The sequence below is a fragment of the Micromys minutus genome (genome assembly GCF_963924665.1).
Source record: "Micromys minutus genome assembly, chromosome: 2".
Classification (NCBI taxonomy): Eukaryota; Metazoa; Chordata; class Mammalia; order Rodentia; family Muridae; genus Micromys; species Micromys minutus.
Window position 1 is genome coordinate 70839183 of NC_137971.1, and position 140258 is coordinate 70979440.

A 140258-nucleotide genomic window follows, 5' to 3' on the forward strand; every position below is an offset into this window, starting at 1 on the left:
TAAACCCTCTTAACAAAATCTTGGGAAGTTCTATAAGAAGAGCTCCAGAGCTGGAGAGATGGCTCAGAAGTTAAGAGGAAATGCTGTTTTTGCAGAGGACCAGGATTCAGTTCCCAAAACCTACATATTCCCAGCTGTTGTTCACAACCATCCACATCATACCGTGCACACGGTATACACACATACATACAGGTAAACACATGTACACATAAAATGAATCTATAAACAGAAACTATAATCACTGCCATGCACTGGGGAATAGGAGAGAAAAGTTCCCCGAGGTATCTCATGACATCAAGGTGGTTAGAAAAATTGTTAGAGTAGGTATGTTAGGAATGTGTAGATATGTTAGGTTCAGTACTTGGTAAGGGGCGCTAAAATATTTTAATTTTACACACACACATAGAGGTCGGAGGACAGTCTGGAGATTTCAGTGTGTGTACTTCACACATAGAGGTCTGAGGACAACCTGGGGGCTGGGGTTTTAGGGACGAAGGTTATCAGAACCTATAGCAATGCCTTTAACCTGCTGAGCTTTCTCACCAGTGCAAGGCTGCCTGTTTCTTGAAGTGTAAGCACATGACAGTGAGGATACTCCGTTGTAGCAGGTCTCACCTGTGGGTCTCAACTCCTTTGGGTGGAACAATCCTTTCACAGGGTGGTATATCAGATATTTACATTACGATTCATAACAGTAGCAAATTTACAGTTGTAAAGTAGCAACAAAAATAATTTTATGGGTTGGGGTCACCACAACACAAGGAACTGTATTAAAGGGTCACAGCGGGGCTGGAGAGATGGCTCAGCAGTTAAGAGCACCAGCTGCTCTTCCAGAGGTCCTGAATTCAATTCCCAGCAACCACATGGTGGCTCACAACCATCTGTAATGGGATGTGATGCCCTCTTCTGGTGTGTCTGAAGACAGCTACAGTGTACTCATATAAATATAATAATTTTTTTTTAATTAATACATCTTTAAAGAAAAGGGTCACGATATCAGTTATGGGTTGGGGGTCACCACAACATGAGGAACTGTATTAAAGGGTCACAGTATCAGGAAGGGTGAGAATTGCTGCTCTAGTGTCTTTTTGCCTTTTTTTTTTTTTTTTTTTTTTTTTTTTTTTTTGTAAGACAGGGTTTCTGGGTGTAACCCTGGGTCCTGGAACTCACTGTGTAGACCAGGCTGGACTCAAACTCAGAGACCTACCTGTACCTGCCTCCTCAGGGCTGGGATTAAAGGCATGCACCATCATTCCTGGTTTAAGATTTGGTATTTGTTGTTTTGTTTTAATTGTTTGCTTTTATGAGCTCACTCCTGAGCCACCTCTCCAGACCTCATCTATATTTACGTGTGCCAATCTCATCACGAGCGTCAATGTTTTAAAGACTTTGTTCATCTGCACAGCCACCTTCCAGAGGCTCTGTCATAAGAGTGCTGGAGCCTCAATATGAACTGAAGTGGAGAGGTGTAAACATGAGCGTGAACTTCGAGACTGACGCCATGATCAGGTTTGCATGTAGCAATGATCCCACTGGCGGCCACCACAAATGACCTTTGCCAAAGCATCCCATATAAAACACCATAGATGTGCCATACACGTCCCTAGTATCATGTGTTTGACTCACCTGACACAGAGACAGGAGAGTGCTTTGAAGAGATCTCTCTCTGGCTTTGAAGGTTAGTTGAGAGATAATTAGGAATCGGAGAGACACAGTGAGCCTGGGACATGGAGATGAACATGGAGGTGAACATGGACATGGAGATGAACATGGGACATGGAGATGAACATGGGACATGGAGATGGACATGGAAGTGAACATAGACATGGAGATGAACATGGAGATGAACATGGGCATGGAAGTGAACATGGACATGGAGATGAACATGGAGGTAAACATGGACATGGAGATGAACATGGAGATGAACATGGGCATGGAGGTGAACATGGACATGGAGATGAACATGGACATGGAAATGAACATGGGACATGGAGATGAACATGGAGGTGAACATGGACATGGAAGTGAACATGGGACATGGAGATGAACATGGAGGTGAACATGGATATGGAGGTGAACATGGGACATGGAGATGAACATGGAAGTGAACATGGACATGGAGGTGAACATGGACATGGAGATGAACATGGAAGTGAACATGGGACATGGAGATGAACATGAAGATGAACATGGACATGGAAGTGAACATGGACATGGAGATGAACATGGAGATGAACATGGACATGGAGGTGAACATGGACATGGATATGAACATGGAGGTGAACATGGACATGGAAGTGAACATGGGACATGGAGATGAACATGGAGGTGAACATGGAGATGAGCGTGGATATGGAGATGAACATGGGACATGGAGATGAGCCTGCATCAAAGGATGGAAGCTACAAGACAAGGCCCCAAACAGAGGTGGGGTGAGGGGTGGAGGAGGGGTCCTGGCTCATATCTAGGTCACTCATTCTGCCTGTTGCAGCTGGGGACTTAGCTCAGTAGTGGAGCGCTCGCCTAGCAAGCACAAGGCCCTGGGTTCAGTCCTCAGACCCAGAAAAAAAAAAAGACAAAATAAAATAATTGTGTTTATAAATCGTGGCAGCAAACTATGAAGGAAATATAAAAATACTATTTACAAAAATATGGAGTGCCTAGGAGTTCATCTTTCAGGACTGGGGATAAGGCTTAGTAAATATTTGCCTAACATGTACCAAGATCTAGGCACAAAAGAGTAAGACAGAGTTTCTCTGTGTAGCCCTGACTGTTCTCTATTTGTAGACCAGGCTATCTTCAAACTCACAGAGATCTGCCTGCCTCTTCTTCCCGAGTGCATGGTTTAAAGGAGTACATGGCTATGCCCAGTGAGTTATTGTTTGTTTATTACTATTTCACGTGTATAGGTGCGTTTCTGCATGGTGTCTCTGCAGCAGGTGTATACTTAACGCCTGAAGAGGACAGAAGAGGGCATTGGGTCCCCTGGAACCAATCGATGTCCTCTGCAAGAGCAGCCAGCTCTCCTAATTGCAGAACCGTCTCTCCAGCCCTCCTCTCAACTGGAAAGGATTATTTTAACTATGTGGACCAGAGAGTGACTCAGTTAGGAGCTCTTGCTGCTATTCCACAGAATAAAGTGTGGTGGTGCATGCCTTTACCCCTAGCACTCAGGATGAGATCTCTGTGAGTTTGAGGCTAGCCTGGACTACCTAGTACAGCCTTCTCTTGAGTTTGGGTCAGTGAGGGGGAGAGGAGGTGATCTTGCTATGTAGTCAACTAGCCTTGATCACTGGAATCCTTGGGGCCCAAGAGAGCCTCCTTCTCAGCCTCTCATGTAGCTAGAACTCCAGGCCCCAAGCTCTAACCGTATAGCCCAGACTACCCTTATGACAGTCCTTCTGTCTCATGTTGAGACAACAGACAGAAGCCACCACTTTTGGTTGATAATTCAGTTTATCAGAAGACTTTAAAGAAGTCCTAAGTTGGGGCCGTAGACTCATCTCAGAAGCTAACAGAGTATATTAGACTCTCGCAGAGCATCAGAGCTCAGTTTCCAACACCAACATCAGCAGCTCACAACCACCTGTTGCTGGAGACTCCACAGACACCGGAACTCACAATATACCCACACAAAGACACAGGTTGTCTTATTTGTTATTTATTTATTATATGTAAGTACACTGCGGCTGTCCTCAGACACACCAGAAGAGGACATTGGATCCCATGACAGATGGTTGTGAGCGACCATGTGGTTGCTGGGAATTGAATTCAGGACCTCTAGAGGAGCAGTTAGTGCTCTTAATCTCTGACACAGGTTTTCTTAGTCAGGGTTTCTACTGCTGTGATGAGACACCATGACAAAATGCAAGTTGGGGAGGAAAGGGTTTATTTGCCTTACAGTTCCACATCACTGTTCATCACTGAAGGAAGTCAGGACAGGAACTCAAACAGGACTGGAGGCTGGAGCTGATTCGGATTCTGTGGAGGGTACTGCTTACTGGCTTGCTCCCTGTGGCTTGGTCAGCCTGCTCTCTCTTTCAGAACCAGGATCCCCAGCCCAGGGATGGCACCACCCACAATGTGCCGGGCCCTCCCCCATCGATGAATCACCAGTTAAAATCTTATGGAGGCATTTTCTCGGTTGAGGGGTCTTCCTTTCCGATGACTCTGTTTTGTGTGCCAAGTTGACATAAGACTAGTCAGCACACAGATATACACAAAATTAAAAACGAAATAAAATTTAAAAAAGAAGTCCTAAATAAATGCTATCTATGGCATGTGAATGGGTAAGGAAACTAGATGCTATCTGGTTTCTCCGGAACACATCTAGAAAGGCGGGCTGTAATTTAATCTTTACTGAGTAACTGAGTTTGAATGACTGAATGAACCCCCTTGGAATGGAGATCAGGAGATAGGAGAATATTTGGCTTTCTATACGGATTTAATGTCACCTCTTGCCTTGAGCAAACCACTTCGACTCCTTGTACTTTCATTTTCTTTTCTTTTTATTTTTTTTTATTTGTTTATTATATGTACGAATGTAGCAGTCTTCAGACACACCAGAAGAGGGCATCACCAGATCTCATAATGGATGGCTGTGAGCCACCATGTGGTTGCTGGGATTTGAACTCGGGACTTCTGAAAGAGCAGTCAGTGCTCTTAACCTCTGAGCCATCTCTCCAGCCCCGTACTTTCATTTTCTTATCTGCAAATGGAAATAACAGTAGAGACCTCGGATAGTCACTGAGAAGAGCAAATGAGGTGACAATGCCAACAATACTTAAAACAGAGCTTGGTTCCTGATGAGCACTTTGTAAGAATCATCATTATCATTTTAATTATTTAATTAAATTTAAATTTAATTTAATTATTAAATAATCAGTTCATTTATCAATTTAATTAATTAGCAATAATTTGATTATTTAGTGTTAATTAGTAATTATTCTTTATTAAGCTTTACGTTAGCGTGGAAAGACCATCACCATGGTTAATAATATTGCAGTCACTTTCAGGTCCTCATGGTTCCATGCAGCAGTGAATATGGTGAGAAAAGTGACATCAAACCAAATTCCGAGTCCTTTGTGATCCAGATAAACCTGCAAACAGGCTAAAACTAAGGAGGAACAAGAAGGGCAGACACCAGAGTCTTAGGCTGCTTGAATGGAGATCCTCAAGTCGCATATGACCTCCCTGATCATTTTCTCAATGAGTGCCCTCTCCATGCCCAAACCGGAAGAAATCAGAGCTGTTTTACAAGCTTAGAAACTGGGATCCAGACATGCCAGGCACACGTTCCGAGAGGGCGGTACTGACGTTTGCTCTCTGCTGTGTCTGTAACACACACAGCATGATGAACAGGGAACAGGGCTTCAGAAGACACTAGCAAATGGATGCTCAGCCCTCATAGCTATTCACCGCTCCTCAACAATCTGTGGCAAGTCCTGTGTAGAGGGTGGAAGGGGGATTTAGCCAGAGTTCACTGGTGGATCCGCTGTGCATAAACTCGCCCTCACCTGAAGCTCTGGGCCTTCCCTGAGAATGGAAACTCTGAAGTAACTCAACCCACTACAAAAGCAAATCTCTTGTAGTCTGTGTTTTCAAGACAGGATTTCTCTGTGTGGCCTTGGCTGCCCTGGAACTCTATAGACTAGGTTGGCCAGGAATTCAGAGTGTTGAAATTAAAAGCGAGAGTCACCACACCCGGCCTGAAACATTTCTGTAGTCTTAAATCACTCAAGGTTGGAGGACTTTTTGTTGCTGTTGTTGTTGTTGTTGGATTCTATTTTTGTTTTGTTTTGTGGCATAACAGCTAACCTAATATCCAACAGTTTACAAACTTCATTGCAAATAAGAATCCGCAGAGGTAATTGCTAAGAACTCAGATTCCTTAGTCCCAGGTCACATCTATGGAATTAGAATTTCTAGGAAAGGGGCTACACAATCTACAATGCTAATAGGCTTTCCCTCAAACTCCATAGAGTTAAGAAAATCTGGAGAAGCTAAGCCGTGAAGGCTATGACAGAGACGGGACCTCCAGGAGACAGGAGAATGGCATGGTGGGAGAAAAGGCGTGGGCGGTGACTTTAGCTAGGAATCAGGGTCCTTAAGAAATGGTAGCATGTGTCAACATGAGCAACAGGAAACAGGGTCCTTCCTGAGCAGGAGCTGCCTGGTTATACTGAGGCTCACCGAGAGGCTGCAAAACAAACTGATGCATGCTGCAGGCTCACTCATAGGTTTGTCTGGTAGATGTCAAGTGATCCTGGACGTGATCAGTGGGAGTCATTAAAACATCTAGCTTGTGCTTGCCGAGTCAGCCAAGACTGTGGATTCCATCCCCAGCCCTGAGGGCAAGATAAGACAGCGAGCAGTAGAGAGCAAATGAACAGGCTAGGCGTGGTGGCACACACCTTTAACGATCAATTACTACCAATGAGTATGTGTGTCCCACAGTGCAAGGTTGGAGGCCGGAGGATAACCTGCTAGAGTAAGCTCCCTCCCTCCACCACAGGCCCGAAGGACTGAATTCAGATCTCACTTAGGAGGCTACAGCAGAGGGACAGCACGTTCAAAGTCAGCCTGAGCCAACTGATACTACTCTGTCTCAAAATAAAATTTTTAAAGGAGGGGCTATAGACAAGGCTCGGTAGTGAAGAGCACTTGTCCTTGCAGAGGACCTAGCTCCAGTTTTTAGCATGCTCATGGTGGCTTTCAACCACCCATAACACAATTCCAAGGAATCTGATGCTGCCTGCTGACCTCCACGGGAACCAGGCACATGCAGAGTGAACATACAAACATACGGATGAAACACACATTAAATAAATATCTTTTAAACGTTTTAAACACAGGGGCTAGAGAGACAGTTTAGCAGTTAAGAGAACACACTGCCTTTGCAGAGGATCTGAGTTCAGTTCAGAGCACCCATGTAGGGCAGCTCACGACTGCCTGTAACTTCAACTCTAGAAGATCCAACACCCCTGGCTTCCATAAGTGCCTGCATTCATGTGCATGAACCCATGTGTGCATGTACGTACACTATACATACACCCATACACATATTGAAAATAAATAGTAAATTAATTTACTATTAATTGAAAATAAATAGTAAATCTTTCTAGAGAAAGAACTGAAAGAGCTGAAAGATTCTGCAACCCCATGGGAAGAACAAAATTATCAACCAACCAAACCTACCACAGTTTACCCAGGGACTAAAACACCAACCAATGACTTCACATGGAGAGACCCATGGCTCCAGGTGCATATGCAGCAGAGGACAGCATTGTCTGGCATCAATGGGAGGAGAGGCCTTTGGTCCAGCAAAGGCTTGTTTTCCCAGTGTAGGGGAATGCCAAGGTGCTGAAGTGAGAGAGGGTGGTTGGGAGAGGGAGCACCTTCATGAAGGCAATGAGAGGGGGAGATGGTACTGGGGGAAGAGGGGATAACATCTGAAATGTAAATATTGAGAATAGTCAATAAAAATATTTTTTAAAAGAAAGAAAAAAATTACATCATGAAATTTTTAGGCAAATGGATAGAACTAGAAAATATCATCCTGACTGAGGTAACCCAGTCACAAAAGAACACACATGATATGTACTCACTGATAAGTGGAAAGGGGATAGCATTTGAAATGTAAATAAATAAAATATACAATAAACATAATAGTAAACCTGGGCAAGGTATGGTGGCACATGCTTTTGAACAAGTAGGTCTTTGTGAGATCGAGGCCATCCAAGTCCCAGGCCAGCCAATGCTACATAATGAGTCCGTGTCTCAAATCATCATCATCATCTTTAAAAATAAGGACTGTAGCTATAAATGGCAAAATGCCTGTTTATCATAGCCAAGGTTCAGTCCCCACACCGACAGACAAGCAAAAAAAGTAAATAAAAAAAATCTCTGGACAACGACAGGAACTGCCATTGTCAGCAAAGCCCCTTGTTTCTGTGTCTGTTCACTCTGTCCATGGGCTTCAGACAGACTGTGAACTCACGGTGTTCAAGGATCCACACAGTCCTGGGGAGGCCAGCAGTGAACACCACAGACAAACCACGCCAACCTTGTCTGGATTGTTTTCTTCTTTATCCTTGTGCCCGGGAAAAGGTGTGAGTCAACATGGCTGTTCTTCAGATTTCTGGTGAGCAACTACTTTGTACTTTGTGTCAGTTCCTGGGGAAACATAGTCAGCCATTAGGTCTGTGCTGTTCTGGTGGGAGACCGGACCTTGGCCTCATGGGACGAAGTATGTCAGAGAAGGGAGTCAGTCCTAGCCCACACACAATGGGGGCTCATAGATGCCTGGAGGCTAGAATTCTTGGCATGAAGGGAGATGATGAGAAAAAGAAGGTGATATTGCTGTAACCAAATGACAGAGTAGGCGTTTATTTGTTTTTAAAACTTATTTTTAACTTATAACCTATGAATGTTTTTCCTGCATGTATGTGTATGAACTACATGCATAGCTGGTGCCTGCGAAGGCCAGAGAGGGCATCAAACCCATTGGTACTGCTGGAGTCAGAGATAGTTGTGAATGCCTTGTGGGTGTTGGGACCAGAACGTGGGTCCTCAGCAAGAGTAACAAGTGTTTTTAACCACTGATCCATCTTTCCCACTCATTAATTTTGTATTTATTAGTTTTGTATGTGAGGCCTGTGTGTATGTAAATGTACTACCTGGGTACAGTGCCTGTGGGGGCCAAGAAGAGGGCATCAGACCCCCTAGCACAGGAGTTACAGGCGGTTGTCAGTGCCACGGAGGTGCTGAGATCTGAAGTTTGTTTGTTTCTCTTTCTTTCTTTTAAAGATTTATTTAGTTTTCGTACGTACACTGTAGCTGTCTTCAGACACACCAGAAGAGGGCATCAGATTTTATTACAGATGGTTGTGAGCCACCATGTGGGTGCTGGGATTTGAACTCAGGACCTCTGGAAGAGCAGTCAGTGCTCCTAACCACTGAGCCATCTCTCCAGCCCCTTGTTTTTCAAATCAAAGACCCATATATCTGACTTCCGACTTGACATCTTCCTAGATTACAGGCGGCCACCGTTGTGTCAGGTCTGAGGTTAGCTTTTGGGCGTAATCCTGGAAGCCATGGGATGTAGGAGGCAGTGTCTCAACAGAAACATTAGCATACTCAAACAACTTGGAGTTGATCACTCAGATCCAGGGAGGAAGGAGGACATAAAGGGAAGGACCGTCAAGAGGGAGGACTGGTAAGGAGCTGCCCCCGGTGACCTAGAAAAAGGAAGGTGAGGCGAGCACAGACTGACCGGAAGTAGTTCTGACAGGAAGTTAAGGACGTGGCAAACCCGGGCTGAGCTGTAGTTTAGTGGTAGAGCATTTACTGGCATGTGACAAGCCTAGCTTCCGTCTCTAACCTTAGAGGGAGGAGTCACTGCCAAAGAGAACCCCATTTTGTAACACTGGACATACTACTTACTCCTCTGAAGCCCCAGCTTGCTGCTCTGTACATGTGGGATGGCAGTAGTGGTTAGGAGGCTGATGAGTTACTGTGTAGGGAGGAGGACATGGTGGATAGGCAGAACATAGCTGTAGCGCTGTGGGGAGAGGAGGGAGCGGGGACAGATTTGGCTCCATTGAGTGGCTGGGTAGGTGGAGATGCCATCGTTGATGGAAACAGGAAGAAGCAGCGCCAGAGCAGCAAAGGCTGACACTATGTCCTTGGGGTCTCACACCCGAGTTCTGGCCATACTCAATATAGGTAAGTCCCTGACAGCATGTTTTGTCTCTGTGTTCTTGGCCTCGGGCTTATAACAGAGCCCTCCTCTGAGGTGGCCTGGTTCACATGTATAGGTGGGTTGGTACTACAGGCATGAAGATACAGGAAGGTGTAGCAGGCCACGAGGAGAACGTAGGCTCAGTGGATGACGTGCACTTGAGTTCAGATCTCAGAAGCTGTGTGCAGCAGCGCACTTCTATAACCCTGTAAGCCCGAAAGCCCCCAAGGCACAGAAACAGGTTCCAGGCCAACCAGTATATAGAAAATGGTAAAGTTAGATTCGGTGCGAGATCCTGTCTCTGAAACAAAAACTACAAGTAAGGTGGGGGATGACCTTTGACCTATACGTGTGCACATGTGCAACTGAGCACACCTACATACATATGTGTACATAAAGTTAGAGGGATTAAAAGGGAGATGAGAACTTACACTAGCTCCTGGGTCACTGGACAGAGGGAGGCAGAACCCAGAGGTTAAGGTCGTGGGACAGCGAGCAAGCACAGCGAGCAAGCAAAGCGGGGAGATTAGAAGGGAGTCTTCACAAGAAGGACACTGGGTGTAGGAACTGTTGAAGGTCACAGAAAATATCTTCCTTCCTTCTGCACCCCCACCCCAACCCCGGTGATGGGGATGGAACTCGGCTTTGCAGGCATGCTAGGCAAGCATATACCACTGAGATTCACTCTAGGCCAGGATAAATGTCGTTTTTAACAGAGCCATCTAAAATTCCAGACTAGAAGTCTCCGAAGGTAGTGACCACCCTGTTCTTGGGAGTAGACAAGTTGACACCCATCAGTGCCAGGGCCCTCTCAGGTAGGGTGACTAAGGATGTACAGAACAAGCCCCATGTCCTTCTCAGCAAGCAACAGCCACATACAGCGTCAGGCTTGTTATTTCTAGTACCCAAAGAGTCTTCTGCAGAGACAAGATAAAAGGTGATCCTGCGTAGGCTCACAGACACTCTGCTTTCCTCGGGTTATTCCCTTAGTTCACTGCCTTAGACCTTCTGTGCTGGTCCACCCCAACTGCAGTTTACCCAGCATCTCCATCCCTGCCTCCACATCTCTTCCTGCTTCTTGGGCTCCCCCCTCCCAACTTCTGGGCCTCCCCAGTGCCCCTCCCTTGGGTGCCCCTCCCCGGACTACAACCCCCAGGCGCCCCCAGCCCGGGGCGCTGCGCATGCCCCCTGCTCCCCGCCCCCTCCGCTCCCCCTCCCTCCCTTCCTCCTCACCTCCCTCCGCCCCCCTCCCCCGCGCCTCGGCTCCCGCATCCCTCCATCCAACCCTGTGCCGCAGCCGCATCGCCACCGCAGCCTAGGCAGAGCCCAGTCGGCCCAGGCCCCTGTCTCTGCCTGGCTTCAGCTCCCCGCCCCCCCGCCGCGCACCTTACCCGCACATCTCTCCGGAGGACTAACCCGGTACCCCCAGACCCCGGCCTCCGGCACAGAGGCAAGAGGCAGAGAGCAGCAGCGGAGGCGGGAGGACGAAGAAGGGGAGGAGGAGCCCGTCGCAGGATGAAGGATCGGACTCAGGAGCTGCGGAGTGTGAGCTAAGGGGTGGGAGAGGTGGGGAGGCGGGACCCTGTATTTGGGGAGCGCTTGGGGGATGGAGTGGGGGAGGTTCTGGGACATAGGGGGCAAATGATGAGACTAGAGGTTGGAAGTCAGGAGCCCTAACATCTCCTGGCACCTGATATCTCCGGTGAACCTGCAATTGGAGGACAGTGGATGGAAGGAGTTGGAGGCCATTAAGACACAAGGGGGCAGGAGAGGTGTCAGGGGCCTTGGGCAGCCCAGATGCCCGGGAGGAGGACCCTAGAATTTAACCTGGGGATGGGATAAAGTGAATGTCAAGAGAGGATTGGGGGAACACCATCATTCCTAGAGCAGGTTTGTCAAATTAGGCAGATAGAGGGGGTGGTTCCTGGCCAGGCCGGGTCCAGGAGGACCCAGATTTGGGATGCTATCGATGGAGGACACAGGTTGGGACTAGATGCCAGCACCTGGCAGTGAATGAAGTGTGTGATGGTATTGCTGGTGGTGGTGATGTGTGTGTGTGTGTGTGTGTGTGTGTCCACGCGCACGCGCACTGGTGTATTGCTCAGTGGGGAGAGGGCACTGCTCTGAGGGGGAGTGTGTGTGTGTGTGTGTGTGTGTGTGTGTGTGCGCGTGTGTGTGACTGAGTTCTCCTGGGCCAAAGGTGGGAGAGGAGAGAAAGATCCGTCCACCAGGTCACAGAATTGGGTTGTGTGACACAGGCCACACTGTGCTTGGGGGAACTGGAGCATGGGAGCAGCCAGGGGCATGCTGCTGGCAGCCAGGGGCCAGCCTCCAGGAGGCTGGGCAGCAGAGCCGGCGGCTAAGCTAGGGGGCTGCAGGGGAGGCTGCTCTTTGGAGGGACTGACGGCCTGATGAGACCGGTTTTGGGCCCGGAGGGTGCTGAGACATTTGAAGAATGACATGAGTCCAAGGAGGTTGAGGTTTCTGTGTGCTGTGTGGTGGTGGCCACTGGCCACTGTGCCCTGATGGGTTGGGGTATGCCAGAATTCCAAGGGATTGTTACTCTACCTGACAGATGGGGAAACTGAGGTTCAGGGATGGGAAGGGACTGGCCCAAGGTCATCAAGCAAGTATGTGTGTGGTACAGGTCAAATGGCTCAGGGGCCTCCAGGCTGCCAAGTTGAGCGTGGGGCTACATCTTCTGGCCTTTGAAACACAAGTTTTAGAGTGGAGACAAAGAGCCGTGTTGTTAGAGAGCCTCCAAAGGCTCGGCCTGGAGTTGGGGACCCCGGTCCACAGGCAGTAGAGGGAAGGAACACAGATTCTGCTTGGAGAGGAAGTAGGAAGGATGGAGGTGCTGGCAGTGAGAGAGGAGGTTTGAAGGGATATTTACTGCGTGAGGAAAACTATAGTAGCAAATGGTAACTGTACTGTGTGTTATAGGAATCACCTCTGGTTCCCGGCAATTGTTACAGGCTGGTGTTAGCATGATCTCATCTCACAGGAAAGGGAACAGAAGCTCAGAGACATTAAGGAACTTGGCCAAAGCTACATAGCTAGAAAAAGGCAGGATTCAAACCCAGACCAGCAGCTTCAGTGTACTGACTCCCTCCAGGTGCAGTTCGCAAAGCAGGTTGTCATGGCAATCCCATTCCATCCCAACCAACTTCCTGCTAAGGTAGACAGACAGTCTGCTTAGTCTACTATTTAGAAAAACTTAAGTCCTGAGGGTTTAAAGATTTCCCCAGGCCACACAGCTAAGCAAGGGAGAAAATAGAATTCGAACTCAGATCCCTAGCAGCCAAGAATATTCCATGACTCCCAAACCTAGAGAAATGCAATACGGTGGGGGTGGACCTGTGGTATAATTAGAGGGAGAAGGAAACAAGAGTGGGGAGGACTACTCTGAGTGGGTCAGGGTTCCCTGCCCAGAGGTGAGGTAACCTGTGGCGCGGGGCTGCTTGGGGAGGAAGCCAGGTGGCTACTAGGGCAGTAGGCAAATGAAATGGGAGCTGGGGTGGAGGGGGTTGGATAAATACTAATGGCCTTGCTGCTACTCACAGCTTAGGGAAGGTGGGGGTTTGGGAGGGTGCTGGTGGGGTGGGGTGGATAGGAGCACCAGATGTCTGGAGTGTAGGAGCGTCTGCCAGAGTTGAAAGCCACGCTATGGGAAGGCAGTGAACCGGAGGATGTGGTCAAGGAGCATTGGGAATGCTAGCCGAGGGGCCTGATTGTCTCGCCAAAGAGTTTTCCCGATCCGTTTTTCATACAGCAGTTTGAGGGCTCAGACTTACAAGCCAGATTGTTTGGGCTTATGTCCTAATTTACTTAGTTCACGTGTGACCTTGGGCATGTTATTTAACCTGTCTGGTACTTGGGTGGTTTGGAGGTACTGGGTGGGTTTTCGTTTGTTTTGGGGAGTGTGTGTGTGTGTGTGTGTGTGGTGGGGGTACTGGGGATTGACCTGAGGGTATCGACTACACTAGGCAGGTACGCTGTCATGGAGCTACATCTGAGCCTCAGTTTGCCCATGTGCCATTTGAGCGTAATGGTACCACCTCATTTCACAGGATTATTTTGAGAATTGGAAGTTAATTAATACTTACAAGATGTCTAAGAAAGGGCCTGGTGCACAGCAGCGCGCCATGGTTGCTATTCCTCGGTGACTTTCCAGTTCCTCTGGAGCATCACGTAAGCCCATCTGGATGTCTCCTAATGGATCTTGATTTTGGAATTACCTGAGGGCTACAGGAAAAATCACATACTTGCCAGAGGTGCTGGCATGCCCCTGCCGTTGGAGCTGGAGCTTCTGTCTCAGGTTGTCCAGCTGGTTCGGTTGGGAACCAGGAGGTGCTGTGATTGATGTGGAGACTCAGCTGAGCGGAGGGTCCCGGGTCCAAGGAGGAAGCCAAGCAGGCCACAGAGTGATGAGAGGGTTGTGGGCAGAGGCCTGGAGCATTCATACCCTCTAGGGCACTGACCCTTTTTCCCTCCAGATCTTCTGCCCAGGATGCTGCTCCCATTGCTTTAAAGTCAGTTTCTCCCAAATCACAACACATCTGGAGTCAACTCAGATGTCACCTCCTCAGAAAGACCCTCCCTGGCCACCATGAAAAAAGTGGTTCATGCTTCCATCACACCCTCCTGCCTGTCTCCCTCCTGCTACTTCTCTTATTCATTTTCACCGTTTGCCTCCCCCTCCCCCATGGGACGTTCAGCTCCTTGGAGGCAAGTTCTTCCTTCCCAGGCTTGCTCACCCTCAGTGCTAATCATGCGTAGTTGTGAGATGAATGAGGGACTGAGGAGGCAGGAAGGAGATCAGGAAGGGAACCCGTGGGCTGGGTGGGTTTCTAGAGGAAAAGGAGGAGTGAAGGCTAGATTGGGGGACTGAGGGACTTAGCCCAAGCTCAGGAGGCAGATGGACAGAATCCTGAACAGTGTGAGAAAGCCTCAGATGGCTCTAGATCAAAGATGTAGTGATCCAACCCTGAGGAGCCTGGGTGGACAGTGTATAACAGTGTGTATAAGTATGTGTATATTTGATACCCTCAGTTTAGCCCTCAACACTACACACACACCCCCACTACACACACACACACACATACACACACACACACACACCAGAACACTCTTGTTGCTGATGTGGAAAACTTTTGACTTTAAGGAGGCCAGATGGAAGCCAAGAGATTGGATTGCATGCCCCTCAAGGCAAGGGAGCTTCAAGTGATAAAAGTTTTTATTAATCAAGTCCTTCCAGGTGTTCACCAGTTGGTGGACCGTGACAAGCGATACCCTTCCATCCACCAACACCGTATTGGCTGACCACCCTTGGACAAGTGACGTAATCTTTCTGTGCCTCGGTTTTTTTCATTTTTCAAATAGGAATAATAGCGTCTACCTCGTTGAGTGATTATGAGATTAAATGTGAGGAACTGCATACCTGAATCCCAGCACTTGAGAGGGTGAGGCAGGAGGATTGCTGTAAGTTCAAGGCTACTCTGGGCCACACAGTGAGACCCTAGAAAGAAGTGGGGGAAGGGACAGAGAAATAGAGCAAAAGAGGGCAAGATAGCTCTCTTTGTGGCCAACTAAGAATAGAGGGATGTTGCCTGTCAGCAGGATGGATGGAAAAAAACTGGAGACATGACAGGTCCCCATCTCAAGCTCAACCTCTGTCTTTGTTTGCTGTGAACCCTCAGGCAATAGGGCAGTGTGTTTGAGCTGTCCCCTCACCTGTCACACAGAAGACATAGGGGCTCACAGTCCACCCTCATCAAAGATTCTCCCTCTGGCAGCAGTGGGCCTTTTCCTGCAGGTCTCTGTGCTTCCTTGAGCCCTCTGTGGGGGAGATGGCTGCTTGACAGAGGTCTGAGGTCTGGAGGGCAGAAGCTGTTTAGCTGCTGAACAGGTGCTGGTTTTTTGGCCTCTCTCTACTAAAGTTCTTGTTTATAAAAGGGGGCTGTGGTGATGTTCGTCTCGGGAGGCTGTTGTAAGGATTAAATGAATGGATCTGATGGTGATGTGGTTTATAATCTCCGCACTCAGGAAATAGAGGCAGGAGGATTCCAAGTTAAAGGCTACCCTGAGCTACATTAAGACTTTCAGAAAACCAGCTCAGCGTCAGAGTGCTTAAGCATGCTTTAGGCCCTGGGTTTTACACACACACACACACACACACACACACACACACACACACACACACACACACGGGGGAACGGATGGAGAGACAGAATGAGGTTAAGAGTGAATTAAATGGGGCTGAAGAGATGGCTCAGCAGTTAAGAACACTGGCTGTTCTTCTAGAGGTCCTGAATTCAATTCCCAGCACCCACATGGCAACTCACCACAGTTTGTAACTCCAGCTCTAAGAGATCTGGCACATTCACACAGATATATGTGCAGGCAAAGCACCAAATGCACATAAAATAAATTGTCTTTAAAAAGTGAATGAAATGGCTGAGCATGTGTAGAAAACACAGACAGACCAGCACTTTATAAGTCTCTGTAGTGTTTGTCAGTGTTGTGATTGTGCTGGTCAGTGGTCATCACAGAGTTTGTTTATATGTTTGTTTGCTTTAGACAGACACTTAGTATATAGCCGGTTTGGCACTGGCTGTGTAGACCAGGCTGGCACTGAAGTCACAGAGATCCACCTCCCTCTGCCTGCCAGGTATATGGCTGTTTTGGAGGCAGGATCTTGTTCTGTAGCCCCAGCTGATCTGGATCCTGTGCAGGCTGAGCAGCCCCTGCTGTCACCACTGAGCCATTTCTCCAGACCCCTCTGTCCCCTGTCTGCTGATGACTAAAGGTGTATACCACCACACCAGGCTCTAAAAAAAAGTGTGAGTGAGTGAGTGTGTGAGTGAGTGAGTGAGTGAATAAGTGTGTGAGTGTGTGAGTGAGTGTGTGAGTGAGTGTGTGAATGAGTGAGTGAGTGAATGAGTGTGTGAGTGAGTGAATGAGTGAGAGTGAATGAGTGAATGAGTGTGAGTGAATGTGTGAGTGAGTGAGTGAGTGAGTGAATGAGTGTGTGAGAGAGTGAGTGAGTGAGTATGTGAGTGAGTGTGTGAATGAGTGAGTGAGTGAGTGTGTGAGTGAGTGAGTGAGTGAATGAGTGTGTGAGTGAGTGTGTGAATGAGTGAGTGAGTGAGTGTGTGAATGAGTGAGTGAATGAGTGTGTTGAGTGAGTGAATGAGTGAGTGAGTGAATGAGTGAATGAGTGAGTGAGTGAATGAGTGTGTGAATGAGTGTGTGAGTGAGTGTGTGAGTGAGTGAGTGTGTGAGTGTGTGAGTGAGTGAGTGTGTGAGTGAGTGTGTGAATGAGTGAGTGAGTGAGTGAGTGAGTGAATGAGTGAGTGAATGAGTGAGTGAATGAGTGAGTGAATGAGTGAATGAGTGTGTATATAGAGTGCAGGAGCCTGTAGAGACCAGAAGAGGGCATCAGATCCTCCAGAATGGAGTTACAGGCAGGTGGTTGCAAACCACCAACTTGGATGTTGAGAACTGAACCTAGGTCCTCTCCAAGACCAACACGCACTCTTATCAGCTGAGCATGGCTCCTGCTCCTCTCTACAGAGTTCTGGTGAAGAATGTAAGACGCATGCAGGAGACACTGGTAGGTGATGTGTTGCTTGCCTGGCTTGTCAGGATGCAGAGGCCAGAGCAGGAGCTGGCCATGGAGGAAAGGAAGCCATGGTAAATAGTAACTAGGGAACCTTCAGGAAAGTAGACCTTGGGTGCCTAGACCATGGCATCCTGGTCCCATTCTGCTTGGTGTCCTTGGGCAAATCATTGTCCTTTGCCCACTGTGGCTCCTTCATCTATGAAATGGGAACAGTATTTGTTCAGCTTTTCTCCCTGGGCTGTGGTGGTGAGGATCAAAAGGGATCATGACTGTGAGCATGTCTGTACACAGAGGAGTTTTAGCTCTCTTTGTAGTTATTAGCCAAACCAAATCACACTTAGGCCCTTCTGCCTTGTTTCCTCTATCAAGGGCAAGGAAATTGGTAGCCTGGATACTCTAGGCAGAACCTAAGGAAAGAGGCTTTGAAAACAGGCAAACTAAAACAAGACTCTAGGAAGGACTTCCTCCACAGGCTCCCAGGAAGGTTTCCCCTGTCTTGTGTGAAGCTGGTCAAGGATGAGTGGGAGGGAAGAGGCTGAGAAGGTCAGCAGGAGACTGTGGCCCTGGAGGATGAGAAGCTGGGAAGCATCTGTGAGAAACTGGTGCATCCTAACAATGAGCCTTGCTCCCGACAGGCTTCCAGAGCTAACGTCCTCTGCTGTCCATCCTGAGGCAGGTTGAGTGAGACGGGAGAAGCCAAAAATCCTAGCAGGGTCTTTGAGACCTTCCACTTTGTTTTGAGCAAGACCTGGGCAGAAGAGGTGATTTCTGGCCAGCCACAGGAGGCCTCTGGGTTATGCTGGTCTCAGAGTTGCCCCCACTCTGCAGATCCCAAGTGATCTTAGTGTCTTAGTTGCATCTTGGTTCCATCTGGCTCTCTGTCTAGGTTCAATCCGAACAGACTGAGATACCTCAGAGCCAAGTGCAGTTCCTTCTTAGCCTGTCTGACTTCCATGAGGGCCTGTCTGTGATCTGCTCCAGCCCCATCGGCTCTGCATTCAGGTCCCAATGGCTCCACTTGCAGACAGCTGCTGTTTGGCTTCTCTCTCTTGATTTCATCCAGACTCTCTTGGCTATGTTCTGTCTGAACTCTGGCTCAACCTGTCTGCCATTTGGGCTGAATCCTGGGGCTGATGGATGATTAACTCTCCAGGCTTAATGTCTGTTGATGGGTTGATGGCTGAGCTCAACTTTACCCCAAGAATTCTGTTCCGAGCAGAGAGGAATGGGAGTCCCAGGGGAGCCCTCTTGTGCCTTCTGCCCAATTCTGGTTGAGAACGCAGTTGTGGGGCTCAAAGATGTTGGGGGAACAGGCAGCACCCTCCTCCACTCCCTGTGTGTCCCCATGTCAGCAAGGCAGCTCTGCCTGCTTCTGTGTGCAGGGAATATCAGCATGGTTGTGTGGCTCCATGTGGGTGTTGGGGGGGAGGGGCTATTTTTGTGTGCCTGTGTGTCAGCTCTTCTGTCTGTGTCGCTGGTCCTCCTAGAGATGGCAGTGTGGGTGGGTGAATCCCTTTGTATCTCTGGGCCCTGAGGGTGGAGGGCTGAACAGCTGCAGGTTGCAACTGGGAAATCCGAGTCAGAGAAAGTTGGTGGGTGTATGGTTGGAAGGGACTGGAAGGAAGTGGGTGGCTAGCGTGGGGAGGAGGCTCTCCAAGAGACAGTGCAGTGGGAGGAGGGAGTGTGGGATGAAGTGGGTCAGAGGGTGGCTGATGTGACCTCACTGGGCCTGGCTGTGCTTGCTCAACTTGGCTTCGGCCACCGGCAGCTTGGCAGTGATGTGACCTTTAGGAGGGGAATGGATAGTCAGGATGTGGTGGGGAAAGGGGAGACTTGGGCAGGTACTGCTAGGAGATGGTAGGAGGTTCACAGTCCTGGAAAACAGTTCTAGACTCCCCGCTGGAGCCCAGAGCCTGTCATTGTGACACTGACATTTAGCTGTTGTTGAAGTTTGTCCATGTCCAGAAGTCAACAGCAGTGTCTCTCTTCCAGGGAGACTGAACAGATGAGGCTGTTCAGATCTCAGAGAATGCTTTTAGCTGACTCTAAGGTACACTAGCATCTAGGACATTGCTCTATAAGATAGCCAGTGCTGGCTCTGAGTGTTGGTGTCCTTGCCATCCCTCTTGACTAGGATCCTTCCCAAGTCCCCTTTTCTGAGTCTAGAACCAATACCACCCACATGTATGTGTAGCAGCTAGAGGATCAGAGAGGGAGAGAGTCAGCTACGGGGAACAGGATAGGGACTGCTCATCATCTGCCCTTGCTTTGCTTCCAGGCAAAAGACAGTGATGATGAAGAGGAAGTGGTCCATGTGGACCGAGACCACTTTATGGATGAGTTCTTTGAGCAGGTAGAGCTCCCTGAATAGCCCTGGACCGGATGGAATCTTGCCCCTCCCCTTAGCTTCCTTTGCCTCGTGTATTCCCTTGTCCCGCACACTCCTTGTCCTTCTGGGTTTGGCTGATTTCACTGAACACTAGCCGGATCTCATCTGGCCCTCCAACCTGGATGAGGTAGGTGTCACTGATTTCCTGCCCCAGGTGGAAGAGATCCGAGGCTGCATTGAGAAACTGTCTGAGGATGTGGAGCAAGTGAAGAAACAGCACAGCGCCATTCTTGCCGCCCCCAACCCCGATGAGAGTGAGTACTGTTTCAGGGGGACCCGGGGCCTGGGGCCCCATCCGGGTTCTCACTTCCCTCTCTGCCCTGCCCCCAGAGACTAAACAGGAGCTGGAGGACCTCACGGCAGACATCAAAAAGACGGCAAACAAGGTCCGGTCCAAGTTGAAAGGTGAGGAGCAAAGACCTCTGCCCTGCAATGGATTAGACAAAACAGTGCTCTGGGGGTCAGAGTCTTAAATACTGAGAAGTAGACAAACCCACTTTTTCCATGTTCTTTGGAAATACTTGACAGGGAAATGAGCCAGGTAGGGTTTCTGCCTGAATTGCACCTAAGAGTCATCAATCAGAAAAACACAGATTTCCAGCCAGTCCCGGTGGGGAGGTCCTATAATCCCAGCACTCAGAGGCTGCCACAGGAATAGCGAGAGTTCCGGAGGAGTGTGGGCTACGCAGGGAGACTCTATTTCAAAGAATCCCGGAAGGAGGGGGGGGGGAGGACTGAGAGTACTTTTCCAAGAGGTTTTAATTTTGATCAGTCCTTGTTTGTCCTGAGCAGGCTCCGAGCACGACACTGAGCACCCAGTAGGTGGGCTCAGCTTCTGAATTAGTATCCTCGGCTCAGGACAGATTGGACTGTGTGGCTGACATCAGGGGCTGGCATACTTTCAGGAGGGCCCTGCCAAATGCTCATGTATTCACTCCAATTTAAGAACTTGGGTGCTGCTAATAACCACCTTCCCTCAAAGCATTGTGGGTTGGGAGCCTCCTTGTCGGCTGGTGCCAGGGGAATAGCAGCGTTAAGGAGCAGCCACTTACGTACCCTGGTAACTCAGCAGTGTGAGGCATTTACCAACATGTCTAAAGCACTAAGGCTCATTGCTAGGCTTTGGATGGGCTTTTTTTGGGGGGAGGTGGAGGTTGTACCCAAGGCCACTACCAAGCTTCAGGTCCTTTTGGACTTACAAGGAGGCCATATGAGAACCTTTGATGCTAACCAAGTAAAACAAGCCCTTTGAACTCAGAGAGTGTGCTCTGGGGTAATGCTGGATTATCTACGTGAGGAGTCCAGCATCTTGTGCCATTCACTGTGGATGGGTTCTGTCCTCAGTTCTCTCTTCAGTATAGTAGGGAAGACAGAAGGAATCACACGCTTTCTTCTTTCCTCTAATCTTGACTGCAAAGAATTTTTCTCCAGATGATATCTTACCAAGAATCTCAAATATGGGAGTTGGAGAGATGGCTCGGTGGTTAAGAACACTGGCTTCCAGAGGACCCAGATTCAGTTCTCAGCACCCACATGGAGGTTCTGCTTCCAGGGGATCTGACACCTTCACAATAGACATACATGTAGGCAAAACACAGTGCACATAAAGAATTTTAAAAATCTCAAATAAAAATATAAAAGTTGACAGACTGGTGGTACATACTTTTAGTCTCAGTGATAGGGAGGCAGAGGCAGGGGAAACTTTGTGGGTTCAAGGCCAGCCTGGCCTACAGAGTGAGTTCCAGCCCAGCCAGAGTTAGAAGGTGATAATATTCTCCAAACGAACACCATAACAGTTTGGCTGTGGGCAGGCACAGTGCACCTTCTGCACCTTCAGCTCTTGGAAGGGTGAGATGGGCAGGCAGATCACAGGTCTAGGGCTCCTCTGTTTCCTCAGACACATTGGTCCTGATGTAGAACACTTTCTAGAAGACCATGAGGAAACACTGGTCAGGGATTCAGGAACAGACCCAGAGGACAGAAAAAGTGAAGGTGGTTTAAGAAACTGAACAGGAAAGAGAAAAACAAAAACAAAAACAAAACAAAAAAACCAAACCCCAACACAAACAAACAAAAACTCCATCTTTTCCATCATCTTCCAGTTGGTGGCATCAGGGTGACCCTGAATTCTCATGAATTCTAACTCCAGTGTCTGGTGTAAAATATCAGCCAATATTACTGAGTTCCCACAACAGTTGTAAAAGACCCCTGTGTCCAGAATTGGCTGTAGTGCCAGGCCTGATAATCAGGCCCAGGGCAGGGCTAACAGGTTACTGGATCCCTGGTCGTATGTGCTCCTGTGTTCCTGCCTGGCACAAATAGTGATAGCGCTCAGTCACTGTGCCTGCTTCCACTTGCAGGACAGCCTTGAGGTGCCATCTACCTCCATTCCTCCCCACTGCCAGTGGGACAGCAAGGTGGCACTCTCGGGACAGGCCCACAGGCCTTCACAAGTCTTAGCAGCCCAGAGATTGGTCCCTGCTGCGTTTTCTGATGAAGAAGCTGTCACTGCAAGCTCTTCTCAGAAAATCTGAATGACAGCGCCAGGAAGACATGGTCCAGAAGAAGGTCCTTTAGAAGTGAGAACTCAGCTAGGAGGTAGTGGTATGTGTCTTTAATCTTAGCACTGGTGGAGGTTGCAGGGGGCCGGCAGAGGCCTGAGTTCTAGGACAGCTAGGGCTACACAGAGAAATGTTCTCAAAAACAAAGCAAAAACAAAAAATAAGATAAGAAAGAAGTGGGGGCTCACAGGACAGGCAGGAGAACTAAATTTCCTCTGTTAAAACATCCCTCTTTAAGACGAATGGCCACTGTGATGGCTTATATGCGCTTAGCCCAGGGAGTGGCACTATTAGTAGGTAGGGCCTTGTTGGAGTGGGTGTGACACTGTGGGTGTGGGCTTTAAGACCCTCATCCTAGCTGCCTGGAAGTCAGTCTTCCACTAGCAGCCTTCAGATGAAGATGTAGAACTCTCAGCTCCTCCTGCACCATGCCTGCCTGGATGCTGCCTTGTTCTCACCTTGATGATAATGGACTGACCCTCTGAACCTGTAAGCCAGTCCCAATTAAATGTATTCATTATAAGCATTGCCTTGGTCATGGTGTCTGTTCACAGCAGTAAAACCCTAAGGCAAGCTGAGGCAGGAATGTCTTTGAGTTCACAAGTTCCAGACAATGTAATAACACCCTATCTTTAAAAGAAAAAAAAAATTCTGGTGTGTTTTGCTTCTTGTGTAGAGGTGAAAGGAACTGGACATTACTTGGGGGCAGTCCTCTCTAGTGGACCGGCTTTATTCCCTTGTGGGCTTGGGTTCTTTCCAAGGCAAAATCCTTGCGACAGAACAAACTTTCCGTCTGGTGACCTTTGATTCTCCCTACCTTCCTTAGGAAACCCCCTCAAACCCTGGCTTGTGTACTTGGCAGCCTGTAAATAAACCTCACCAAAGCTTTTGTTGGGCATGGTTCCTCTTCCCATGCCCTAGACCCGGGTGCCCTACCCCATCCTCAGGTCTCCAGCCTGTTACTGCCTTCTCTCTGCAGCCATCGAGCAAAGCATTGAGCAGGAAGAGGGGCTGAATCGTTCCTCCGCGGACCTGCGCATCCGCAAGACCCAGGTAGGCTCACGATCAGTGGACAGTGAAGGATGGGGGGTGGAGCTAGGGTTCTGAATATAGGTGGGAAGGCGGTGCTGCAGCCGTCTGGGTCTTCCCCCGGTTTCCCTAGCACTCCACACTCTCACGGAAGTTCGTGGAGGTAATGACCGAATATAATGCAACTCAGTCCAAGTACCGAGACCGCTGCAAGGACCGCATCCAGAGGCAGTTGGAGATCAGTGAGTGTGCCCCTCCCTTCCCCAAATTCCCAGGACTGCCCAGGCGGAACTCCAGACCTCAGCCTAGTGGGTGGGTCCTGGGGCGATGTTCCCTTCTTTCTTAGACTCACTTCCTGAGCAGGAGGTCCTTTCTCCACACAGCTGGCAGGACTACTACCAACGAAGAACTGGAAGACATGTTGGAAAGTGGAAAGCTGGCCATCTTCACGGACGACGTGAGCCCTCCCCCCCGGGGGGGAGGGGTCTTTTGGGTCAACCTTTGCCTTTCCTCCTTGTTCACCCTGGAATCTCCAACAGCTTAGATAAAGAATCAGACATTCCGCAGGGGCGGGGCAGAAAGGTACCTCCTTTAAACGTGGTTGGTAGTGGTGCACCAAGTATTACACACTTGCAAGGTGCCAACCAGGTATAAAGCAATCTTTATGGTTACTTAACAGTTTGCAGTATTTGAACAGTTCATTTTGTTGAGTTAAGCCAGGCAGATAGGCAGTTAGATACTCCTCTGAATACAGCTCTCCTCAGACCATGTGTCTTTTTGTGTGAAAATGGAGAGAAGCTTGGTGGGTGACTCCCTCTGCCCAGGCGTGGCAGAGGTGGTACACACCTTTAATCCCAGCACTTGGAAAGCAGAGACAGGAGGATCTCTGTAACTTCAAGGCCAGCCTAGTCTACACAGCAAATTTCAGTATAGTTGTGACTATATGGAGAGACCCTGTCTCAGAAAAACAAAACAAAACAAACAAACAAACAAAAAGGGTTGACCTTTGCTCCCTGGCAATTCCTTTGTAGGAGTGGAAACCATCTTTGTGAAACTCACTCAGTGCCAGTGGTTGGGAACCTGAGGAGGGTGAGGAAACCGCAGATGAGCCCTAGGTGTTGGCTGGGACGTTTTAATACTGGAGTCAAGGAATATGTCAATAGATTTCATTGAGATGAACCTTAAAAGACAATAGGACATGAGAAAAGGTTGTTTAGCTGCTAAGGAACCCAAGTTCAGTTTCCAGCACCCATGTCAGGGGCTCACAATTTCCTGTAACTCCAGCCCCAGGGGCATCCATTTCCTCCAACCTCTGTTGGCACTTGAACTCACATTTGAGAACACATATTTAAACATCTAAAATAAAAAAGACAAATGAGCATTTGGGTATTGTTGGAAAAGAGCATTAACAACATGAAAAGAGGGAGGGGACCCTTGCAGAGCAGCTGACAGATGACCTTAGCTCCTGCAGTATGGGCAAGAAATAGGTGCAGAAAGGGAGACAGCCCTGGCTGCCAGCGTGGAGGTGTGTGACCTGTGGTGATAAGGGGTACTAGTTGGTGTTAGAGGAAAACAGTGGCCTACTGCAATCTAAACACAGTGGTGACCAAGAGTCCAGGTCAGGAGCTGAGAGGCATTGTAGCTGTGAGCTGGAATTTCTGCTCCTGAGTTCTTGAGGTCCGTGGTGCATTTTTTTTCTTATTTATCCCGTCTCATCTCATGAAGGCCCTGTCGACTCGTGGGTACACTGCCTTCTCATCCAAGCCTCCCCATCTGTCTTTCCTACCTGCTGTATCTCCCACATCACTTTGTCGGCTTTGGACCATCTCTCTTCCATGGGCGCTGTTGTGGGCTCTATACAAGCTTTTTTTCTTGTAATTTGCAAACTGCTCTTTGATGCCTAAGGTGCTCTAGAAACCAATCGAGGCATTCCGCACACAAAGCATTCAGTTTCACAAGCATCTTTTGGAGTAGATGCTTACCGTGATCCATGTTTTCTAGGTGGTGTTAGCAAAGTCCTGAAGAGGATAAATAATTTGCCCAGTATTGCTACTTTGTGGGTTCTTCTTTCTTACACCTTTTCAACACTAACACTGGATGGGAGAGAAAATAGGACAGAGGGAAAGGAGCAGCATTACTGTTGGACTACTTCCTGCTGATTAGCAGCTTCAAGTTCCTTGGGGCAAGTTTGATCTTCACCTCAGCACCCGTTGGGATTTCTTCTTTCTTCTTTGTCCATGACTACTTAACTGATGATATATATATATATATATATTTCACAATAATCTTTTGAGGAAGATGCTTACTGTAATCCATATTTTCTAGGTGGTATAAGCAATATATTATATATATATATATATATATATATGTATGTATGTATAATCTCAAAACTCCAGAATCCCACGTCATACAATTGCAAACTATCTGCCACTTGCAAATTCATGCCCCTGCCAGAGCACAATGCCAATCACAGTCAGCTGCTGCGGGCACTCTGAAGCAGCCCCATATTCCACACCTGGGATTGAAATGAAAGCATATTATTATAATATTCTTGTGTGTGTGTGTGTGTGTGTGTGTGTGTGTGTGTGTGTTTTAAGAAACAAAAATTTCAAAATTGTCACTACACAAGGATTTGAACCCAAGCCCTCTGTTAAACTGAAGCTGTTACATCGGCAACAGGTGATCACTGCCCTTTCTTCTCCCGTCACCTTAGATCAAGATGGACTCGCAGATGACGAAGCAAGCTCTGAATGAGATTGAGACAAGGCACAATGAGATCATCAAACTGGAGACCAGCATCCGAGAGCTGCACGACATGTTTGTGGACATGGCCATGCTCGTGGAGAGCCAGGTATGGCCCTGCCACACTGGTCCGGAGCCTCCCTGAGCCCCAAGGCTGCCTTTGCCAGCCCAGCTCTCTGTCCCTTGTCACGTTTCCTCTGTGTACAGGGCGAGATGATCGACCGAATTGAGTACAACGTGGAACATTCCGTGGACTACGTGGAACGAGCCGTGTCCGACACCAAAAAAGCTGTGAAATATCAGAGCAAGGCCAGGAGGGTAAGCCGGCGGAGGTTGCCCGATGCAGGGGGAGGCAGGCTAGATCAGTGGGTGGGGTGTGGCAGCTACAAAATGGGTGAGAGGCCTTATCTATGGCTCTGACCGCTTCCTGTTTCTGTTTTCTCTCCCCTTTTTTTCCTTATGTCCCACATCCCAACTCTCCCTGCATTTGTCTGTCTACCTCTCTTCCTGTCCTTCTCTTTCCTTCCTGCTCTCCCTCTCTCTCTTATCTTTCTACCTGCAGAAGAAAATTATGATCATCATTTGCTGTGTGGTGCTGGGGGTGGTCTTGGCGTCATCCATTGGGGGGACACTGGGCTTGTAGGCCCCTACACTTTTCTTCCCAGGACCCTCCCCACACATCGGGAGCAATACCCCCCACACCCTTCCACTCTTTCCCCTGCTCCAAGCTCACTCCCAAAACAGACCCAGGCAGCTCCAGCCACTTACCCTCACGCAGACCCTGGAGTCCCTGGCTCTCTCCTTGCCGTGGATCCCCCTCCACCTTGCCGCACATAGATAGCAGCAGGCGTGATCACACATGCACACCAACATGCATGCCGAGGGCACATGCTCAAGACGTGTGGACACCCCAGCGTGTGTGTACTTGTGTAGATGTACGTAGATGCCCTGAACCTCTTCTTGCTGCCACCTTCATTCTGTGTGGTGTGAACTTCCCTCTATCCAGTTGCTGTGCCGACTGTAGCAGCCCACCATGGCCCAACCTGTTCTGTGTGAATAGACATGAGTTTGTGTGTGTGTGTGTGTGTGTGTGTGTGTGTGTGTGTGTGTAGATCTGTGCCCATACAATGTATGTACATGGAGTTTTGTGAGTGTAAAAACCCAATGCAAAAGTGTTTCCTCTTCTGACCTTCTCTGCTACATTTGGAATGGGAGGTATATGTGAGGATAATTTATATGTGAGGATAATTATTTACATCCTCAGAGGATCCAGGGTGGCCCAGTGACCATGCCACACACCTTAAGTGATGTAGAACACTCACCTGGCTTGGTTACTGCCAGGGGTCACATCATGTCCTGGGAACTCCCTCTCAGCCTCTGTCTGTCTGTCTGTCTGTCTGTCTCTCTCTCTCTGTGTGTGTGTGTGTGTGTGTGTGTGTTGGGTCTTGGAGTTCAGGGGAAGCAACTGGAAGCCTATGTGTGTAAATGATAAAACACCCTGGCTTAGTTTGTATGAATGTGATTTTCCTCAACAAATGATGTAAAGGGCTTCTGTACAAGACATGTGTATGCATGTATGTGTGTGTGTGTGTGAAGTATTCATAGTTTTCTCCTCAGACAGAGCCCTCCACGCTGTGAACCAGACATTAGTCTTGTATGGGTACAGATACCTGTTTCTAAGCTGTCTCAAATATGACTGTATGTGTGTATCCTTAGGGACTTTACATAATGTGTTTCTGCTTCCTTATGTCTCACACACACACACACACACACACACACACACACACACACATACACACACACACATACACACACACACACACACACACACACATACACACACACACACATCTTTAAGGCTATGCTCCCATGTAGGTTTGTTTCTCCAGGCTAAGTTCCTTCTCCACCTCCTCTAAACAGAAGCCAAACACACTGCTCCACCAACAGTATTTGAGTGGAGCTTCCTGCCTCATCAGACCGTCTGATGGGGAAACATACTCAGATTTTTACCTTTCTCTAGCTCTGCCTGACAGCAGAACTGAGCCTTGGACAACTAGCACAATAGTGCTCATGAGTGCTGAGGCTGAGGAAGTTCCAGAAAATGGCCACACACAGGTGCTGGGGCCTTACACACAAACAGCATAGTGCTCACCGAGACCATACCCATTTGTACATGATTGTCTCCCGGAGGGGAGGCTATGGTAGGGCTGATGAAACACGTGGTCAAGGGCAGCCCAGGCAGGTGGAAAGTTGTGTATTTCCCCTTCCCGTCTCTCAAACTCACAAACTATTGGTTCTCACTGCCTCAGCTGATGCTTTGAACTTCCTCAAACAACTTGCATTTGGGCAACTGGATTTCGCATATACCTGAGTGACCACTCAGGGCCATCCTTGAACCTGTCCCTTGGACATGTCTTCTGCTGAAACATCAGCCATGACCACAACCACAGCTGAGTGACAGGGAAGGTGAGACAGGGACTGTTTGCTGGCAGTAAGGGATGGAGGAACTCTTACATGGTGTAGGCAGCTGTGTGGTTTATGAGCTCTTTGGGAGAGGGCAGAGGACTGAGCTAGAAGTCCTGTGACTATGGAGGTGATACACAGAGGTGTGTGAGTCCTGCCCTGGAGCAGGGTAGCCATATAAAGTGTATGCACAAAAGTGCATGCAGAACTCGGGTAGAAGGGAGTGACCCTGCAAATGTGACCTTCCAGATAACAAGACTCTTCTGAGCCAGCTCTGACAGCTTATCTCTTTCTTCCCTGTCTGGCTGTTTGAGCTCTGCCCACCAGTGTGTGTGTGTGTGTGTGTGTGTGTGTGTGTGTGTCCATGTCCACATGTATGTAACCCCCAGATTAGCTGTGCTGAGGAGGGAGCCTATCCATTCCAGAATACTCTTCTGCCGGGCCCAGCGCCTCCTGCCCCCATCTTTGAAGATGTCAGAGGAGGCTCCAGAATCTAGTTCTCTTCTTTCAGCCCAGGGAGAAATCCCATGAACTGAGATGTTTCTAGCAGCCTCCCTGACACCCTAGTCATGGTGTTCACAAGGACAGGACTGTGGCTGGCATGCTGCTCCTGCCTCTTTGAATGGCACTGGGCCTCAAGCGGATGAGCAGTCCCTGAGTCTGCTGAACCCAGCTTTCTCCAAGACCCACACATCACATGACGGACGTGCTTGTTGACTGCCGTCCACATGTGCATTCTGGATGGTTGTCTGGGGGCTGGCGTCTGATGCATGTTCTCAGATGTGTGCTGCGTGCCCTCCACACACCCCAAACCATCAATTATATCCCCTTGGTGGTCCCAGGCCCAAGCCAGGACTCGATGCTTCCATTCTCCCTTTCCTTACTTCTTACAAAGCACATTGCGTGTTCATCTCATGTGCCCGTGGCTCACCATGCTCCCGTCATACCTTGAGCGTGTACACATGTGTGTTCTATGCACTCACCCTGCCCTACCTACCCAACAGAGGACAAGATGGTTGGCCCCTAGCTCCCTTCTCCCCCACCTAGCTTCTCCCCATGCCCCGCTGTGCAGCTGTGTGCGTTGGTGTGTTTCTGTGTCGCTGGCGTGTCATGTGATGTAGCCATGTTTGCTGACATGAGCCCCTGCCCCCTTCTCTTTTTCTCCATTGGTTTCTAGAACTCTCTTCCTCCCCTCCCCTGAGGGGACAGGACTCCTGGGGTCTAGCTGGGGGCCCGAGCCTGGCCACCCTCCTGTTAGCCCTCAGAGTCTTATTTCTCTCTATTGGTGACCAAGTTGCAAATGGATAAAATACAGGAAATTCTGACCCCCTGCCCCAGACCTGCATGTCCTGTCCCCAGTGCCCCCGAACCCCATCCTGGGCCGGGTTGGGCCTGGCGGGACGGGAGAAATAGCAACTAATCCAACAGCGGGCTTGCTGTGTGCTCACTTCCTTCTGTCCTCACGTGGGACAGGCGCCGTGGCAAGGGGAAGGCACTTGGGTGAGTGGGTTGGGTAACAGGTAGACACAGACTTGGCAAAGGATTTTAATCCAGGTGTGGCCAGATACAGGTTGGCATCCTCAGGGAGGAAGCTAACAATGTCATCTGAATTTGTTAGGAGAGGCAAGACGTGGGAAAGCATTGATTTCTTCAGTTTTCTTTCTTTCTTTTTTTTTTTTTATTAAGTTTTATGTATATGAGTACACTGTAGCTGTCTTCAGACACCAAAAGAGGGCATCTGATCTCATTGTAGATGGTTGTGAGCCACCATGTGGATGCTGGGATTTGAACTCAGGACCTCTAGAAGAGTCTCTTAACCACAGAGCCATCTCTCCAACCCATTCAATTTTCTTTAAAGCAAATTAAAAGATAAATGTCTAAAAGAGATACACTTAAACTGATGAAACTATAACCCCTTAAGGAGAGCCAGATGTGGAGGAGCCAGGTCTGAAAATGATACCTGGAGTAAGCAGTGAGAGACCTCTGGAGTCTTTGTCCTTCCCTGCTTGAGAAACTGGAGACAGGAAGGGGCAGTGAGACCGTTAGGAATCATTTTTGCCAACTAGCTGGCAGGCCTGAGTTGGCACCAAAGATAGGCCTGTAGCCAAACTCTGTCTTAGAACTTGGAGACTAGGATACGAACCAGCCTCAAGATCTGTGTAGTTAAGATGTGGCAGGGCCCATATCAGAGTCATGATGTGCATAGCAGAGTCATCAGCTTCAAAAGGTAGCCATTTCTCTCATCCAGGCTTTTGGGGGCTCAGGACCTGAAGTATGAGCCACAGTGGTCTCCAGTTCCTGGCCCTGCCATCACCAGGCTGAATCCTTTATGGCCTGCACCCAGTGGATGGTGCGGGCCCTGCTCTCTTCCCATGAGAAGAGGGGCTTGTAGCCAAAATGGCGTTGTGCCTTGTTGGTACTGACAGTAAAGGTGGTGTTGGCCACAGCCAGAGTGTAGGGATTCAACAGGGGTGTGTACAGCACCAGTGGACGAAGCAGCCACTGCAGCAGGGCATTGAGGGCAGCCAACAGCACCAGCACCCAGTAGGGTAGCAGTGGGTGGGTGCCTATCAGCCGAAGTCCACAGGGACTCAGAAACTCCATGTTGAAGTCCTCGTAGCTTTTATATGGTGACTTATCATAGCAGAAATACACCTGGCCACCCATGAGTGCTGCCCGCTGCTCCAGCTCTCGCGCCACCAATACGTGCATCCAAGCCACATTGCCTACCAGCAGGGAGGGAGGAGGTGAGTCGGCCTTGGGTCCGATTTCCTGTTTTGCCCCATGCAGATTTTGCTCACACCTCTCTACTGTCTGGTCAAGGTTGCCTCTTTCCAAGGCCCCGTAGCCACCAGCCCTCTTGGGCCTGCTGCAGCTACCTGGTTCCTGTGTAGATGCTACCCCCTTTCGCTGGAGAGCTGCTGCTCCCATTGCCTCAGTGCTTGGCATGGATACTTTTTCCTTTGCAACTCATGCAGAAAATACCCACATGCCCACCGTCTGCCTGAGCTCTCACGGAGCCAGGCGTACACTCATGACTCTGCCACCTTCAGAGCCAGTCCTCTTGCCCTGCCTTCCCTTTGCCTTGCCCTGTCCTTACCAACATAGACCCGACCATGCTCCACAGAAGCTGGGATGGCCCGAAATAGACGACCTCCAAAGCGCAGTCCCTGCTGGTAGAAGTCTCTCATGACCTGGTGACCTTCACCATAAATGCCCGTAGGTCGAAGGGCACATGTGACCAGGGGTAGCCCTCCATTGACCTGGTGGCAAAGAAAAATGTTGGGAGATGCACCCACCCTCCCCACCATGGGCTGGAGATGGATGCAAAGAAGCCCAGGAATCAGGGTCTGCCTCTGCACCCCAAGCTCTGCCTTTGCAGTGTACCTTCCTTCCGTTGGCCTCCAGGACCAGATGTTCAGCTAGGGCTTTGCTGCATGGGTAGGGATGCCTGTGGACTGCCTCGTATGGGGTGTCTTCATTGCCCCTAGGGCGGGGAGAGAAAAGCCTCAGCGCTGGAGGAAACGGGCTGTAGGGTTCAGTGGGGCTGAGCTCACCTGTAGAAGGGGTGGCCCTTGACGTTGGGCCCCACCACTTCCATGCTGCTTGTATACACCAGGAACTGAGTTCCAGTCTGCACACAAGCATCAATCACATTCTGTGTGCCTGTGAAGGAAAGGGACAGATGCAAGCTGTATCTTCCTGCCTCTCCATCCCTACTCCACCCAGTGTCCAGAGAGAACCACCTCAGGTCAGGACAGGGTGGGGACAGGCCCTCGAATAAAAATCACTGGCCAGTCAGATCACACACACTAGGGATTAGCAGGGGCAGTGCCTCACCCTGCACGTTGACTTTGTGGATGGTCTTTGGACTAGCCTTCCCAAACACATCCACCAGCCCAGCCGTATGGATGACCACATGAGCTCCAGCCATGGCTGCTGCCACCTCGTGGGCCTGAGTCACATCTCCCTGGATGGCAGTCACCTGCACAGGCCCTGGTGGAGAGACACTAGGCAATGTCAGAACTGGGGCCTTAGCCAGCTGCAGAGTTTGGCCTGCATACACCCTGGGAGCCACGTGAACCAGTGACTCACCCGTCCCCTCTGTGTGGGATGGAAAACAAACGGATCATTTTTTCCACAAGCTGAGGTATCCCCGTTTGGGAAGGGATGGGGCCGTCCTGCGACTGCCCTACTCTAGTCACCTGTTTTTAGCTCCTCCAGCCAAGAACTCAGGTGCAGGTCAAAGACACGCAGCTCCCGGAGCCTGGGCTCCCGCTCCAGCAGCATTCGAACAATATGCTCTCCTAGGAAGCCACAGCCACCTGTGACCAGGTATACCAGTGTTGGCACCTGTGCAGAGTCTGCCATGCCCAGCTGTGGGAAGAGAATTTAGCTCACTTGAGTTGCCTGATTCCATCTGTTCAGTTATGTGCTATTCCTAGAAGGAACCTATTAGGTGAGAGCAGTGGACGGGTAGAGGCTGAGCAGTAGCTATGGGTGACAGTTTTCTGTGCCTTTAGCACCAAGGCTTCCTGCCCTCTGACCCCAACTGCTGAGTCACTAGAATTGGATGCAGAAAGGGATTAGGGAGTGAGGTCAATGGACAGGCAGAGAAAGCAAGGAGTTGGATAGGGAGGTTGGAAGGGCTCAGACTAAGTAAGAGAAGGGCCAGCTGGGCCTCAGTATCACCTCTGCCTACCTGTAGAAAGTCCCAGGGCGCCCAAACTGGCCACTGGGAGAGGTTGTGTCCTGGACTGGTGGACCAGCTAGATGCACACAGGCTTCCTTCCGCTTGCTCCTCCCTTCTGGGCCATTCCAGGAAGGAGACCAGCCTAGCCTCCACCCCTAGGGGCGGGCAAGGGGGTTTGGAGGGAATTCCCTTGCCAGAGTGCCCCCTGGTGGCCAGTCCACTCTTCAGGGGCAGGCAGAGGACAGAACCCGCCCACTTGGTAAAGTGAAGTATTTTAGGGATAGTGGGGTAGAGGAGACTCATACTATGTGACCATGGTTCTTCCCTCTTGCTGGGTTTCTCAGCAGGCTGGAGACCCGGCACTAGCCGTGGTTCTGGGGAGGGAGAGCAAGGTAAACCTGATCTTGATACAACTCTGGCTAACATCCATGGTGAGATACATAGAGGCATGGTGTTGTAGCCTGTTAGGTGGTTGGTCCAAAGCAGTACTATGTTTGCAGGTTGAATTACCCCAAACTCTGGGCCACCCATTCTCTCTCTTTCTCTCTTCACCCACTGTGTCAACTCACATCCCAGCCTGCTCTTCCCAAAGATATTGACCAAGCATTTTTGTACAATAAAGTTTAATCACAATTATAAAAATGTGGTGTTGGGTTTCACTATTAACATTATGTACAGTCCAGCCCAACAAGAAGGGCCTGCCCCCCACCATCCTGGCCTGAGCCAGAGCCCTGAGACACCAGGGTAGGAGGGTGACCCACAGGGTCTGGCAGGAACAGATGAGGCAGGGTTCCAGGCACAGAGTTCCCAGGACTAGGGGCCAAAGGCCCCCCCAGGGGGAGAACATGGCCACTGCCCCAGAGACCCCTAAACTGGGGAGGGGTGCACATAGGGCAGAAGGGGAAGTCCCCATTAACATGAAGCAAGGAGCTAAGCAGCCCCCAAGAATAGCATCTATACAGGCTGGTACCCCAGGTTTCCACAGGAAACAGCTGCTGGCAGCTACAAAACATTTACAGCTTCTTCTTCGCAAAGAAAAAAAAATTAAGAGGGTGATTGGGCATGGGGTATAGGGGCGGCAGAAGTTAACCTCAATGGACTGAGGCTCCCTTGCTGGACTCAGGGCTCCCTATCCCACATGTGAAGGTGGGGGCAGTGGACCCTGCTGAGCCCAATAAGGCTGGGGGTGCTGGGAGCGTAGGGCACCAAGGGGGAATAAATAGGGGTGAGGGCACTGGTCCTGCCCCACCTCAGTTGAGGGAGCCGCGGCAGCTCTCAGTGCCGCACAGACACGGAATCTTGTTGTCTTCTAGTGGGAACTTGTAGTCATAGGTGATCTCCTCATCCACGCCAATGGGCTGCTTCGAGTAGATCACAATCTTCTTCTGAGACTCGATGGTGATCACCTTAGCGTAGCAGTTGGGCTGCAGGAGGGGCAGTGTAAGCCGCAACCCCACCTCACCCCTGCCCAGCCCAGCCCCGGCCCAGCCCTGAGCGCACCGTGCAGCAGTGGTTGATGAACCTGGCGAGGTTGCCACACTTGGTGGCATCAATGATGGTGTCGTGATCCACCCGGAAAAGGTAGCTGCTGCCAATGCCCTCCTGAACATAGCGCTTCTCCCGCATATCAGCTACCATCTGGGGGAATAAGAGTTCAGTCACTGCATGGGCGAGACCCGCTCCCACCCAATCTGACCAAAGTCAGCCAGAGCAGTACTCTGGGGGAAGCCAGCACTAGCTCTTCTGAGAACCTGTGTGGCCATAGTGGAGCCCATAGCATGCTGTGGGGTTGGAGCAGCTTCTGAAATGACAGTGGACATGCCTTGAATTGAATCCTTTCCTAGGACTAGCCTTCCTACACAGGGACCTACTGGGCAGCTGGCAAGAGCAGATGGCAGATGGTCTGCGCCAGGACAAGGCCTTGTTCTCCAAGAGGCAGCTATTCCCAGGAAATAGGTAATGCAATTGCCACACTCTCACTAGGTGACCTCACCCCTCTGCAGACTTCTAACCACCAGCTCTGTAGTGAGGACTCTTCCCAGGCTTCACTCTCCAGTCTCAACGGGGTGTGGGATATCATTTCTGCATCCCTAGGACCCTGAGCCTCATGTCTGCCCTGGAACAAATCTTGATCACACTTTTGTTCTTCTACTCAACCACATTCCTAGAGGCTAATGGGGGTGGCCTGAGAAAACTCACCACCTTTTTCACCCTCCATGGCCAACTACCTGGCTTTCAACTACTTTGAACTCACAGGGTAGACTCCTCTGTCACATCTGCTGCCACTCTCTCATCCACACCTTGGCTTTGATCTGCCACTAAGTTCCACTGAGGCCAGCCCACATGAGCTCCTTTCCACAGCCAGAGGGAGCTTATTGGCTTCACTACTCCTTGCTTGCACAGCTTCCAAGCCACTCTCCATCCACAAGGCCTCTTGTCCAGACTCATACCTGTCACTGGCCCTGACTAGGCTACCTGAAAAGATGCTTGTCCTTGTCCTAAGAGAATGCAACTTCTGAGCCTTTGTACATGTTACCCCTGGAACAAGAGCATATGAGCATCCTACCGGAAATCCATTACCCTTTAGCTTTCAGGATGAATATCACATCTCCATCTCTGGGAGGTTCTGGGTCCCCACAATAACTATCACTAAGCACCATCATTTAACTCCCAGTGTTTGCTGGGGGAGTAGCAGTGGTAGTAATGAGGGAGGGTCTGTACAAAATATCACAAGTATAAAAACGTGACATGACACCAGGGTGGGAGGGTGACCACAGGGTCTGGCAGGAACAGATGAGGTAGGGTGAACTGCCATTGTCCAGTCAGCAACAGGCCTGGTGCGAAGAGTGGAACCTCACCTGGCGGATGTTCTGGCCAACATATTCTATCACCATCTCATCAGCTGCAATGGGTTCCATGGCAAACAGACCCCACTCATGGATGCGGCTCCGGCCAAATCGGAGTTTCTTCTTCCGGAACTAGGGACAGAAGGTAGCTTTAACTGCTGGATGCTCCCACAAACTTGCACCTTCCCTTCCCTTCCCTTCCTCCTCCCTGTTTCAAAGGACCCCACAGGGACAACTCTCCTTGCTGTAGTTTTTTTCACTGGGTCTCCTCCCTCTTCCAGTTTCCCCTCCTGACCTTGAGCTGGTTTAGCTTTAGTAGATCACTATCCATGATGGCTGAAGTGCCAATAGCACTTAGTAACCGCCGCTGCTCTGACCGTCGCTCAGAAAGTACCCGATTAGTCCCCTGTGAGTAAGACAAAAAGGTGGTAAGTGTTTAAAGGACAGGCAGGAGGTAGTAAACTAGGGAGGGCTTAGAGTAGAGCGCTACCTGAGTGTCTCCACCTTCCAGCTGCCGGGCTGAGACAGGGCACACATCCAAGTATTTGTCTTTTTCCTTCTTGCTGATGGGGTAATAACCTTCACTGCGTGCAGAGCCTGTCTGATGCTCCCGGGGCCCATCTTGGGGCCGTCGTTTGCGCTTTGGAGTGCTTAAGTTGGTAAGTGCAGGGCATTAAGGAAAAGAACAGGTTCCTCACTGACCAGTTTCTTGAGACCCACACCTCCTGTCCAACCCAGGCCCTATCTGCAGGGTAGCTTGTCTGATGGTGATAGTTAGGAGACAGACTGGAGAAGGCAAGTCTAGACCTTACCTGTTCTATCAGAAGAAACACAAGACAGAGGGGGAAAGAACCCCAAGGTTAAACAAGGCACAAAGCACAGTAAGTTAGATAGGAGACCAGTGCAACCCGAGAAGTGACCTGAGGATAACAATTCTTGCCACATAACCCAGAGGAGGGCCTCAGTCCTGTGTCTTATTCTAGGGCTCAGATAAGACAGGCTCTGCGGCTTAGGATATTTGTGTGATGGACCCAGTGGGTGTCATTAAGCCAGTCAGCACCACTGGTCTGCTGCAGCAGCCGCTCATACGTGAGACGCAAATAGCTCATGTCTTCTAAGTCCAGGCCTGAGTTCCAAATATCATACAGGATGGTCATCTGTTCAAACTCACTCCTTGGCTCAAAGGAAGGAGGCGGTGGGGGTGGGGGTGGGAGTGGTGGTCTTCTTCTTCGAGTGTGGGAGCGGAGGCTGCGCCTCCTGATGGCCCCTTCCTCATCACTGCTGCTGCTGCTGCTGCTGCTTTCTGAAGACTCAGACTCCTCCTCTTCATCTTCTTCCTCATCCTCCCCTTCCTGCTCTGGATGCTGCTGCTGCTGCTGCTGCAACTGTTGCTTTGGCTCTTCTGCCTCAGCCACCACTACCTCAGGCGCCTCCAAGACTTCATCAGCTGGAGAACTGAAGAGTGCAGCCAGGGCAGGAGCTGGCTCCAGGGGCCGAGGTGCTGGTGTGGTAGGTGGGGGCTTGATGGCTAGGGCATAATTGTGTTCCAAGAGGATGTGGCTGAGTAGAGGGCTTGGGCGCTCAGCCTCATCTGAGGTCTCTGTGGCCTCTGAGTCGTCACCAGTGGGTAGGATAGCCAACCCACGTCGGGCTGGAGTCAGGGCCAGGTCAGCCAGTACTGCCAAGTCTACTTCTGTTCCTGACTCAGTGGCCTCTTCTTCTTCAGTAGAGCGGACACGACTTCCAGCTCGATTCCTACCCCCTCGAGCCACCTCTTCAGGCCAACTCTTGACCAGAGATGCATGGTCCAGGGGTAGGTTACGAATGGTCCGCTCTACAACCCGGGGGACTTTTCTAGAGACTGGACCAGGAGACTTGGCCTGTAGTGGGGCAGCTGTAGAAGGTTCTGAGACTGGTGCCTCCTCTGCAGCAGAGAAGGAAACAGTTTTCCGGCGTTTCTTGGGTGGGGGTAGGAGAGGGATAGGAGAAGAGGGGCGCTCATCAGGGCGAGGGGGAGGGTCTGGAGGTCCAGCTGGTGGCTCTGGGGGAGGCTGTGGTATAGTAGGAGGTGGTTCTTCAGCAGGACCTGGGGATGGAAACACATGTGCTAAGACCAGAGACAAAACTGGCTCTCACAGGGTAGATGTGGGCTCAACTATCCTAGAGCAAGGCAGCCTTACTTCATCAAGTTCTATGCTGTTCTGCTTCCGCTTTCATCTAGTACACTCATGCTTATATATGCACACACATTTGTTACACAGGAGATGCTGCTTGCCTCTCTCCTGCTCATACCATTCTCAGTACTATTAGCTCCCTAAACAGAATGGGGCTCTGTACCTGTTCATTATTCCAGCTGACATGGAATATGTCCAGGTCAGGTATGGAGAAAACTCAAGAGCAGACAGATAAGCCCAGGAAGCTGTTCTTCAAACAGAATAACCAACCAAATCAAATGTCTAGTCAAACTTGGGAAAGTAGGGAGGGAAGGCATCCCATGAAACACTGGAATCCTAGCCTATTTATAAGACCACTGGAAGAGAACATAACCCAGGATTAGACATATGTAGTCTCAGAGCTCTAGCAACTGGCTCTACCATTTTCAGAATTAAATGGCAGCCAGCACCATGTCCGGCCGGGAAGGCAGGGATCAGCTGTGTATATTGTCTCAAGCTGAGTGCTCCTTACTTGGGAGCACCGAAACATCCTTCTGTGCATTGCATCCTAGGCTCTGGATGTCATGTGGGTCTTGAATAGTAGACAACTACACAACTTAGCATCCAACTCAGCTTCTTCACAGATCTCTGTGCTCCCCCCCTTCCCCAGGCCTTCAATTTATGATATAATTATGATACAATTATGACACAATTGCCGGCAGGTAGGCAGTGCAACTATTTTTTCTTCCTGGGAATTGCTCTCTTATGTTCTCAGATTCTTAGAAACAAGGTCCTAGAAGTCAGTCCTTCCAACTTTCTCCCTCACGGCTATCATGGACTGACACTACCAAGACTGCTGCCTAGTCCAAGCCAGCTTCATCAGAGGCTTTCCTAAGAAGGTCTAAGGTAGGAATAGGTTGGTTGGCCTGTTGCTACTCTGGTGGTTTGGTGGATGTGAACACTGCTAGAATGAAGAAACAGAGGAAACCTATTTCCTAGGGAAAGCAAAAATAAACCGAACTAGAAGACAAAAAGAAGGCAAGACCAAGGAGTTTTGCTACTTGTCTCTGAAACTCCCAGTCAGACATACCATATGAACAAACACACAACCACCCAACATTACTACTCCTCTTTGGGAGAGGTTTCATGTAGTTCAGCTTAGCCTGGAACTCACTGAAGGCCATGAGGAACCTAATGCTTCTGTCAATGCTGGGATCACAGGCATGTACCACCACACCCAGCTTTCCTTTCTGGTATTTAACCTGACTAGAACTGCCGCCAGACATTCAACAATCTTTCTTCAACTGGGCTACCATTTATTAAGCTGACTTCCCAGAGGAAGGTGTGGACTATCTTTTTAAGCTCCTACAGTTTCCTGACACTAAGCCTGAAAGCTCAGTACCCTTAGAAAAACCTAGCTATCAACATTATGTCTCCTCATCCCTTTAACGGTTGCCTTCAGTCTAAACCATTCACCTGAAATTTGTAATTCCAATGACCTGTCAGGTACAAGACACTTCTATCTTATTATGACTTCTCTTGTGGCCCTATAACACAGTCTAATTCTGCCTTTTCTTTCTTCTTCCCTCCCTCCCTCTCTCCACCCGCCCATCCATGCAGTTAGTACTGGACAGTGAACCTCATGCATACTGTCACTGAGTTTGATTAGTAGCTCTTTGTAAAATTTTATCTAGATACAGTCTTGCTTAAGTGCCTAGATTAGCCCTGAATAGCCTCAAACTTGGTATCTTTGACTTTCAAGCAGATGGGACTATACCCCTGTGCCACTATACCATGCTACTCCTTCCTTTAAAGAACACTTTCCTGTACATAATTGCTTTCTCTGCCTGTGAATCCCCTAAAATTGAGAATTGCAGATGGTTGTAAGGTTCCGTATAGGTGCTGGGAATGGAACTTGATTCTTCGAGCCACTAATGATCTTAACCATTGAGCCATCTTTCTAGCATCCCTCTCCTGAAGAATTCTCAGCAGCTAAGAATGTTCTCTTGCTTTTACAGAGGACCTAGGTCAAATTCCGAGCACCCAACATGGTGATTTATAACTACATATAATTCTAGTTCCAGGGGATCTGACACCCTCATCTGGCTTCATTTGAGGATGACCCTGAGTTTTTGACCTTCCTCCTCCATTTCCCCAGTACTAGGATTATAGAAATGCACCACAACCACAACACCTGGTTTTTACTACCATCCTCTTAAAGTGGTGCTTAGCTTGATATACAAAACTCACCCTTCCCTCACTCTGCCCCTGCACTCCCTCTCTCATCCTGTGTTCTCCAGATTGAACAGCTGAGTTCACATCGATGCTCTCATTGCTCTTGGGCAGACTGTTCTTCCCAAAGTCTCTGCTCTACAATCCTATTGCTAATGTGTCCAACTGGAGGTTCAGAGATCTCCACTCAATCCATGTCATCAGAACCCATAATCCTAGGCCACTTCACTGAAAATCCTTGACCAAGTTATATATCTGTCTTCACCCCTATTTTTACCAATTTTCTCCATCTCCGAGCCTCAAGTGTAGGACATCTCAACTGTCCATTTTGGTTTTTGAGATAGGGTCTTTCACTGGGACAAGTTCAGCCCCAGGGATCTGTTTCTACTTTTCCAAACCTGGGATTACAAATGCAAGCCACCACACCTTTCTGTAGGTGTTACAGCTGAAACTCAAAAGGCTCTCAAGCCTGTGTGACAAGCATTTCCCCTACTGGCCTTTATTGCCACCCCAGACTTTACTTTACCTGTATCCTCTCTAATGCTACTCTTACACCTCCTCCCTCTTTTCCAGATCTCTCTTCCTGTCAGAATAATCTTCTTGAAACATAGATGTGGCCCCCAAAATGGAGGAAGAACAATGCTTTCTAAGTGGCCTTCTGCTGCCCAGAGATTCAGGAGTGGATATGAGTGTATGAGGTATCAGAAGAAGCCAACTCATCATCCTGTAGATGCTAGAAATTTTAATTATACCAAAAAACAACTAAGTCCCAGCTTCCCATCCTGCATCCTTCCTGGCCTCTCAGGAGTCTCCATGCAACACTTTGGCCCCGTTCTCACTCTTCTTTGTAATGCATCTCTCAAATCACTATTATCTAGTCATAGCTTCCAATGGCTATGCATTTTCCATGGGGTTCTCATCACCCACTTCTATAGTTCTGGACACTTTTCACCCTAAATTTTCAATCTACCAGAGGGTGAGCTTTCTTCCAAGTTTTCTAATTTGTTGTTCTAGACCTTATGTAGAGCCCATACATCTGCTTACTCCTCACAGTTTTGCCCAGACTTCAGTTCAACTCTGCTTCAGCAGGAGAATGTTCCCAAGCCCACAGATGCCCTCAGAAATCTGAGTTCCTTGTACTTTTTCTTCACAGAACTTACTGGGTTGAAATCATAGTTGTTTCTATGCATTTCTTGTTTAATTGGCCTATCTTTTCCTGAAAGCTTTATGAGGATGAGAACAGTACCCAGCAGTGCTCCTGGCAGTGGTAGTAGTACTCAAAAAACTCTACTATATGGATAAATAGCCCTTGCCATAAGACCATCATATGCATGTGCTATAGAATAACAAGGACTACACAAGGGCCCAAGAGCTCAGTCATGAGTTAGCGTTACTATGTGCCCATTTAACTGCAACACATAAACATAGCATCCCAAGGACAGACTGTAGGGAGACCATTCTCTAAGACACTGATAAACATGTATCTTAGTCATGTCACTTGTCCCATGCCACCTACCTGCAGGCTGTGTGGGCACTGTCTCCTTTTCAGGGAGAGGCATGACAGGGGAATCTATAACCCTGTCTGTCTCAGGCTTCTCATCAGGAGCTGCAAGGGGCTCTGGAACTTCTCTGGGCGATGGTGAAGCTGAAGGAATGACTGCTGACTGTTCCTCTTCTTCAGAGGAGGACTCTGATGAAGATGATGAGGAAGAGGAGGATGACGATGACGAAGAGGAAGAGGAGCTGCCACTCTCGGAGTCGGAAGTGCTACCGTTTTCACCGTCGGAATCAGCATACAGAGAGCACTGGGAGGACGAGTCGCTGTCCTCATCCTCACCTGGAAACCCATAGGGCAGTCAGTGGGCAAGAGGAGGGTCACCCACTAAGTACTCTGGGTGTGTTCACAATGACAAACATCAGTATAAGGAACTGGAGAATGAAGGAAAGATAGCTCTCTAGATTCTGCTTGAAGAACAAGTCTGGGAAGTTCCCCTCCTAAGGAAATGCTAAAACCAAAGAGGAGATGTTCTACCTCAAAGAAATGAAGATGAAGGCCTGGTCTACAGAGAGAGTTCTAGGATGAATGCACAGACAGACAGACAGACCGGGACACTGGCAAGCAGTTGGCATAGACCACCAAAGTGTGTCTGTAGAAAATAGACTTAGGGGCTGGAGAGATGACTCAGTGGTTAAGAGCACTGGCTGTTCTTCCAGAGGTCCTGAGTTCAATTCTCAGCACCCATATGGTGGCTCAAAACCATCTGTCATGAGATCTGATGCCCTCTTCTGGTGTGTCTGAAGACAGCTACCGTGTACTCAAATTAAAAGAAAACAGACTGGAATAAATAGTACATGCCTTAAAAGTATCCGCCTTTAATCCTAGCACACAGGAAGCAGAGGTAAGTGAAGGTCAGCCTGGTCTACAAAGTTTGTTCCAGGATATCCAAGGCTACACAGAGAAACCCTGTCTTAAAAAAACCAAAAAAAAAAAAAACAAAAACAAAAACAAAAAAACCCCAAAAAAAGCAAGCAAATCATGGTGGTACATATACATATAGCCCCAGAACTAAGGAGGAAGAGGCAGAGGACTGGTTGAAGGTCATGCTCATATATACAGCAAGCTAGGGCTCAGCATGGACTACGTGAGACTCTTCCTCAAAAACAAAACAAAGCAAAAAAAAGTGCCATCAAGATGGCTCAGTAGGCACCTGTTGCCAAACTGATGACCTGAGTTTGATCACTAAAGCTTACACAGTGGAAGGATACACACATACCATGGCATAGCCTCACGACATTATATACACTACGCTAATTGAAGATCGGTACTGGGTGAGAGCACTAAAATTCTAAAGCTGCATAAGGGAAAAGGGCTGTTAACTCTTGGCACTTGAAAGGCTAAGTAAGTCAATGAGGCCAGGGAGAGAGAAAGAGAGCAAACAGATGTGCTGATGAATTGATAACGGAGTAAACAGAAGGTAGGAGTAGGGGAACTGGAACAAGTGAGACTAAGCTGAAGAGAACAAGTGTGCAGGGCCTAGACTACACAAATGGCCTGCAGGTCACTAGCAGAAAACAGGGAGTCAAGCAAAGACTTGGAGAGAAGAGAGTGCATTTTAGAAAAAGTTTTATTAGTAGTTTTGAAAAGGAAGTAGAACAGAAGAAAGGAAATACTGAGGCGGAAATCGGTTAGTCTAGCATGTAGATGTAGGTTTGATCCCCAGCACTGCATATGTTTGCATGTCTGACATGACAAGGTGTTTGTAATTCTAGCACTGTTTAGGTAGAACAACTAGAAAAGGCTACAAAGGCAAGGCCCTCCTGGGCTAAAGACCCTGTCCCTAAGAACCTAAACAAGAAAAGCAGAACAGAAGCACAAAGGTGACAAAATTCAAAATGCATGTTGGAGGTACAACTAGGCCCATCAGGAGGGAACTGTCTTCAGTGTCAGCAGGTAGCCTGGCCCTTGGCTTCTGCAGTGAGGCCTCAAGCTTATCACTGCTATCTTCCCTGTCCACAGCAGAAACAGTAATTCAGAGACTACAGTGGTTGTTTCCTCAGGTCTAGCATACTATCAGAAGATATAACCCTATCTCATTGTCTTTAAAATGTAATCTATCTGCAATGACACAAAGGACTTGTGTAACCTGTCTCTCACCCTTCTATTCCTCTCCAACAAGTTCTTAAAGCAAGAACCACATCTTGTCTGCTTTATCTGAAGAAACAAACACACACACACACACAAGGGTTTTAATGTACATTTCTTCTAAAAAATTCTTTGTGTGTATGCTTGAGTGTATGTATATGCACCACATGCCTGTGAAATTGAAAAGAATGGGTTGATCTCCTGAAAATGAAGTTACAGGCAGTTGTGAAGCACCAGTTGTGTAGGTTCTGGTAAACAAACATGGGTCCTCTGTAAAAGCAGTTGTGCTATTAAAGACTGTGCTATCTCTTTCCAGTCTCTTCATACATACTTCTGAAGGAATGCAGATCACTAAACCATGTATGATCTGTACAAGCCAACAGACACACAACTGGGCAGAAGAGTGTTGATGGCAGGTGAGATGAAGGGAAAAGAAGGTTACAGACTGATGGCTGGGCCTTACAGGAAAAGCAGTGCTCTAAGACAAGACCATCCAGATTGGTAGCATCAATGGGGCAAGAGAAAACTGCACACCCTTCACCTACAGGACCTGGGGAAAGAAACAGACTTTGTAGGGCTATCCACAAGGAAACCTGTTTCAGAAGAGGGAGTACTCTGAATTAATGGGGTCCACGTTCTGAAGAGTCCCAGGATTCCAATGAACACTGCTCAAACAACTGTCATTGCAAAGGGCAAGATGGCCAGAAGTCCAGGAGGAAAGTCATACAAATTTAGAAAAAGACAAACCAGATAGTATAACCCATCCTTCCCCAAACCTGAACTCTACTCAACTGCCTATACTCACCATCTGATGCCTCAGCTTCCTTCTTGGTGGCATCCACAGCTTCCTCCCGCTCTTCATCTTCCTCATCTTCCTCATCATCATCCTCATCCTTAAGGAAAAAGACAAACTGAGACTAACAGGAAAATGACACCGGGTTCCACCTCAGTAAGAAGTTGGATGTGCCAACAGGAGCTTAGGAAAGGCTTCTGGCAGACACCAGGTGCCTGGCATCTTACCTTCTCTGAGGAAGACTCCTGGGATGCCTCCTCCCCTTCACTGTCTAGAGCAAAGGATTTCCGGTGTTTGCCTTGGGTCTTGCCTCGTTCTTCATCACGCTTCGGAGGCTTGGTCCCTGGACGTCCTGATTCTCCAGCTTCCTTCTCTCGCTCAGTATCTGCAAGAGAAGTCAGAGCAGCTGCAATCTATCAGTAGTTACTGCTCTGCCATCCTGGAGGCAAGAAACACTACTGCCAACTCTACTGACAGGCCACCTTTACTCAGCACAGTAACTGGAACATACTAACATGTCATACAATCTGAACTACATCCCGCACATTTTCTTTGATCATTTTCTAAGCTGGGTAAAGAGAATGCCAACTTGGTTTATCTGGCCCAGGAAACAATATAAGGCAGGGAGTTCTCCAGGGAAGCAGATCTGACTCAATAAAGTAGTTTCAAGTACCATAAGCTACCAATCAAAAGGCAGACTTCAGCAGACTAAAAGGCTGCACAGCAGAAGCATTAGGCAGTAAACCTAGATAGATGATTCTTCAACTTCTAAGTCTAGACAGTGAGATCTCTACTTTGTAGTTGTAAAAACCAAGACACAACAACACTTAAGTTAGCATAGCAGAGCTAAGAACCATAACTAAAATGCAAGGAGAAGACTATCTGATAATCTGATGCCTTTGGAATTCCTCTCATTCACCTTGCCCTCAGAGATACCCTGACCTCTTTACCTCTCCTCTTGCTTCCTATTATACGAAGAAGACTACCCCATTCTCCTTCTGCCTGATTTCCTACTTACCATCTTCATCTTCCTCAACTGGAGTAGAGGGCCTGGGCCTCTTTTCCTCACTTGCCTCTGAAATTTCTGATGGCTCTTTCCGTTTTACCTGGCAGATGCAGAAAGACAGGGCCCACTTAGAGCTCAAACAGAGACAAGAGTGAGGAAAAGGGAGGAAAAATTAAAACAAAAACAAAACAAAACCACCATCATCCACAGCCTCACCCCACTCCCACACATCATCTCCCACCACTGGGGAGGGAGGCCCACCAGCTTTCCCCACCACTAAATTCCTGGATACCTTGAATGAAGGCAATCGCAGGGCCCCTCGAAGCCCTGACCCAAAGGCAAAGGCCTCAATGCCTGTGATACCGCCACTCTTGGCCCAGTCTACAAGGGACAGCATGCCTGGCTCTTTGAGCTTCATCTTTTCTTTGTCCTCTTCCTTGGCTTGCTGTTTGGCTGCATTCTGGAATGGCTGCAAATAGTAGGGAGATCAAGCTGATGGACCCAGAGCACAGGGACTCCCTCTTGCCCAAGAACCAACAGTATGCCTGAGGAACACCACCATGCATTAATTTATTCTGCTAACACTATCAATCTTGGGCTGGAGAGATGGTTCAGCATTTAAGAGCACTAACTGTTCTTCCCAAGGTCCTGTGTTCAATTTCCAGCAACCACATGGTGGCTCACAACCATCTGTAATGGGATTTGATGCCCTCTTCTGGTGTCTGAAGATAGAGCTGTAGTGTATTCATACATAAAATAAATACATCTTTAAAAAACAACAACAACACTATCAAATCTCTGGCAAATTAAAATAGTTTCTCAAGTCTGATCATTTAGGCCATCCACCCTTAAGAAACAGGTACCAATTTTTACCAGGCTACAAATGGTAGAACTAAATACAAGCCCAGAAACATACTGTAAAGCAGCAAAAGAAGCCAGAACAAAGCTTTTCTGACCCAAGCCCATGATTACCTTTTGTTCTGTGTCATAATTCCCCAGCCCATAATTCCCACAGCCTTACTATCAATTTATTTTTCCTTTGTCCCTATCTTGAATAGGGCAATCCAACAAACACTGAATGTGCCAATGTACCCAGCACTAGACCTCCTTACCTTGGCCTTTTCTTCCTTGCTCTCCCACCACTGGTCAAAGGCTCCAAAGGCCACATTCTCGACCATCTTTCGGTTGAGGTCTCGCTGCATAATGCTCTTCATCTCTTGGACAAGGGTGGCTAGCACGCGACCCACTGTGCCTGCTGATGGTAGGGCCTTGCTTTCTGCTATCTCTGTTTCCTCCCTATGAGGCAGCCGGGCCTCCTCTCCCGAGACTGAGGAAGAGGGCAGGGGCTCGGTTGCCATAGGCAAGTGCAGGTGGTAGGCCTCCCGGGAGTATGCCCCACGACCTTCTTGCCCTTGTGTGTACAGAGCATAGGGCAAGCCATAGGCTGCCTCTTGTGGAGGTGGAAAAGGGAGGAAGGCCTCGCCAAAGGCCCCACCAGGAGGACCAGCTGAGGCTGCAGTCAATCCCTTGCCCTGCCGTAACTGGTGAAGCCGTGTTAACATCTGGGTCTGCATCTGGAAGGACATGGGCATCCCTCCCCACTGTGCCCCAAGTCGATCCATAAGTTCCAGGGAGTTCACAAAGTCATAGATGTGGGGTGGTGGTGGTGGAGGTGGTGGAGGGTATTCAGGGGGTGGTGGTCCATCTGGGTGGGGTGGAAGGAGGTAGGCAGGTTGGTGGGGAGGATAGCCCAGGGGAAGGGAAGCAAGGTAGGGAGGAGGAGGGGGAGGTGGTGGAGGTGGTGGCGGCGGTGGCTGCTGAGGGGGTGTTGGGGCTGGAGGTGGTGAGCCACCCCTGTCATCATCAGAGATCTCCATATCTTCTCCGGAAGAACATGGAGAAGCCTGTGGAGTATGGAGGAGAATCACAGACAGCTCCTGCCAGAGCTCCCTGAGCTTGCCCTCACGTTTGTCTTCATGTTTGAGCACCTTCCCTCCCACCTAAGACTATAAGCTTCCATCCCAGGCTCACCTGGTTCTGTCCATTGGCCTTTGGTGACTCCCGGGCAGGCCCTGGTTCTCCACTCCCTGTAGGAGCTACATCTTCAAAATTAGCTGGGGCAGGAGGGGGTGTGCAGGGCCCATGACCTGCCCCAGAAGGCACCTCACCCCCTGCATCTCTAGCCCCAGGGCCTGCACTGCTGTTCTCTTCCTCTTCCTCTGTATCAGAAGCCAAGAAAGAAAATTTGGAACGTTGTTCCTTTAGCAACATTTCAATACGGGAATCCAAACTGCTGTGCTGAGCAAAGGGCACGCTCTCGTTGGTGGTTTCTGGGGCTGGAGAGCCAGAACGTGCAGGTGAAGCTGGGCGTGGGGAAGTCCGGGCTTCTTCTCTCTCAGGGCTGGGTGCCCCACCACCACCACCACCACCACCACTGCTCCCACCACCACTACCACTACCACCACCACCAGGTTCTGGAGGCTCTGGAGGTGGGGCCTCTGAGGCAGGAGGCCGGTAGTCTTGGTCAGTGGATCGGTTAGGCTCAGGGGCCAAATAAGAGGTATAGGAAGGTGGGAAGCGCTCAGCCGTATTTTCAGCAAATGGAGCCCCAGAAGGGTCCTCCCTAGTTGCCCGGCGAGGTGGATAGGAAGTATGGCGCTGGTAACGATTCCAGCTTTCATAATACGCTGGGTAGCTAGAGTCAGAACCACGAAACTGAGAGGCCGAGGAAGAAGATGACGAGGAAGAGGAGGACGATGATGAGGAGGAAGATGAGGAGGAGGAGGCTACAGTAGCTGCAGCAGTTGCTGAGGTGGCAGTAGTGGTGGTTGCAGGGGCTGAAGATGCAGAGAAATGACGGCGAGAAAAAGAATCTTGATAGCTGTTCTCTGACCGCCAGGGTTTGAAGGAGGTTGAAGTGGTGCTAAAGAAGAATCCAGGAGTTAGGTGACCAAACCTTACTGGCTCTGTTTTCATAGGTTACCAGGAACACTGTGTGTTCAGAGACATACATGTAGGCAAAACATTCAAACACATAAAAATCTTTTTTTTTTTTGTTTTTTCAGGAGCTGAGGACCGAACCCAGGGCCTCAAGCTTGCTAGGCAAGCGCTCTACCACTGAGCTAAAGCCCCAACACCCACATAAAAATCTTAAAAGTGGGGCTAGAAAGATGGCTTGGCAATTAAGAGTACAAACTGTTCTTGCAGAGGGTTCAGGTTCAATTCTCAGTGCCACATATAACAACACCTGTAACCTATAAATACAAGACATCTGTCCCCTTCTAGCTTGTTTGGGTGCTGCATGTGTGCGATACACAGACATACAGGCAGGAGCATGCACATGAGTGCACATATGCACACAAAACTCAAAGCAGGTTTCTCAACATCTGCTTCTAAATTGCTGATCAAGTCCCACACTACTGTCCCTGAAAACAGCAACTGTCAGTTGAAACCAGAGACTAAAATAGCTTCCAATTCCTTCTCAAAGGGACTTGGAGCTTGTTCTTTCCAGCTGCAACTCCCAGAATCAAATAGCTAAGGCCTAAGAGAAGTGTTTCCCATACCTGCTGGAGTAGGCAGAGTCCTGAGAGTAGGGGGTGCTACCCCTAGATGTGTAGGGGGTTCCTTGGGAGGACTGAGGGGTGAACTGGCCAAAGGAAGATGGGGTATCTTGTCGACTGCTGGAGAAATTTGTATCTTGGGAGCAGGGAGTGCCATTGCCAGGGGTGCCCCCGACAGTAGTGCCTGCTGGATAGGCAGCTGTGTCAGAGGAAGACCGTCGGCGGGCTTCAGTCTAAAGAAAAAGTGAGGCAAAGAAAAAAGATCAAACATGATTGAAAACTGTCTCCTGCCCTAATCTAAGATTCCAACTTTTTGTTTCTGAAGGCACCTAGGCATCTTCCCTTAGTTCTTCCTATACTTAATAGCAATGTTTAGGGCCATCCCAAATGGCTCTTGCTCTTGGTGACCAGGTAACGAGTACATGTGCCTAAAACAGTGGCAGCTACAAGCATCTCACCGTCTCAGTGGTTGTACCAGAACCCTGGAACTTCTCACTCAAGGCCTTGCCCCCAGTGGGCACAGTCTGAGGAGTGTAAGAGCCATTGACAATCAATTCATAGTACTTCATTCGTTGTTGGCCTAGACGAAGAGAAATAGGAATCAACAGTCAGAACCTCCCTTATTGGTAGTTTTGTTTCTTCCTCAGGTCTTAAGTTTCCTACAATCTCTTGAGCTGAATGTTTCAGAATGTTTAGAAACTGTTCCTACTTACCTCAATCCTTGGAAACCTTTATCTCATTTCTACCTGGTTGGTGTAATTTTGACTAGATCTATGCTTCTTTCTATTTTTATTGACAAGGACTCAAATAGCCAGGCTGGTCTCACACTCACTAAAAAGAAAAGAATGACCTTGAATTCCTGATACTGTTGTCCCTACTCTTTCCATATTCAGGAATTTATCAGGCTTTATTACAGATATTTATCACTGTGTACTGCTTTTTTGCAGATTTATGAAATAAAATCTGGCACCTCTCCACCTATTAAATATATAATCCCATTAATATGGGGAGGCAATGATGCTTGGCTTGGCATGAAAAGGTCCTGGTTCAATATAACCACATTTTATAAACTCATACTTTACACACATACATACTTATCTAGAGTATTTTATAAACTTCAAGAAAAGTAGAGGTCTCTCTGCTGCTAAGCCCCACACTCCTTATGTTATAAACTGAGACTGCAGAGTTGCAACTACAAGAGTCAATTCAGCCCACAGGGGGATTTGATTTGTCTTTAACAATGACTTTTAAATTCTTGGGAGAGGTTGAACAGTGAGAGGGTTTCATGGGTAAACTGCCCGCCACCAAGTTAACAAAAAGTTTGATCTCTGGGACCCACAAGGAGAAAGGAGAGAACCTCCACCCCACCCCTTAGTGCCCTCTGACCTTCACAAGGCCACACACACAGAATGGACATGCATACACATACAACAAATATAAGACATTTGTGAGAAGAACACAGCCCTTAAATTGAAGAGTTGCCAAGTACCATGGGATACGCCCATAATCCTCATACTTGGGAGACTGAAGCATGAGCTATAGAGTGAGGATAAGTCACCAGAGACAGACAGCAAGGCTGACTCAAAAACACAAAACAGGGATTGGAGAGTCGCCCAGTTGGTAGAGTGCCTTCCTAACATGCATAAACCCTGGGCTTCATCCCCAGGACCACAAAAACCAAGCACAGTGGCACAAGTCTATGATCCAGGATGAAGGAGGATTAGAAGCCAAGGTCATCCTTGGCTACAAATGAAGATTAGGACAACCTGGGCTACATAAGACCCTGTCTCAAAAGAACCAAAACAAAGGGTTGTTAAGATGGCTCAGCAGTTAAGACCATTTTGTGCTCTTGCAAAGAACCACCCACATGGTGGTCCATACTATCTGACTCCAATTCCAGGGGATCCAACAAATACCCTCCTTCTAGCCTCTGTGGTATACACACACACACACACACACACACACACACACACACACACACGTACATACATTTATACAAAGACACACATACACAGAAGCAAATATAAATCTTTAAAGATAAAACAAAAACGCCAAAGTAAAGCCTGGGACCTGGTATAAAATTCAAGGGCAGATTAACTTACAGTGAGATCTATAAAGCAAATAAAAACATTAAAAACAAAATAAATAAACAAAACTTTTAATTCCCAGCATTCAAGACAGCAGAGGCAGGTGGATCTCAGTGAGTTCAAGGCCAGCCAAAGCTATATAGTGAGATTCTGTCTCAAAAACACATAAAAACCATAAGATTACATACGAAAGTCTAAAGTTGAATTTGGGACCATTGGCCTTCACTCCCATTTGCAAACACCAATTAACAACCTCTTCCCTGGGGGCTGGGGAGGTGGCTCAATGGTTAGGAGCACTGACTGCCCTTCCAGAAGTCCTGAGTTCAAGTCCCAGCAACCACATGGTGGCTCACAACCATCTGTAATGAGATCTGATGCCTTCTGGTGTATCTGAAGACAGATGCAGTGTACTTATATATAATAAATAAATCTTAAAAACCAAAACACAACCTCTTCCCTTAGATGGCACTGTACTAGTTTGAAATTTCTCCCCTATAATGACTTGAAAGCAGTTCAAACCTGCTCCATTCTTCTTCACTTGTATTTGTGTGTATGATGTACTTGTAGGTTTCCAAGTGCACACACATGAAGCCACAGGAAGACATTGGATATTCCCCATTAATACATTCTAGCTCACTCCTCTGAGAGAGGATCTCACTAGAACTGAAGTTTGCCAATCCATACCCTGGCTAGTCAGTGAGATTCTGGGATCTGGTTGTCTCCAACCCCACAAAAATGAAGCTATAGGCATATACAACCATATCTGGATTTTATCAGTGATGGAGACTCAAATTCAGGTCTTCATATTTGTGTAGTATGTACTATTACCCACTAAGTTATCTCCTTGTTCCTTTTGTGTTTTTGTGTTTCTGAGACCAGCTCTCAGTATGTAGCACTAGTTGGCCTGGAATCATCTCTGTAGACAGGCTAACCTCAAAGTTCTCCTGTCTCCAGCCTCCCAAGCATTAGGACTGTAGGTATGAGCCACCATGAAACTCTGCTTTATTTACCTTTATCTTCACAGATCTGTGGTTTTTGGTAGGCCATGACCTAAAACTCTAGTTCTTCAATTACCTAAAGTTTCAATCTTAGTATGTTACTGTAGAAAGCACAAAATATGTATAATTTTAAAACAACCAACAAACAAGAAAGAAAAACCCTCCCTGAGCTGGAGAGATGACTCAGCAGTTAATTGTCCTGGCTGCTCTTCCAGAGGACTGGAATTCAGTTCCCAGCACCCACATAGTAGCTCACAAGCATTAAAACTCCAGTTCCAGGGGAAATTGATGCTTTCTTTTGACTACCATGAGCATCAGACATACATGCTGAACAAAGATATATATTCAGGCAAAACAGGTACACACATAAAAATAAATATATAAACGAATCTCTAAAATTTTTAAAACATTAAGTTCAGAAACACACATGACTTCGAGAATTTTGGTAATCATGAGCTTGATTACTTGGCTAAGCCCAATTAAGTATTTGCATATATGATCCCTGCTAGAAACCAACCTTAAGCAACATGCAGGGGAGTCCTCACCTTTGATATCAAGCTGGGCATGAATGATATTGCCCATGACAGAAGTGAGGTGAAGGTTTTTGACAGTTTCCTTGGCACCCCGAGTGCTGGTGAAGAGCACACGGGCTAGGCCTAGGTGCTTTCGAGTGCGGGGATGAAGAAGGATCTCCACTTCTTCCACCTCACCATATTTCCGGCACATATCCTTCAGGAAAGTTTCCCTCACGTTGTCATTGAGCCTCGCAAAAGTTACTTCCTTCAGTGGGATCTGTCCGATATAGAATTCATCCAGCTGTGGAAAGACAAGAATTGGTCTCAGGTTTCCATAATGAGCAGTTTCCTTACCATCTGGGAAACTTCAGAGCTATCCATGAGATTAAGTCTGGGAGACTGTTGTGATAGAGAAGTCAAGGGGGATCACGAGACCTGTATTAGCCTTGACCTGTCTTTCAATTCCTCTTATGACAAACAGCAACAATTGGGAAGAAAAGAGACATAAAACACAGAATCAACATACAGAAGAAAGTGATAGAAGAAAATAATCTGGGGCTGGAGAGATGGCTCAGTGGTTAGGAGCACTGACTGTTCTTCCAGAGGTTCTGAGTTCAATTCCCAGTAACCACATGGTGGTTCACAACCATCTGTCATGAGATCTGATGCCCTCTTCTGGTGTGTCTGAAGACAGCAACAAGATACTCACATACAGGGAAAAAGTTCTCATTCAGAAAAGAAACAAGACAGTGCTGAGTGTGCTGTGCCTGCCTACAATACTAGCACATGGGAGGCTGAAGCAAAAGGATTTTCAGTTCAAGGCTAGCCTGGGTTACCTAGGAGTACTTGCCTTAAAAAAGAAAGAAAGAAACAAAAAGATAAGCCAGATATAAATAATCCAAATACGACACAGTGGTAGCAGAGGTGTAGACAAGGTATCTGGGAGCCAAAAAAGGATCCTTCACACAGAAAAATCAGGAAAGAGATTCACAAAGATGTTACCATTCTTTCTGGACTTTGTAGCTGCCTAAAGTTTACCAAGACAACAGACTACCAAGACATGAAATTTATCCATCTTGGTATTTTTGAAACACTGAAAAGTGTCTGGTTGAATATTACAGGGATATACTGTCAAAAAAATGATAAGGCCAGCCCAGATCAGTAACCACACATGTCAATGCCTCAAAACAGACTTAGCATGCAAGCAAGATGGCTTAGTGGGTCCAGACACTTGTCACCAAGCCTGACCCCTAGGACCCATGGTAAAAAACAACTCCCACAAGCTGTCTTTTCACTTCTATTCATGCACAATGGCATGCAAGCTCATCTGTGATCTCACACACATGTGAAAACAATGTTATCAAAAGGAAAAATAGACTTGGAAAACAAAATAAAAATAAAAACGTTAAACCAGAGACAAATAACAGCAACATGGATCCTAAAACTGAGAAGGAACAGAAACCAGACTCTGATGAAAAGCATGGCAATGGAAACCCAAAGATTAAGACAAAAGTAAAGAACTACCGGTGACTTTAGGCTTCCAGCTTGTAGTACCCGAGTATCTGGTAATGCCACTTATCAGTCAAGAGGAGAGCAGGACTCGGGAAAGAGAGATGAGGTGGCTAAGGCTTGTGTCTCAGTAGATGTTGGTGGAAAGGAGGTATGAGAAGTAAACATTCAGGCAAAAGAGTTTTCAGTGAAGCTGCTCAGGGAAAGGGGTGGAGACACTGCACAACTTACTTTAGCAATAATCAGTGAAAGAAAACAAAAGCAAAAAAATAAAACTAGGAGACCAAGAACCACCAATTTTCTAGACTTGGTCCAAAGCTTGACGAATATCCTATTAAAGTAGGAAAGGAAGCTGCTCTTCCAAGAGCACAGAGGAGCACATACAAATGACAGGGAGAACAGAAGACTCCACGTGAACAGTGGTCTTAGCAACCTTAACTGCTGAAAAACTTGGGTATCCCACTGTCATGTGGCTTCAGAATACCCACCTATACCTCATCCATCCAGACATCAATACCCTCGTCACCAGATATATATTAGAGTCACCTCAGCTACATACCTTCTTCCCAAAACATCTCAGTCTCACAGACTCAAATATAATGAGATCTGGATGTCAATGTTCCTTTGAAATAGGCACTTTGGTAGGCTATGTGAAGACCAGGGTGCTAGGATCTTTGACACATTCCAAAGATCAACATGCAGGGAGACCAGCAGGCACTTACCTTAAACTTAGGTACTGGGAGGGAAAAGTCTCTGTTTTTGGACCTGACATGACAGCGGGGGTCTTGAAGGTCTTCCACGGGGGTATACTTTGAGTCCTAACAAAGAAAGCAGAAAAAGATAAAACCAGGCTGAAAATGTACCAGGCTATAAAGCCCATGCAGAAGCCAACGTACAGAAGAACTGGGATAGCTTGCTCATTCTCAAAACACCAAGCTACAGGTATAGGAAGTCTGGGTGTTACACTCAACAGGGGAAAGTAGGAAGGGGAGACTGGAGGTCCAAATAAGTCAAGAAAGATCTAGGGCACTCACACTGACACTGAAGTGGACTCCATCATAGCGGTACACCTTCTGAGAAGGCCTGCGCAAAGCAGGGTCCAAAGCAGGATCCACTATGAGCTTGTAGTTCCGCCACTGGAAGCTCGGGGCTTTCTGCCCATCTCCCCCACCTTCCTGGTCCATCTTTGCTCATTTACACTGTCAGGAAAAGAGGAATACGCAATGGGGGTCCAAGACTCAGGCCTGACTCCTTGCTGTCCCCTCAATGGCTAGCCCAGATTCCAGGTTCTCACATCTGTCCGGTTTCCACACCTCAGCATAACCCATGGCTCTCTCTGATTTTGCCTTGAGGACCCGGGTTCACTACAGCACTCCATTCCTCTCCACTTCCAATTCTACCCTCAGGGCCCAGGCCCATCTCGCGCCCCCTTACCTTCCCGCTCTCCCTAGCGCGCCCCACTTGGCCTCCACGCAAGACCCCTCCCCCGTCCCCTCATAGGCCCCGCCCCCTCCCGCCTCCTCACCGGCCAGCGGCCCGGGCCAAGCCCCGCTCCCGCACAGCCGCTCGCGTCCCCGCGCCCCAATCCTCTGAACCAGAGGTGGCACCTCTTCGGGGCGTTGGAAACACCGCGAGACCAAGCCTGAGACCCAGCTTCGGTCCCTGAATCCAGGCGGGGGGGTGGGGGGAGGTAACGCGCGCCGCTGCCCTCTCCTCCCGCCCGGGCGCGTTCGGTGCCCCCCCCACCCCGTCGGCGCGCACGCGCGCCAGGTCCCTACTCACCCGCTCGTGGCGAGCGGCTCACCCTCCCCCCACCGCGCGCAGCACCTCAGCGGCGTGAGGCGGCGGCGGCGGCGGCGGCAGCGCGAGACCCGGCCCCGCAGCGGTGGCGGCGGCGGCGCCCCCCCACCACCACCTCCCCGGCGCGCGCACCAAACACCACCGCCACCTGCACGAGGCCCAATGGGCACAGCGTCTGCATCCGCACTTTCGCTACAAGTACTGCGGAGAGATCCACGGGGCCGAGGGTAGCGGCCTTGCCTCGGCCGGCGCCCTGGAAGGCTCGGGAGTTGTAGCCCAGGGAGCCTGAAGATTGGCCGCATTCCCCGGAGAGTGGACTGCACCACCCTTATCCAGCTGCTCCGGCCTTGGGGTTCCTGACGAATCGGCGGCGACGAAAGCTGCGACAGGCCCCTGAGGAAAGGGGGGGCGGAGCGAGGGGGAGGACGCCAGCCGGAGCTCGGGAGATTTGAGTGGTGCGTCCAACGACGCAGATTCGCGAGGCGGGCGGGGCAAATGAGTGGACAGGATGCGCGCTCCTTAGCTCCTCTTCCCTGCCCCTTCCTTGCGCAGCCCAAATGCCTATGAGGCTGCAGTGCAGATTCGCCACCGTTCTGGGCTTTGGTCGTCACCTCTTCTCACCTGCGGTAGAGTCAAGAAAATCACGCCTGGCTGGCCAAGCCCTGTTGGCAGAGTCGACCGCTATTCCTGGAATTTTCCAAGTAGAACAACTCAAGGGGCCGCCCACTTCCTACTTAGTGCGAAATGGTTACAAGAAAAAAAAGTCTTCTCGGCGTTTCATGAAAATTTTCAGACAAGAAAAGCTTCCCAAATAATCCTAAGGAGTCGGGTAGCGAATCTGCGGATCCTGCTGTGGGCGGGGCTAATAAGAGAGGCGTGGCCAGGCGTGCGGAGCACGGCGTAACGGGCCACTTCCCGTAGAATCCACTAAAACCTGGGCGGGATGGGAGGTGGAAAAATACATCCAGGAGGGGTGAGTGAGGCACTTTGCCTACCGATGCACATAATGAAATGATCGGTTCATTCCTGCTTTTCTACTCGGGCTCTTGTTTTTCAGACAGCATGACATCGAACTTGCTCTATAACGGAGGATGGCCTCGAACTCCTGATCCTTTTGCTTCTATCTCCTGGGTGCTGGAATTACAGGTGTGCACACCAATAACCGGCTTCTAGCATGCTGGGGAACCTAACTCAGGGCCTTCTGCGTGCTAGGCCAGCACCCTAGTTACACCTCCCTTGGGACAGTTTTTAAATGTTCGTTTTGTCTATTAGGGAGGTGTAGCTAGTGGCTAGAATTTAAAGCTGTCTTAGGGTTCCGTCGATCTTTTTAAAAAGACCTTTAAATGGGTCCTATAGAAAATAAAAGTTTGAAAGTAACCCAGTTATCCTTGGGCAGATCTTAGGCAGGGTTCCCTATGCTCATAGGATCCCTCTTGCTAAGCTTAAGAACAAGCCTAGTTCAGGCTTCATTTAGGAACTTAGAGCTGAGATGGTCCCAAGGTTCAACACCCTTTTCATCCTGCGTATACAGGCTCTCTGGAAGAACTGCACTCTTACCAAATCTTCTAAACTGAAGATGCCTCAAGTGGCCCCCTCATTATAGAACACTGGGCAAGCCTTTGACTTCCCCCTTAGTTTCAGGTTATCCCTCCAGAATGGGTGGCTATGGGTCACAATTTATTGCAACCCTCACAATAGTGGTAGGAAAAATTATTGGAGCCTGATTTTACACGTTTTAATGGGCCATTTTAGGTAATAAAAGGAATCTGTACAAGGTTTATCACTAGACTAGACGGTAGGATCTATACTCTTTAGAATTGTGAGGTTGAAGGAAAATGCACGTGAAGGTACAAAAGGTGAGGTTCCTTTGTCCCAGTTGAAGGGTACCAGTTCCCTCTCCCTCTCTTCCAGAAATCGTTAGGAGATGGTAAAGGTAATTGAGGTCATAGACTAACTGTGGCTGTGGGCCAGATCAGCCTCTTGGCCTCAGCTGCCTCTCTAAAATGGGAAATATAAAACTTGTTTATTGAGATGTCTAAGGGCTGGAGAGATGGTTCAGTGATTAGGAGCAGTGACTGCTCTTCCAGAATTCAAATCCCAGCAACCACATGATGGCTCACAACCATCTGTGATGGGATCTGATGCCCTCTTCTGGAGTGTCTGAAGACAACTACAGTGTACTTATATAGAATAAATAAATACTAGAAAAAAAGATGTCTGATGACTAAATGAGAGAACTTCTGAATAGTCTCTAAGATAAAGGGATCACTCAAGAAGCTTACAGGAAACCAAAAGTTTAGGAACAAGAGTTCAAAGGCCTTAGTCTGGGAAATGATTTACCACCTTCAGAAGTTTATCAGATCTTGTCAGCACCTGATGATGGATGGCCTACCACCCATCAGGTGCATCACCTCCATGAGGCCCTTAGGAACAAGGACCCTTACCCAAGGTTCCCCCTTCATCCCATTCACAGCCACAGGAATGTGAGACACACTTTATTTACAAAACAGGGTGCATCAAAAAGTCAGTGTCTGAGCCAGGTGTTGGTGGTGCATGCCTTCGATCCCAGCACGTGGTAGGCAGAGGCAGGTGGATCTCTGTGAGTTCAAGGCCAGCCTGGTCTACGGAGAGTTTCAGGACAGCCAGGACAAATATAGTGCTACTCTGGCTTGGAAAACAAACAAATCAGTGTCTGAAGAGCTCTGCATTCTAAGGGCTAAGTTTTCTCCCTAACAAAGTCACCCAACCTTGTCAAGCTAAATGCACAATCTCAGTCTTCAAAGATTCCTCCTCCCCCAGCTCTAGCCAAAGATTATAAATGCCTAAGGCAGTGGGATACACCACCACAAGTCACCAGGTGTGAAGTGGCTCATCTGAGGAGCCCATTTAAAATCTCTCCCAGGATGCCAACTGTAAATCAGATTACAGATAAGCAAGCGCTGACTGCCCTAGGGACAGCTGTACAGATGGTCACCTTCCCAGAGAGATCTCACTAGGGCTTCCTTCTCATCTACCCCAGAATATACTTAAGACTGAGAATTTACAAATCCCACTGGAACATGACAGGAATCATCACTGGAAGTATGGGACTCCAGACCCATACTTGAGAAGGAATTTGTCCTTTACCTGAGAGTAGCTTACAGGAGGTGGCTCCAGCTTAGGGCAAGGAATGAGGTCTGTAGATCCCTGGGGTTTGCAATGCTTACAACAGTCTAAAGCTGGGCTTACACAGCCTGCAGCTCCCCCTGCAGGCGACTGAGTTCCTCTAGTTCCTGCTTGTGGCGGTCTGTCTTGTGAGCCACCAAAGATCGGTAGAAATGTAGGGCAAAGGCCATAAACACAAGTCCCACGGGTACCATGATTGCTGTGGAGGCCATAGCTGCCTGCCAGCCTGGTCCATGAGCACTACCACACACTTGCCGGGGTGGACAGGCTTTGGAAGGCTGTTGTGATGTGGCTATAGAAGCAGAGGATGGTGTGAGGTTAGAAGCTAAACTAAGGGAGACAGTCACAGGTGGCACCTGGGACATAGGTACCACAGGCACTGGTTTGTCCATGGGTGCTCCAATGGGCACAAACTTGACCCAGCCCACCAGAACAACTTCAGCCAGGAAGAGAAAGGTGCCCAAGGCAGTAGAGAAGCCCCAGGCCAGCTCCACATATCGGTGGAGTCGTTGGTGTGGTGACTGGTGGACAGAGTTGAGGTTGTGGATGTTGCTCACGGCTTCAATATGGGGCAGAAGACATGTGGAGACCATGAGTGCAAATAGGTGCACAGCTACTAACACAGTGGTGCAGGCACTAAATGCCACTAGCAGGCCTGGTGGGTATTCATGATCATTCTCCAGCTGTACCTCCACCATTGCCACCTGTGGGCACAAGAGGAAACACATTGAGTCCCTGCAGCATCTTCCGCAGGAGTCTTGCTTTGCCTGCTTACAATCATGACTGCACCATCCCTAAAACTTAAGAGCAGTACCTGGAAGACGATACTTGCTCTCCCCACTCCAACCCCCTTTTTGGTCTTGTTCTTACAATTTAGACTAGTCTGGAACTTGCTGGGTAGTGCAGGTTGAGCTGAAAATCATGATCCTCCTGCCTCAGCTTTCCTGAGTGCTAGACCTTGTTTTCACTTCAGTCTCAAAGGGGCTGGCTAACATTTTTCTGAGCTTTTACCTGGTTAACATACTTGCTAAAAAGCAGACACGGGCTGGGAATGTCGTTCAGTGGTGGCACCCTTGACACTCACGTCACTCTAGCTTTAATCCCCATCCCATAATAAATAAAAAGCAGACTCAGGCTGGTGTGGTGTCACATGCTTTCCAGCACGTGGTGAGCTGAAACAGGAGGATCTCCTTAGAAGGTAGCCTATGGTTTCTTCCAATGATTGAAACCTCGTCTCAAAAGAACCCAAAACTGCTGGGTGTGGTGACATGTGCCTTTAACCCCAGGAGTGCCAAGCCAGCTATGTAGAAACCCTACAACAACAGTAAGTCACAATAGACCCACAGCAAGCAAGCAAAAAACCTCTGGCCTGTTTGGGTCGGTTTTTAGTTCTACAATGTATTCCTCACAACAGCCTATTAGTCCAGACTTGCCTCAAATTCACTGCCCTCCTACGTCCCGAGTAGGGGAACAGTCATACAACCTTGAACAACTCTGAATGAATGCCTCCCTCAGTTTCCTACCTGAAAAATGGAAACAATAGTCACATTGAAAAAGTTAATACTAAACATTAGGTTCTGTGACTAGAGCTGGCACAGATATTTAGAGTTGATGCTAATGTCTAAGGCACAAAAAAAAAAAAAAAAAAAAAAAAACCCACAATAGGTAGTAATTGCCAACTTTTACAATTCAAGAAGCTTCATGTTTCCAAGTCAATCTAAAAACTTGTCAAATCCAGTCACACCAGGTCTGTATTCAAATGTGCCAACTATTCAGGGTGAATCATGGCTGTTCATTTTTGACAGGCCAGGGAGTCTCTTAACCCTATGTCTCCACCCAGCTAGCTTGCACTTTGCAAATATTTGAGCTGTTGGACAAATTTGGGTTTTAATGCCAGGCTGCTGAAGTCAAATTCCTGTCACTAGCTTGCTGTGCAGTCTAACATGGTTCAGCATCTCTGACCTTTTCTCATATGAACTGCCATCTAGTGAAAAGCATATACCAGGAACTTAACATTGAATGTTTGCTGAGTTAGGATTTCATGGAGCCTAGGCTAGCCTTGACTGTGTAGTCAAGAAGAACCTTGTTTATTAAATTCTACCTCAAGAGCTAAAATTATAGGTGTGTTCTATATATATAATTTTTTTAAAATAGAAATTGAACCTAGAATTTTGTCAATGGTAGGCAAATGCTCTAGCAACTAGGTTAGATTCACAGCCTGTGAATATGATTTAAATAATGTTACAACTTCAGGCCATCTAGGCTTAGGAGGGATTTCCTTCCATTTCTGTTTCTTGAGGATTCCTAAGATTACCCTGGGGCTAGAAAGAAAGGTGCAAGAGGACAGTGGTACTTAGGAAAATAAAGTCGAGTATTTTGGGGAATTGGGCCATGGCAGATAGTAGGCAGGTGTGCTCACACACACCGATCTGGGCCAGGCTTAGTTCTGTTGTCTCCCAGAGTACAATCCAGTGTTCTCTTGTCAGGACCCAGGACAGTCCTTGTTCCCAGAACCTACACATCCTGCCTACTAAGCCCTCTTACACTGTCACCCCAACGATCTGCAATTTCTGCAGACTGTACTGTTCATTTAGAAGCAGGCTGAGCTATGCGGTTCAGACAAAAGCTGCTGTGCCCTTTTGTGGTACTGATGGGGGGCTGATTCCTTACAGTCAAATGTCACCCTCAAAAAGGGCTGTTTTGGGGGGAATCTGAGCCTCTTACAAGCACCACAGACCAAGAGCAACCTTTAGAATTGTAGGTCCTTTCATTCAGATACTGAGGTTGCAGAAGAGGGAAGTATTACCCTACCTTACTTTTATATGACCTCAACTTGGCTCCCACCAAGGTCAACTTACCCAAGGGTACATTATGAAGGATGCTCTCCCTCCAGGCCTGCTTTCTCCTCCCTCCTTCCAAGTGTGAAGAAAACTAAAACTAGCAGAGGTTCACTCCACACCCATGCCCTGCTGAGCATCCTTGTCAAAACATCAGCTTCCACCCAGTCCAGTTAGCACCCTCTTCTGAACCTCCTTTGCTATGTGGAGCTTATTCAAAGACACCTCGTTCTAGGAGTCTTCATAAGAATCCCAGATCCTCCTGGACAAAAGTTTGGCAGACCACAAAGATAGCACCTTCTATAATCTCACAACTTCCTACAATTGACAACGGTAATGGAGGTTGGTTTGGGGTCACACAGCTGGCCTAAGTAGGGAGGAACCAGGACACATCTGTGGCCCGCACTCTGGAATCTTCTTCAGTCCCACTTTCCGGAGTCACTGCTGGGACCGTTAGCTGATATTCTCCTCCCACACCTGCAGTTTATCACTCTAATCGACTAGCTCCCTGATCAGCTTCCTTCCTGGCTTTAGTTTTCCCGGCAATTCTAGCATCCTCTGTGCCCTCTGACAGGTGGGGGTATCTTTCTGAGGACGGGCCCTTCAGTCATGTGACTTCTCCAAACCCTATCCCCTTTCCCGATCTGGTTGATATAGGCTCCCATTCAACTCTTGAGGACTCGGTAACCAAGCCACTTGGATAAGACTCCCTCCCACCCTCCGCCGATTTGCATCTGCGGATCTCTTCACTCCCTTCTTCCATGTTGTTTCTGGAACCGATCTTCAGTCTGTTTATATTCCCCGATATAAAGGGCTTTTCCAGTCCCTTGAGATTTCGCTCCTTTTACCCTAAAGAAACCCACTTACTCAGTCCTGTACTTACTGGGGACCCATTTTCTTGACTTCTCCCACCACGTGCTTCACCCACCCCGTGTACCCACCTCCCACCCCTCACCATGGCGAAGCCCGACAGCAGAGCAGATGTGCGGCTGGATGCTTTGAGCTTAGCCCGGCTGAGGTAGAGGCGGCGCCAGCTGAGCGCCCGCAGAGAGTGCTGACTGGCCCCCATAAGGTCGAGATAGCCGCGGTGCACGAACTCCCGGTACGTGGCCGAGCCCGCGGGGCTGTCCACCTCTGGGTTCAGCGGGGCCTGTTCGCCCGTGTCCCCCTCGCCGCCCTTCATCCTGAGAGCGGCTACACCATAAACGCCGACGATCAAGGAGGGGCGGGGGCGCCTTGTGTCCCCAAGAAGGGACGGCCCAAGCACGGGCGGGACCCCATTCCGGGCGCAAGGCAGACCCAGCGGGAATAGTTACGGATGCGTCAAGAAGGCCCAGGGGCCGAAACAGGAACTGGGGCAGGGGCGGAGCTGGTGACCACATGATTGGGTGGAGCCCTGAGAATGAACCCCTGCAGACTGCCCAGGGGCAGAGATCTCCAGGGACCCCCTGACCCAGGCCACCAATGTGAATGCCGGAACACAGCTTCTGCTGGGAATTTGTTGGCCTCAGATCACCCAGTGTATACCTGGACGTTCACAGGTGTCCAGACTCTTTCACCTCAGGGGAAGTAAACCCATTTCCCTCCCGAAGTGACCATAGGAACCCCTTTCGCCATCCCTACCCACCACTCAGACTCACACCGCAGACAGACACAGGAAGTCAGCGGCCCGGCTAGATTCTGAGTTTTATAGCAAACCTTATTATACAGACTTGTGGGGTTAGGGGTCCAGCCCGGCTGGGTACCCCACTTGCCTCTTGCCGGGGTGCCTCCCCTCCCACAAGCAGCCACACCGTCAAGCCAATCTCCAACCCCAGACCCACCCCCCCCTTCTGCCTTTGGTCCGCCCAGCCCCCGCCCCCAACCCGCGCACCTTCCTGTTACCTGAGGTATGTGGATAGATTCCCCTCCCCCTCCCCCCATGTGGTACAATCCAGTTCCTCTGGCCTAAGTCGAGTGGGACCTAGACCAGTCTCCTCCCTCAGGCTCTTGAGACCCCCACCCCCACACTGGAAGAAGGAAAGGGGTGGGGAAAGGGGAGGTGTCAAGAGTCTGTTACTAAGTTCCCACAGCAACTGAAGGACTGTTTCCAGTCTTAGCACTGATTTCCGGAGGTGTCCATTGGTTGCTATTTCCATGGCAACCAGGAGTGGCAGTTCCCTGGGCAAATAGGATACAAGTTTCCATGACGACGAAAGAATGGGAAGAGCCAAACTGGAGGAGTCCCGTCTTGCCCATCTTTAAGCTGACACTCCCCCACCCCCAACTCAGGTAGGAAGGGTGGAGCTGTTCAAGACAGTAAAGCAAGAGCGCTGGGGGTGGGACAGTCCAAACTGGGTACCCACAAACCCAGTCTCGGTCAAGCTGGTCCCCTCATATCACACTCCCCCAAGTCCGAGATTCCCCCGGTTCAAGTAACACTTCAGTACAGATGAATGTTCAAGTATTGTGTAGAGAGCCAGGCAGGGGTCTGGGCTACCCCTCAGCACTCCCCTGGGCCACCGAGCTTAACAGCAGGTAGACCCGCGGCCCCTACTCCTTGCAATAGCTGCCATTTTCAGTGACTTTCAAGGAGTCAAGGTCGGGGAAACCTGAAATCTGGGTAGAGGGACGGGGAGAAAGGTAACCCCACACAGAGTACTACTATCCCCAAATCTGCTGTCTCCCAGCCCCCAGTCCTAGCATTTCCTGGCCTGTAGAGTCCCCTATCTTGACAGCCGGATCCCCAGTTGCTCCTCTGGTTTCCCTTTTTGCCCCCCCATCCCACCCAACTGGTCTTTGTTTCCTGAACCCTTGTTGGTCTGATTTCTGCCCTCCCCACACCCATCTATCGCCTCCCCCTGTCCCCCAGTATCTTGTGTGCCTGATACCATATCACCTCACTTTTCCCTACTCAAGACTGGCACCTTAACCGCCCCTCCCACCATCCCTTTGGCTCAGCACCTCCCCAGTGACCCACTCCCCCAGGGGACGGACAATGAAGCAGGTGGAAGGGAGAGAAGGGAAGCAAAGATCCCCAGAGATATCAGTGCAGGTGGGAGAAGAGAAGGCTGGCTCAAGCCCCTGGGCAAGAATCCCAAGTCATTAAACTGAGGAGTGCCAAGTCATGAAGAAAATAACCTGGCCTCCCAACGGGATGAAATGAAGGCAAGAGGTCCAGGTTCTCTTGTCGAGTCCTGGGGGAAGGAGGCATAGGCACCCAACTAGCTGTCCTTGAGAAGCAGTTTCTCTTCTGGGCAGCGAAAGGGGCCAGGGGGCCCGGCAGCCGCCAACCGGGCACAAGCTTCAGGTGAGAGCTGGCGGCAGGAGCGTAGGTCCAGGCGGCGAAGACGTGGGCATCGACGGAACAGTGGAAGGCAGTGATCCGTGAGGCGGTGACACCCTGGGGATAAGGCAGAGGCAGCTGAGATTGGATAGGTAAGTCGGTGGCAGGCAGTACACAGGGACCCCACTACCAGGTAAGCAAGGCCAACAGGGGATGGCACTTACCAGCGAGATTGAGGTGCACCAGTGTTTCTCGGAGAGGGGACGTAGGAGCCGTAAGGAGGTGGACACTGGGGTCCCCAACATGGGCGCAGTGACTCAGGTCCAGGGCGCTGAGTTGGGGAGCGTGGCGCAATAAGAGCCTCAGGGAGGCATCAGTGAGCTCCAGGCCAGCTAGGCGAAGTTCTGCCACCCCCTGCAGTCGACCTCGACTCTCTGTTTGCCCTAGGCAGATAAAGTAGCATTAGTGAGACCCTCCTAGCCTACCCTCACACCTGCTCCCAACACGTGAGTCTCCCCTGCTGCTGCTCCACATGACTGGCTCTTCACAACACCCACAGCACCAAATGGCATCTCATCTGACCTGCTCCTATCCCCTCAGGGACGCCTTTGGGACAGCGCTCAGTCTCAACATTCCTCTCGGTCCTAACCCCCCATCTCTAGGATCTGATACACTGTACACATTTTTTCTTTAGGATCCTTTCTTTCTTCCATAAAAATGTCAGTTCCAAGCAAGCAGGAACTTTTTGCTCAAGGCTGTCCCTAGTAGGATGCTCAGTGTTTTTACCCATAATCCAATAAACAGCACCCTCTACTGTCCCCATGATTAGTGAGGTCACTCACTGTTCTGGCTCAACAACAGTCTTGCTTGAACTCCTTTTGTTCCTTCTTCACCAAAACCAGGTTTGACTGCAGACACCCTCTCCACACCCTGAATTGCCTGTGTACATCTAGTTGACCTCAAATTAGCAACAATTCTCCTGCCTCTAACTCCTGAGTGCTGCAATGCCGGATGGACTTTCTGGTATCAAAGAAACCACTCTCAAACACAAATGGAATAGTATCTCTCCTCTACTTGAAATTTTCTGGTGGTGTGTGCAGGTCCGGGCTCTTTGTTTTGTGGACCTGACAGAAGCTAGTGTCTTCATCTGGGAAGAAAATGTCAATTTAAGAATGGCCTCCACCTGTGAGGGTATGTTCTTCTGTGTTCATTTGATGCTTAATCATGTTCAGTTCATGCTAGGAGATGGCCTAGCTCCCTACGAGCGGTCCACCCTAGGCAGAAGACCTGAGTAGCACGGCACTGATGAAGCCCTGAGTGCAGGCCAGGAAGCGGCACCTCCACAGACTTCTGCCGAGTTCCTGCCGACTTTTCATAACTCTAAACTGTAAGATGAAACTAATCCTTCCCTCCCCGAGGTCCTTTGGGGACCTCACGTTTCATCACAGCAATAGAAAACTAACTAGGCCAGGCTACCTCCCTAATACAACATTGATTTCTTTGAGTCCCACCATTGTTTCAGCTTCAAATCTAACCCCATCCCTAAACACTGGCTACATTCCACAAGTGGTTCTGTCCACAAAACCCTAATGGGATGGATGACCTATGCTCAAGAGACTGCTAGCCACTGCAGAATGAGTCCAGAGGCCTCCTCCCCCACTATCTCCAGGGGAAAGAGTTCAGAGTCCTCCCCCCTCCCACTGCTGGCTTAAGTCCCTGAGGTGGACTGCTGGCCCCACCCCAGAATTGCAGTAGGCCCAAGATCTTAGATTTACTTTTCTTCCAAATTCTCGTGATAACGCTGCTGAGCCTTTAACTACAATGTTAAGAAGCCAAGCCTCGAGGCTGAGTGGTTAACTACTTATACCACTGTTCCCACTGTTCCAGAAGACCTGAGTTCAGTTCCCAGGACCCTTATCAGATGGCTCACACCCACCTGTATCTTGAGCTTTGGGGGGTATCTGACACCCCTGGACTATGCAAGCACCTATGCTCATGTGAACATACCCTACACAAACATATACATAGAATTTAAAATGATAAGAATTTAAAAAAGAAAGCCAAGCCTCTATTTGATCACCTCTGCTTACGGACAGGAACGCTGAGGCTCAGGTCACAAAGTCCTGTCCAAGAGCACATGATTACAAAGTAGCAGAGCCAGGACCCCAGGGGGGGGGGGCTGACTCACTCTTATCCAATCTTATCACAATGCCATTGTCACTTGCCAGGCACTAGCCTGGCTCTGAGAAAAACATCACCAGATGTCACAGCTCAAGATAAATTTCCAAAAATGTGCCGCAGCATGTGGCATCAGCATGGTGCTAAAACTCAGCGTGTGGGGTGGGGAGTGGGGGGGCTGAACATAGGACCTCATGCATGTTAGGTGAACCCTCTACACTAAGCTGTGTTCTCATTTACCTTGAGACAAATGTCTCAAAGTTGCCTAGGCTTGCCCTAAATTCCTGATTCTCCTGCCTCAAATTCCCAAGTCCCTGGGATCACAAAAATGCACTGCTAGGCTTCCATTACAATTATTCTTTAGTTAAAATTTGTTTTTAAGACAGAATTTTAATATTTAGCTCAGGCTAGCCTCAAATGTATCTCATTGCCTCTGTTCACTGAAGCCCCAGCTTAGAATTACACTCAGGGAGAGCCAACAGAACAGAAACGGAAAGCTCTTCAGAAGTAAAAAGTGAGACTAAAAAAATACAAGTGTGGTGTCTTCCCCTCCAAAGAAATACTTTTAAAAAGGACAGCTATTAATTAGCTAGAAGAAGAAGATCAGGAAAAGCCCCAGGGTTGGAGAGAACTCGGCAAGAAGATTAAAATACAGGGATGGCATAAGGCAGTAGGGGCAGGCTAGCCAGCCCTCAGCTACCACAGTAAAAATATTGGTTTATCCAAGGATGGAAGTGCACATCTGTAAACTCAACATCAGGAGGCAGAGCACCACAGCTTCCCAGACAGTCTTAGGCTACTGAACAAAACCTGTCTCAAAACCAAACAAAAAGGAAAACTAAGAAGTAGTCAGATGTGGTGGCTCATACCAATCCCAGCACGTAGGACAAAGAGGCAAGTTCATTTCTTGTGAGTTTGAGGGCAGCCTGGGCTACAGAGTAAGACCCTGTGTAAAACTACAAAAGCCTGTAGGCTCAGTGGATAGCTTGCGTGCCTAACATGCAGAGGGGGCTGAGTTCCCTGGAAACAGAAAATAAAGTGGTCCTTATTTGTAGTGCTAGGAGCGACAGTTAAAGCACCGGCGACACAAACAGCTGTGCCCTTCCAGGTAGTTCTCCTGGCGCTTCCGTGAAGACACAACAGGTTCCAGAGAGAATGCTCTGACTACCGTTACCCCTCACCACGCTTCAGGGCCTACCCCTCCACTTTCCGTAACCCATCTACGGGTCATGGTGGTCAAACCTGGTTTGGTGTCTGGTGGAGGCAGCAGCAGCTCTCGAAGCTGGGAGTCTTTAACATCTTCAATCCAGCGGAGGTCCAAGAGCCGCAGAGCTGGCAGTGGGGCTGAGCCCAGGGCAGAGACGGAGAGCCAGGAGCACCCAGAAAGCACCAACTCCTGCAGGCCTAGAATGAAGGAAGCAGGTGCTAGTCCTTCATCCAGCAGCCACATGTTCTAGTCAGTCCTGACTCATCACAACTCCTACCTTGCAGTCGGTTCAGTAGCCACATGAGCTGCTTTTTGGAGACACCTGTCCAGCTGAGGTCCAGAGCACGGGGTTGGCGGCGAACTACCCCACTAAGCATGGGTGGGGTCAGTGACTTCCTCCGGCTTAGGTCCATCCTAGGCCACAGACGCTTGTCATAGCACCTGCCAGCCACAGGGGGGAGACAGAGTCCTAAGCCCCAAGTCTCTAGGAACCCACAGTCAGGACACCCAAGGAATGCAAGAACCATCTGGCCTCCAGCCCAAAGGACTGGATTTAGGACCCCACCTCATTGCTAACTAGAAGTAAGACCCTGGGCAAGACCATTCCTCTCTCTGAGTCAGAAAGACTTCAGTTATAAACTCAGGGGGCTTGCCCCAAGTCTATGGAACCTAACTTATAAAGCATTTTGCCAGATAGCCACAGTAATGCCATACACACTATTTGATGCCATTAATGCCAAAGAGATCTGAAAGCAGCCCCCAGACTCTACCTCTAGGCTTCCTTGATTTCTCTCCTTTACTAAGTTCTGACAGCTCATAGGCACCTTTCAGCTCTACTCTGCCCTATGTGGAGCCAATGCTGGACTTAAGCCCTGACAGTTTCTGTCTGTTAAGTTGCTGAGCTTCCCCCACTAGGGGGAAGTTTCACTGGGGCAGATTCGGCCGTTTTCACTTTTGGACCCCCAGCATCCAGCACACTAAAAGGCAGGTGCAAAGTACAGGTTGGTTAGCGCACACGTGTTGACTGAATGAGTCAAGCCAGTGTGAACTACTTCTAAGGCTCATTCACATTTTGCATTTATTCACTAAATGTTTATGCCTGATAGGTCCTAGGCACTGTAAACACATAAATCTGAAGAAAGGTAAGGTCTGAGTTCAGCACACCAAAAGACTCAACTAGTTCAATAAGCAGTTAGTGAAAGGGTCCCCAAATATTTTATCAAGTAACCTTTTCTCTTCTCTCCTAAAGGAAGCTGTCAATGTCTTGTGATACACTGAAGTTCTTCAAAACTCCCCGCTTCTCTACTTCAGTCAATGTCAAAGTTGAGTCAGGAAATTCTCACTGAACTAATGGGCAGGGAGAGCAGGAGGACTAGGCTGAGAGGAAGAAGTCTTAGGTTGAAAGAGGAATTACTGAACTCCAGTTGTCTAGCAGCTACTTCTCTGCACAGCATGGGCTTAACTTTTTTGGTTTGTGAAATAGGATATCACATTGTAGCCCGGGTTGGTCTGGAACTCACTATTTAGTCCAGGCTACTTTAGAAGTTGAGGTGGGCCAGGCGGACATGGCCCAGCTCTCAGGAGGCACAGACAGGTGGATTTCTGTTTAGGATCTAAGGCCAGCTTGGTCTGCAGAATGAGTTTCAGGACAGACAGGACTATAAAGACAGACTTTACCTCAAAAACCAAAAACAACACCGACAACAAAGGACCTTGAGGTATTCTTACTTCAACCAGGATTTTGGGCCCGTGCCGTCATATCTGGCTGCGGTTTATCTCAAGCCGTCCTCTATCTGCACTTACACTAATGTGCTGGAAACAGTGGCACACGCCTGCAATTCTAGCACTTGAGAGGTGGTGACAGGGCTCTCAGGAATTCACAGCTGGCCTCAACTACCAGACCCCGTCTTAACCAAAACATAAACAAATGAACAGCAGGCAGCAGTGGTCCACACAAATGGGAGGCTTAAAATAAATGTAAGGACTAGGGGATGCTCCGGCAGTAAAATTCTCACCAAGAAAGTCTGCTGGCCTGCCTGAGTTCCACCCCAGACCTCACATAAAGGTGGGAAGAGAACAGACTCTTCAGTTATCTGTCTATACTGCCAAGTGGGACACTGTCACCAAAGGCTGTTGAGAGGATCAGCAGGTAAAGGTACTGGTGCTGGGCCTAATGAAATCTCACCCCATCCCACTCGAGCACACCAGACGCACACGCACACAACACCCACGCATGGGCGCACAAAATGAATAAAATACAATGAAAACTATTACATTCTAGCCAGGGGTTGCTATGGATGTAGGTTACCCAAAACTATAGTCAGAAGCAAGTGATATGGGTTAGAAAGGTACTAAAGATACAATAGCACCCAATCAAACTTTTTTTGGGGGGGTCTCTGTGTAGCCCTGGCTGTCCTCCAACCAGATCTGCCTGTCTCTGCCTCCCGAGTGCTGGAATCAAAAAGGCACGCGCTACAGTCACTTAGCTAGACTTCCTTTTCAGAGCTAAGAGATTTAGTTTTGATTTAATGTCACTTAATAGGGTTAGGTCACAAAGTGCATGCTGGTAGCCCTAGCTTCTCAGGAGGCTGATGCAGAACCATCACTCAGCCAGGGAGTTTGCGGTCACATTGGACAGTGGAGCCAGAGCCTGACTCAAAATGTAAGCAGAGTGTGGAAACTCTAGCAATCCCAGCACCAGGAAAACCAGGAGAAGCATCAAATGACTGAGGTCTACAAGGGCTGCATACTAAGACCCTGCCCCCCAAGGGAAAACGAGAGAGACCACCAACCCCTTCCAACACCCCCCACGGAAAAACAAACCCTCCACAGCTGGACTACAGTTCAGCGAAGGCTACAAACCAGGTTTCCATCGGAAGAAGTCCTCTGCCACCTTCCCCATGCCTCCTTCCATCTGCCTTTCTTTCTGCCGCTTCAGCCTCCTCATTCCCTCACTCAGTCAACAAACACACATCTCTCCAATTCTAAGCAAAAAACCACAGAAGCAGGCCCATCAGCCAGCCAGCTTCTCCCGTGGCACTCTGACCTCCTATGTCCAAAGCCTTTCTCAGTCCAGCCGAGTCCTAGCTCAAGAGGTCTCTGTGAAGGCCTTCTGATCTGCCCACAGTTGCAAAGAAAATCCTAATGAGGGTACCCACAGGTCCCCAATTTTTGTTTCTGTATCATATTTCACAAAAGCCAGACTAGAAAACCTACCTGCCTATCTAAGCATAATGGTGTCTAGTGCCAACACATTCTGGGACATTCTGTGTTACCGGGAGGGCCACAAATCCCAGATTCACCAAGACTCAACTCTAGACCTTCAGGAAGTCTCCCCAATCGTTTCTCGGCTGGAGCCAACTCACCAACCTGCAGTCAGTCCCAATACACAGGGATTAAATCTCAGTGTGGTAGCCACAACTGCTTTAGTCCTACTGACAGGAGTATCTAGCTTCCTCTGGGCATGTGAAAGCAAAGACTCCTCTGGGGAAAACCAGGATGGTAAAGGCATGATACTTCAACTCAGAGGAGAGGGGAACATCCTACTGAGACAATGCCCAAGACTGTGAAGAAAGCAGCCTTAATCCAGGAAGGGGAAGGTGGACAAGGCCAGGGTCTTGCTCAGAACCATGACAACATGGCAGCTCTGGGAAACGCAGGTGGCAAGAAAGAGGACAATTCACCTTAACACAGTGGTGCTGATGACTACAAGACTAATAGCATGTGTTTATCCAAGGTTTACTACACATCACCTTCTGTTCTCTGCATTGAGCATTCAAGTACACAGCATCCCTGCGAGATGATTAACACTGCCTTTGTACAGTTAAGGAACATAAGGCCCAGGGAGGTTAAAAAAAAAAATCCAAGGACCAGAGAGGGGCCCAGCAGTTGAGAGCGCTTACTGCCCTTGCAGAGGGCTCCAGGTTGGTTCTCAGAACTAACATGGCAGATCACAACTGCCTGAAGCTCCGTTCCAGGGGATCCAACACGCTCATGCATGTCTGTGGTGCACATAAACTCACACAAGCACACACATACACAAAAATAATTAAAAGCAAAAACAAAACCTCATACGAGGACCCATAGGTATTATGTGAATGGAGCCCGAATCTTGAATGGGAAAAGGCAGGAATGAAGCTACCAAGGTCAGGACAGCTGCGGAGAGGGTAAAGAGGACTGCAAAGCCAGGCTACACGCACAGTCACAGACACAGAACCAGAGCTGAAGAGATCTAAACCCCAGCTCTTCCACCTCCACACTTGGGGAGACCGCTCTGGGCCTCCATTTCCCAAGCCATAAAATGGGGTTAAGAGTTGACTTCAAAGGCTTGTAACACCAACAAAGAGAACAGCACATGAAGGGATCTCAGGAGCCCAGCATATGTCCTACGTCCAGTGAGACTAGGAATTGGTTGAGGTGACAGAACCACAGATGTCTTTTCAAGCCGAAAGCAAAGCCGAAAACAAGTGACACTCACAAGACAGAACACACAAGAGTTCTTGACTAGGCAGGCCTGAACATCCTCCTTCTGACTCCAGCCAAATCCACAACCTCCTCCTGTAAACCCTCCATTGCAGTTTCAAACTCCCATCTTGCAGAAGCCCCCTGGGGACAGAGCTGGGCCAGCCCTAACTAAGTGCTGTGGGCAGATTCAGCTTCACCGTGGGCGGAGATCACCGCTAGTTCTCCCTTCTAAGAGCTCTCTGGACTTCCGGACACTACCAGTCCTCCATTCTCCCACCAGCCTTGACCGAGTGCCAGTCCCTTCCTCACTTCCCTCTCTGCCCACGTCCTTGAAAACGGTAGTGTCTACTAGTACATCAACACCTCCTCCACTACCCCCTGCCCGCCCTCTGCCTCCCAGTTCTAAATAATCAAAGCCACCAGACAGGAAAGCCTGCAACTGCCTGCTCTCCCACTTACAACCCTCTCCGGCTACACCCTCGTCTGCCTTTCCCACACCCCATGTCTTCATCGGGGCTCAATACTGCCTCGGTGGCCAGCGACTACCAGGGCCTTCTCAGAAACCAAGGACAGAGCGGGATTCACTGATCGAGTCTTTGCTGATGCCTTTGCTCTGCCTTTGTCTCCCTCTCTCTCTAAGCACAGCAAGATTTTAGATTGTGCTGCTGGATATGGAGCCCATCTACTGGACAGTAGGCAAACACTCCTCCAGCACCCACTGCTGCATTCACTCCTTCCTTCCTCAGCCTTTCTTTTTGCAAGACCCCTTTTTTCATCCCCTAAATTCTTTCGTTACACCTTCTCTAGCTCGTACTCCTAATGTCTCTACTCTGTCATAGCAGTTCCAAACCTATGGGAGGAAGTCCCTTCAGGGGTGTCACCTAAGACCACTAGAAAACACAGGTTTATTTACATTGCAACAGTAGCAATTTTTGGACACAGGGCTCCTCTGTGTGGTCCCCGCTGCTGTCCTGGAACTCCCTCAGTAGAGCAAGGTGGGCAGATCCACCTGCTTCTGCCTCCCAAGTGCTAGGATTAAAAGCGTGCAAAAATAATTTTACTGCTGGGGGTCACCACAGCATGAGGGACTGTACTAAAGAGCTGCAGCATTAGGAAAGTCACAGCTCTGTCAAATCTGCTCCCACCAGGATGAAAACTTACAAATTAGCACCAGACCTTATTTTCTCAGTAGTGGATTCTGACTGGCTCACCAGCTTTTCTCAGACAAAAGAGGTCAAACCTAAGTTCTCTCTTTGCTGAAACTGTATGTTCCTCCTTTGTGATTCCAAAGCTGAGGATATTGCTATCTCCCATCCAGGCTCCTGGGTCACAAATTTAGTTACTTTCACAACCAATCCTCACGGCCAATGAGTCAGCAAGTCTAAGCTGCTCTTCTGCAGTCCAAAGGCTTGAACCCGGGACCAGGGAAAGCAAGTGCCCTGCTGCTAAGTTCCATCTCCAAATTCCTGTCTGTTGCAAGAGCAGTACGCACTGCTAACTGATGAGCCATCTCTCTAACTATCGCCCCCCCCCCCGCCCCCTTTGTTTTTCCTGAAACAGGGTCTTTTACCTGGAACTAGGGCTTGCTGATCAGGTTAGGCGGGCTGGCCAGCAAGCCCCAGGAATTCTGACTCAATGCTGGCTGGCCTCTTACATGGGTTCCAGGGATGACACTTAGTCTTCACGTCAAATACTTTGACTGCACCATTTTCTTTTTTATCTTTTTCACATGCAGTCCTGCTTCTGCCTCCCAAGTGCTAGGATCAAGGTGCACACCACTCCTCAGCTCTCCTAGTCCTTTATCTAGAGAAGTGTGTACTGGATTGCTGAGGCTACCTGGAAGTTGCAATCTTTCTGCCTCAATCTTCCAAGCAGTGCAATTACAGACCCACACCCCCACGCCCAGGTACCGGTTCTCTTTTCCTTAGGGTCTTGAGCCAGGTGCAATACAGAAGCAGGAGGTTCTGAGTTCACAGCAAGGCCTTGTCTCATCTCCTCCCCAAGGTCTGCTCCCCTCCCTGCTCTTCCTGCTTCACTGATCATATCTGGAAGAGCTTCCTGACAGGTCTCCCACTGTGATCCCAACAGGTCTCTGCTCAGCCCTTAGCTGATTCTTCTCACCTGAAGGCATCATTTACTGAGGGCCTAGTACCTTCAGGCACTTTGCTGAGTGCTCTGCAGGAACAGCCTCATTAAATCCCACAAGGTAAATAGGTCTTAGGCTTCTGTATCTGAGGCTCTGCATTTAAGGATTCAACCACACACAGATGGAAACATTCAAAGCAAAAATTGCTTATGTACTGTTTTGTTATTCCCTAAACAATACAATTTGATATGATATTTACATATCATTTACACTGTATTCGATACCATAAATCATCTAGAGAGTCAGTAGATTATATACAAACACTGAGTTTGGATGTTGGTATCCTCAAGTGGAAGGGAATCTTAGAGCCAATCCTTGGGACCTTACGTGATTAATATACGTCCCAGACTTCCAAGTGAGAATAGAGACCTTAAGAGCTATGAGTCGCCACTAATCAAAGCCACAGGCCAGGAGGCAGGACCCAAGTTGGGAACAATTATGCATTCACTGGCCTCTCTGCTTTGTCCACTTCCAGCACCAGGTCTCTTCTAGACCCTGTGGTGTGTCAAGCACAAAGTTAGCCTGCATCTTCCCAGACTCTATCAGAGGGCAGGATAACCCTCAGCAACCTTTGTGACTGTGTCTGTCTACAAACTCTTCCAGAGTGCAGGGAAGACTGTGGGCATGTGAGTGGTAATGATCACAGTTAAGGCCCTGAGATGTTTCCACTTCCTCAGGATTCTACTCAGTTCTGGTGTACTTTCTCACAAAAACTGCTGTGAGAACTATCCTGGTTTTATATGAAGACATGAAGAATCTGAGGCTAGGCCTGCTGATGCAGACCTGTATAATTCTGTATAATTTGGAGTAAAAGGATCACAAAGCCAGCCTAGGCAACTTGGAGGCCCTGTCTCAAAAAGAAAAAGAAAGCTTATGGTATAATTCAGTGGTTTAAGATCACGCATGACCCAGGTCGGGGGTTCAATTCTTAGTACAGGAAAGGGAGAGAGGAAAGGAGGTAGGATTTAAAAAAAGAAGAGAGGAAAAAGAAAGGCATGAGGAAGTTAAAAAACTACCCCAAAGGCATAGACTCACTGGAGCAAACAGTCTATCAGAGGCATTTGCCTCTGGCTCCTTGCATACCAGCCTCCCTGACTCCACAGAAACCAAAGGCAAAGAACTAGCTCTCCAGACCTTGTCCCAAAGGAAAAGGGTGGAGTTTTAATTTAGCCCCTAACCTGACTAGCAAGCTTCCAGAGTGCCTCATCCCCTCCTAGTTGGCTATGGTGTGAACAAAGATAACTCCATCTTTGGTAGTTAGGGGAAGAAAGTATTTTATGTAGCCAAAACTAGTCTCCAATTCAGGCTCCTCCTGCCTCAGCCTCCGGAGGACTGCAGAGGCAACATTGTTGAAGCCTTGATAGACATGATTCCTGGGAAAACCTTGAATTTACTTAGTAAAACATTTGTTGAACATCTATCCATGCTGCCTTTGTACTATGCTGGGGATATGAAGATAAAAATCGATACAAAGTATTCATCCACAACCCCAGAAACTGATGAGAATTCTAAAATAAAGAATGAAGGCTTGCCCACATGCCAAAGACCTCTGTGTGCTCCATTAGGGGAGCGGCTGTGAGAGACTGATAGAAGAGGAAGTTTGCTGGGAGAAGATCAGAGGAAAGACAGGCTTTGAGGGACACTAGCATTTCTAAACAAGGGTAGGAGGCAACTGGGGTATAGGGAGTCAGGAGGCCCAAGCCACCCATGGCTGCTTCAGAGGCAAAAGGTTACCTGTAAAGGTTTTCTCAAATGAAAACTGGAACCAAATCAGACAATTCCAGAAGACAGACCTCAAAACTTGGCACATGCTAACTCTTAACAGACTTAAAGGCTAAAGGGAAGTAGTCTGGAGCTGCAGGGTCAGGATTCAAACTCCTGGTTCTACTCTCTCCTCTCTACAGAGCCACCGGGAGGGTTAAGTGAGCTTCACAGTAACCATGAGAGGATGGAATTATAATATAGATACAAGAAGAAAGGCCAAGACTCAGAGAGAATCAGAGACCTATAACACACCATTTAGCAAGAACGGTGGTAACAATGGTCCTCAGGCCTGTGGCCACTCACCAGCGGCTCCAAGTCCGGCAGACTCTCATGCAGACACATAGCTCACGGGGTCCAAGATGCTGGAAGACACGAAGCCAGGCAGCCCGAGGCAGAGGGTGGTCGGATCCAGCAGCCAAAGGCAGAGTATCAGGCTCCGGGCTTCGAGGCGGGGGCCTTACTACATGCCGCTCCAACTGTGGAGGCCGTGGTGGTGGGGCAGGGCCCAGAGGCCAGCTAAGCAGTGGTCCCCCACTGCCAGGGCGTATAGCCCGCCGTCCCCCACGGTTCTCCTTTTCGCCAGAGCTGCCCCGTGCTGGCCGCCGCCCATTCCGGGCCTCCCCAGGAGCTTCATCCTCACTAAGTGATGTGCCAGATGAGTCTGAATCAGAGTCTGAGTCCGAGGACGAAGAAGAGGTATCAGGCACCCGCTCCAGAAGCTGACACATACGCTTGAAACGCTCCAGTTTCTCCCTCTGTGGTGATGGGGATGGCACTGCTGGTCCCTCAGCAGAAGCTATAGGTGGCTTTGGTTTCTGCAAAGAGACAGGTGAGGCTGTACTAGGTTCTAGAGTGCACTTTCCCAACCACCCACCCAAAAGGAGTCAGCAGAGGATGAATAGCCCCAGGAGACACAATCCTAAGTTCCTGGTTGTTCCCAAACCGCCCATCACAGGACTTCAGCTTATCTCCAGTGTGAAGGAACAATTCAAAGTCCAGAGAGCCTGGTGGGTCGGTCAGTCAATGGCTCCTGAACCTCCCAGCACGTGATTAAGGTGCTGGCTTGCCTTTCTAATTCTGGGACGTAGAAAAGACCTGCTTGACCATCTACAACATGGAACGGCTGGACTAGACAAGCAATCACTACCTGTCTTGGTGTAGAGCACCCTTGTTCTGACTCAAGGGACAACTTGGGCTACTCCTTTTCAACAAGAAAACTGAGTGTGGCTCTAAGAGACTAGGTGACTTGTCCAAGGTTACAAACTGTTTTTTTGGTGAAGGACTTGGACAGGCAGAACCTTGCATTCAGATTACCAGTGCAAAGTAGTATCAGAATTCGAGCTCTGCTACATGACCTTGGGTCAATCTTTTACCTCTCTGGGCCCTGTTACTTTTATATCTCATTGGGTTTATCTGGCTGTGAGATGGGAAAAGGGGTAAGGAAAGTTGTCTGTCTTCATCTCACAAATTAGAAAAGCCATTTGTCAGCCCAGAGTAGATAACAAGTTACCAATACCATATAAAGAATTAGTGATCTGGCAAGAAATTTAAGCTTGGTTCTTTCCACTTAGGCTTAGAAAACTGAGGAATATGGGTAAACACTATCCTAATGCTTGCTAGAAATTGGGTTCCTATGATCTGGGCCCAGGCTATTTTCCCACCCAACTCCTTCCTGGGGTCCATAGGAACCGTGTAGGGTAGGGCAAGACAAAGTAAGCAGGAAAGGACAGGTCTCAGTCTCCAAGATGGAAGTGGGGGGGGGGGGAGAAGGAGGTCCCCGGCACACCTCCCAGTTCTCGGGAGGGAGCCCAGGGAGGCAGGATGAGAATGCCTGGCTCGGATTCAGAACCCTGGGGGGCAGAAGACCGGGGCTGCCTGGGTCCGCTCCTCGGAGGAGGCAAGCATCTCCACCCACCTTCTTCAAGTGCCTCTCTCGGCCTCCTTTCACCTACCAGGGCAAGAGATACAGGGAAGAAAAAGACCCCATTAGAGGCCTTGGCGACCAAACTAAGGTCCCCGTCCTCTTCTTGGACTACAAATCCCAGAAGCCCCCATCCTAGGAAGACTGCTCAGCAAGCTAACCTTGTAATCAGTGTCTTGCCTTACTGAGCATGCTCCTCAGCTCCCTTCTTTCCCCTCAGGCTTTTTCTGAGCCCTTCCCTCCGCCTCTGTAGTAGTTTGAGCATGCTCGGTTGCTCCTCCCTAATCCTCCAGGTTTCTCACAGATTCCTGGCCTATACCAGTTACTCCTCTCGCTTGTGTTTCTTCTTCATAGTGAGCATGTTCCATCAACAGCTCCCGCAGCAACTCACAAATACCTCTGGGGGAATCCACACAGCCTCACTCCCCAGATGAGGGTAGGATCTTGCTCCAAAACCAACCCACCCACCAGGCTACAGCTACGAGAATCACATGTTCTAGAACCAACCTTCCCCTTCCGCTCACCTTTTTCCTTGGGGTGGGGGGCTCATTCCCCCCCTCCCTCTCCTTCCGTTTGGGGGGCCCAGGCACATCGTCAGGGGGAGGGCCAGCAGGTAAGGGTCCCTTTCTTCTGGGCAGGGGTGGTGGAGGTGGTGGCTCCTCTGTCAGCTTCCATCCACCCCCTAGGTTAGCGCCTTCCTCACCATTGTCAGCCCTGCGGCGCCCTGGACCCTCACCTGCATCCTGGAAAGTGTAGGCTGGGGATGAGGCCCCCAGCTAGTTCCGGATCTTCCACCCTGCCCCTATCTTAGCCCATGCTTTACCTTGCTTGTCCGTCCTTCCTGGGTACATCGGGGGCACTCCCAGCAGTTGGGTATCTCTGAATTGATAACACCCTCAGCCTTTCCCATCTGTAGGCAAGAGACCAAATAATGGATCCAAGGTGCCAGTATATGCCCAGGGGCAGAGTGGCCTACCTCCCTGCCCCCTTTTAATAGTCTACCCCAACCAAGCTGCAGAGTTCCCAGGGTTATCACCTTCAGGCAGCCAGGGTGGACGATCTCGTTGCAGATTGTACACTCCATGAGGCTCAAACTAAATTTCTCTTCTTCTCCCTCCACTGTATCCTCCTTCCCAGCCTCCCCACACAAGAGGCACACAGCTGTGTGTGGGAGCACGGGCTGTTGGGAAAGAGGAGGCATCAGAGACTGCAAAACCAAGCTATAGGGTGAAGTAGGTTCAGAACCCACAGGCCAGGTACTTAATTTGCCAGGATGACCTTTGGCACTCAATTGAACCTCACAGGTTCTCCATGTGAGATGGAGATAGGGAGAGGGATCTTTCCTTTGCAAGACCATTTTTAAGAACAGGACATGAGGTGTTGAGACACAGCTGCTGTCAATATTACTGTTAGCACAGAATTCAGAACTGGCTTGGAGTGGAAGAGACCACGGGCAAGTGACAATGCTCAGATGGGTAAGAAGACGGGATGGTAGTCCGGGGGTAATTCTAAGGTTGTTCAGGGGGCAGTCCAAGGGTGACTCTGGAAGCCCGAAGTGAGACCAGTGAGAAAGACCCACGGGAACGTGTGAAGTCACAGTTGCTTTAGTCTTAGTCTTCAGACAATGTGACTTCAGGGAAGACAATGGCAGCACTGAATCCTATCAAGGATGCTGACAGCCAGGGATCTAGATCAAGGGAGAAGTATCAGAAAGTGAGGCAAGGGGCTGGGGGACAAAGGAAGAGAAAGGACCAAAGGGTGAAAGTGCAAGCAGGAAGAGAAGCTGGAGGAAGAGAGGCGGCTGCTGGGAAAGGCCATTCTGGCGCCCGGGGCTACTGAAAGTCTGAGGGAGGCAGAAAAGAAACCATGTTTCCCAGATAAGTACCACGCGTTCGTTCGGGCCTTTCAATAGGACAGTAATGGTATACTACTATCTAATCTTTGCAGTTCGGCAAAAGAAACATTTTACAGAGAAGGTACTTCAAGTTCAGAGTGATTTGCTCAAGGTCACAAGAAGGGGGTCCTGGCCTCCATCTCAAGACACCTTTAGGTGCCTGAAAGACCGGAGAAAGGCAAAAGCTATCTCCAGTGGTAAAGATGGTCCCTTTTACACAGATACCTGGGCAGGGGCATACAGCAGGGGCTGAGCTTTCTACAGACCTGGGGCAGACTCTTCTGTGTATCCCACTTTTCGACAAAGACAGAAATCAAACATTTAAACAAATCAGTGAAGAAATACAGGAAGTGAGTGTACAAACAGCACCCCTAAGGAAAATTCAGGGAAGCTGCCACTGGACACCCAGGGAATTCTCAGGCCCCGTACAACTGACGGTGCTCTAGGCAAACGTGCCAGAGGTTCCACGTACTGGGCATGGGGGTCAACTCACCGCGGTGCACTGCCGAAGCAGGCACGACTGCTTCATGCGCCCGGGCCCCCCGAACTTCTTCATGTCTCGGCAGAAATGGCAATCCCCGCACTCAGTTCGAACACAGGCCCGGCAACGACGGCAGCGGGTTCGGCGTCGGCGCGCTCCGGCCCCCGGTCCCCGGCTGCTCGACGACATTGGGGGCGTCAGCAACGCCGAGGGCTGTAGGCAGATGGTGGTAAGGTCAGAGAGGCCTGCAAAGCCTGGCCTGAGAGTCTCCTGGCCGCAAGCTCACTGCACCTCTGATGGGGCAGAGCTTCTACCCTCAAAGGTCAACCCTTTAAGTGTGTCCTGAGCAGAGGGCCACTCCCTTAAGACCTCCCCTCCCTCCAACATTCCCTCCTGCTGGAAGGAGGGACACTGAGGCCCCTCCTCTAACATCCCAAGCCAAGGTTCCTGGAAAAGGCTTCATATCTGCAGCATTACCTCAGGGAGCTTCCAACTCATACCTGTTACCCAAACCCCCCATTCCCTCACAGATTTACCTCCAGATTCCAGGAGCAAGCACCACACTCTTCCCTCTCCCGCTCTCCCATGGGTACTAGTCATCCACACCTTTCAAACCTAGATAATCTAACCAGATCCACTCCATTTCTAATGACCCAATGTGCTCTCAACTTCCCAGGGCTGACACCCCCTGAAATGCCTAAGTGTCCCTTCTCAGCCCACACAGAAGTCCTTCTCCAACTTATCCAATAGGATCTCTCAGGCAATTTGGGTAACCTCCCAGATTCCCTGAGATTCTACAAGCTGCCCTAACATCTCAACAAAATTCAAGGTGGGCTCGGTTTTAGGTCTTCCCGCCCCCATCCACATCTTACCAGGCTGCTTTTCATCCCTAATTGTCTGGAATCCCTGGGGCTCTCCTGCCCATGGAAACCAGATCCTCTGAAATCCCACATGGACTCAACAAGCCTGGAGGGGGGTCTCTTCCCAATCTTAGACCTGCTTCCCCCTGGCTTCTCCCTTTCCAAGGACTTCCAGACCATCCACAGGGTATGGGGCCCTCCAAGCACTCCGGGGGAGGGGCCTAGAGGGCGGCGACTGGAGGCGGGGTGGAGGGGGAGGTCTGCAAGGGGCAGCAGGGTCGGGGAAGGAAGGCCACTTCCCTAGGGTTGGAGGTTATAGGAAAGAAGGTTGGAGAAGAGTTTGGAGCAAAGGGAGGGTGAGGCTTGGGGGCGGGGAAGGGAGGGAGAGGCCAGGCTGAGGATGAATGGGAGTGGGAGCTGCCCAGGTCTGGGGGTGAGGAGGAGCCGCATGAACCCACCTCACACGTGTCCCGGGAGCCATCTCTCCCTTCTCGGCAGCTCCCGGCGGGTCGGCGGCCATCGGCGGCGGGGGGGCCGGGCGGCGCGGGGCGCGGAACGCTCAGAACGCCGGGGTCCACGGCCCCCCGAGGGCGCTCGGCCCCTCCCTCCGGCGGAGGCCGGGACAGCAGCGAGTGGAGATGGGGAGCGCCGGGGGCGAGGCCCTCCCACGGGCTGCGGCGCGGCCCTTCCAGGGGGAGGTCCTGCTCTGGGGGGCTCAGTCCCTCAGCCCCCCCAGGCCAACGGGGGCTCCTCGGGCGCAGGGTGCTCAGCTTTTGCCCGGGCCCCACTCAGTCCCGGGTATGAGTCTCAGCTCCCCACCCCCACCTTTTCCCAAAGCCCCCGACCCTTAACTGGCCCCTTCCCAGCTCCAACTGCCCAGGGGTCCAGGGAAAGACCAGGGGCCCCCCACCGTTTCCGGGGTTCAAACCCCGCCCACCGCCGGTTCCCGGGGAGGGGGGGGTCGCTGCAACCTGCCCCCCTCCCCTGGGTCCGCCCCTGTACTGCGGCCCCCTGACCTACAGAGACAGGGCTCGCAGAGGGGGGTGAAGAAAGCTGCTCCGGCCCCGCCCCCCCCAGCCTGCACGCGCCCCCGCCCTCCCTCCTTCAAACGCGCGACCCTCAAGATCTAAGGATTTAAATAAAATTTGAATAAATCCACTCCTAAAATGGGAGGGTATAAGGAAAGGATGGGGCAGAGGCAGGAAAGGGGTGGGAGCAGTTGGGATGTTTTAACACCCCTACTCCCCTAGCCTCGAGCTGCTTCGGCCCCGGGCCCTGGTCGCCGCTCTCATCCCTCCTCAGCTCCTTCCTCCTTCCTCCTCTCCTCCCTCTCCCCTCCCTTCTTCCAACCTCCTCCTCCTTTTTACTCCCTCCTTCTCCCAGAGGAACCCCGCCCCCTTCTCCCTCCTTCCTTCACCACCTTTACTTTCCAGGACGAACGCGTGCAAAGCATGACGGGAGTTGTAGTTCTCCGAATTCTAGCGCTATCGTGGGAAAAGTGGGACACTAGTGCCAGCCGGTACTACAAATAATATGGCGAAAGGGATGCCACGCTGCGAGCCGAGCATGGCGGGAATTATAGTCCAGTTGACCCGAGACTCCCCGTAGCAGGACATAGAGAAGGAGCGGGAAGGATGACTACAAGCAAGATGGCCTTTTCCCCCCGACCCAACCTCCTTTCCAGGCACTCACACGCCCTCTGGTCCACAACCCTCCGCGTGTGTGGTACCTGACGGGAGTCGCAGTCCATCTGCAGCCTTCCCGCTGCCATGTCTACTCATCAGGAACAATGGAAAGGTGAAAAGAAACGAGGACTACAAACAAGATGGCGAACGAGGGGCGTACACCTAATAAGTCGATCTTATGAAGTGGGATGGGAATAGTAGTTTTCTAGCCTTCCTATGTTCCTTTAAGAATGCCAAAACAGGGAGGATAAAGAGACTACCGTAAAGACAGGATACCTAGCCTTTCCTGGTCGCTTCATTCTACCACTTGGAGCTCCTCGCCCGCCTGAACTATCTAAATCCCACGCTCGATGATGCAAAGCCAGCCGGGAATTGTAGTCATCCCAGCGCCCCTCTTTTATCTTCTGTCGAGACAATGGAAGTGAGCGGGGCGGGGACTACCACAAAGATGGAGGGTGAACGAGCAGACAATGCTATGGGATTTGTAGTCCAGCCGCTAAGACTATTCTCGGCGGATGTTTAAGAAAGGACTACTGCAGAGATGGCAACCTAGTTGCTTGCTCTTGGTGCCAGTACCTGCTGGGGTATGTAGTCTCTGCTTTAGTTGTACAGAGAAAGGACGCTACTGTTGAAATATGTATCACCACGAACACGCCAAATTGCAAGCGAACGGAAACGGAAAGTCTCTTTGCTCTTGGCCTCCTTTTCTAAAGGGCTTGCAGGGAAATGTAGTCCCAAGCTTTCATTCTCCGGTGGCGGAGAATTGATGTCACCTGTGGGAATCAGTGCGGGTGAGAGAGAAACATTGGAGTGATCAGGGAGTATAGAATGTCCGCCTTCTCGGATGGTGAGGATTTCATATTTTAAAAGAAAGCAACCGTAACTAATATTGTCGCGACAAGGGAGGCGTGGTTCTCTCTGAAAAGTATACCCACGTTGTTGTTCCTTATAAAAGACTGGGCATCTCTCACACGCTGCTTCCTATCTTAAACCTTTGCAAATTGATAACTTACACGTAGTGAGGACCAACGGAAGAAGACCTTGGATATACAAAATCTCCTTTCCACCTTAGGAAGTCATCAAACCTCAGTTTCTTACCCGAAAGGGGGTATGATTAATACTCACCTCCAGGCAGAATTAGCGTTAAAAGTGTTCAAGAAAGTAACCAGTTCTGGCACGGGACAAGTGGCAGCAGTTATTTTTTCGAGATCCCTTTCAGCCCAGCCGTTTTGGAAGCCCAGGAATCCATCATGCCGGACACTTAGCTTCTGTAAAAAGAAAACTGACGAATAGGCTACCCCCATCTTAACCCCCACCCCTCTTCCGTCCTCATCTGAGTCTTCCAACCATCTCTACCCAGCACTCTTCCCAGGGGGCGCCCTCTCTCCTTTTAACAGGGGACACACACTGACCAAATTTCCTCAACCTGAATTGTAGCCTTTGCGAGCTGTGAAGCCTCATGCCTTGTCTTTCCAGCTTTGGAGGCTTCCTCTGAACTCTCAGCTGCCAAAGAGACTGCTTTATGCCATGTTGATTTTCTCCTGTGCCCTAGAAAATCCGCTCACTACTACTAACCAAGCCAATCTCTCTGCTTCCTTGTCTCTGCTGGGTTTCCAGCCCTGCTGGAGACTTGGTGGGTGTGGTTTTTCTGCCTAGGAAGTTAACTCAGGCCAAAACTGTGTCAAGTCAGTTTGCTAGGACTACTAGCCTTAAGCTAAGTAGAAGCTCCTTGCAGCTCACATTAACAGTTGTAGCTCTCAGGGAAGTGTCTGTCCATTTTAAATTCACAGCTTTTATTTCAACTGGCAAGGTCTGCTTTCTGGTCTTTTTCTAGCGCTGTCCATACGTGGACCAAAGTTGTACTTTTTCATCCATCCCCCATCTCCACCCAGTCGTTTATCCATCAAGTTCCTATTAAAATTCCACTGCCCCAGTAAAGCCTTCTAGTAATTCCCAAATGAGTTTTGTTTATTGTCCTTTCCACTGACTTGTAAGCTTTTGGAATGCACCTCACAGGTTTTGTTTGGTTTTTCCATGCTGGCTATCAAACCAAGTATCATTGATGGTAGGTAAGCACTCTACAAGGAGCTACATCTCAGTCCTACCTGGAATACTAAATGCTTTCAACTTCTCATTTGAACCTAAGAAGACTGTAACAGTCGAGCCTAGTGGTATCTGCCTTTAATGCCAGCACTTGTGAGGCAGAGGCAGGTGGATCTCTGTGAATTCAATGCTAGCCTGATCTACAGAGTGAGTTCCAGGACAGCCAGGGATAGACAGAGAAACCCTGTCTTGAAAAACAAAAACAAACAAAAAACCCAAACAACAACAAAAAGATGGGCTTGAGAGAGTGAACACATAAAGAAAGATTTTAGTTTTTGTTCTACCTTAGGTGGTGACTGTCTTTTCCCATTGGTTGGAGTCTGGCCTCACATTCTTATTCAATTGGCTACTCTTTTAAAAGAATTGGTGCACAGGAAATGGAGGAGGAAAGGGAAAAGCAATCACTGTCCCAGGCCATCAAATTCCTAGACTAGAGTAGTGAGCCTTTGTGTAGACAAAGGTTTTATAGGGTGGGGAGGAATAAAAAATTTGCATACAAGTCTGACAAGAAGGAAGAAATTTAAAAGATTTTAAGTCCTTGTCCAAAACACACATTTTTATAGTGTGTGATACAGAAGACTCACAGTTGGTATTTCTTACACTCAACTATACACAACAGATAAATAATAGAGCCAGAATTTAAACTCGAGTCCAGAGCCCAGGTTGAGAACTTTTGTAACATTTATAGACTGGTCGAAATCCAGTTATGTTCCTTTAACATGAGCACAGCAAAATTTGCATGCAAAATTAAGACTTCCAATGCATCTTGAAAAATTCTAAAGTCAGGCTGGAGGGATGGCTCAGTAGTTAAGAGCACTGGCTGCTCTTCCAGAGGTCCTGAATTTAATAATTCCTAGCAACCTCATGGTGGCTGACAACCATCTGTACTGGAATCTGATGGATGCCCTCTTCTGGCATGCAGATGTACATTCGGATAGAGTGCTCATTCATAAAATAAGTAAACCTTTTAAAAAAAAAAAAAAAAAAACCTTAAAAGTCTAGAATTCTGAATTAGTTTGCATTATTTGATAAAGAAACAGCTGGGGCTGCTTCCCTTTTCAACAAAACAAGGGCTATGATAAGACTCAGAGATTAAAAGTATTTGGTGTAGCTCTTGCAAAGGATGGGAGTTCAACACTTCTGACCTGAGAGTACCTATGAACAGCACCTAATAAGAACAAAATACACACATGCAGGGTAAAAAAGCTGGGGTGGTGGCTCATGCCTTTAACCTCAGTACTCTGAAGGCAAGAGGGTCTCTGAATTCAAGATCATTCTGTTTACAGAGTTAAGTTCCAGGCCACCAGGGCTACACAGAGAAACTGTCTCAAAAACCACATATACACATACATAGATACATACATACAAAAAACAAAGTTCAAATACCAGAATTTAGGTTTCAGAAACAAAAAGAATTATACTCCTTCATTCCCTTGTCTTCATATGAAAGCATTGTAGGCCTTATTCTATCGTTTCTAACAACTACAAAAACTTATTGAGAACTAAGGGCCATTTCTTTCTTTCCTTTTCTTTCCTTTCTTTCTTTTTTTAAAGACAGGGTTTTAGTATGTAGCTCCAGGTGATCTAGAACTCATCAGGCTAACCAGGCTAGTCTCCAACTCATCAGATCCTGCAGCCTCCACCTCCTGAGTGCTGGGCTTTAAAGGTGTGAACCATCATACCTACTACTTCTAGACACTCAGTCCTTCCCTGCTAGCAGGGTTTCTCCACCTTACCTGCAGACTGGAGCATAGAAGACACCAGAGAGGATGGGTATGGCTCAGGCTTATCAATGGGAAAGTGCTGGATGGACTACCAAGCTTTAAACCCGGAGCTCCTTTGCTGCCACTGGAAAGGGAAAATGGAAGGAGGAAGGAACACAACACTTAACTTTCCACTTCCTAAGTGAAATTTTTACCTCCAGCAAATACAAGTTGTAGAATGAAAACATGAGTTGAGCCAAAGAGGCTAATGTAGAAGCATTTCCTGAGCCCAAGATTTTTAAACCAGCCTGAGTAACACAGCAAAGACCCCAACTCCAAAGAGAAGAAAGAAAAAACAAAGGAAAACAAAAGAACCCACATGAATTGGAAAGTCTCAGTAATTCGCCCAGACTGGCCTGAAACTTGTTCTTCTAGCCACACAGAATTGTTTGAAAGTTTAAATGAGAAAGACCTGCTTTAGGGTGTGTGGCCTTGCTAAAAGATGTCACTGGGGAGGTGTGGCCTTGGAAGAGGAGTGTCACTGGGGAAGAGGTGTATCACTAAAGAGCAGGTATGTTACTGGAGAAGACATGTATCACTGAGGAGGTGTCACTAGGACAGGCTTGGGGTTCCAAAAGACTCCCACCATTCCCGCTGTGCTCTTTGCCTTCTGCTTGTAGACCAAGATGAAAACTCTTAGCTGGTCTTGCTGCCAAACCTTCACTCAGGCACCATGGATTCCAACCCTCTGAAAATGTAAGCCTAATAAAACACTCTCTGAATTGGCTTTGTCGGTGTTTTGCCACAATAGAAAAGTAACTAAAACACTCAGGTTGCATTCCTCCCGGGGCCATTGTGGGATTAAAGTATGTGTTTCCTGCTACCACAATCTGTGATGCATTTAATGTCCTCTCCTCTTCTCTTTGAGACAGGGTCTCTCTAGAAAGCCCAGACCAGTGACTCTCCTGCTTGAACGACAATGGCCATACAAGTATGTGGTGCCAATTTTCATTCCCAGTCCTTCGGATGAAACCTGCAGCCTTTCCATGTGTGCACTACAAGCTCTCTACCAATGAGCTATCTCCAGACTCCCCTCCACCCCCGACCTTTAACCTTTATGTCATGCTAGAGAACAATCATGCTAGAGTTAATCAAGCATTCTACCACTAAGCTCCACCCAGCTGCTTACTTTTCTGTAAAAATAAGATACGCGATCATAATTATAGTCAGCAAACTAGTGTAGAATGATTTTGAACAAAAAAAAGTTAAGTGAAAAATAAGGTAATATACCGAATGATGTATGTGGTCTCCCATCATTTGTTTCAAAAAGACCAAAAAAAATCTATATGCAAATAACCAAATATACATAAAATTTCCCAGAAATATCAGGAAAAAACAAGCAAGCTACCTCTGGGGAAGGGGACAGCATGCCTGAGGACAGAGGTGGGGAAAGCATTCCTAGAAGGGATGCGTTTTGGCTTTTTAGAATATTGACCAAAGAATTGGCCTAATTATAATAACTGTCAACTGTTTAAACAAAGAGCAAACTGGCAGTGGTGTTGCATGTTGTCATACTAGCACTGAAGTCAGCTGGGCTGCACAATTAGACCTAATCCAAAACAAGAGAGAAAGAGAGAAAGAGAGAGAAAGGAAGGAAGAAAGAAAGAAGAAAGAAAGAACAGATATCATCACACACACACAAACACACACACACACACACACAGAGAGAGAGAGAACCGAGCTTGGTTAGTAGCCCAGCTGACAAAATATTTACCAAGCACACCCCACACCCAAAACCAACCCACGGGTTTGACCCTGGCACTATATAAAGTCTGGTATATGCTGGTGCTCACCTATCATTCCAGCTCAGTAGGTGAAGGTAGAAAGATTAAAAGATCAAAGTCATCCTAAACCACATAAGGAATTTGAGACCACCCTAAAATACTGGAGATCCCCATATCTTTCATACAAATAAAAGAGCCAGGTATGGTGGCACTCAGGAAGCAGAGGCAGTTGGATCTCTGAAGTTTCTTAGTAACCTTAAAGGTACCCAAAGAAATTATATTTGACAAATAGATGTCTTCCATTTTAAAGAGCTTGGTAAATAGAAGTATGTACATCATACTATAGACACATATTCAGGATTTCAGTAGGCAATTGCCTTAGCTTCAGAAAAAGCTGATTCTGTAATGACACATTTATTAGAAGTTATGGCCATATGAGAATATCCATACAAATTAAAACAGACAATGGTCTGACATCTGCCTCTAATAAGATGGAAGTTTTAGAAATATTAGATTATATATTACTTAATATATAATTATATATAACACATATATTATATATTTGTTAAATGTTATATATATAATATGTATTATATATATAATATATAATAAAGACATTTCTGCTCCTGACAGTACCCCTTTCACAGTTCAAATAAGGTATTGAGCATCTTTACCTCCAGGAAATGTTGCTTATCATGGCAAGGTAGCCACTGGACAGAAATTGCCTATTTCAACTGCAGACAAAAAAGACAAACAGATGTGAGATAGTTGACTGCTAAGCTCTGCCAACACGGTAAGCTAGTCCTTCATATTCCTTTTTCACATAAGGGCTGCCAGATGGTTCTGGGCCAGAAAGGCAAAGACAGATGCTCCAACATTATAAGAAATTAGGGGCTGAACAGGTAGTCAGCTGTCTCTTCAATTTGTTTAGAAGCTATGTTTTGTGCTTCCTATATACCCAGGTAATATTTAATTCATTCTCAGATTTCTGATGGGGTTGAAGACTAGTTATAGTCTCATAAGCAAATCTAGGTTATTTACCATCAAGAGATATAGAGTTTAAAGGACAGTTTTCAGATGGGGATACAAGCTAAAATCAGAACATACCTCAGGTATAAGATTATAAACTCTTTGTTAGGGTAGGTGGTAGAGTACTTTAATTAATAAACTAATGCACTGGATGTTAATTTAATATCATACTTTGTGATTTACACAATTGTTATGATTATGCTCAATTTATACCTGAGAGAAAAGAGCCTTTTAATTGAACAAAAAGGGGGAAATGTTGTGGGCTGCCCTGGTGCTGTTTGTATTTAGATGTTAATTCTACTTCAAGAGGGGCTGCCCCTGGCCCCAGGGGTCCATCATATCCTCAGGTGATTTTGAGGAACCTTCTCCCATTCTGACTGGTCAAATAAAGGATAGAGCTAATGGTGGAAGAGAAAGGTGGGATTGGAGGGCTCAGAGGGGGAAAGAGAGGAGACAGAGGAAAAGGAGGTAGAAGGAAGATGAAGCAGAACCACATGGCCTAGAAAAGCTGCAAGTAACAAGGGGTCTCATAGCTGGTGAATAAATTAGTATAGTGATAGGTCTGCCCAATCTACGCATGTAGGTTATAAATAAAGTAACTGGGTTGTGTGTTTTTTATACAGGCTTATTGGGGGTAAGAAATTACTAACAATGTCAAATGATGGTTTGCTGGGGCACACAGGTGAAAGGATGTCTTGCTAAAGCAGACACAGGAAAGAATATTTTCCTGAAGCAGACAGGTGAAAGTATGGTTTGATATAACAAACATGTGAAAAGACCTGTGATGAAGGAGTATAAATATGACCCCACAAGGGGCTGGAGCGATGGCTCTGCAGTTAAGAGCACTGACTGCTCTTCCAGAGGTCCTGAGTTCAATTCTCAGCAACCACATGGTGGCTCACAACCATCTGTAATGGGATCTGATGATGCCCCTCTTCTGGTATCTGAAAAACTGCTACAGTATACTCATATAAATAAAGCAAATAAATCTATGGGGGCTAGAGAGATGGCTCAGTGGTTAAGAGCACTGACTACTCTTCCAGAGGTCCTGAGTTCAATTCCCAGCAACCACATGGTGGCTCACAACCATCTGTAATGAGATCTGATGCCCTCTTCTGGTGTCTGAAGACAGCAACAGTGTACTCACATGAAAGAAAGAAAAGAAAGAATGGACTTCCACAAGCTGTACTCTGCTTGCTATCTACACTCCCACTGTGGTGTGACCCCACACACAAATAATGCCATAAAAAATAAAATAAAACTTAAAAAAAAAATGACCCCACAGACAGCGGGAGAGAAGTACTAAGTATCAGTTTGGTTTTCTCCTCTTGCTATTTGTTGCTAATGATGTGCACATATTGGTTCCCTTACTTAGTGTTGTTAAGCTCAATTTGTGGTAATGCCTCCATTGAGAGAAATTTGCTGAAGAAGGTTCCTGTGGTAGCTTGCCACTTCTGCAGCCTTACCTCAGGTTGCAGAAGGTTGGTGAGCCTTGCAGTTTCTTCAGGACTGAACTACTGCTGCTGGTTTGTGCCTGGTGTTGACCTGCTAACTTTTCTCTTCTACTACCCTGGCTGGGCAGGCTAGAGGAGAGGTTGAACCCTTATTAAAAGTAGGCTGCAAAAAATTTATTCCTACAGATCTCTGAGTTCCAGGATGGCCAAGACTATATAAAGAGACCCTGGTTTTTACAAAGTGAAAAGTTTTGGGGAACAAAAAGATGATAAAGTAGGTACAGGTACATGCCTGAGTACATCTGAGTTTAATCCCAGAACCCAGAGAGAGGTTTGGAAGAAAAGAACTGACTCTACAAAGTTGTCTTCTGGCCTTGATACCTACACCATGGTATGATCACATACCCACACAACCATACACTCACCCCCACAATGATAGAGTTAAAAGTAACTTCCGGGGAAACCTTACCACGCATACTAGTTGGTGAAGAAACACTGCCACTGGGTTAAGTGAACAGGCACTAATTTGTCTTCTATGCTGAGCTTCATGCTTTTGTTCTCTTCCAAATTGGGAAGAGAGCCTTAGACCTAAGGGCAGTTGTCCTAATTAGGGTTTCCATTGCTGTGAAGAGACACCATGACCAAGGCAACTCTTATAAAGGACAACATTTAACTGGGGCTGGCTTACAGAGGTTCAGTCCAGTATCATCACAGCAGGAAAGCATGGGCAGTGTGCAGGCAAACATGGTGCTGGAGAAGGAGTTGAGAGCTCAACATCTCAGTCCAAAGGCAGCCAGGAGAGACTGACTAACTCCCAGGCAGCTAGGAGGAGGAGGTCCTCAAAGCCCACCCTCACAATGACACAATTCCTCCATTAAGGCCACACCTCCTAATAGTGGCTCTCCCTGGGCCAAGCTTATTCAAACCACCACAGCAGGGGTTTGGGATTAGCTTTTCTAGGATATCTAGAAAAGGCCTCCTAGGTTAACGCTCCTCTCCTTCCTTCCTCTCCTCTCCCTCCTCCCCCATAATGCCTCCACTAACTACACTGAAATCCTGCCTCCACCATTCCACAGTGGCTACAACTTTACCATTCCCCCCACCTCCAGGCTAAGGGTCCTGCTTCCCCAACATTGGAACCCTCTGAGAGCTTACATTTGCTGCTGGCTGCCACTTATGGTTCTGTCTTCTACTAGAATGACTGGAATTTCCCTTGCGTCAGTTTAGCAGGATCCACCAGGAGCTTGCTATAGCTGGCTGCCTCCAGCCCCAAGGCCCTCATTCTTTCCCTCTTTCTCTTTTTCTTCTGTCTTAATGCAAGCTTTCGTAACTCTAGTTATCTTTTCCCAGCTGAAATACACATCACTCCGAGATTCGTAATTTAGCATTTGCTCGTTGTTTGGTGCTAAGACCATTGAAGATCACCAAGCAAGAGCTCTGTGACCAAACCACGCTGCCAGCTTTCCTGAGTCTATGTGAGTTACTGGCTGCTGGAAATACCTGAGAGAGTAAATTTCGTCTAAATGCTTGCTGTACACCATCACCTGAGAATAATGACCGGAAGATGTCTGTGCATATTTGGTACAGAGGCAATGTTATGGTGCTGGTGTTTTTATTTATAAATTCTGTCTGAGCTACAGGGTGAGCCTGGGTGAGTTAGTGAGGCCTTCCCTGAAAATAAAGACTCAACAAGGACTGGAGGGCTTGAAAGATGGTTCACTGAGAAAGAACACTCCCCCAGGGTACAGTTCCCAGCACTCACAACAGGTAGCTTATGACATAATCCCAGTTCCAGGGGATCTGATGCTCTCTGGCCTCCATGAGCATATGCATGCACATAGATTCACACAAACACAGATACACATACATTCAAAATTTCCCTTTTAAAACAGGACTGTGGGTGCAGTCCAGAGGTAAAGCACTTGCCTAGCATGTATATGTATGGGTGTTTTGCTTCCATGTATGTCTGTGCACCACATGCTTACTTGATACCCTCAGAGGTCACAAGAGACCATCACATACCCAGGAACTTAAATTATACACAGTTGTGAGCTACCAAGTGGGTACTGGGAACTGAGTCCAGGTCCTCTGGGAGAGTAGTAAATGGTCTTAACCACGGAGACATCTCTCTACCCCACTGTATTACTCCTTCTTTCCAATTGTCAGAAGGCAAACAACTGTCTCCCACTACACCCTTCCATAAGCCTAAGCACAAGGGAGCAACAACCAAAAGTCAAGATCAGTATCTCCTTCCAGCATAGTGACGCACACCTTTAGTTAATCACAGCATTCAGGAAACAGAGTCAGATGGACCTCTGAGTTTGAGGCCAGCTTGGTCTACAGAGGGAGATCCAGCGCTACATGAAGAGACCCTGTCTCGAAGGTCAATCTTTCTTCCCTTAAGCTGTTTCCGTCCAGGCTGAATCTGGAACTTCAGTAAAGTGGTGCTTGTCTCACAGACACAAAGCCCAGGATTTGATCCCTAGAACACAAAAACCAGGTGTGGTGGGTCTCACCTATAATTGCAGCACTTGGGAGACAGAGGCAGATGGATCTCTGAATTGAGAGCCAGCCCGGTCTACAGAGTGAGTTCCAGGACAGTCAGGACTACACAGAGAGACCATGTCTTGAAACAAAACAAAACAAAAGTATCTCTGAGGTACTTTTTACAGAGATGAAATCATAGCCAGCATTGGCGCCACAGTCCTGGGGATGTGAAGATGGCAGAGGATAGAGACTGACACAGGGTAAGAATCACGAACGGGGTCCAATCAGTAGACAGGGGGCCACAAGGATCTGAAAGCCCAAAGGAGCTGCAGGATCTAGCAAGGGTAAAGGTTAGAGAGCTTCTCGGATGACGCAGAACTCAGTGGGATGTTTGGATGTGAGAAAGGCTGAGTCAGAGGGATGTGCAGGTCAAAGGTTGTGGTGTCCTGGGAAACCACGAACAGGTTGTGTGGTGAGAGAACAAGGTAGGGAGGGCAAAATGCAACACGATGGGGGACCCAGAAACCGAAGGTCTTGAAAGCCAGGTTAAGGGATGGAGACACTGTCCTGAGGGGACTAGGGGCATGGGAAGCTTCAGGGTAGTAGGAAGAGACAAAAAACCCTGTTGTCCCCTAAACTCTATATGTCACCGGCCACCAATCCCCTTGCTCTTTCTATGGCCTTGTTCATTTCTGAAGCCTGCCACCATACTCCCATCTTAGACAGGAATGAAGACTTTTAGTTAGGAACAGAATTGGGGTGAATATTGGACCTCATGATGTGGTTTCTGATGATCCTAGGATTGGGTTTGGGTGCTTTGGGGGATGAGTAGCCTTGGATCTCTGAGGACCACATTTGCAATTAGGACAGGAATTAGGCTCAGAAGTAAAGCATGGTAGAACAGTCTCTCCTCATTGGGGAAACTGAGGACACAGCTTAGGTGGTAAAGAGCTTTCTGCACAAACACAGGAACCCAAGTTTTATCTCCAACACCTGCACAAAAGTCTAGATGTAGGCTTTAGGATTGAGTTCAGTGGTAGAACATTATGTAACAAGCCATGGGTTCAATACTAGCACTGGGGGGGAAGATAAAATCAAGTTATTAAGTTAATTAATTTAGGGGGCTGGAGAGATGGCTCAGTGGTTAAGAGCACTGACTGCTCTTCCAAAGGTCCTGAGTTCAAATCTCAGCAATCACATGGTGACTTACAACCATCTGTAATGGGATCTGATGCCCTCTTCTGGTGTGTCTGAAGACAGCTACAGTATACTTATATATAATAATTTTTTTAAGTTAGTTAATTTAAGGGCTAGAGATGGCTCAACAATTAAGAACATTAGTTGCTCTTATAGACCAAGGTCAATTCCTAGCGCCCACACTTTGGCACACAACCATAACTCTAGTTCCAGGAAATTTTGACACCCTTCTTCTGGCCTCCATGAATCCCAGATACACACATGGTACATACACATACTTGCAGGCAAACACTCATAAAATAAAAACAAATATATCTGTATTGGTTAGGGTTCTCTAGTGTCACAGACATTATTGGAATGACTTACAGTCTGTAGTCCAATTAACTCAACAGTGGGCAGTTGTGTGTCTCGGTCTGAGGCTGGGTGTTTCAGCTGGTCTTCTGTATGAGCTGGAATCCGGAAGGAGTAGGTTCCGGACAGTGGAACCGGCCAAGTAAATGCAAATGGTTAAAGAAGGAGGCCTACCTTCTTCCATTGTCCTTACTGGCGCCTCCCGAAGGTGTGGCCCATATTAAAGGTGTGACCCACCTCCACGAGAAGATTTGGAAGTACTTGGAAGGCAGAGGCAGGTAGATCTTTGTGAGTTTGAGTATATAGTTGGGCCTACCTAGTGAATTTCAGAATTGCCCAAACTACATAGTGAAATCCTGTGTCAAAATACCAACCCACTGATAAAAGGCCACAGTCTGCAGGGTCTTTACCTGAAGGACTCAAACTCAGCAAGAAAGACACTTTCTCATTGATGCTATAGAATCAACTTAGGTTGATTCTGTATCAACAGAGGACTATTCGTGTGGGGGGGGGGGGTCTATGCTCCCATGCACATGCAAGGGGAAGTCAGAGGACAATTTGCATGTTGTGCCAATTGGTGGAGTGTTTATTTAGTATTTGAAAAGTCCTGGGTTCAGTCCTCAGCACTGTAGGCCGCACCTGTAATCCCAACCCTGGAGAGGCTGTGGCAGAAGAATCGTTGAGTCAGAGGCCAGCCTAAACTATAGAATGAGTCCCTGTCTTTAAAAAAACTTAGAGCTAGAGACATCTCAAAGGGAGCTCACAACCACCTGCAACTCTAGCTACAGAAGGATTTAGCACCACCTTCTGACCTCCACAGGCACCTACACCTGTATGTACAAAACATATGCACATGTACACAAATAATAAAAAATAAATCTTTAAAAACAAAACAAACAAAATGGAATGCCAGGAATGTAATTCAGGAAAAGAGGATTTGGCTAGCATAGGAAGGGCCTGGGTTCAACTCTACTTCTTCCCTCCCTCCCTCCTTCCCTCTCCCTCCTTCCCTCTCTCCCTCCTTCCCTCTCTCTCTCCCTCCCTCTCTCTCTCCCTCCCTCTCTCCCTCCTTCCCTCCCTCCTTCCCTCTCTCTCTCCCTCCCTCCCTCCCTCCCCCTCTCAGCATTTGAGACAGGGTCTCAACCGGAACTCACTATAAAGACCAGGCTGGCCTCTAACTCACAGACCCTCTCTGCCTGTGCCTCCCTGGTGCTAGGATTAAAGTCGTGTGCCGTCAAGCCTTACACGAGTTCTGTTAATGCCACCAACAAGGAAGGAAGTAAAGACCAAATCTCAGAGAGATTAACTTTCTCAAGCCAGTGCTGAACACAGGCAGAACTTCCAAGCCTACTGACCTTTAAACTGCTAGGATTCCCAAGGGATTGGCTTCTTTCAAGACCAGAACTGTGACAGGACAGTCAGACCCTCAGGGCAGGGGGGGGAGGGAGAGCTTGGGGGCGAACAGAGCTGCTAACCTCAACACCAAGTCAGTCACTTTGAACAAAAGAGCCGGGCCCTGGGATGGGAGGCAAACCTTCTGGCTCTTTGGTGGGGGCAGGCAGTGGAGAGACTGGTGGGGCTGGCCTTCCCTTTTGGGTGAGGCCACGCACGCCTTCACCTGTGAGCAGTTAGATCGTGTATCTGTTCCCCTCCGCCTCCTCCCCTACTCTATTGCTGTGGCCTGGCCCACGCCTCAGTGCACCCACTCAATAGGCCTTCCCTAATCCCCTGACATCATCACCTACCTAGCACTGGCCCTACTTGCCAGCCTGGCAGCCCCCATCTTTGGAGATACTGCCTAGAAACCCCCTACTTAGAACCGTTGGTGTCCTCAACTTCCTTCTTGAGTCCACAGTTCAGATCTGGGACACCCACTCCCATCTTCAAGCTGGGGACAGCGTCTAGGATTTACCCAGGCTTTGCTGTGTGATTCCAGGTAAGTATCTACCTGTTTCTGAACCTGGGATCCCTTAGTTAATTTGGCCTCACTCCTCACCCCCAACTTAACATTCTGAACCCTTTTGGCTTCCTAGGCACCTGTCATTGAGAAAACTTTGTATTGTTTTATTTTACTAAATTTTACTTTGATATGGGTCTCATGTAGTCCAGGCTGGCCTCAAGGTCAAGAGTCCCCCACTTTAGCCTCCTTCATCCTGGGATTGTAACTATGTGCTTTCATACTGTCTGAAACATTAGCTTTCCTCAGTTTCTGTTTCTTGTTGATCTTCACTGGAATACACCTTCCATGTACCCCAGTGCCACATACTGTAGGTACAGTACTCTATTTGTTATGTGAATGAATGTGAATTTCTCTCCCCATTCTCCTCTACTGGGGGTGGAGGGATGGGGTATGGGGTGGGGTGAACTGTCCAGCAGCCCTTAAGGGAGTAAGGGTGAGCATTTGGCTGATACACTCTGAGAGAGTGAAAATGGCATTGCTCCATGGTAGACAAGTACCCAAAGCTCTGAGGAGGGGCCAGAATGAGCTTTTCTGCACCCCCAGACAGCCCCAGTGAGGAAGCAAGTCTCAGGAGCATGCACGTGAGGCCACCTGCACATGTATACTGTTCCTGGACAGAGGCTGAGATGTGACTGGGTGAGGACTCCTGTCAGCTGCACATGAGAAGTGTGACTGTCTCAAAGTGCACATCTGCACTTGTAGGTGCTCTGGCTGAGATTCCAGGTGTTTGGATGTGTTTGCCTGTCCGTGTGCATCTGTACCGATAAGTGTGTATCTGTCTAGGACTCTGGGTAGGTCATACATGCGTGCCTGATAGGATATGTGCCTGTAGACATGCCCTGGAGGATCGGCTCCACATGGGCAGGCATTTCGACCTATCTTGTTCCATATTCTGTGCCAAGCACCTGGAGTAAGGACTGGTTTATGACCCACAAGTACTCGAGCAAATAAACATGTGAAACTGCCTATGCGGTGCATGTTCCTGTATTCAGGGGCACACCTGGGTGTGGGGTCATGGGGTTCTCAAACCACTCCTCCTGCTCCCTTTCCAAACTCCTTGAAAGCCACGGCCCCAGTACCTGGGTCCCCATGGGCGGAGCAGGGGGCGGCCTCCTCCTGGGAAACTGGATCCCAGGACGTGCAGAGCCGCAGGGAGCAGGGCTCCCTTTGTCCCCCATAATCCTCTCCCGCCCTTGCCCCCTCCTTTCCAACCACTAGGGTTTAAGGTCAAATTTGGGGGCTTTAGGGGTCTAGGGTATCACCTGAGTGTCCCCTTCACTGGCTGTTCCTTGCCCTGGGGGCTGCTGGCTGGTCTGGAATATATGCCCTCATCTTGGTCCCTCCCAAAACTCTATTCTGCCCCCTGGCTGGGTCTGTGTCATTATCTGGCAGGGCCATGTCTGCTGCTTTCCTAGGGACTAGCTCCCCTCCCTCCTGGGCGGCTCTAGGGCTCAGTCCCAGGTATAAAGCTACCCAAGGAACAGGACAGGTGCCCTGGAAAGACCCAGAGACTGCAGAGGAAGGAGCCAAGGAGGGAGCATGTACTGCCTGCTGGGTGAGTGAGGGAACAGAGCACCAGGGCCCAGATGCCAGGAGGGAAGATGCCTTTGGCAACTGCATCCTGCTGCTCAGTCTCAGTTACCAAATGATTATAGAGCTGTTGGGAACCGTACATCGTTACACATAAGACATCTATTCAAGGAGAGGGTATGGAAGCCCCACTATGTATTGGTACCGTTGTCTCTTGGCATCCACAGAGGACTGATTCTGGGACTTCCCCAGCAGAGACCAAACTCCAACGATGCCCCAGTCTCTTAGATAAAATGTCATATTTGCATGTAACCTATGTACCTGGGTTCATACACTTGGTATCTCCCCTAGACTATTATAGCATTTGATGCAATGTTAACACTGTGTAAGTAGTTAGTGTGTTATATGGTTTAGGAGGCAAGGAAAAGCAATCTTTGTTGCCCAGTGTAAATGTGATTTTGCATCTGCAGTTGCATGACTGCATGGGTGTAGATTTAGAAGGCTAACTGTATTGTTAGGAGATTTGGGATACACAGAAGGGAACAGACATCTAAAGGGGGATATTGATTACCCTGTCAGATTTGTGCTACAAGCAACAAAGAAATAAGTCATACAGGGGACGGTGCTACAGGCCTGTAATCCCAACACTTGAGAGGTTGAGGCTGGATGGTGAGTTTGGGGCTAGCCTAGAGTATATAGCAAATTCCATCCTAGGCTACATAACAAGACCCTCTCTACAAACAAACAAGGAAATTATAATGGCATGTGAGAAGAGATGAGCTCCCTTAACCTTGCTGAACAATCGCTGAAGACATCTCTGTGCTCTGTCTTCTTTCTTTTTAAAATGAGACAGGGTCTTTCTGTGTAGACCAGATTGATAAAGAACTCAGAGATCTGCCCCTTCTACTGGGATTAAAAGCACACACAGCCTGGATGACTTTCAGTTCTCTTCAGATTGGCTCTGAACTTCTGGAGTTTAGGAATGTAAGAAAGCTAAGGAGACCACCCTACATTTCCATCCCTCCTCCCCAGGAGGGTGACCTCACATTGTGGATAGGGGCACAAGCTGCACCAGGGATTTGGGAGGATCATTTGTCAACGTGTATTCAAATGGAAAACAATTAGGTTCCCAACACCTGTGATCCCAGCACTCTGGAGCTAACAGCAGGAAGATGGACAGAAAGCTCAAGGCCAGCCTGAGTATTTAGTGAGACCCTACCTCAAGACAAATCACAAAAAGGCTTTCTGACTCTGTTGGGAGAATCCTTGTCTTACATGCACATAGCTATGGGGTTTTCTCCCACACAATATAAAGTGGGTATGATTTTGCACTGCTAGAGACCCTGGCATGGTGGTGCATGCTTTTAGTTCCAGTACTCTAGAAGGCAGAGGCAGGAGGATCTCTGTGAGTTCAAGGCCAGCCTGATCTTCATAGTGAGCTCTAAGGCAGCCTGGGCTCTGTGATACAGAGAAACCTTGTTTCAAAAGAAAAAAAAAAACCAAAAACAAAACCAAGAAGGCTGGAGCACAGCAGAGAGATCTATATTGCAAGTCACAATAGCCAGGATCTGGATCCATCTAACATTTCCAGTAACAGATGAATGGAAAAAGAAAATGTTGTACTTTACACACAATGGAATTTTATTCAGCCATAGAAGAATGAAACGATAACATTTTCAGACAAAATGAAAGGGCTGAGATCATTATGCTAAGCAAAATAAGTCAGATTCCAACAAATATTGCATGATTTTTCTCATATGTAGAACCTAAGTTTTTCCTCCCTCTGAGATAGGGTTTCTTTGTGTATCCCTGGTTGGCCTGTAGACCAGGCTGGCCTCAAATTCACAGAACTCCTGAATACTAGGATTAAAGGCATGCATCACTGCAGCCCAGGTATAAATTTAAATTTATATCTACAGGACATGAAAGTAGAAGGAAGCAGAGGCAAGTGAATATGTGAGTTCAAGGCCAGCCTGATCTATAGTGAGTTCCAGGATGGTCAGAGATGCACAGAGAAAGCCTGTTTTGAAAAACACAAACAAAGCCAGTGCTGAAGGAACAGAATCTCTGCTGATCTGCATTTAACTTGAGTGAGGAGTGAACCATGAGAATGTTTGAGCAGAAGAGGGACATGCTTGGATGGGTGGGGACTATACCAGGGGGCTACCAGGTAGAAACAGAGACCAGGGAAGAGAGTGACAGGGCTCTGCCTGAGGTGCTACAGGTGGCAAGAAGGAGAGATGTGATTAGATACTGAGTACATCCTTTGATTTTTTCCCCCCCATAGTTTATTGTTGCTGTTGTTTTTAAATTTTCATCATTGTTTTTGTGCCTGAGGAAGTCAAAAAAAGGCATCAAATCTCCTGAAAATGGAGTTTAAGGAAGATTGTAAGACACCATGTGGGTGCTGGGAATTGAACCTGGGTCTTTGGAAGAGCAGCCAGTGCTCTTAACTGCTGAGCTAGCTCTCTGGCCCAATTCAAATATTTTATTGAAAGCAACAAATGTACTGAAAACTACACATTATGGCTGTAAGTATTCTAGTAGAGCTGGATGGATTTTCATAAAGGAAACATTTTAATGAGTGTTCAGATAAGCAACACTCCCCCAACTGCATAAGGTGATTTAGGCCTATAATTTCAGCACTCAGGAGGCAGAGGCTGGTGGATGTCTGTGAGTTTGAGGCCACTCTGGTCTACATAGTGAGCTCCAGGACAGCTAGGGTTGCACAATGAGACCCTCTCTCAAAGGGGAGTTCTGGACATGAAACAATCAGCCAACCAGGTAATTTTGTCCTGAATTGAACAGACAAGACAGGCCTCAAATGCCTCGTTGGACATTATTGGAATAAATGAATGATGAACCAGAGGGCCAGGGACTTAATGTTGGTTCTTTTATATCTCCTAGCAGCTCCCCTCTGCCTACTGGGCCTGTTGTTGGCACCCCTCTATCCTGCAGCCCCCATTTCCGCATCAGAGCCCATCAGTCAAGCCTACAGCCTGGCTCTCTACATGCAGAAGAACACGTCAGCATTGCTACAGACCTATGTGAGTGACACTGGGCATACGCAGGGGTTGGGGAGAAGGTGCTGGTCTGGTAGGGGGTGCAGAGCACATCCAGGAGACCCCTTTGTGAATTTGAGGTGGGCAGGTACTCTTAAGCCAGAAACACGTTTACTTGTGTTGTTACTGATGGCTGAGGGACAACAAGCTGGTTAGCTCTCTCCCCTTAGTCCTGACTTCCTCATTCACCAAGTTATGGACTGTAGACATAGTGTTACTGTGCCCTGTGTAAGGACTGTCCTTGTATTATTCAAATGCTGATTTTCTATACCCCCCATATCTGGTTGCAATCCTTATTCTGAGAATCTTCTGTCTCAATGTTATATAAACACTGCTCCCAGTTAATCCCTGATTGATCAATAAAGAAGCTGATCAACCAGTGACTGATCCGGAGAGAAAACAATGCTGGACTTCCTTCCAACCAAGAGATGGGAGAAGGAGGGAGAGGAAGTGGGGATTTGCCTTGGGGAAAGAATCAAGGACACACTATGAGAAAACACCTAGAGCCCAGAGAACCAGAATAGTATTAAAATGCAAATATTATTGGGATTTTGACTGGGAGGTAGCCAGATTATCTTTTTTTTTTAAGATGTATTTATTTATTTAATGTATAGGTGCACACTATCGTTGTCTTCAGACACACCAGAAGAGGGCATCAGATCACATTAAAGATGGTTGTGAGCCACCATGTTGTTGCTGGGAATTGAACTCAGGACCTCTGGAAGAACAGTCATTGTTCTTAACCACTGAGCCATCTCTCCAGCCCAAGCCAGATTATTATTATTTTTTCTCTTTCAACTTTACTTTAAAAAAAGAGAGAGAGAGACATGTACAGATTTTTAAAGTCATTTTGGCATAACACTATATGAATATACTTTTGTCAGTACTTAATTCCTTTAGAAGTTTGATAGTATGCATTGAAATCTACTAGTTACCATAAGCATAAAGTACATGTAGAACAGAATGTAACATGGAAACAGAGTTTTCTTGGTGTGTATAGATTAAACATAATGATTTTTGAATACCAAAAATTGCCACAATAATAATTAAATTATTAATGATTTAAGATCCACATGTACCACACTCTGAGAGGGTGCTATACACTTATTTTTTTCCTCAGAAGGACTAAGGCTTTCACTTTTTGGCCTTTGTTTTTGTTTTTGTTTTTTGAGCTTCATATGGCCTGTGAGTTGCTTCTGGGGTATTCAGAGGTTTCTGGAGCTAGTATCCAATTATCAGTGACTGCATAGCCAGATTATTTTAAAGGATTAGAATAGAGGAATACTGCTCAGTCGTCGTGCCCTTAAAACTTGTTAAATAACTGCAACAGCACAGTCTCAATTATTTGGGTTAAGAGGAAAACTGCAACAAACACTTATCAGAAAGCCACTAAAAATCCGGGACTCTGTTTACTGGAACACACACACACGGACACACACACACACACCCCACACACACACCACACACTCACACATGGACACACAGGACACACCTAGAACCTTAGTGAGTTATTCTTCTGGACCCAGCTCATGCCTTGCACCCACTTCAGCTCTATTCCATCCCATTGGCTCATGGACCCCCTAAAACTCCTCTGAGTGTTGAACCAGGATCTATTTTATAGGTGAGGAAATTGAGTTGCAGAGAGGAGTAATTTGATTTTGAGCACTGAGCTAGCGAGTACAGTGCTAGGGTCTGGAAGCAGGTATGTGGAACTCCGTGCTAAAAGCTCCCCTGATCGCAGCCCTGTTCCTTCCTAAATGACATAGCTACCTCGTCCCAAGACTCTGGAGTTTACAACTCTTCTGCTGCATTGTTCTTTAAAATATTACAGTTACAAAATCTAGGTTCTAGGCTGGGCATGGTGGTACACATCTTTAATCTCAGCACAGAGGAAGCAGAGGCAGGTGAATCTCTGAGCTCAAGGTCTGCCTGGTCTACAGAGTGAGTTCCAGGACAGCCGTGCCTATAAAAAAAAAAAAAAAACCCTGTCTCAAAAAAAACCAAACAATCAAAAAATATATCTAGGTTCTAGTCTTATCTTTACCACTATTCCCTGCATATCGTTGGATACTCTAAGTCTAATTTTCCACCTGCAAAATGGGGAAATGAGATTAGGTGATCGATCAGTTAGGTCTGTAAGTGTGTATTAGGATTCTGTGTATCTAGGTGTGATCTTTACATCTTAATGCCAGCACTTGGGTGGTAGAAGCTGTAAGAGTTCAAGGTCACATGAGACTCTGGAGGAAAAAAAACAAACCACACTGAAAATTACAGAAAAAGGACTGTCAAGATGCTGAGTGGGTGAAGGTGCTTCCTGATGACTGAGTTCAGTCTTAGGAACCCACAGGTGGAAAGGAAAGCACCTTAGTTAAGTGTACACACACACACACACACACACACACACACACACACACGAATACCTAATGTATCTTTTTAAAAGGTTATATATTCAGTGTCAAGTCTGACATGGTGGCACCTGTCTGTCATCTCAGCAGTTAGGAGGGAGAAGTACAAGTGTGAATACAAGGCACTCTGGATCACACAATAAGATTCTGTTTTCAAAACAAGAGCTGATTTCTCTCTCTCTCTCTCTCTCACACACACACACACACACACACACACAAGTGCAGTGGTAGACATATCTCACACATGCACACGAAGTGCTAGCTGTCCTTCTGGAGAATTTGAGTTCAGTTCTAAGTACTCACACCGTGGCTTACAACCTTCCAGTCCCATGAGATCTGATTCATTCTTCTGGCCTCCAAGGAGAATGGGCACATGCATGGATTATTGCACACGCATGGATTATTGCACACGCATGGATTATTGCATGCAAGCAAAACAACCATACACAGATTTCTTCTAAAAACTAAACAAAGCAAACAATACAAAACAATCCACAAATAAACCAAAAGAACCTGTGAGTCTTGGTTTATCCAGATGAGAGGAGAAGATAAGCTATTAAATACAATGAATAAGAAATATCAGATGGACTGGAGAGATGGCTCAGTGGTTAAGAGCCCTGACTGTTCTTCCAGAGGTCCTGAGTTCAATTCCCAGCAACCACATGGTGGCTCACAACCATCTGTAGTGAAATCCAATGCCCTCTTCTGGTGTGTCTGAAGACAGCTACAGTGTACTTACAAAAACTAAGTAAAATTAAAAACAAAAAAAAAAAAACATTAGAGGCTGGACACAGTACAGGCCTTCAGTTCCAAATTCAGGTATCAGAGGCAGGCAGATCTCTGTATTTGAGGCCAGCCTACATCCTACATACAGACTTACAGATACACAGTGAGAAGGGGTTTAGAAAATAAAGGTGGTGGTGCATACCTTTAGTCCTCACTCTTGGGTTGGAGGAGCAAAGGCAGATGGATCTCTGAATTCAAGACCAGCTTGGTCTACAAAGGCAGGCAAATCTCTAAATTTAAGGCCAGCTGCTGGTCTACAGAATTCCAGGTCAGCCAGAGCTACATGAAGAAACCCTGTTTTGAAGAAAAAAAAGAAAAAGAAAAAGAAAAACAGAACAAAGAGACAGCAGCTGTTACTGCCTGTTAATAATGTCCTTGCACCAAACATGAAGGAAATAGTCATATTGTTCATCTTATTCAGATATTAGTAGGTGGTGGCTGTCATTTATTGCATGCTAGATGCTGTGTTCATTCTTCTGTACATTATTTCCTGTGACTCAGAGAGACACAGACCTGCAGTGCCCTTGATCAGCCATGTGGCTCCTGAAAGATGGTGAATGGTGGCTTCCTCTGGGACAGTTCCAGTCTCAGAGGGAAGATGTCCACCCAGACACTCCTCCAGTGCCCTTACTTCTGTCTCCCATCTGTGCAGCTCCAGTACCAGGGCAGCCCCTTCAGTGACCCTGGCTTCTCAGCTCCCGAACTCCAGCTCAGCACCCTGCCTTCTGCAGCTGTCTCCTTCAAGACCTGGCATTCAATGGACGATGCCGAGCGGCTAAGTCGAGCTCAGGGAGCCTTCCTGGCCTTGACCCAGCACCTCCAGCTCGTGGGGGACGACCAGAGCGATCTGAATCCTGGCAGTCCTATCCTGCTGGCTCAGCTAGGAGCAGCAAGACTCAGAGCCCAAGGCCTACTGGGCAACATGGCCGCTATCATGACTGCTCTAGGGCTGCCCATCCCTCCAGAAGAGGATACTCTGGGGCTTGTCCCTTTTGGGGCCTCAGCCTTTGAGAGGAAATGCCGAGGCTACATAGTGACCAGGGAATATGGTCACTGGACGGACCGGGCCGTGAGGGACTTGGCTCTACTCAAGGCCAAGTACCCAGCATAGAAGGTCAGCCTTCTGTAAGAAGTCCCAAGAATTTCTCTTTCACAGGACTCATCCCCACCTTTACTTCTGAGACTGAGAACACACCACATCCCACTTAGCAGCCATGGCTGTGTGCCAAGCATTTGGGAATATTTCCTAGATCTTCCTGCCAGGTCCTAGAGACTCGCTTCCAGATATGGGGGTGAGGGGGTGCTCTGAGTCCATTTGATGGATCACTAAACCATGGATCAATGTACAAGAGTACATTGATTTTTTACTTCCTGGTTGGAAAGAAGAGCCCTTCTGAAGAGGTTTTACTCTAGGGAGAGAACATTTGGTCTCCTGGGCTTGTCCAGATGTAATTTTTCTTGTACTTGAGGAAGTCCAGGATCTTACTTCCTGTCTCTGTCTACCTCGATTCCTATGTGAAGACCTGGCCTTTCTGAACACAGGTCTCTTTTTGCTGGAGTTCCTTTCCATGGTCTACCTCTCCATTGATGGTTTCTATTGAGCTCTCCAGTAATGGCAGCCCAATGCACATCACAGTCACTAGGTCTCACATTGCATGTTTTCTGCTAGGAATATACACTTTGTGCTCAGAACTGACAGGTGGTATCCCTGGCCTGTGCCTTTGTGGGGATGGAGCAGGAAAGGGAACCCTCCCATATTCTAAAGGTCTGCTTCTCCTCAAATCATTCTCCCCACATGCAACAACCGTGTTTCATAAAACTTTAGTTTTATTGTTAAACATTTTATTTACAAAAAAATCTTAATTTATTCTCAAATAAAACTCTTAAGGTGTTTTTCTGCCTTTCCCTCTCCTTTGACCAGCCTAGGGCTGGGGGCCATTGAGAACTTGGTAGGGAGGTAAGAAGGGGAAGGACCTCAAAGGGGGAGGGATTTGCCTACAAAGGAACTGGTGGGAAGGTCCTGAGGGTGGGTGGCCTTGCCACCAGGGGATAAGTAAGGCACTTTTCTGGTTAGTAAAGAACAAAGAAACTGAAGGGAGAAAAAGTGTCACCTCCATGAGATGAAACAAGAGTTGCACATAGCCATAGGGACCACAGGGAGACAGATGGGAAAACTGGGAGTCAGAGGCAGGTGGATCTCTATGAGTTCGAGGCCAGCCTGACCTACACATAGCAAAAGTTCCAGGCCATCGAAAGCTATAAGGTGAGACCCTGTCTCAAAAACAAACAAGTAAGCCAACAAAGAACCCAAGAGACAAGGAAACAGAAACAGAAACCTGTTGGAGACAGAAGAGTTCAAGACGAAAGAGAAAGAAACAAAATGAGAAACTAGTGGGCAGAAACTCCCCAAGGAGAGCCGAAGAGAAAGAGACCACACAATGCAGAAAGATAGGGACAGCCCAAGAACACACATGGATGACACAGATGGGGAGACAGAGAATTAGTAGCCAAAGAGGTGGGACAGAGCGAGCTTGTAAGAACAAGTATTGACGCTCAGGCGACGCCCCCTGGCACCAGCTGGCCCAGGTCGCCCTCGGTGCGGCTCACCCACTCGCCATAGAGACCGCACACGTGGAGCCCCAGCACCTTGGCTGAGAAGACGCCTGCAGCACCGTTGGTGGTGAAGAGGGCGGAGGCGGCGACGGGCTCTGGCCCGGGCCCGCGGGCTGCAGCGCCCAGAGCGGCCAGCACCGTCTCCACCGCGGCGCCCAGGGCCCGAACCTGGCGGGCCGCGTCCTCCAGGCTCCGCAGCAGGCGTGGGGCGCGTGGGTTCAGCTCCGCCTGGCGGCGGCGCACAGCATCCAACAGCGCGGGCAGCGCACTCAAGGCGGCTGCATCCTGCCGCAGCCGCTCGGACACCGGTAGCCCCGCGTGGCTCGGAGCCGGGCCACTCAGTCCGGCCAGCGACAGCCGCGGCGGTGAGAAGCCTGGCAGCCCAAAGGGCTCTCCCTGTTGCTGCACCTGTGGAAACATGGCCACCGGTCAACAGGGCTCCAGGGACCACGATGAGGACTCCTCAGCTCTTGACAGCCCTCCTCCCTTCTCCCGGGGCCTTAGTTTCCTCATCTTGCAAATGATAGCGCCTATTGAGATAAAACCAAAAAATTACATGGGCGTTTACACACCACTGCCTTTGTTTCTCTAATAGCCAATAAGAGTGCCCTTTTCACAATGTAGTCAGAAGTGTGCGAGAGTCTGAACGACGATTGTGTGGGTCCCCAGGAAGAGCTCAATAAATATTAGCTATTAAAAATTTTTTATTTACTTGTTTATTTTGAGACAAGGTCTTACTATAGCTGCTGCTGGCCTGGAATTCACTATTAAGACCAGGCTGGTTTCAAATTCATAGAGATCTGCCTGTCTCTGCCTCCCAAGTACTGGTGTGTGCCCTATTATTTTTCAAACTTCATTTATTTTACTTAATATACATCCTCCAAGTTCATATACATATTGCCATAGATGAACAATGAACTATATATCTGGAAAATGCTACAAAATGTTTAAATGTTTCCATCAGAAAACATTAACATAGGGCTGGGGTAGAGCTCAGTTGATAATGTGGTTGTCCTAACACGCTTACAGATCCAGCATGATTTTTAAACACCATATTAACTGAGCACGGAGTCAGGCCAAGGGTGACACATGCCTTTAATCCCAGCACTCAGGGGGAGATCTCTGAGTTCAAGAACCGCATAGTCAGCCAATAGAGCAAATTACAGGGATAGCCAGAACTACGTTAAGAAACCCTGTCCTGAAAAACAGAAACCCTACTATTTTTTAAGTTTATATACGGTGTGTGGGAGAATAGGGTTCCACACTGCACATGTGAAGGTCAAAGGACCATGGAGTCAGTTTGTGTCCACCTTAAAGTAGGTTCTGGGGACCAAACTCTGGTTATTAAGTTGCCTAGCAAGGCCCTTTACCAGCTAAACTGTATCTTCAATCCCAGACTCAGGTTTGACTCCTTCTGCCACTTCTTGCAAGAGCATTCCCCTCTTTTGGCTTCAGCCTTCTGATCTTTGAAAATAAGCAATGTTTCCTGTTCTGTCTTTCTATCAGACAGACGACTCTTGAGAATCACAGGAACAGTGTAGAGACTAGGTCAGACTTACTTCCTCTTCCCCTAGCTGATAACCATCATTTGCAGGAACAAGTGAACAAAGGTGATTTGTAACTTGTCAAATGCTGTGAAAATAATATTTATCATTTGCAAATCTCTTGCTGCCAGCGCAGGCCCTGTGGCTGCCACTTCGGATACAATATCTTCCTAAAGCGGGGATGATGGGGATGGCTTTGCAAATAAGAAAATCGGGGCCAGTCTGACAACCTCAGTTTGAGCGAGCAGTCCATATGGTAGAAGAAAGAAACAAGGCCTTTAAGTTGTCTTCTGACTTTCAGGTACACAGCATGGCAGGTGTGTAGTCGCACCCATGCACACAAATAAATGAATACAATTAAAAAAAAGAGAGCTAAATACAAACAATGATTGAGGGTAGGCTATTGGAGGAGGGGCAGCAGAGCTGGAATTTGGATCAGAGTTGGTATGACTACGAAGCTTACCACCTACTGCCACTGTTATGGTTATATTTTAATGTTATCATTACCACCACGGTCACAATTTAGCAACCCTACAGTCTGTCTGAACCAAAACTCCAACCTCCCCCCACTACACACTATGGTAATCTGGAGGCCAGGTGGGGACTGTTGGGGTTGGCAGGTCCCTTTCCTCTGTAAAAGTACCCTCATAGGAAGAATTTTTGCCTCTGACTGACACCCCCTCTTGGCTTCTCTAAATGATTCAGGTGGGAGTGTTCATAGTTCACATTGTTCTTCTGCCGTTTCATTCTACAGCCCAAAGAGTTGAAACATCCAGATCCTACTGAGCTCAAATCTAGGCTTCCTGACTCCCAGAGTTCCCTTTGTTCCCTCAGAGTGGCTCCAATTTTTCAGCACCAAAGATGGAGCCTCTAAGCTGAGGCACAGTATCCTTTGACCATGGATGGGTTCTGTTACAGGATTTTTAATTATGGTTCAAAGAAAACCTAATTGTTAGCAAAATATACAAGCTAAGAAAAGTGATGAGTTTGTCACATGCAGTTAGGTGTGTCCTGTAGAGGCAATTTGTGTGTACTTGTAAAGGCCTAGTCCTAGTTAGACAAGGATGCTAAAGAATAGAAAGTTCCTGTCTATTTTAAGGCAAATTGCTATGACCAAGGCACTCAGTTAGATGGCCTTGAGCTACCCCACCATAAAGGTAAAATGGTTTGGGCCCCCACTGACTTGGCTTGGGGCCCAACCCTACCATGGTGACACAAGTCAGCCTGCCAACAGTACAGAAAACGAACTGAAGATTTCTTGTATAGCAATGTACCTTTGAGTGGGGCACCTTTTAGGGGCTCTATCTTTTGGCTTGGAGGAGCTTCAAGGAAAAAGCTCTGGGTAAGAAGCTCTCTTACAGAAGCAGCCAGCAGGACAGAGGTGAAACAGGATTCTAGGGAAGAGCTACGGAGCCCTCCTGGGTTTGGAGGAGCTCAAAAGGAAGGTAAACTAGCTTGGCGGAAGGACGGCTAGAAAGAGATTTCTAAAGAGCTATAGCAGTTTAGTTGCAGAATCAGTCTTGTAAATAGGTATTTTGTAAGTAGTTAAGGAAATAAAACTACTTGACTGAGCTAGAGGGCTTATGCATAGATCCCATCTCATGTGTCTTTTATGGGTACAAATATTAGTTACATTTAAAAAGATAATAACATTACAAGGTCCTTTACTGTGAGGCCAGAAGAAAGTTAACATTCCCCTCAGAAACTTTTGATTTTCATTGCTGGGGCTGAGATGGGAGAAATGGGTGAGCGACCACTCCACACCCCATCCCTATGCCTACTCACATATTCCTCCAGCAGCTGTTCGGCATATTTGGTCAGGAGGCGTGCAAGGTTGTGTGTCTGGCGGATCTTGGCCTCCAAATGGGGTAGGAATGAGATTGAGGAGTCAGCCTGGTGGTCTTCTGGCGGGAAAGAGGAGGGAGTGAGATGAGGGCAGCCCAAACCCCACTCCTCAACCATCTTTTCCAAGCTGGCTCTTCCTTAACCCAGAGGTTCTGCTCTGGATGCTAATATATATTCAAGTTACAAAGAATCTGCCCCGTCTCAGAAAAAAAAAAAAAAAACCAAGCACTAGATTTCTGCAAAACAGTTTCTCTACATAGATGTCTCTCCTGTTCCTAGATCACTACTGAAATACTTAACTTTTAGGACCAAATTCATATACCTCCTTTTTAGTGCTGCCTCCAAATTCTTCCTACTCTCAAATCAATTTCTTCTTTCCACTTTAGGCAATTTGTTCATACTTCCAAAGTAGCTTCTTTTGTCTATGTGAATCTGCCTGATCCCGAGACGCCTCGCTCAATATCCCCGATACTAGCTAGAAACTCTCTAAGGACAAAGTTCACATATCTATGGATTTCTTCAATTCTTGTTTGAATTCAGTCAGCATCTCTGAAGCATTGAACGTGCCTTTTAAGCCCCTTGTACAGATAGAGAAACCGAAGACCTATTCCCTTCATGTTGTTTCTATATGTCTTGCTAGGCTCAGCATCATCAATGATTCAAGACAGGATGGTCTTCCCTGGTTAGAAGGTGGTACCACAGGAAGCCGACTACATTTCCCAAGATGCACACCGTTAGAACCACAATGCATGCTGGGGAATGTAGTACTAACCCGACAATCCCCTCCGTCGGAGTTTCCCACCGCCAGCGGAGATATTAGAAACCTGTATTTTGGGCTCTCGTCACTTGTAGCTTCTCAAAGATCAAAGACTTCCTTAACTTGGCTTCTCCCTCCAGTCTTCCAGTTTTGATTCTTTCCTAATACTCAAGAACTACTATTATCCTGTTCCAACCCGACCCCAGCCCCTTTTCAGGGTGTACTCACCCATGTATATTCAGTGCTTTAACCTCTGAACCCAAGGCCCTGAAGCCTCAATTCCTTGCGCCTGCTTTTTCCCAACTCACCCGCTGGTTACCTGACACCGGCGTCTCCTCTCCCCCGCCCAGGCCGTTCCCCTCCCAGACTTGGGGGCGGGGTGGTGCTAACAGACATTCAAACCCCAGCTTTTGACCCCCCCCCCCCACTCCTATTCCCACCAGGGACCCAAGATCCAGTAACTAAATCCCTTACCCAGACTTCCCTCCCTCTGGCTCATGCTGTCCCCAGGCTGATCCCGATTCCTTCAACACACCCTTACCGGGGAGGAGGAGGGGAGGGGGGAAAAGGGGGGAAAGGGCTAAGGGCGTGGCTCGGGCTCGGCCAATCATAGCTCAGACCCCAAATATTTCCTTCCCACCAATACTTTCAGGCAAAATTCCTTGGCCCAGAGTTCAGTAACCCGGTTAGACTGGGAAGGGGCCAGCGTTGGGAGGCAGGTGTTGGCACAGTGAATGGGGAACTTGGACCTTTAACACAGTTCTGTATCCTGTTGGAAGGAGACTCAGGCTCAAACCTGAGGCAGAGCTCGATTATTGGCTGCTTTGGAGGGAAAAGCTGGAGACCGCGAGAGGAAAGGTGCAGCGCTGGCAGGCAGGTCCTCCTTTTAGAGGAAGACAAAGAGAGGTCAGGGAAGCCCTGTTTAGATTAGGGTGCACCTAAGGCATGCACCCCAAGGTCTAGTTATCTTAGATGCCTTCTACTTTCTCTGTCTGTAGTCTGTCACAGCCTGCCCTTCACCTTACCATTACAGACCCTCCCACACATATGCACGCGTACTAAGGTGTTCAGGCCCAGCCTTCCACACAGGTAAGCACAAATTTCAGAGAGGTCACATCCAAACAGGAGCTCATCAACCTGGGGTAGGAAAGGACTGGACACACTTACCTCTACAGTTGGTTCCAGAGCACCTACTCTGTCTTGGGCTCTGGCACAGAAAAGATCCATATTGGTTTCAGGCTTCATTCAGATAACAGAATGTAGACATAGATTTTTTGCAAACTTTTTTTTTTTTTTTTTTTTTGCAACCTACTTTTAATAAACGTCCAACCTCTCCTCTTACCCATCACCCACCAGAGGCAGTGGAAGAGAAAAGTTATTAGGATATGGGGAAGTGGACCTGTTCAGCAATAGTTCTTTGTGGGGTGAGCTCTATCTTTGGCAGCAGCTCAGTCCCGTAGCAGACACTAAATATGACTCAGCAGCTGCAGTCGGTCTTCTAGGCAGGCAGACACCAGGCACAAACCAGCAGCTGTAGTTCAATCCTGAAGAAAATGCAAGGCTCACCAACAGGCCCAAGGCCACGGAAGCAGTAAGCGCCACAGGAACCTCATAAGCAGTTCTTGGTCAGGTTTCTCCCAGTGGCAGTGTTGCCACAAGGTGAGCTCAGCAATGCTATCCATGTAAGGTGAACCCATACAGTTGTGTCATTAGGGTAGAATAATGAGACAGAGCAAACCAATGCTCCCTGGGGTCATATTTATACTCCTTCATCACGGGTCCTTCCACATGTTTGCTATATCCAAACATTCTTTCCTGTGTCTGTTTAACAAGACATCCTTTCACCTGTGTGCCCTGGCAGATTATCTTTTGCTGTAACTGACTTTCCAAACAAACCAGAAGTTTCTACTTCAATGGAGCTTGTGAGAAAGGGAACCGAAAAAGCCCATGTGAGGATGTTAAAACACAAAACCATCAGAACCAAGTTCATTCTCAGGGCACACCACAAGTGAACATGAAGCCACACTCTGAGCAGTGGGCACACATACTCACCAGCAGTATTTAATGATTATCCATGCGTGCCAAGCACTATCCTAAATGTTTGTATGTACACATTAACTTATTTCCACCTTAGAGGAGGCAGTAAGACAAATGACTTGCCCACGGTCACGCAGATGAAGGTGACAAGCTGAGAGACTTTACCTCCTGCAGTTTGGAAATGCTGTTAGTCATGTTGGGCATGATCACAACAAAACTTTACAGACACACCTCACACACATGGCACAGCAGACATGTCCTATCTAGTGACGGGCCAGCTTCAAATGGAAATCAGCCGAGACACTCTCATCTTCCCTTTTGTTTAGGTATGCGTTGGAGGAGTGTGTGCACCCGAGTGTGGGCGCTGGAGGAGACAAGAGGGCATGGAATTCCCTGGAGGTGACTTACAGGCAGTGCAGTGTGGGTGCTGGAACCAAACCACTATTCTCGGGGAAAGCAGTGCTAGCTCCTAACCACAGGACCACATCTCCAGCTCCTATTTTCTTTCTTTCTTCTTGAGACTGGGCCTTACTATGTATCTCAATATTAGACCAGGCTGACCTCAAGCATGTAGAGATCTACCTGCCTCTGCCTCCCAAGTGTTGAGATTAAGGTGTGAGCCACCATACCTGGCCTTTTTTTTTTTTTTTTTTTTTTTAATGAAAAACTAAACTCTCTCTACATTTACTTTGCCTACGTATGATGTGTAAGGTGTGTGGAGGTCAGAGAGCTGTCAGGAGTGGGTTCCCTCTTCTATCACATGGGGTCCCGGGTGAGCTTAGGTTGTCGGGCTTCGTGGCAAGTGCCTCATTCACTGACACATCTTGACTGCATTCATTTTCTTTAAGTAAACCTTTAGCTGAACTATAATACAAGAAAAACTATGCAAGCAATAAATGTACATCTTGACAGACTAAAGACTAGTGTGACAAGCTCCTGGAAACCCCTTTGTTTTAGTCCCCATGATGATCACTGTCCAGACCTCCCCATGCCATGAATGTATTGGTGTTCTGAACTTATGCATAGAATTATCTAATGCTGTCATATCTGGCTTCTTTTATTCAAGACCTATCCCCACCATTGCGCATAGCAGGACTTTGGTTGTTCTGGTTGTTTTGTCTGTGCTCATAGTATAAACAGGTTGTAACTGGTTTTTCATTCCATTCTGTTGAGTTGCTCCCAGTTTGGTGCTACTGTGAAGAATACCCAAACTTTCCGGTAAACATAACTTGGTGTTCATGCAGATACATTTCGCCCTAGTGAGGTTTCTGTTGCTGTGATAAACACCACGACCAAAAGCACCTTATAGAGGAAAGGTTTTATTTCAGCTTACAGTTATAGTCTGTTATGAAGTCAGGGCAGGAACTTAAAGCAGGAACCTGGAAGCAGGAACTGAAGCAGAGACCTTGGAGGAACTCTGCTTACTGACTTGTTCAGCCCGTTTTCTTAGAGTACCCAGAGGGGGCACTGCCCACACTGGTCTGGGCTCTCCCACATCAACTATTATCAAGAAAACGCCCCACAGACTAACCTACAGGGAATATGTTGGAGGCGTTTTCTCCGCCAAGGTTCCCTCACCCCAGATGTTCCTAGCTTCTGTCGAGTTGACAAAAAAAAAAAAAAAGAAAGAAAGAAAAAAAAGGCAGCACACATTTTTTCTGTTGAGTGTTGATAGCTTGGGAATGGAAAGTGTTGGAAGAAGGGGTTGGCATAAGTTTCTCACAGGAAGACTGCCAGTTCTTTTTTATTCCCGCCATTCTGGCTGAGGAGGCCGGCTCTCCACTCGCAGAGTCTGGCATGTACTTGGCACTGTTAATGGGACTGTTCAATGAATGAATGAACAAGTTAAGTTGGGCAGCGTAGAAGCAAACAGCCTGGAGAGGGCAGACGCGCGCACACAGAGCATTTCAGGGACGCCCACCCGCCGCGGACGCACACCAGGACAGTCCCTCTCGCGCACCCCTGTGCCCACGTGGCCGGAACGCACCGCCTCGCTCGGGCCGCGCGCGTCCAGTCGCACAGCTGCCCCCCAGCTCTCCCTCTCCGCGGCGGGCAGAGGGCGCTGTGCGTCCGTGCGCCCCGAGGGGCGGGCCCGGGCCGGGGCGGGGCTGGCCGGGCTTCCAGGCCGGGGCTCTAGCCGCCCGCTCCGCCCGGGCCGCTCCGGTGACGGGCCGGGGCGGGGCGCGGTCTCAGGAAGCCAAGCGGGGACGCGCGGAGGCGTTGGGGAGCGAGGGAGGGCGCGGCCAACTCCCGGAGGGACGGCAGGCCGAAAGAGCGGCGCCGGGGCCTGGCGCGCAGCCTGAGATCGCCGGACCGCAGGCCGCCCACCACACCCGCTCTATCCCGGCCCCAGCCCCGCCAGCATGGCCGGCCGGACCGTGCGGGCCGAGACCCGGAGCCGGGCCAAAGATGACATCAAAAAGGTGATGGCGACCATCGAGAAGGTCCGGAGATGGTGAGCGCTGCCCCCGGGCCAGGGATACAGCCAAGCCACCTCCTCCAAACGCTTCCGCCCTTTCCTGGCCCGCTGCCCCCGCCCACCAGCTGTGCTCTGAATCCTCAGGGCGCCCCCTTCCCCTGGCAGTTCCCAGAGGTCTACAAAGCGTGGTCCGGAGTGGTGCTTTCCCTGAGCGGGAGCTCTCGTCTATGCCCCGCCCCCTGAAGCTTTTGACACTCTCGCAAGCTTGGCCCCGGGTCTTCTGTGCTTAAGTCCCTGGCCAGGCCTTGGTGGCGCCCTGCTGAGTGCCCCAGGTGTCTGCGAAACCGCAGCTCCAAGTTCTTTCGGTTTATGCTTTGCCCTGGGGTTTAGAGGGCTCTTTCTGCTGTGCCGCGTTAGCGAAGCTGTCCCTACCCTACCACACCTCCCTGACCTCCAGCTCATCCTTGGGCCTTCCTGACCCAGTCTCCTGACCCCACACAGGGAGAAGCGCTGGGTGACTGTGGGTGACACTTCCCTTCGAATCTTCAAGTGGGTGCCTGTGGTGGATCCCCAAGAGGAGGTGAGCAAGCCCAACCCCCAACAGGCCCTGCATCTGTGCAACCTCAGGCAGTATCCCTCCCCACCTTGGCCTCTACCTTCAGTCTGCTTGGAGACTCCAGTGTGGATCTCAGGCAGATGGTAACTATTATCAGGGGGCACGAGCACGCGCGCGTGCCCGCGCGCGCGCGCGCGCACACACACACACACACACACACACACACACACACACACACACACATGCACTCTTTCTCCAGTTCAGGACCTAACTCAGCCTACACAACCTGAGGCAGCACCTTTTGCTTCTCTGAGCCTAGATTTCCTTGTTCGTATTAAAGGGCTTTCTAAGAGCTCCCTAGACAAACTAGCTCTGATCTTAACCTCTCTAACCCTCAGGAGAGGCGGCGGGCAGGAGGCGGGGCCGAGAGATCCCGTGGAAGGGAGAGACGCGGTAGGGGCACCAGTCCCAGAGGGGGTGGCCCCCTCATCCTGCTGGATCTTAATGGTATGTAGAGATTCTGGAATGGGAGTAGGTAGGGGTGCTGAAGGAAGCCACTGGGGCCCCCTGGCCAACTAATTTGGCTTTTGTTTCAGCAGATGAGAACAGCAACCAGAGTTTCCATTCCGAAGGTTCACTGCAAAAGGGCACCGAACCGAGCCCTGGGGGGACGCCCCAGCCCAGTCGCCCTGGATCACCGACTGGACCCCCAGAAGTGATTACAGAAGATAATCAGCCCCCACAACTGGGCCAAGAGAGAGGTAGGACCATGTGGCTCTCTGAAGTGCTCTCCTCAGAGTCGAACCCACCATCTTGTACGTGTTTCTATATTGTGTCCTCTCTTCCGGTCCTGCCTCCCTCAGGGAACCTTTTCTGACCCTGGCAGAAATTACCTCCAGCTGTGCCTCATTCCTCTGGCATCTTAGATTTGTAGGGAGCACATCACCATCTGAAACTTTTATGTACGTGTATTATTTCTTTGCTTGCTTATTGTCTTTTTCTGTTACCAGCTCACGTCAGCCACACTGATCTTGTTCATGTAGGATGCCTAATAAATGTTCAGGAAATAAATAATTCGGATAATCATGGGGATCAACAGCAGTAGATTAACAGCAAACACAACCGATTACCTGTTAGCCCTTCTCCTGAGCACTTCAATGTTTTGCTGTTTTCTCATCTAATCTTCACCGTCATTTTATGGGACCAATTATGAGTCCTATTTATACACGAGGAGCCCAACATCCAGAGAAAGATGCCCAGACTTAGGGCCAGTGAGCCAACACCTCGGGCCTGAGCCATTCTTCTTCATATTGTCCATCCCTTGTCTGGTCACTAGGACTTCCGAGGTGTGGCTGGTTCCTGCGTCTTCAGCTCTCCCTTCTCTTTTCTCATGCGTTTCTCACCTTTACCAGCTCCAGCCTCCTGGAACCCAGCAGCACAAATTCAAAATGGGTTCTTTTCCTGCTTCAGGTCCTTCATTGGCTCCCCATGGCCTTTACAAACTCTAGCTGCTGAAATTGTTCCCTTGTCAAGAACACCGTGACATGGGACCCTGGACCATACCTAGATTGTTCCAAATACCTTTGCTAATATAAAACGATAGGGCAGGGGATACATCCCCGTGGTAGGTGCTTGTCTGACATGCCTAAGGTCCTGAGCCCTATCTCTAGAGCCACAAAAAGAATAAATGAATGAATGAAACTGCTAGCCGGCCTTCCTGAGCACATACTATGTGCCAAGCACTTGATCCTCACAGCAGCCTCTTGTGGTGTTACTGTCACTATTTCCATTCTGCAGATGATTTAGAATCTGTGGACACTAAGCATTTGTTTCTATCTAAATTCATATATGCTGCCTAAATCCTGCCCTACCTCTGTTTGTCTCCTGGCTCATTTCCTACTACCAAGATCCGACTTGAGCCTTCCTTGACGACTTGGTATCCCCTTCTGCCCCCACAACGTTGTCATGTGTGACCAGTGCTTGTCTGTTTCTTTTGCTTCTGATTTATTCTCCCAGCACAGAGCAGCTGCTCAGGAAGCATCTCTCTGTTTGGTATTACAGATGCAGGAGGTACACCTGCGGGCGGTACTGACGAACCCCCAAAGCTGACCAAGGAGGAGCCTGTTCCAGAATTGCTAGAAGCTGAGGTGAGAGAGGCCAGAGTCCGGCCTTGTGGGGACTGGAGGTTTTTGGGGAAGCAGGGAGACTTCATTCTAGGCTCCAGGAAGGAGATGTGAACCTAGAACCCACTGGAAGACTTAGCTGGAGGTTGGATTCTTGGGTGAAGAGGAATCTTACAGACACCACCCTGAGGGCTGGATCATGGCTGACTTGAGAGGATTGAAAGCCTGAAATGACCTTGGTGTTCCTCTAAGGATTTAAAAAAAGAAATCTAGGCTCAGAATGCAGCTTGGTGGTACTTCACTTCCTAAGCATGTGCAAGAGCCTGGGTCCCCTGCATCGTACAGACACATGTCCTGAGCTGTAAACTTTAGCCTAAGACATCTCCTTGCCTTCCCCTACAAGGACTACCTTGATTTGCTTTTTAGAAAAATCAGGTTCTTTCCCCCAAACAGTGTTGTTATTGTTTTTGGCGCTTTATCTACGTTCTGGGTACTCGGTCCTGGGCCAGACTCTGGGTTTCCAGGGGAGTAGACTGGAAAAGGCAGAGACTAGGAGGCTGTACTTCTGGTTAGAGTGGAGCTCACACCTGTCCGCCCTTCCTCTTCAGGCCCCTGAAGCTTACCCTGTCTTTGAGCCAGTGCCACCTGTCCCTGAGGCAGCCCAGGGTGACACAGAGGACTCGGAGGGCGCCCCCCCACTCAAGCGCATCTGTCCAAATGCCCCTGACCCCTGAGAAGCTGCCCGTCCCCCTGTCCTATTGCTCCAGGGGCCCCTTTGTTTTTTTGTTTTTTGTTTTTGTTTTTTGTTTTTTTTTTATAAATAAAGACCCTTTTGTCATCTTGTGTCATGTCATTTCCCTGTCAAGGCTGGGGGGACGTCTTTGGAGACAGTTTTGGCTCATGCTCTATTCCTCAGATGGGGTCACCGAGGCTCTTAGATGACCTACCTGTATTCACGCCATGATTACATGTGGGGTGAGGGCTTGAGCCAGGACCTCGCCTCCCTTGCACCCCCGCCTTGTCCTTCAGCGACCTTTACCCTCCCCAGGGCCCAGCAGCTCCTGCAGTCCCCATTTCACTCACAGGAACACAGGCCCAGAGGAAGCACCCCACCCCCTCCCTGCCCTTAGGAAGCTACAGCATCACTTCTCTAGCTGAGCCTCCCGAGTCCACTTGGAACCCTAGGCCCACATTTCTGGGCTGAGTCCCCAGCTCTTGTGTACTTATCAGCTCCTCCTAGATGCCTTCCCCTGGTTCTGGGCTCTACCAGCGTCATCCCCTTTGAGTTTCTATGGCCCTTTAAGCTTCCTTACTTTTGTCTCAACATTTTTCAGGCTGTTTGGGGACCGGGAGTCTGTCTTTCTGTCTTTTAGGATGCTGGCCTCTCAAGGGTAGAACTAGGTTCTCAGCTGTTCCTAGCTCAACCCTGGGGACACAGCCTAACAAACGCTTCATGAGTGACTGAGTAAATAAACAGGGCTGCAATCCCAGTACCCAGAAACTGAGGCAGGAGGATTATTGAGTTCCTCTGTCACTGTATGTGTGGCTCTAGGCTAGTCATTTCTACTCTCTCTTAGGTAGTTTACTTGACCAATGGGGTAATAACTAGGCCTCACTCCCAACTCCACCTCTACCTGTCCCCGACCTGTCTCCCACCCCTGGCCAGTGCCTGGTGAGAAACTTCATACGAGTACTCTTCAGTCTGTACTTGTCAGAGAAGCAGGGTCAGGTGAGTTTGTTGTGTCTTAATTTTTAACAAAAGTAGAGACTGAGATTCAGTCTCACTTAAACCATCTAAGCATCTCTTGAAGAAATAATGGAGCCAGGGATGACTAGGAAGTCTTGACTTCACGAGTTACTTTTGCTGTAGAAACAGATGACCAAAAGTGACTGGCTTAGTGCTACCCAGATTTGTAGTGTTATCATTCTGAAGGTCGGAAGTCCAGAATCAGTGTCACTGGGCTAGAGTAAAGGTGTCTGCAGTGCTGGCTCCTGCAGTAAGCTGTCAGGGAAAATCAATTTTCTTGGCTTTTCCAGTTTCTAGAAGTTACCTGCATTCAGGAATTGATTCAAGCTGTGGCCTGTCCTCTCCTCAACCCGGCTGTAATTTCTAACCTTTTGCCTTTCTCGTTCCATCTCTTTAACCTGGCCTTCCTTCCAGCTGCTCATGTGTTCCCCTGTGACCACACTTGCTTGCCTGAGTGTCCAGCATCAGCCCCAACCCCTTCTTGGAATTTAGCTTGTCTGAAAACCCCACGGTCATGTAAAGTAACATATTCCTTTTCTGGGGCTTAGGATGTGGACACCTCTGAAGGGTCAGTAGTCAGCATGCCACATGTGGTAATCTGCAATTTTCTAGGCATGTGAGTTGTCTCATTATACTCCTCAGTGACACTGTGAAGTATTGTCACTGCCCTACAAACTGTGAAGTGCCTTGTGTAGCTTAGCAGCATGACATTAGGGCCCAGAGTCCAAGTTCTGGGTTTGAATTTTACTGTCTACATTCAGTTTCTCTATAATTTTTATCTTTATTGTATATATGGGTGTTTTGCCAGAAAGTATCCCTATCACCATATGTGGGAGAGGAGGCCAGAAGAAGGCAACATTGCTTCTAGAGTTACAGTTTTTAGCTGGGAATGGAAGTTGGGTTCTTTGGAAGAACAACAGGTGCTCTTAAACTGAGCATAGGTGTGTGTGTGTCTGTCTGTCTGCACATGGATATGTGAGCATAAGTGCAGGTGCCCTCAGAGGCTAAAGGTGCCACACATCCTGGACCTGGAGTTACAAACAGTTGTGAGCCACCACGTGGGTGCTGGGAACTTGAGTCCTCTGGAAGAGTAGCAACTGCTGCTGAGCCTTCTCTCCAGTTTCCTGTCATTCTCAGTGTGATGTACCTCTTTGTTTTCATCTGCCTTTTCTTGTCATCTGTAGGAATTACATGCAGAGAGCCCCTGATTGATGCACAGTAGGAACTCAGTAATGACAGTCTTCTCCTCCTTGCCCCATATTACAGAGAAGGCATCATTGAGGCTGGGCAGGGTTTGGCCCGGAAGCTGGTATCCATTTCTGAGTAGCATTAAAGGACTAAAGTTCTGTCTTGCCACGTCTGTTCCTCTCCTGACCTCAGGCCTTGGCTACTGTCCCCAGGGGGTTGGTTCCTACTTCCTCTGTGTCCATCACCTCCAGCCCTGCTTCGGCCTAATAGCCCACTCATTCTCTGGTCACTTTCTGGTGCACACATGTGTGCCTTCCCTTCCCTCTTCATGTGCACTCTTTCTGGGATTCTTCCCCTCCCTTCCTCCTTGGTCCATTCCACTGGAGTGCACATTGCCCTGTGCTAGGTTTTTCTTTATGGAAACTATGTCTTTCTTCCTTACACCTATTCTTAAGTGAATCCCCTTCCTCCAGATTCTGATCCGAGTCTCCAGATTCAAATGGCTGAATGGTGACAGAACCCCTGAGGTGTCACATGGGTCTTAGTTTCGTTTTCTTATCTCCTTATCCTTTCCATTTTTTGTGCCCACCAGTGCCCCCATGCCCCAGGAATGGGGGTTCCTGAGCCAGCATGTCCTAAGTCTCATCTGTCATCATGTAGCTCTGTTAGGGTTCTCTAGAGGCACATAACTGATTGAATGTATGTAAAGGTCATTTTGTAGAATGTCTCGTCAGCAATGGAAGGGTCTAGAATCCAGTAGTTGTTCAGTACATGAGGCTGGGATGTCTCAGGTGGTCTTCAATATATTCTGGAATCCCAAAGAAGTAGGCTTTAATACCGGTGAAGGGATGGACTTGCCAGGAAGAGTGAGGGCAAGAAAGCAACAAAACCCTCTCATGTCCTTTATATAGGCTGCCACCAGAAGTGTGGCTCAGGTTCAGGATGGGTCTTCCCACCTCAAATAATCTAACCAGCAAAAATCCCTTGCACGTGGATCCAGCCACTTGGGTTTTAGCTAATTCCCAGATGTCAAATTGCTAACCAAAAATAGCCACAGGTCCGCCATTTATTTATCAGCTCAACACACAATCATATCTCCTTATGTCATGCATAATTTTCAAATGAAAACAATGACCAGGTTATCATTATATCCAACCGGATATAGTTTTAACACGTACAACCAGCCACAAATTCAGTGTATATTTTAGAATAGGTGGCAATGTCCCTTGAGGAAAATTATTTTAGTATCTCATAACTTAAATATGAGAACCATTGATTTTTATCTCAATTGATGTTATGTTGTATGATAAAGGAACTGAGGGGGAAAAAACCCACAAATATCTGTGCGAACACATTTTTACCAAAGTATTCTTCTCCATAGGCCAGACAGGAGAGCTAAAGGCAGTTCTGGGAACTCCTCTCTTCCCCTGAGCTCCCAAGTCCTTGATGGTGGCAGTTGTTCCCGCATTCAATATTGTCTTTGGTTCACTATGTTCTCTGGTAGAGAGGCAACTCCAGTGGCTTCCATTTAGCCTTCCAACTATAACAGCTCTCACTCCACAGGCCAGGGAACCAATGTGAGAATTCTGCCAACTTCTATCTATCCCAATTATACATTCTGGGACCGGGGAAATAACCACAGGGTAAATTCAGAGACTCACTGAACTTACTATGAGTCTAACAGTAAAACTTTTAGGTATGTTATCAAGGACCTTCCTCAGTGGAACTTGGCCACTTCCTCATTCAAGGGGTTCTGGGTCTGCAAACTGGCTCAACTCTAGAAATTGGTTCATGGGCTGAGATTCCCTCTTGACCATGATTTAACGTAGCCTTTCTTTTATTTGTTTGAGAAATGTACTGCTTGTATAGGTCAAAGAAAAAACATAGTAGGCTTCCTATTTATTTCATGCCTGGAAACACCCTGATTGGTTAGCCAGTACCTAAGTGCATTCAAGTCATGCCACAATAAAATTCACTTTGCCTGTGCTGACCATTATGGGGCAGGCCATTATGACATTGCTTTGTCTGCTGCCCATTACAATAACTATGAGCACCTTATCTTTGTTAATCCAGTGCTGCCACCTGGCCTCTGCTACTCTGGAGTCCAGTTAAACCCACTGCATTTAATTCACCCACTGAGTAGCAGAGTCTCTGACACTAAGGTCTGGCACAAGGAAAAGGGCAAGAACAAAACTCTTCAAATGTGCTGGTGCCCCTCTCACCAGTTTGTGTCTTATAGAATTAGTGGAGGGCATGTCTTCTGGGCCTTCCCATTGTGGAGGATTGGGTTTTACACAGTGTACCCACTCCACGCTGCAATTCCCTGAGCTTTAAAATCCCTTCATCAGCACTAAGCCAAAAGGTATCAGGCATCTCCAACTCTTTCGGTAGGCCATCTTTCGATAGATGCTTCAACCAACCAGTCAAAAATTGAAACCTGTTTTAGACACTGTTCCATTGCTTGTGAAGAGACACTGTGACCCAGGCAACTCTTACAAAAGAGAAAGCATTTAGCTGTGGTCTTTTTTTCCCTTTTCAGATCATTATCATCATGGTGGGGTGCATGGTGGCAGGCATAGTGCTGGAGTAGTTGAGTTCTCCATCCTAATCCACAGTCATGTGGGGGAGCATGGAGTGGTGTAACTGCAGTCTTTTTTTACCTGGGCCTCAGAGTTCCTGAGTAACAACTTAGCTTTTTAGGGATGAATAAATGCCTAGACCATAAGCTTGGGGCTGTTCCCTGACTAGCTCATAACTCACATAACCTATTTTTCTATTTTATGTGTGCCACACAGTTGGTTACCTCCTCTCAGTTTCTTATGTCTGTCTGCTCAGAGCCTGGATGGAGAATCTCCCCATACCTGACTAACTCCCCAGAGTTCCTATCTATTTAGCAGAACTCCCACCTCTTATTCCCTGCCTTTTGCTAATAGGGCATCAGCTTTTTATTGACAGGTGATGCTGCCACACAGTACCCAAAGAATTCTCTCTACACCTTCCCCCTTTGGTCCAATAAAAGGCTCTTTCTCTAACAGTGAACTATACATGATAACTGTCAGGTAAGAATTACATTCACAATGTCCAGTCCATTTGTATTTAGCAACCCTGGAAAAAGTAATCTATTACCCATCCTATTTTGGTGAGTTGGAGTTCTGCACATAAATCATTTTCTATCAAAACTTGCATTTATAAACCTAAGAATAGGGCTGGAGAGATGGCTCAGTGGTTAAGAGCACTGACTGCTCTTCCAGAGGTTCTGAGTTCAATTCCAGCAACCACATGGTGGCTCACAACCATCTGTAATGAGATCTGACGCCCTCTTCTGGTGTGTCTGAAGACAGCGTACAGTGTACTCATATACATTAAGTAAATCTTTTTTAAAAAAACCCTAAGAATAGCTTCTTAGACTTTAAAACATTTTCTCAAATCCTAAACAATTTAATCTTAAGACTCTTCGGCCCTGTCAGAGATCTAAGAAGGAATAAAATTATCTGAATAAGCAGGAAGTGCAGAGCAAGCAGCTTCCAAATCTATAGAAATGACAGACAGCTGGCTGCCTGGACAGTCACATAAAATTTCTCTGAGTTAGGGGAGCATCCATTTCAGCCTTCTGGTCCAGAACATCCGACAGACCATTCTGTGAAGCAGGAATTATGAAGGACGTACTTATCCTGCCCTTGAAAAACTCAGCAATTGACTTCCCTGCATCCGGTTTGTCCAGTTTGGACAGCATACTATCAGCAGCTGAAGCAAGGGCAGTTTCTTGCCCAGTGGCTTGTTTTCACATTTGAAGCAAACTCCATAAGGAGGTTCTTGATGCTCATCATCTTTGAAGAATGGGGGTGCTGCCAGGAGCAGGCGTGTCTCTGCTAAGAAAAGTCCTTTTATTAGTAAAACATCTCTTAAGTGCTATTTTCTGTAGATCTCTGAGGGTTTTTAAAGACTTATCTATAGTATATCTAATAGGCAAACATTGTTTCTAGACTATCTGTTCAATCTAGGAAATACACATCTGTAATTAACTTGGTATATAACATGACCATAAGTTTGACTGACTAACTCCAAACTTGCATTTTTTATTTATCCTGAACAGTTTCTAACAGCAGCTTTTAAAAGGACTAGAACTTAATATTACATTTTAAAGAATTAAATAGGTACAATACCTGCTGTAAGTTAAAACATATATGTATTATATGTATATATGTATGTATAAATATATGCTATATATTACACATATACATACACACATTTATATATACATAGCATATTTTAGCAAAATATAACCTTAAATTTATATCACTATACAAAGCCCATACCAGTGTAAAAACATTTGGCTTCTTGGAGTTCTTTGGCTTAAAAGCAGATTAAATAATCTGCCCTTTTATCCTATTATTCGTATGTTCCCCTTTGTTTCTTTTCATCCCGTCTCTTCCATTTTCCTCTTCACCCCTTTTCTCATTATTTCCCCTTAGATAGAAGAAAGAAAAAGGGAAAAAGAAGTCATTGACTCTAACCTCCCTTACTTTGTTTCCTCCCTGACCAAGACCATTAACAACTTGTAAACAACCCTCTTTTAATATCTATCTTCCAACAAACAACCAAAAAGCATCTACCCTACTTCTTGGGAATAGGGTGTTGTTCTCATAAAATTGCTTCCTGCCGTCTGAGTACGTAGCTTTCTCTTGGAGGCCCAAAGAAAACTGGGATATTAGCCAGTGTTAAGGAAGCTAACTGTAACATTTGTTGTCCAGTCTCTGTGTGCTGTGTAAGTTCAGGGTTTAAGTTGATGTCCTGCTTGAAACAGTCTGAGAGGCTGGACCAATTGGGGCCAGCAGCTTTGAAGCTGTCCTGGAAGCAATGAGATCATCAGAGGTTGGATGAAGCAGGATCTGGAATAACTATGTCTCAGCATCTTTTCATCCTTTTCAGCATCCCTGAGGATGAGTCTTGTCTTGGTTATTTTAACTGCACTGGTGTCTGTAAACATAAACTTCCACAGGTAATATACATTTCTGCATTAACATATGCATGGAATGTATGGTATGGTGCGTACAATCATCTAAAGATGATTTTCTCCTCTGCTCTCTGTACAAGCTGGTAAGGCATCTGTCTTATTTTTTATAAGTTAGTTTAGACTATGTAATCAAACTATTATGTGGAGAGCTTTTGGCGCCATTTGAAAGGAAGGCATGATAGGTCCTGAGGACTCTGTAGCCAACAAGGTTTATTGGCTACGCTTAGCTGAAGCCCTGGATGGAGACATTTTCATGTCTTAGCTGGTCTCAGAGCTGCTCCCACGGAGAGGGACCAGCAGGACATGTTATCTGTTTTGTTGGTCTTCTTGATTTCTTTCATGTCTGCAGCCAGAATCTTTTGGAGGTCTCCCCCTGTTCAAATCTAACTTTTATTCATTTTGAAGGGATCCATAGCTTTTCTTCTGTTGAAACAAAGACAAACCTCTTCTCCAACATAACAGATTTCCTTTCTTCCAGTCTGAAGTTATAGCATATTTATGCTGATCCATTTATTAGTCCTTGTAAAAATTTAGCGTATATCATCTGTCTCTGGGAAATTTCAAACCCTCTTTTGTTTTGTGAGTAGATCCTTTATTTCTGTATTGGGAAAAGACAAAGACTCAATTGTCCTTTGTTTAAGGGTTTTTTTTTTTTTTAAATCAGTAAGAGATTATTTCTAAGAGCTGTCTCCTCAGTAACCATCTCATTTAGTAAGCCAATAATTATTCTATTAGCGGTGTTCCTCCCTATAAATTTTGAGGGCCAACTTTTGTGTCTAGTTTATGGACAGTTAGGACAGTCTGTAGCTCTCTTTGATATCAGGAATCTCTCCTACTTTTTTGGTTGTCCTTGAAGTTGGAGGTGTATTGATCTGTTTTCTATTGTTGTAGCTGAACTCTTCCTCATACATTTATGGCTACTTGTCCCATAAGTAGCTTTACTTTTTCTATTTGGCTTTCAGGTCCTGTATATTTAAGTTATTTTATATTTTGCTTTATCTGCTATAAAGTTACAACACCTTGAAATTGAATTTCTACCTCCTGAAGAGGCCAAATCTGGGGGCCAGGATTTTGTAGCCTCTGTTCTTTTGTCTATTGTTCCTTTAAATTTAATATTATTTATAAACACCTTTAGTTTTGTCCTCTGATAATCTGTAAAAGTTTGTCAAAAGATCTGTATTTTGGTGTCGTAGGGTTTTATTGCTGGGAAGAGACATGACCAACGTAGCTTATAAAGGAAAACATTTTATTGGCGCTGACTTAGTTTCAGAGGTTCAGCCCATTAATATCATTGTAGGAAGCTTGGCATCCTTCAGGCAGACTTGAGGCTGGAGGAACAGAGTTCTACATCTTGATCCAAAGGCATCAAGGAGACTGTCTTCTGCAGGCAGCCAGGAGGAGGGTCTGATTCACACTTGTAGAACTTGAGTCCACCCCACACTTCCTCCAACAAAGCCACACCTCCTACTAGTGCCACTCCTTGTGGGCCAAGTGGTCTATGGGGGCCAAACTGATTCAAACATTTGGTATCTTTGGAATCTTTCGTCCTGTTTAGTGGAGCTGCTCTACCTCTTTAATGGCGAGTTCAGTTTTGAGCTGTACTCTTTGTTCTCTAGGCTTTCATTTTTCTAGTTGTTCTCTAGAGTAATTTTTTTCTTGGCTGATGGGAAATGTTCATGTTGTTTTCAGGTGGGCCTTTATCAATGTAAGAAACTGCCTTGGATACCTCTTGTTGATCTACATTCATAAGCCCTTTCTACATCTTTTACATATCTCAGGAAACCTTTTCCATGGTTATTATCATAGAAAACATTATGCTTAGAAACTGTTTGCTTACAGTCTTTTAGGAAATGACTCGGTCTTCCACAACCAGAGCATTGGACATTCTGAGCGCTCAAACTGTTTGCAGTTGCCTTTCTAATCATTACAGAATTGTAGGAATCAGAGCCAATGTCCATCGTAGTTTTAATCCATTCATAAATAGGTGTGGGTCTGGTTTTTAAATCTTTAATAACCTGGGACTGGAGAGATGGCTCAGCAGATAAGAGCACTCACTGCTCTTCCACAGGTCCTAAGTTCAATTCCCAGTAACCACATGGTGGCTCACAACCATCTGTAATGGGATCTGATGCCCTCTTCTGGTGTGTTGAATTTAAAAGAAATCTCTAATAACCCTTTTGTCTTCAGTATTAGGTTTCTCAAAGTCTAGAGATTCAATCTCAATTCCATCTAGCTGTAATTTTAACTGTGGTCTCTTATCACTTACAGTAGTTTGCCAAAACACTTGTTTTTTGGTCTCTCCTGAGGTTTTTGCTCTATCTATTGAAGCTACTCTGACTTCGACATCTGGGTTATTGATGTCAACAACAACCAAAGCAGTGTTGTTTAATTGTTCTGAAGATGAGTCTCCCTGCTGTTGCCCTGAGATGTCTGACTTGAATTTGATATTGGGACATCGTGGCGCATTTCCTGACAAGTGACTGCCTTATCTGTCCCCGGTTGGTCTATGTCCATTAGTTCAGTAACGGCCTTTGCCAAACCTTCTGCGTGTTCCCGAAGGCTGGGGCCTCCTTTTTGCATTATCTTGAAAGACCCTCAGATAGGACCTTTTTCTCAGAGGAGACCCTCGAGCCCAAAAACCAAGCCGAGACCACTGGCTGCAATCAGCATGAGGGTTTATTTGACCAAAGTACACAGGTACCTGCGGGCACACAGTCTCTCGGAGGACTTGCGCGCCCCAGGCTTGGGCACTCGCCCTCTTATAGGGTTTTAGGAAGCAGGAGCAGGCTTACAGAAGCAGATGCATGGTTACAGAGATTTAATTGGTTGATTTAAATGAGGCGGTGGGTCAAACTGGGGGCAAGGTCCTTAGCCACCTGCCCAGGACATGGTGTTTAGATAATAGCTGACTTGGCCCTATCTTGGGTGGGGGAATTTCTGCAAGAACCCTCTACTCCCTCTTTTGGTGCCAGGTGGCTGACCACAGATAACTGCTCTGCCTTGCCTTTTACCTTGAATTACAGATAACTGCTCTGCCTTGCCTTTTACCTTGAATTAACTGCTTATGTGTGCAGGCCTTGTTTCTGCAGTCAGGCTAGCTCAATGGTGGGGATCTTTCATTCCCCCATTTTCTTTTAACCTTGAGTAAAATCTTTTACTCATCTACGGTATTTCTGTTTCTTGCTCTCTAAGCCTTTGGTACTGTTGGGTTAATACTAGAGCTTGTATGACTGAGAGTCTGTCTTTTATAAATTGAACTAACCAGTTTAAGATGCAGGACCCAAAAAAGGAGGATCAGTAAAAGTATTATCAATGGGCCCATTAGGGAGGACACTAGGGTAGTAAACCAGGGAGACTTGTTAAACCAGCTCTCGAACCATCCTTGGGAGGACTCAAACAACTTTTGTCTCTGGGCCAGACAGTCTCTGAGTTTGGCCATATTATCTCTGACTATTCCAGTGTGGTCAGCATAAAAGCAACACTCTTCTTTAAGGGCTGCACAGAGGCCCCCTTCTTTAAGGAACAATAGGTCTAGTCCTCTCCTACTCTGGAGAACTACCTCAGATAAGGAGGTTAGGCTCTTTTCTAAAGCTGTTACTGATTCTTCAAGTGCCTTAATATCATCATGCATGGCGACTTGCAATTGTCTAATGTGATTGTTTTCTAAAAGTGCAGCGGTACCAGTTCCAATACCCGCTGCCATTCCCTCAACAGTAATACCTCCTAGTAGGAGAGCTAAGGTCAGAGTAATAGGCTCTCTTTTGAACCGGGTCCGTTCTTCAAAGAAGGCATAGACATAATCTGGGTCATGATAAGTTACCTTGGGCTATAGCTCTACCTGAACACAGAATTCAGAAGTTTGGTTAAACACTACAGCGGATATACAAGGAGTTAAACCCGTATTGCATACCCAGTAGGTACCAGTTCTGGCAGCCAGGTAATAAGATCCAGTTGTAACAGACTGGGTTTGGTTACAGAGGCTTTGATGGGTAAGGGGAACAGTACCTAAACAGAACCCTTTCCCTGAGACTTCAGATAAAGTCAGTTTATGACTGGGAAGGGATGTACAGCTATCCCGTGCAGTGGTAGAGTTACTATAATTTCCTGAGATTGCTACTCCCTCATAATAAGGGGGGTTGGACACTAGGCACAGCCAGCATTCTTGGGTTCTCACAGGGTCTGAGAAATTGAGGGCCAGGTAGGCTCCCCGCACTAGGTTAATTAAACTGTCTCCTGTACCTGGATATTGGTATCTTTTGGTTGTCGTGGGCCCGGGGGACCCGGTAAGAGTAGTGGGAGTCAGACCGGTGGTGTTGGGGGAGACTGCAGTTGGGGTAGTTACCTATTGTGGAACTACCACCCGGGGAGGCACTTGGGGCGAGGGTGGCTTTTGGTCAGGTAGAACAGGATTTGTTTGGCCCTATGGACTGGGTGTTAACTGGTTGTAGTTTCTGATAAATTGCCAATAATAGTCCCGGATTGGTCTTACCGGGGGTATATAGCCGGAGTCCCCGTCTTTGACCGCTAAGCCAGTTTGCCTTTTTTTCCTGATTCAGTAAAAGTCATGTTAATCTTAGAATCCCCTTCATTAGGAGCATGAAACTGGACTAAGTCTCCTTTCTGTACCTGCCAGTAACCATTAGTATATGTCTCACAGCCCCATTTAGCACAATAATAACTTTCAGGTCCTCCACACTGTCTGGTCTTTCTATCACCCTCAGGGCAGATGTACCAACTAGAGTGTCTACATTCTGGGTACGAATCTCCCCGAGTTCGTGTGGTGTGTTCCCAGCTCCCCTCGGCCAAGCCACAAACATCAAACTGAGTTTTAGGCCACCATGAATTGGCGGCATGCTTTCCCTTGGCTAGGGTGATTTCTTTTCCCGTCTCGAGGTTAGTGATGACTCAGCTCACCCAGTAGACCTGGTGTGGACTGGTATTGGGACTTATAGCCTTTTTAGTCTCTCCCACAATGACCAGACACAGGAATAGGACAGCAACTATTCTCGCAAAGACCTGAGTTTTAGAGGGTTTTGAGTGCGATGAACTTTCCATATTGGAGGCGCTGTCTCTGGACGTTCCGGCTGGCCACGTTGATGTGGGAGGCGTGGATCCAAGCTGCTATGCCACCAACCTTTAGAGCAGTCAGGGTGGTCAGCAGGACGGTGTAGGGTCCCTTCCACCTGGGTTCCAAGTTCTTAGTCTGGTGCCTTCTGACCCAGACAGAGTCTCCAATCTGGAAGGGGTGAGGTGTCACCACATGTTCAAGATGATCCTTATATGCGGCAGCTAGAGGCTTCCAGATGTCACGCTGCACAAACTGTAGGGCCTGCAAATGAGCTTCCAAAGAAGGACTGTTAGCATAGGCTGACACATTGGAGTCAAGGAAATTAACTATTGTGGTTGGATCCCCGAACATGATTTCAAAGGGAGCTAGGCTGTGGGGCCCTGGGGTATTACGGGCCCTATACAAGGCTAGAGGTAAGAGGAGAACCCAGTCTTTTGAGCCAGTTGCAAGTGTCAATTTAGATAAAGTCTCCTTAATGTTTCTGTTCATTCGTTCTACCTGTCCTGAACTCTGGTATCTATATGCACAGTGTAATTTCCAATCAATCCCCAGTGATCTGGCCACCATCTCACTTACCTGGGAGACAGAAGCGGGCCCACTGTCTGACCCCAACACTTGGGGCATTCCATACCTAGGAAAGATTTCTTCGAGGAGCTTCTTGGTGACTACTTTGGCGGTTTCTTTTTTGGTAGGAAAGGCTTCTACCCATCCTGAGAAGGTGTCTACAAACACTAAGAGATACTTATAACCATACATACCAGGCTTGACTTCAGTGAAGTCTACCTCCCAGTGGACACCAGGCCTGTGCCCCCTGGGTCTAATACCTTGCCCAATCTTAGATTTTCCAGAGTTGATGCGGGCGCAGGCTATACATTCTTCTGCTACTCTCTGCAGTGCTCCTCCTCTACCGAGAAGGTAGGGCCCATTTGTTTCTCATTCTAGGAGCTCTTTCATCTTTTTGGCACTCAGGTGTGTCAGCTTATGTAGGTGTGATATCAGTTCATAAGTCAATGGTCCAGGCATTACAGGTTTTCCCTGATATAACCACCTTTGCAGGTCAGGGTCATAGCTGGCCCCCATTTTCTTTAGGAGATGTTCATCTTCTTGAGAGTATCGCCAAGCGGTTGGTTTAGGGTCACCGGGACCGATCGGCCCTTCCAACGGCAAGATTGATACCCCTAAAGCTGCTTCTCAGGCGGTTATATCTGCCAATCTATTACCTCGGGCTTCGGGGCTGTCGCCTTTTTGGTGTCCCGGGCAATGCATGATGCTTAGTCCCTTAGGCAGAAATAAGGCCTTAAGAAGGGCCAGGACCTCAGCCTTGTTTTTAATTTCTTTTCCTCCTGAGGTGAGCAATCCCCTTCTCCTATAAATTTCTCCGTGGATGTGGGCGGTGGCAAAGGCATAGCGACTATCCGTGTATACGTTCAGTCTCTTACCTTCTGCCATCCGGAGTGCTTGAGTCAGGGCAATAAGTTCAGCTTGCTGTGCTGAAGTCCCAGCTGGGAGGGCGCTTGACCAAACCACTTGATCCTTAGTGGTTACCGAGGCTCCTGCCTTCTGCTCCCCACCTACCAGGTAACTGCTGCCGTCGGTGAGCCAGGTGTAGTCGGAGTCTTGCAGAGGTTGATCTGTGAGGTCTGGTCTGGTTCCGTGGATCTCCGCTAGGATCTGCAGGCAGTCATACGGGTCGGCGTCCTCAGATGTCGGGAGCAGAGTGGCCGGGTTCAGGGCAACTACTGGCCCGAATCGTACACGGTCTGCGTTCAGCAGCAGAACCTGGTAGTGAGTCATGCGGGCATTGGAGAGCCAGCGGTCAGGAGGTTGCTTTACCAAGGCCTCCACAGCATGGGGCGCTAGAACGGTGAGTGGCTGTCCCAGGGTCAGTTTGCTAGCGTCTTTGATCAACACAGCAATAGCTGCCACCATCCTTAGGCAAGGGGGCCAGTCCGAGGCCACCGGATCCAATTTCGTGGACAGATAGGCCACTGGGCGTCTCCATGGTCCCAGCTTTTGGGTGAGCACTCCCTTGGCATCTCCTTGCCTCTTATCCACAAATAACTCAAAAGGTTTCGTAAGATCTGGGAGCCCCAAAGCAGGTGAGGATAATAGGGCTTGTTTAATGTCTTTGAAAGCTTTCTGTTGCTCGGCACCCCACTGGAATGAGGTTCCTGATTTAGTGAGCGGGTACAAGGGGGCCGCCATCTGGGCAAATCCGGGAATCCAGAGGCGGCAGAACCCTGCTGTCCCCAGAAACTCTCTTAACTGTCGGGGATTCTTTGGGACTGGGATCCCTGCCACCGTCTGCTTCCGGGCCTGGGTTAGCCACCTCTGCCCGTCCCTCAGCTGGTATCCTAGGTAGATTACTTGAGTCTGGCATATCTGAGCCTTTTTGACCGAGGCCCGATAGCCTAGGCGTCCCAAAGTTTGTAAAAGGGATTCAGTGCCTCGGTGGCACTCTAGCTCAGACGGTGCTGCCAAAAGAAGGTCATCTACATACTGCAGGAGTATAAGGAAAGGGTATTGGACCCGAAAGTCAGCAAGATCCTGGTGTGAAGCTTCATCGAAAAGAGTGGGGCTGTTTTTGAAACCCTGGGGTAGCCTAGTCCAGGTGAGTTGGCCCGAGAATCCTAGCTCAGGGTCCTTCCATTCGAAGGCAAATATATAGGCTGACTCTGAGGACTCAGGCGAAGGCAAAAGAAGGCATCTTTCAAGTCTAGAACTGTATACCAAATATGAGTAGGAGGCAGGGTGCTGAGCAGGTTGTAGGGGTTGGGGACCGCTGGATGGATGTCCTCTACCCTTTTGTTTACTTCTCTCAAGTCCTGCACCGGTCTGTAGTCACCCGTCCCTGGTTTCTTTACAGGAAGGAGGGGAGTGTTCCAAGGGGACCGGCAAAGGACCAGGATGCCTTGGTCCAAAAGTCTTTATGTGGGGCCTTATTTCTTGATGTGCCTCATGTGACATGGGATATTGTTTAATGGAGACTGGAGTTGCTGCCGCTTTTAATTCAATGACCAAGGGGGCCTGTTGGTTTGCAAGTCCCATGCCTCTTGTCTCCGCCCAAGCTTGGGGAAATCTTTTAACCCAAATGTCCATCTCTGGGCGTTTTGGCTTGTCTGGTTTAGGTTGTAAGATCTCAAAGATCTTATATTCATTTTAATTTTAAAGTGAGGACCTGGAGTTGGGTCCCTTCAGGGCCCGTTATTTTGGCTCCTTCTCCCTCAAAGTGGATCTGAGCACGCAGTTTAGTGAGAAGATCTCTGCCTAGTAGTGGATAAGGGCAGTCAGGAACATGTAAGAGTGAGTCACCTTACCAGTTGCCAGTTCTACCTTCAGGTCTGTGGTCCATCGGTAGGTCTTGCTACCTGTTGCTCCTTGCACCCAGGCTGTCCGATCACTCAGTTGTCCAGGTATTTGAGTAAGGACTGGGTGCTGGGTTCCGGTGTCTACTAGAAAGGTGACGGGCTGCCCCCCAACTCGAAGAGTTATCCTGGGCTGGGGGGGGGGGCTCCTGGCCCTGACCTCCCTAGTCTTCATCTAGGGTTAGGAGGGAGGTCTGAGGCCGCGATCGGCGGGGCCCCCGAGGCTTCTTGGGGCAATCTTTAGCCCAATGTCCTTTTTCCTTGCAGTAAGCACACTGATCCTTGTCTAGTCTTGGCCCCTTTCGCTCTCCCGACCTGACTCCCTTTCCTTCTTTACTCTGTACTACGGTGGCCAGCAATCGGCTCAATTCTCGGTTTCGCTTTCTGTCTCTCTCTTCTTTCTCCCTACGTACTCTATCTTCCTTTTCCTCTGGAGTCTCCCGCTTGTTGAAATTTCTCTGCCTCTTTCAGCAAATCCTGTACTGTAAGTCCTTGTAGGTTACCGAGCCTTTGCAGCTTGGTTCTAATATCCGGGGCTGATTGCCAAATAAGGGACATCGAGATGCTGGTCGTCTGTCCCGGATCCTCAGGATCATGGGGATATACATGCGATAAGCCTCCTTAAGTCTCTCTAAGAATGCTGAGGGGGGTTCCTCAGGTCCCTGCAGTACCTGCTTAACCTGGGCCAAATTAGCGGGACGGCGTGCCGCCCCTCGGAGACACGCTATGAGCAACTGGTGGTAAAGGTGTAGGCTTCCCCTACCTCCAACCTTGGTGAAGTCCCAGTCCGGTCTGGTGAGGGGAAAGGCAGCATCAATTTCATTGGGTAGCTGAGTGGGGCGCCCATCTTCTCCAGGAACATTTTTCCCGGCCTCTAGGTAGACCCGCTGTCTCTCATCAGAGGTTAGGAGTGCCTGTAAAAACTGCTGGCAATCGTCCCAAATGGGCTGGTGAGTAATCAGAATAGATTCAATTAAATTGGTCATTGCTGCCGGGTCCTTTGAGAAAGGGGGATTATGCTGCTTCCAATTGTAGAGGTCTGAGGCTGAGAATGGCCAGTATTGGGGCTGGCCATTTGCCCCTTGTCTAAGAGGGAAAGCTTGAGAGGCGGAGCCTGCCGCGCAATCTCCCTGCCACCGGAGCCGGAGCTGGGGTCTCCTGCGGCGGGACCCCCGTGCGGCTACGGCCCCCACTGGTTCCACTGGGTTTCCAGGCGGTCCGTAAGGTGGGGGTTCCTCAGAAAGGAGATCTATCAAGGTCTGCCGGGATGACCGGCTTAGGAGGAGGGGTCTTGGGATCCCCAGTAAGCGCCCGGTAAAGCAAGGAAGAAATAGCAAGTGCTGACTGAGAGGGGGAAGGAATAGCAGGAGGAGCTGGGGGAGGAGTTTTGTTCAAGTGAGGCAGAGGTTTCTCAGGGACAACCAAGGGAGCCACCCAGGGAGGGGGTTCGAGAGCAAGGCTCTCCCAGGTGGCAATGTAGGGCACCTGGTCGGGATGGCCGTGAGGTCCCTTGTCAAAGACACGTTCTTTGACCTGAAAGATAATTTCTTTGTTAAAAGTTCCATCCCTTGGCCACCCTACATTTAACAAGGTCCATTCTCCCATGCACAGAATCTGCCACTTTCGTTTTCGAACTTCGACCGACATGTTGTTCGCTCAGTCTGACCAGTGATCTAAAGTGAGGCTCAAGGGGGTAGTTAGAGACTGTTCCATTTTATCTTCTAAAGAAATTAACAGAGAAATTAGACATACAAATCCTAGTACGAGACACCCAACACAGACTGCGCTGCGTGGCTTCGGCGTAAAACCTAAAGCAAAAATTCAGACAGAGACTTAGAGGGTCCGGATCCCTCGTCTCTTACCAGAACCACGTATCCTTCCAATACGGGCTGAGCTCCAGACACCCTTGGAACGTCTTCCAGGGCTGCGGGGTGAGAAGTCGAGCTCGTCAACTCCTTCCCTGGCCTGCCAGATACAGAACAACTCAGATCTGAGAGTACCGAATGCAGAGTGACAGACACACAGAAAAATCAGACAGCAGACAGACAACAGAAGACAAAACGGATGCCGGCTGGCTTACCTCCCGGTGGATGGTCGGTGGTCCCTGGGCAGGGGGTCTCCAGATCTCGGTGGAACCTCCAAATGAAAGACCCTCAGATAAGACCTTTTTCTCAGAGGAGACCCTCGAGCCCAAAAACCAAGCCGAGACCACTGGCTGCAATCAGCATGACGGTTTATTTGATCAAAGTACACAGGTACCTGCGGGCACACAGTCTCTCGGAGGACTTGCGCGCCCCAGGCTTGGGCACTCGCCCTCTTATAGGGTTTTAGGAAGCAGGAGCAGGCTTACAGAAGCAGATGCATGGTTACAGGGATTTAATTGGTTGATTTAAATGAGGCGGTGGGTCAAACTGGGGGCAAGGTTCTTAGCCACCTGCCCAGGACATGGTGTTTAGATAATAGCTGACTTGGCCCTATCTTGGGTGGGGGAATTTCTGCAAGAACCCTCTACTCCCTCTTTTGGTGCCAGGTGGCTGACCACAGATAACTGCTCTGCCTTGCCTTTTACCTTGAATTACAGATAACTGCTCTGCCTTGCCTTTTACTTTGAATTAACTGCTTTGCCTTGCCCTTCACTTTGAATTAACTGCTTTGCCTTGCCTTTTACCTTGAATTAACTGCTTATTTGTGCAGGCCTTGTTTCTGCAGTCAGGCTAGCTCAACGGTGGGGATCTTTCAATCTCTAGAAAAAAAAAATTGTTTCAAGGAATGCCATGCTTGCTGCAATTACAACATTTGACAGTTTCGTTTGGCTTTTTAAAAACCATTTGGAGATCTCTTCTCCTATTAAAGTCATATCATATGAATGAGATCCAATATTAACTATATTTCTAATCTGTTCATCTATTGGTACTGATCTTGCCTTTAGGGGCCTGATCACCTTTTTGGGTTCAGAGTTAGCATTCTCGAAAACTAAAGATCCAATCAGTGCTTTCTTGGCTTGTGGATCTGATACCCTTTTGTCTACAGCTGCCATCCATCTCTGTGAACAGTCAGTGAAGGCTTCTTTTGGACCTCGTATAATCTGAGTCAACAGTTCAAGTCCTTTTCCTGTTCTTCAGCCTTGTCCTAGCATTTAAAGCTGTCATGTACGTAAGGCCAAAGTGGCTTCTTCATATATGACTTGCATCTGTACCTCAGCAAAATGACTGTCACCCAGGCTGACTTTGAGGGGTATTGCTGTCCCTGTCTCCATTACTCTGTCCCATCTCCCTAGCCTCTTCTCTCCACCATGAACACCACTGTAACTGCAGACCAGGTTCTAATATTGCTCTTGGCTTATGTTTCCTTCCTGGGAGATTGTTTTATTTTTAATTGCTCAATAATTTAATACCTGCTTTACAAACATATGTATGGTGAATGCATACAATAATTGGTGACACTTTCCTTAAAATTTCTTCAAACCCAGCATATCCAGGGGCTGCCATCCAAATTCTTCTTGAGGTTGGCCACTGTCTGATGGCAGGTGTCTCACACTAACTGGATAAGCTGAGGTTGGTTTTCTAACAACCTTTGACTGACTTTCCTGATTTCCATTATGTGGTGGTGCTGTAGGCTCTGGTTTCATTTCCTGTGACTGAGTATCGTCCTCACCTCTATAATTTTTTTCTACTTTCTCTTCTCAGGCCTGTCTTCATTTTTTCATATCTCTCCTTTTTCTTGTGTCTCTACTATCTTAGCATTTGCCTGATTTTTATTTATAATCTTTTCTAATTTGCCTTCTAAGGCCTATGTCCAGTTTTCAAATTTTCTCCTTTTCTTGTGTCACTAGAGCCTGTTTTATATGTATAGAAAACTTAGAACTGTTCAGATTAGGAT

The 140258-nt window shown here is 48.2% G+C and overlaps 8 protein-coding genes across 12 annotated transcripts in view; 3 read left to right on the forward strand and 5 right to left on the reverse strand.

Annotated features, from left to right (window-relative positions):
- Positions 1-11257: 11257 nt before the first annotated feature.
- STX1B (syntaxin 1B) lies at positions 11258-26730 on the forward strand (the record flags this gene model as incomplete). The annotated part of the gene is made up of 10 exons (XM_080911827.1): positions 11258-11287; positions 19645-19719; positions 19910-20009; positions 20086-20160; positions 23296-23369; positions 23479-23587; positions 23729-23802; positions 26059-26196; positions 26295-26405; positions 26650-26730. 10 exons carry the CDS (start codon positions 11258-11260, stop codon positions 26728-26730), a joined length of 867 nt encoding a protein of 288 aa, XP_080767953.1.
- A 3351-nt stretch (positions 26731-30081) lies between these two features.
- On the reverse strand, positions 30082-33409 carry HSD3B7 (hydroxy-delta-5-steroid dehydrogenase, 3 beta- and steroid delta-isomerase 7). Its single transcript, XM_080911637.1, has 7 exons — positions 33253-33409; positions 32756-32927; positions 32391-32546; positions 32108-32216; positions 31938-32037; positions 31651-31813; positions 30082-31276 (listed from the first exon to the last, which is right to left on the reverse strand). The coding sequence occupies exons 2-7, from the start codon at positions 32919-32921 to the stop codon at positions 30861-30863; spliced, it is 1110 nt and encodes a 369-aa protein (XP_080767763.1). The 5' UTR covers positions 32922-32927; positions 33253-33409; the 3' UTR covers positions 30082-30860.
- Positions 33410-33899: 490 nt separating this feature from the next.
- Positions 33900-58195, reverse strand: SETD1A (SET domain containing 1A, histone lysine methyltransferase). The gene is made up of 19 exons (XM_080911606.1): positions 56368-58195; positions 55620-55784; positions 55308-55403; positions 53107-53377; positions 49935-50056; positions 49480-49709; positions 47948-48839; positions 47029-47820; positions 46209-46385; positions 45929-46016; positions 45138-45295; positions 44923-45010; positions 41991-42311; positions 37108-38175; positions 36580-36752; positions 36385-36495; positions 36102-36221; positions 34744-34881; positions 33900-34667 (listed from the first exon to the last, which is right to left on the reverse strand). The coding sequence occupies exons 2-19, from the start codon at positions 55767-55769 to the stop codon at positions 34494-34496; spliced, it is 5169 nt and encodes a 1722-aa protein (XP_080767732.1). The 5' UTR covers positions 55770-55784; positions 56368-58195; the 3' UTR covers positions 33900-34493.
- Positions 58196-58867: 672 nt separating this feature from the next.
- ORAI3 (ORAI calcium release-activated calcium modulator 3) lies at positions 58868-63718 on the reverse strand. The gene is made up of 2 exons (XM_080911176.1): positions 63343-63718; positions 58868-60254 (listed from the first exon to the last, which is right to left on the reverse strand). Exons 1-2 carry the CDS (start codon positions 63568-63570, stop codon positions 59610-59612), a joined length of 873 nt encoding a protein of 290 aa, XP_080767302.1. The 5' UTR covers positions 63571-63718; the 3' UTR covers positions 58868-59609.
- A 1538-nt stretch (positions 63719-65256) lies between these two features.
- On the reverse strand, positions 65257-83257 carry FBXL19 (F-box and leucine rich repeat protein 19). Its single transcript, XM_080911380.1, has 11 exons — positions 83026-83257; positions 81720-81920; positions 80369-80512; positions 80156-80242; positions 79857-80075; positions 79198-79359; positions 77715-78226; positions 69315-69478; positions 69073-69234; positions 65877-66095; positions 65257-65769 (listed from the first exon to the last, which is right to left on the reverse strand). Exons 2-11 carry the CDS (start codon positions 81894-81896, stop codon positions 65591-65593), a joined length of 2025 nt encoding a protein of 674 aa, XP_080767506.1. The 5' UTR covers positions 81897-81920; positions 83026-83257; the 3' UTR covers positions 65257-65590.
- Positions 83258-102756: 19499 nt separating this feature from the next.
- Positions 102757-107214, forward strand: LOC308416902 (cardiotrophin-2; the record flags this gene model as incomplete). The annotated part of the gene is made up of 2 exons (XM_080912022.1): positions 102757-102897; positions 106756-107214. The coding sequence occupies exons 1-2, from the start codon at positions 102862-102864 to the stop codon at positions 107212-107214; spliced, it is 495 nt and encodes a 164-aa protein (XP_080768148.1). The 5' UTR covers positions 102757-102861.
- Positions 107215-107997: 783 nt separating this feature from the next.
- LOC308417806 (cardiotrophin-1) lies at positions 107998-113384 on the reverse strand. Of its 3 annotated transcripts, none has more exons than XM_080913092.1 (3): positions 113337-113384; positions 112046-112164; positions 107998-109124 (listed from the first exon to the last, which is right to left on the reverse strand). In XM_080913092.1, exons 1-3 carry the CDS (start codon positions 113359-113361, stop codon positions 108657-108659), a joined length of 612 nt encoding a protein of 203 aa, XP_080769218.1. In that variant the 5' UTR covers positions 113362-113384; the 3' UTR covers positions 107998-108656. The 3 variants fall into 3 exon arrangements, with proteins under 3 accessions (XP_080769218.1, XP_080769219.1, XP_080769220.1); XM_080913093.1 differs by having other exon boundaries at positions 112046-112161; positions 113337-113368; XM_080913094.1 differs by lacking the exon at positions 113337-113384 and adding an exon at positions 113091-113164.
- A 3659-nt stretch (positions 113385-117043) lies between these two features.
- Positions 117044-140258, forward strand: part of BCL7C (BAF chromatin remodeling complex subunit BCL7C) — a gene marked incomplete at its 3' end in the record, with an annotated part of 48678 nt that continues 25463 nt past the window's right edge. Inside the window, exons 1-6 of one of the 3 annotated variants that reach the window (XM_080911781.1) lie at positions 117044-117354; positions 117820-117898; positions 118273-118381; positions 118471-118635; positions 119936-120021; positions 120606-120765. In XM_080911781.1, the coding sequence (XP_080767907.1) occupies positions 117263-117354; positions 117820-117898; positions 118273-118381; positions 118471-118635; positions 119936-120021; positions 120606-120731 (657 nt within the window). In that variant the 5' untranslated portion in view covers positions 117044-117262. Of the gene's footprint in view, positions 117355-117819; positions 117899-118272; positions 118382-118470; positions 118636-119935; positions 120022-120605; positions 120766-140258 lie in introns of those variants that run through there. The other 2 variants (XM_080911782.1, XM_080911780.1) reach the window with 2 other exon arrangements.

Excerpts from the sequence above, each read along its gene's own strand:
- ORAI3 (XM_080911176.1), bottom strand. The coding sequence starts at position 63,570 with ATGAAGGGCGGCGAGGGGGACACGGGCGAACAGGCCCCGCTGAACCCA. Across the intron at positions 60,255-63,342 it reads TGCTGTCGGGCTTCGCCATG|GTGGCAATGGTGGAGGTACA; the intron begins GTGAGGGGTGGG and ends TTGTGCCCACAG.
- FBXL19 (XM_080911380.1), bottom strand. The coding sequence starts at position 81,896 with ATGTCGTCGAGCAGCCGGGGACCGGGGGCCGGAGCGCGCCGACGCCGA. Across the intron at positions 80,243-80,368 it reads TCCACCCTGGCTGCCTGAAG|ATGGGAAAGGCTGAGGGTGT; the intron begins GTGATAACCCTG and ends TCTTGCCTACAG. Across the intron at positions 69,235-69,314 it reads GCTACTGAACCGACTGCAAG|GCCTGCAGGAGTTGGTGCTT; the intron begins GTAGGAGTTGTG and ends CCTTCATTCTAG.
- LOC308417806 (XM_080913092.1), bottom strand. The coding sequence starts at position 113,361 with ATGAGCCAGAGGGAGGGAAGTCTGG. Across the intron at positions 112,165-113,336 it reads CCAGAGGGAGGGAAGTCTGG|AAGACCACCAGGCTGACTCC; the intron begins GTAAGGGATTTA and ends CTTTCCCGCCAG. Across the intron at positions 109,125-112,045 it reads AACAGCTGCTGGAGGAATAT|GTGCAGCAACAGGGAGAGCC; the intron begins GTGAGTAGGCAT and ends ATGTTTCCACAG.
- HSD3B7 (XM_080911637.1), bottom strand. The coding sequence starts at position 32,921 with ATGGCAGACTCTGCACAGGTGCCAACACTGGTATACCTGGTCACAGGT. Across the intron at positions 32,038-32,107 it reads AAGGGCCACCCCTTCTACAG|GGGCAATGAAGACACCCCAT; the intron begins GTGAGCTCAGCC and ends TCCCCGCCCTAG. Across the intron at positions 31,814-31,937 it reads TGGAGGCCAACGGAAGGAAG|GTCAATGGAGGGCTACCCCT; the intron begins GTACACTGCAAA and ends CTTTGCCACCAG.
- SETD1A (XM_080911606.1), bottom strand. The coding sequence starts at position 55,769 with ATGGACCAGGAAGGTGGGGGAGATGGGCAGAAAGCCCCGAGCTTCCAG. Across the intron at positions 47,821-47,947 it reads AGGCCAATGGACAGAACCAG|GCTTCTCCATGTTCTTCCGG; the intron begins GTGAGCCTGGGA and ends CATACTCCACAG. Across the intron at positions 45,296-45,928 it reads AGTTGAGGAAGATGAAGATG|ATACTGAGCGAGAGAAGGAA; the intron begins GTAAGTAGGAAA and ends CTTCTCTTGCAG.